Consider the following 144,179-nt stretch of genomic DNA (forward strand, 5'->3'; position numbering starts at 1 on the left):
GAGAAGTTCCCTTGTCCTTTGAAAATAAAAGACTAATACTAAGCAATCTGAAAGTGCCATTTTGTAGACTAAAATGGTCAAATTCCAGCAATTTTCTATATTTCAAACTTTAGCTTTATTCTTTGTTGAGAATAGAAAATTAATTTATTGGTAGTGTTTTTAAAGGTTAGTTTTATTCATTCCAGCATTGCTTATAATAGTAAAAGACTATAAACTATTCAGTGTCTATCAGAGGAAATCAACCAAACTCTATTACAGCTATAGTTTGAAATAATGATAATGATAATAACAGCAATATTGAAGAAGACCTCCATGTAGCTAATATCTGGTTGTAGCCTTTAGCGTGTTACAGGTATGAATGTAGTGCCTGCGCTAGGAGGGTATAATTCTACATGGGCAGTCGCATGACCTAAAGGACTGGGGACCCAGGGGCAGAGATCCAATACCCCTTTCCTTCTGATTCTTCTACACCATCAGATACTTCATCTCTCTCTCAGTCTATCTATACAACCATAAAAAAGAGCTTATGATCATATCATCATTCTTACTGTGATACAAGAGGTGTTTGACTTTCAAAGTTGAATTGTTCTAAGAAAACACAGACCTCTAGAGGCACTATGGTAGCTCATAGTCATGGACTCTAGAAAAACATGTTCTTAAATCCATTCCTGTGGGTGTGACTCCATTGTAAGTAGGACGTTTTGACCAGGTTGCTTCAGGTAATGTGTGGCCCACCCGAATGATTCAAAACAATATGTTTGGAAATTATCATTAATTATCTTGAAAACTGGCTTCATTCTGCATTGATCCAGGACTCATATATAAACTAATAAATAATTACTATTTTACTCTTAAAACTGGGGACCTTCTAGAGAAGGCCCCGGAGAGAGAAAAGCACCCTACAGATGCCATTCCTCGTGGCAGGCATTTTGATGCTCTTTGCTACCGTCCCTGTGTCGTGGGACTCCTTTCTTGGAGGTGGTAACAGGAGTCGCCCTTCTAACTGACAAGTTTTTGCCCCTAGGACGTTCAGGCTGTGTTATAGTTATGACATTTTGGTGCAATAGAGAGAGAGGACTCAGCGGGAGATACAAATTTAGATATCACCACAGTTTAATATTTTTACGTATTTTTAAATAAACCTTCACTTATTTCTAAACTAACTTGAAAATATATGTCATATTTTAAATACTAATTTCAAAAAAGAATTCTTCTTGTACTTTATTCCCCAGTAGAAAGCCAGATGCTAGCCACCACAGTTATTTTCTTTCCATCTGAGAAATAGCTTAGACCTATTTATAATAAATATATTCATTAATTCTATCTTTTTATTCAAAGATTAATTATATTTCTCAACAAACTTACTTTTTTTTATTCTCAAAGTGTTTATATTTTTTATATACCCTCTATATTAGGCTAAATTTCCCTATTTCTGCAGTATATGTTTTAGTAGGTTTCAACAAACATCTCTGAGCAGTAAATTCATGTATTCCTTTTCTTAAAAATCTCTGTATTAATGCATTCATTCTTAAATAATTTTCCACTTCGGCTGGGAATTCTAGATTGACAAGTTATTTTCTTCACTACTCGAAAGTCAACATTCTGTTCTCCTTTATTACTGATGAGTAATTTCATTTTGGTACTGTCTTTTCTTTATGATTGTTTTAACAAATTATTCTTTGTCTTTTTGTGATATTCTGTTATATCATTGAACAAATGAATTCCATCTTGAACTAAGTCTAAACCATGCTTATGTGACCACCGTGTTATTAATTCTTACAAATATGTTTCCATTTCTAGAAGTTACTTTATTCCTTGTTTGGATGGGGCTGGTATTTTTTATTGTTTCCTTTATCAATTAAGTCACTTAAATAGCACATTTGATTGTCTCTATTAGATCAGGCTGTTATTTGTTTAACATGAGGTACAGACTCTCCTAGTTATTGCTTTGGGTTTTCACTCAATTTTCCACATACGGCTTGATTTTTTTTTTTTTTAATGAACTCATTCCCCCTATGGCTTCTTGTTGTTTTGTGTTGTGTTGTCTCTATGGGAGTGCCATGCACAATCTGTTTTGAAATTATCATTAGTTTTCTTGAAACTAACGATAATTAGCTTCTGCATTCATCTAGGGCTCATGTTTTCTACTTCACTTATGAACTAATAATGACTATTCTCCTCTAATTTGAAGTTCCAAACTGCTTTGTACAGGAAGCTCTGCCTCACCTAGTCTACATAATTCCAGAAATTGGTCTAATAATTGTTTATAAACATTAAACTTCTTTTTACCAACAGACCTTTTCAATTTCTGCAATAACTTTTAAAAAATCTGTGATAGAATATTTAGATACAAACATTGCTACTTTTGTAAGGGAAGAATAATGAATAAAAATCATCACTCCAGAAGCAGAACTACCAGAATGCCCAAGTAAGGAACTTGTCATGTACTTTTCCAAGAAAAAATTAATTGTTGTAAATAATAAAAAACAATCATTTAAATTTCTCTTGGAATTTTCATAACCCCAAACAGCAAAATAAATATTCATTAAAGAATAGCCATAAAATCTTTGTAAAAGCCACAGGAATCGGTGGCATTTGAACCATGACCTACTCCTTTATCCCTATTCCATCCATTGCACCATAATATGGAAAATCTAACCCAGACATACATGGTCAAGAAGTAGGGTATATCCTTGCCTTCCAACTCCCAGTCTCAGACTCTGGTTTCATTCTCGGAAGTGCCGGCTGAAATGTTTTTCCCACTCCTCAACCTTGAGTTCCAGAAGCTCTATTTAAGGCTGGCCATGGCCTGAAGGACCAGACCTCCCTTTTTCCCACCCAATTTATAGGGTGGAAGCTCTGACCCATGAGCAGCAGACAGAAAATACTGGGGCTCAGTTTGTCTCCATTCCAGATCTGTCATAGGGCAAAGGTTTTGTACGAAAGGGATAAGCCACAAAGAACTGGGCGTTCCAACCCTAACCAGTGCACATTTATAAGGCAGGGTTGCTCTCTGGGAAAACAGGCCAGCCAGAAGCTTTGGTGTAAGAGCGTGGGGCTTCTGTGCAGGGTGTTGTGCTAGTCAGACAAAAGGGTGCGGATACAAAATACCAGAAATCCATTGGCTTTTATAAAGGATATTTATTTGGGGTAGAAGCTCACAGTTTCCAGGCCATAAAGTATAGGTTACTTCCCTCACCAAAGCCTGTTGCCACGTGTTGGAGCAAGATGGCTGCCGACGTCTGCAAGGGTTCAGGCTTCCTGGGCTCCTCTCTTCCCAGGGCTCATTTCTCAGCTGCTCTGCTTTCTCCACAAGGCCAGTTGTAGACTATCAGGCAAATGGCCCATCCTTCTTCCAGAGGCCTCTGCCTGTGTATAATGGAGACTTCTCTCCTTACTCATGAATCTGCTTCTCTGTGTGTTTACTTCCTGGGTTCCAGGATCAAAACTTCAACCTCTCTTCTCTGTGATGTGTTTTTTCTGTTAGTCTGCACCCACCAAGGGGTCAGGGACACAACATCTTATTGACATGACCCTAATCAAAGACTTACTCATTCTTTAATCAACTGCAAGTGAAACCTCTGAATCCAATATAATCGAATATGCTCAGAGGAAAAGACCAATTCATTAACATAATCCAATATCTATTTTCGGAATTCATAAACAATATCAAACTGCTACAGGTAGGGAAAGGTGGTCATAAGGGTTGGGAGCTGTGCAACTCTTTCTGAGAGGACTGACTTTATTTGGCTGGAGAACTCCATGCTTAAGGGCATTGAAAACAGTGGAGGTACCTCTAAGAAGAAACTGGTAACTTCTAGATAAAAGCAAAATTGAAAGCAGCCCAAAGATTACTAGAGAGAACAAGAGAAATAATGAAGAATAGGCCTCCTGAAAAATGTAAAAGAAGATATCAACTTCCAGCATGACACTGTAAGGAGTTCTTTTTAGTCACTCCCAGGTGAAATTGATGAAAACTGTAATAAAAACAACCATTTAAAGTCTCCCAAAATGGTCCTAAGGGAGGCCAGCAAATGAAGAAACATCTGCTCAAAAATAGCTATGAAAATTCAGTAAGAAATATGAGAGTCTGTGATATTTTAACCAAGACTGCTCCCTCCCTCACCAGCCTAGCTCTGCAAGGCAGAGACTCCATTCCAGATTGCTGCACTCAAGAACACAGAGCAAGCTGTCTCCCAGAATCCAGCTGGAGGGCTTTCTTCTCAGGACAAATAAAACATCAGAGGTTCTTTTCCTGTACCAAGCTTATTGTAGGTGAGGGTAATTTGTGGGTGAGAGCAGTGGGGAGAAAGAGAAAGCTCTCTTCTGCTTAGCCACTTAGGAGTTGTATCTCTAATATGGGCACAGCACACTGGTAATACTGAGGCACAGATGACTCTGACCTGGGTTTGTGGGCTGGTGATGCCATGTCAAGACAGGCAAGTCATGATCGCTTTATGTTATACCCTTTCCTTTTCTGAGCACTCAGCTTCTAGTGAAAAGGGGGTTGTTATTCATAGATTTACACCATTGGTCCACCCCCATCTTCAAAGCCATAGCTCAGAGATTTCCCTTAAAAGGTGAAGTAGATGTTATCAGATAACTGATAAACTCTTTCCAAAGTAAATGCCTTCATTTGAAATAGAGCTTGGAGAAGCTCTCCCTGAGGGTGCCCTAAAAACAATGGGGGTTGTGGTGAAAGGCATTTTGGAGGAGATTTCATATATGTTAAATTATAGGCAAGCTAGATTGCAAGAGCAGCTCTGAGCATAAGACAGCTGGTGGGAGCCCTACTGAGGTCAGAACAAAAATCAAATGCTTACTTCAGGAACTGACCCTCAAAGGAGTAAGAAGTTGATTAGATTAGTTTGCAGAAAAAGTTATGGCCAAGGATAATGCATAAAGGAATGGAGTAATCAGCCAACAGTTAGTAGAGTGTAACAGTCAGGGAAGGAGAGGAATAGAGCCGCACCAGTACCATTATCATCTCAGACTCGCTGTGGGCATAACAAAAACTGGAACTCAATTTCCAGATGAACAATATCAGAGGTAGAAGTCAAGAGGGTCACAAGCAATAAATGTCACTACATATTAAGAGATTCATTACAGCAATGGGCTCACGTGGTCATGAAGATGGGCAGGTCCAAATTCCATAAGGCAAGCCACAAATTGAGAACTTGATGGTGAGAGGCAAAGCTGGCTGACCAAAGAAGAGATAGAAATTCTTTTTATCTAACTACTTAAATCCTCAGTTCTCTCTTTAAAGCCTTCAACTGATTGGATAACAAAATTGCCCTTATTGGTAAAGGCAATCTTCTTTTTGATTGTAGATGTAATCAGCCATAGGCGCAATCAGCTGATATAATTTAGATCCATCTGGGAAATACCTCACAGTAACAGGCTAGTGCTTGCTTGAACAAACAACTAGATACAAAACCTATTCAAGTCACCACATGAAATTAACCATCAAAGTTGGCCTACCATCTGAAAATAAATGTGTAATACATAATACTTATAGAATTCAAAACAAAAAATCACATAAGCCTCTCAATAGATGAAGAAAAAAGGATTTTACAAAGTCCAACACCATTTCATGGTAAAAACACTCAACAAACCGGAAACAAAAAGGATCTTTCTAAACCTAATAAAAGTCATATATTTATAAACCAGTGCTAATGTCACACTTAATGGTGAAAGACTGGGTAATTTTTCTCTGAAGAATAGGAACAACATAAGGATGTCCATTCTTATCACTTTCAATCAGCACTGTCTAGAAATTCTAGCCAGGCCAAGTGGGTATTAAAAAGAAATAAAAGGCGGCAGACTTGGCCCAGTGGTTAGGGCATCCGCCTACCACATGGGAGGTCCGTGGTTCAAACCCCGGGCCTCCTTGACCCATGTGGAGCTGGCCCATGCACAGTGCTGATACACGCAAGGAGTGCCCTGCCACACAGGGGTGTCTCTGCATAGGGGAGCCCCACGCGCAAGGAGTGCACCCCATAAGGAGAGCCGCCCAGCATGAAAGAAAGTGCAGCCTGCCCAGGAATGGCGCCGCACACAGGGAGAGCTGACACAACAGGATGACGCAACCAAAAGAAACACAGATTCTCGTGTGGCTGACAACAACAAAAGTGGATAAAAGAAGACACAGCAAATAGACACAGAGAACAGACAACTGGTGTGGGAGGAGGGGATGGAAGAGAAATAAATAAATAAATCTTAAAAAAAAAAAAGAAATAAAAGGTATCCAAATTGGAAAATAAGGAGCAAACTATCTCAGTTCACAGACAACATGATCTTGCATGTAGAAAATATTAATGAGTGCACTAAAATACCATTAGAAATAAAGGAGTTCAGCAAGGTGGCAGGATAGACAAATATACACAAACCAATTGTATTCCTATACACTTGCAGTGAACACTCTGAAAATAAAATTAAAACAGCTCCATTCACAATAGCATCAAACATTCACAATAGCATCAAAAAGAATAAATGATTTTGGAAAAAATTAACAAAAAGAAGGGCAAAACTTAGACTCAGAAAATCACATGGCTTTATTAAAAATTCAGGAAGTTCTAAATAAATGAAAAAACATCCCATGCTCATGGGTTGTAAGATTTAATTAACCTTTTAAATATGACAATATCCCCCAACAAATCTATATATTCAACTCAATCCCTTAAGAACTTCAGCCGATGTCTCAGAGAAATTGACAAATAAATTCTAAAATTCATATGGAAATGCAGAGGAGCCAGAATGGACAACTGTTATGGTTAGGCTATTGTGTCAACATGGCCAGGTAATTGTGCCCAGTTGTTTGGTCAAGCAAGCATTGAACTAACTGTATGTAATACAAGGGCATTTATGGACTTTAGTCACCACTGACTTTACTGCAGTGGTAAATCATAGATAGCTGATTACTGTTACATCAATCAGGGAGATTGCCATCAGCAATGAGTGATGCTCAACCCAATCAGTTGAATCCCTTAAAAGGGGAAGTGCGTCCATCATTGAGAGAGATTTTCCTAGCTCATCTTTAGAGAGCCAGCATCTCCCAGAACTTGTCAAGAGCCTTCATTGGACTTGCATTGGAGCCCCTGGTTGCAGCCTGCCTGTGGACCCTGGACTTGTGCATCCCCACGGCTGCATGAGAGACTCTTATAGAATCGCGTACTATTGACAGATATCTCATTGATTCTGTTTCCCTAGAGAACCCTGACTAATACAACAACCAAACTTGAAAAATAAAAATATGACAGAAGCACTCACAGTACCTGATTTGAGATTTTAGTACAAAACAGTGGTAATATAGACAATGAGTATAGACCTGTAGATTGGAATCATCTAGGAATAGAATTAAGAGATACACACACAAAAAATTTTCATATATATTAATGATTAGCTGCTTTCATTAAGGATGTCAAAAACATTCAATGAGGAAAGACAACACATGGTACTGGGACAAGTAGATATCTACATGCAAGAGAATGAAGTTGGACCCTTACTTCACATCACATACAAAAATTAATTCAAACTGAATAAAGGACCTAAGTGTAAAAGCAAATCTAAGAAACACTTAGAAGAAAACATAGAGGTAAATCTTCATGAATTAGGATTTGGCAAAGAGTCTTAACTACAATTCTGTAAGTACAATCATCAAAAATAAATTCATTGCGTTCACCCAAAGTAAAACGTTTTGTGCTTCAAAGGACAATATCAAGAATGTAAAAAAAAAAAAAAAAAAAGATAAAGAATGGGAGAGGATACTTGCAAATCCATATATTTGACATGATATTTGCATAAAGAATATATTAGGTCAATGTAAAAGGAATTGCAGTTTTGAACCATGAATTTTAAATCATAACTAGGCTCAAAAACATCTTTATTAAACAAAATAGGAACCATTACAATCAAAACATTTTTGCCAGTAAAAAATAAGTTTGCTTATCCCTGTACTGTAAAAATCTGTGCTTCAGGATTTGATGAACTCTTAAAAAGCATTTTCTGCATCCTGCTGGCATGGAAGCATTTTCCCTGCAAAACATTGTTGAGATGCTTGAAGAAGTGGTAGTTGGTTGGTGACATGTCAGGTGAATGTGGTGGATGAGGCAAAACTTCGTAGCCCAATTTGTTCAACTTTTGAAGCATTGGCTGTGCAATGTGCAGTTGGGCGTTGTTGTGCAGAATAACTGGGCCGTTTCTGTTGACCAATGCCGGCTGCACGCATTGCCATTTTTGGTCCATCTCATTGATTTGCTGAGCATACTTCTCAGATGTAATGGTTTCGCTGGGATTCAGAAAACTGTAGTCGATCAGACCTGCGGCAGAACACCAACAGTTGCCATGACCTATTTTTTTGTGCAAATTTGGCTTTGGGAAGTGCTATGGAGCTTCTTCTCAGTGCAACCACTGAGCCAGTCATCCCTGGTTGTATAAAATCCACTTTTCATTGCGCATCACAATCCTATCGAGAAATGGCCCATTGTAGCTGCATAGAATAAGAGAAGGTGACACTTCATAACTTTGATTTTTGGTTTTTGTGTAGGCTCATGAGGCATCCACTTATTGACCTTTTTCACCTTTCCAGTTTGCAGAAGAATTGTAGAATGGTTGATGTTGAGTTGTATGCCCAATACCTAACGACAAATTTCTACAATGCAAAACTGCAATTACTTTTGCACCTACTATATAAAGAACACAATTCAATAATAAAAAGACAAATAACTTAATTTAAAATATGTACAGGTTCTGAATGAACATTTATTCGAAGACCTACAAATGGCCAAAAAGCTCTTGAAAAGATGTTGACATCTTTTGTCAGAAAAATACACATCGAAATCAAGATGGATACCACCTCACACACACTAGAAGAGGTAGAATAAAAAAGTTGGATAATAAGTGTTGATGAGGATGTGGAAAAATTGGAACCCTTATATACTGCTGGTGAGAATTTGAAAGGGAATAATCACTTTGGAAAACATTTTGGCAGTTCCATATATGATTAAACATAGATTAACCATATGACCCAGTAATTCCAAACTGAATTTATACCCAAGAGAAATGAAAACATGTGTCCAGGGAGAAACTTGTGCATGAACATTTATAGCAACATTATACTAGCCAAAAAGTCTAAACAATGCAAATGTGCATCAATGGATGAATGGATAAACAAAATATGGTATAGCTATATAAAGCATTATTATTCACATGTAAAGGAATGAAGTACTGCTACAATGTTACAACATGGATGATCCTTGAAAACATTCTCAGTGAAACAAAACAAAAGACAGTATAATATATTTTCTCATTCACATGAAAGTGCAGAACAGGGAAATCTACAGAGACAGAAAATCATAGTGGTGTTTAGGGCTGGGTAGTGGGACAAAGGGTTAAGAACATGATAGTTAAAGTTTATGGCTGTCTTTTCTTAAGATAATAAAAATATTCTAAAGTTGACTGTGATGATGGTTGGACATAACTGTCAGTAAACCAAAAAGAACTCAATACAGTTTAAAAAAGAGAATTGTATGGCGTATGAATTTTATCTCCATAAATCTGTTGAAAATATTACTCATTCCTCATAATAGTTCTATGAATAAGAAACTAAGATATATTTTATCTTTTAGATGAGGAAACTGAGGCATGGACTGGTTACAAAAATTCAGGGTGTCTCCTGAGTTTATGCCTTTAACCACCCTCCACTGCTAAGCAGTTATAATAGCATATGCGCGTATTTGCCATCAGCATTCCAGCAGAAACATGTATGATTTGAAATGTGCTGCTGCCCTGCTTTTATAAAGATAGGAATTCACTATATTTTATGGGATCAAGGTGCCCACATGACAAGGAGAAAAGAAATTGGTAGCTTTGTAAACCTTCTCATTCTTTTATCTTTATGAATAACTCTACTAAACTTAAGATTATAAGATTCTCCGATGGTAAAGCATGGCAGCTCACTCAAGTTCAGAGTATATTGTCTATGAATGTAAAAGCTAATGTTTTTCAATCAATAGAGTTTACTAGGTGTGTTAAGTGATACAATAATATTATTCATTACACAATATCTTTAAATATATGAAGCTAATTGGCCAATTCATAGTCATATAAAAAAAAAACCCTGAGAGCGGGTGTAGGTCAAGCAGTTGAGAGCCTGCTTTCCACATAGGAGGTCTTGGGTTCAGCTCCCAGTACCTCCTGAAAAGCTAAAAAACATATGACAAAAAAAAAAAGTGGTATATTATAAAGTTCTAAGGGCAACAGAATAAGTAAATATTCACACCTAGGGGAATGGAATGATAAAGAAGGTCAAATTTGAGCCAAATACTGGAGGGAGCAAAATTTTATGGTAAGTTACCCCTGAAGAGAAAGACATTTGTAACATATGTCTAACAATATTGATATTAAGATGAAATGAACAAAAATTAAGCTTAAATAATTAAAACATTTAATTGATGAGCTAACATTTCATTCATTTTTATATTGGACATTCCATAACGAGTTTTAGTAATTACAGCAATTTCATTTACCTCAAAACACACGGTTGCCAAAATGTGTCTCCAGTCTCATGAGGTTTGACTAGTCAGCTCATAATAAAGAGTATTTTGGAAATCATACTGCTGATTACCTAAGCTTCCAGGAAATTCAGAATATGCTAAGAGTCAGTTCACTTGCCAGTTCCATATGATGACTTTCAAAATGAGATCAGAAGGTTATTTTGTTGCAACTGTAGAAATAAAAAAAAAGTCCACATTTGGGTGTTTGAATTGTATAATTATCCCTCTCTATTACACTTTTTATTTGCATGAACACAATGTAAGATTTGAAAATATTCATTCAATACTCAATTTTCATGATTACCCATTATGATTCTGTCTAATTTAATACATGCTAATGTGCTAGGATGCAGAAATATTTAAAATGTATTTAGATTGAGTCAATCAGCAGTGTTCTCTCTATTTTAGTGTCTAAAATCGCATTTTTTATAAAGCTCAGGATTCCACAATAAATTAGGCATTACCAGTTTATTTATATTTTTTGTTGTTTTTTAGGAGGTACTGAGGATTGAACCCAGGAACTCGTACATGGAAGCAGGCGCTCAACCACTGAGCTATGCCCACTTCCCATGACCAGTTTTTCTTGAGACTCCTTCTTTTCTTCCTTCCTCCCTTTTTTTCCTTCCTCCTGTCTCCCACTCTTTTCTCTCTCTCTGTCTCTCTCTTTGCATAGCCTCAGTCTTATACACAAAAGAATTAGAAAACTGGGGAACACCTAAGAAGTAGCCTCACTCTTATTTTTTCACAAATCATCCAAATCTATCCAGATCTATTAAGAGTCCAAGAAGGCAAAGAAAACCTTTGGAAAGAATTGTAGGACAAACTGTTTCAGGCTGTGTTCTGTGGACCACTCACATGCGGTGTGCTATTAATAACCATCTCTGGAAGAAAAGTTCCAGGGACAAATAATTTGGAGTAAATTTGCATATTGCTCCTACTTGGAAAATTACAATTTAAATTTGCCTATTAAAAGTTCTGAGAAACATTGTTTTGTAAAAATTGTTTCAAGTTTGCTTAATCTTTCTAATGTTTAAATTGATTAAAAAGACCCCTTGCTTTATTTTACAACATATATTATCCACAAAAGAAACAGCAATATTTTCCTGAACAGTATCAGTAAAACTTGTTTTGATAAATAGCAACTGATTAGATAAACAGAATTGGCTGGTTAGATGTATAGAAGATCAATTTCCTCATTCAATGCATAGATGTGGTGGTTTGTATGGTCCTCATGACCCATTATCAAGGTCAATATATATTTATTGGTATTTATTAATTTTTAATTAAATAATTATTTTTTAAATTTTAATTAATTAAATACTTACAAATAGAGTCAACATATGCTTTGATGTCATCCCTGGATGGGAAGTAAATGTCTTAAGCTTTAGTTTGTTAGTAATTATTTTGTCACTACAAGGAGAAAGAGTAACTGAGAATAAAGTCAAGATAGGAAGGAAGAAATGTTAAAATTAAGATACTGGAATTTTAGATATACCTGAAGCTAGGTCTTACCTAGAATTTTCTAAATATTTTAGATCCTTCTATAAATAACCTCCCTACTGATTTTTGTTTCAGTTTCTTTGAGATGAGTTTCGCTCAGTAGGTAAAGAAAAGATGTTTGAGAAAAAGAATGGGAAAATATTGTGTTCCACATTCTAAATATGAGTTCTTTAAAACCATGACTTCCCATTATTGAGTTTTTATTTTGAGAACAACTTTGACTATATACCCATATACATATATATGTTTATATACTCATAAATACATATTTCTTGGAATATTGTCTTGGTGGTGTGTTTTTCAGAAGTAACATAATATAAATGCTATAACTGAATGAAGCCTGATTTTTTTTTATTACAGAATGTCCTCTTCTGTATTCAGTAGAGAGTGCTTCATTATCTGCTCAAATTTCATTTTGCAGTTAAATCTGAGACCAGAATGATTTATATACCTGTAGGTAATGCATTTTTCAAGATTGTATAGATATATTGCTATGTAGATATGTTGATAGATATATTGCCTTATCTCCTTATCCCCCAACTTTAACGTAGGTATGCATATGGTAAGAGGCAGGAAATATTATTGAAGGGACAGAAAGAATAAAGTTAGAACAGAAAATGTTGTCTTTCTTAAATACTTACCTAAAAGTTTGATGATAAAATAATCACGAATATTGGGCTTTGCTTAGATATCAAGTGCAAGCTCAGTTTTAAATATCTCCTCAAAATACTTAGCTTCCAGTCATAGTAATAAGAATAATTTTCTTGAACATGACCACTGAGCAGATAACTCTTAAGATAGCAATATTCCGGTTCAATATTTCTAGCCATAAAACATTTGGAAGAGGCCAATACATATCATAGCATTTTAGTTTTCCAAAATACTGTAAAGTTAGTGAATTCTTAAAGTTCTCTGGTCAGTATTATACATGATGGTGCCTCAAGACATGGAATAATATATTCTTTATGTACAAGGTAAGATTAGACATCAAATCTCTAAGTATAGGGATATATCCATTCAATTAAAAAATACTGAGTTATACCTAACATATATCATAGTCTGGTCCATCTCTAAAGATGCAGTGCTGAACAAAATAGCTATTCCTATCATGGAACATGCAGTTTAGTGAGAAGAGCAGTTGTGGAAGGAAATGCATTTATAAAGAAAAATATGAAAACATATATAAAGAAATAAATAGGATGCTGTAAAAGAGAATAATGGTATGAAAGATCTACTTTATAGAGTGTGTCAAAGTCTCACTGAAGAAGTGATATTTAAGTTGGAAGGAAGATGAGAAGTAAGGCGTGTGAAGGAAGATGATGTTAAGGAGAGCAACTTTTCCTTGGAGACTGAGGGAAGGGGAGTTTGCTGCTTTCCAGTAGTCAAAGAAGAAACAGGGGGTCTGGAGCCTACTTAGCAAGGGTCAGAGGGCCAGGAAAGAATGTAGCAGAGTTAGGAAGGGACCATACTTTTCAGATATTTATGAAATGCATGATTTAACCCAGGTCACAAATAGAATCTGAACTAAGGACTAAATGCTGACACTTTATGAGGTGCAAGACTAGTGCTGTAAGGCTGAGGAAGAAACTGACATGAATTAAAGGGAAAATGCAAGTAAATTAAATGCAATAATTTTCAGTGCTGACTATTTTTCACAATGATCTGAGAAGAGACAGCAGAACTCTCAACGTATGCATTTTCTCACAACACAGGACTTCCACAGGCAGATTTCAAAGAAGGAAACAAATCTTAGAATGGGTCTTTGGAAAGGCAAGAGTGTAGATGATCACTGTGTATTCATTCCATTGTTTTCTACCTGTCTAAGTTCTCCCTGAGAGGTAATGCCATTCTTGCACTTGTTGGTTTTGTCAAAGTGCTCAGAAATCCCTGTGGGTTGCCAATTCATCCAAGTTCAAATTGAAGGAATGATCTGAAAATTGTAGACCAATGGAAAAACAAATATAAAGCAGAGAGAAAGAAAGAGGGAGGGAGACAGAGGGAAGCAACTGAGAGCAGCTGAGAAAACATACAAGATTTGTGTCTTGCATATTATAAAAAAAGATAGAGATTTATTCACAATGTGGTGGGAAGACATGGAATAATATTTATAAGTGGTCAGATTTACATTCCTGAAAATACTAGGGACATCGTGGAGAAAATGCAGAGAAACAGGAAAGCATCTTCATAGGAAGAATAGGTAGAGGGTTTTTTAATTGTCCTCTTGAATAATAATCATAGTATAGATTAACGTGTTGTCATTGGGGGTAGGAAAGAGTGGATAGCTTTAAGAGGTACTTTGAAACAGAATCAGTGAAATGTACTGATGAATTGAATGAACTGAATGTAGTAATTGCAAGATGAAGAAAAATCAAGACTATTCTCAGGTTTTTAATGTGAAAACTTTGTAAATTTGTTTTTCATTTCTTAATGAAGAGTAAACTACAAGAGGGAAGCTTTGGCAGTGAGATTTGCAATTTTGGAGGAAATTTATTCCCCCAAAGGTAATTTTTCAGAAAAGAGCTGTGGACTGAAATTAGCTGAAATTTCAAATCTGATTCTAGTATCCACATATTATAAACCTTGAAGAAGTTGATTATCAAAATGTTGGAATTTTCCATTCCTGCCATCCACCAAAAAAGGAATTTTAGTTGTTGAAAGTAATACACCTTGAATCTGTATGGTTTTAATGATTGGACTTTAAAATTTAACACATATTCTGCTTATCCTATAAAAGTATGGCAGCCCATGTACTAAGATCTCAACTAATATTATCTTATCATTCTTCAAAATAATTTGATATAGGCATTACTGTTATCCATATTATATAGAAAGTGATATACAGGAGATTAGATCACTTTCCCTGGATAATTTTAATTACATGGTGATTTCAGGTTATAAATTAAAGTATTCTGACTGCAGAATTAAAATTATTTGCCACTATGCTATATTATCTCATATGTCTTTCCATAGTAGTATTGTGATTCAAATATATATATTTGAATCAAAGCTTCAAATATCTATATTCTGAATATATATGTATATATACACACACACACATACACACTCCCAGGTTGCTTTGGGTCTAACTTATCTGGACAAAAATAAAGAATTAATTATTTTAATGGAGTAATTTATGGACAGGGAAGAGCTGAGTGAAGGAGAAGAGCTCAGTAAAGAATCATCCAGATGCTGAAACAGATTGGAAAGGTTGAAGGTTAATATGAAGAATTGGGATATAAGCAAAGAATTACTGAGTAAAATAACATAGAGCCCAATGAGTCACTCAATGATCCTCAGAGCAGGCAGTAGTAGGAGACATGGGAAAGATTTTGAATCTGATGAGTGCTTAAGTGAGAATGAATTGTGGCCAGATAGGCTGGTAAAATTTGATAAAATGAAAGAAAGATAATGAGTTATGAAGCCTCCTGGAGAGTTAATGAATTTATTTTTAACTATTTCTTTATTTATGGAAATATCTTACAAAATTTTAGAAACATAGGCAAAAGGGTCTAAAGAGATTCTTCTGAATTGCTTCCTGTTATTCAAAATATTAATTTGGGGGATCCTGAAGTTTAATATGATCAGGGAGAATTAAATGCCTCCAATTGTTTAGGACATAAAAAATTCTAATTGAGAATGGTGCTGGTATCTGTTCACATTTAACTTTGGGTCTAATTTTACTGCCATTCATTTTTTTACAAATGAAGCTTGGGTTGTAACACAAATTTTCAATTTCATTAAAAAAAGGTAAAGGGCTGTCAAAATTCTCAGATTATATTGACAAAAAATGTGTGTATTATACCCATTTCAATGTGTACATTTTATGAGAGATCATTTTTCTTTCTTAAATGAGTGAACTGTGAACAATTAAGTATGAGCTATTAAAAAGAAACTAATAGATAAAATAGGAATACGTTTTGGCCATAATGGATCTAAAAAAGCTAAAGCTAACTAAGTAATTACATATCAATTTGAAAGGTTATAAAACTTGGCAGCAAGTACTCTTCTAGGACCCAGAATGGTCTAGGTAAAGAGCATGGGCTTTGGATACAAGAGATTTGGGATGAACTTTTAGTCCGCAAGATGTGTGATCTCAAGTGAATTATTTAATCATTCCATCCTTCAGTCTTCTCATCTATAAAAGTGAAATAATTACACCCACTTCATCCACTGTTTGAGATTTAAGTATGGAAGTATTTGGAAGTTACCTGTAAGAGTTCATCAAATGAAAAGTATCTTCTCTTTTTCCCTTCTCTAAGCTGACTTTTCCAATGTTGATTTTTGGTATTTTCAAAATGTTTTGTTTGTGATTATGTCAACAGACAACCTGGAATTGTTAAAATGATGTCAATCTCCTATGAAAATAATGTTTAAACATATAGCATTTTAAATTACTTCATTTGAAAAGCAAAGTAAGAAGCAAAGTAAAAAACATTTGACACGCTCATGGTTTTGATAGGAACTATGTTTCAACATAAAACACACCGTGATGCCCAGATAATTTTATACTGATCACTATACCTTAGTAAGAAGAATATTTGATTTATTTTACTTAACTCCCTAAGGTAGACAAAATGTTTGAGCAAATTAGTAATTTTAATCCTTAAGTTTAGAGCTGAATCTAAGGGGGAAAACAGCCAAATAGAGATAAGCCTCTGGTGATATAACAAGGTGAACAGAAAAGGACTGCCCTCACTCTGCTAGAGAAGTGCTGGTGGATTTAAAATATTGGGGCAGGGGGAAGGTCTGTCAAATATCGTAAATCTGGCCATACATTGTATTGAACATCAAATGTCTCTAAAGTGAGATCAAACTCTAATCTTCTGAGTCTTCTTGGGTCATTAAAAAAAAAAAAAAGGAAATTATTTTATGTCTATGAAGAGCTATTACCACAACATCCACAGAAGTCAATCCATCCTGAAGGAAAGAATGCCTACTCTAAACAATGTATTACTCTGAAATGAGGTTTGAAAGAGAAATAGGGACATGTAGTTGATGCCAGTAACATCTCAGTCATAAGGTATGTGAGGTTCCTTTTTCCCAATTTTAATCCCTTCTGCAAAGACACTATTTCAATTGATACATGTGAACAGACTGATGAAAATGTTTTTAAATGATGCAAAGTAGTCTGGAAGGTTAGTCCAGGAAATAAAAGTTTCAAATAAAAATATCAAAGTCATTTCTTTATAATTTAACTAAAATTTGTGTTATGAGCATCTGATGCTTGCCAGTTAGTATGCTAGATGCTAGAGGTATAGTAATTAAAAAGTCAAACCATGGTTCTGGCCACATGGATTTTAAAGACTAATGGAGAAGGACTGAATATTACAGGAATTATTGCCAAAAGACAGGTTACCAGGTTAGGTGGAAAGGAGCCTCTGACTTATTATGGAACTTCCCAAAGCAAGTGCCTTCTATAAAGTAGAATAAGTTACTTAGTGGAATTTATTTTATCTTACCTAGAATTGATTATCATATACTGAGGATAGAATAAGGGATATTAAACATCCCATATTCTAAATTCATTAAACTACCAGATGTTGAACTTGTTGAAAGTGAGACACTTAGCAGAACAAGTAAAATATATTTCCTCATTCCTATGACATGGATAAAGCTAGAGTATTCACATATAGGTGTTTCTCTCTTTGGGATAAAATTTGATGAAAAACTATATTCACCCTCAACTCCACAAAGGGAAGCAGAGGTGAAGTTATTGATTAGTTTCTCTGTCTATAATTGCAGGGATCAGCCCAGAAAGAACTGCTTATAAAGCGTTAATTGTCCTTGATAAGTTGTGACTGATAGCTCTAGCCATCCAAGGAAGGATGGGTCAAAAGACTTACTAACCTGTGTTTATATTACCATACTGAAGTGCTGCATTCAGCTCAACATAGGTTGGCTTGAAGGGAAGGCAACGCAGAAATGAAGGTAGAGACACAAGAGGGAAGACAAACCTGGGGCCAGGGGACTCAGCTTCTGGAACTGAGAGCCTCAACCCTAGTTTTCCCATCGCCTTTATTGGGAAACTACCAAGCAGCTGTTTGCTATCAGAACTGCAACATCATTTACAATAACAGGGAACAACTGCAACATCTAACAAATGCTACATTTAACAGGTGTAATATTTACAATAACAAACAGGTAAGCCAGTTTCCCACAACACTAAAGGAAAGAGAACTGAGATGAATACCCTGGGGTTAAGAAACACAGGCCACTTGTTTGGATCGTTATCCATAACATCTCATACGCTGACAAGTCTTTTGGGATATGCCAAGTGTGAAAGGCACAGACTACTTTTCACCCAGGCCACTTTTTAAGTTGTGCTTGCAGTGAGCAATCTTGAGGGATGAAGAAATATCATCCCCCAGGACAAAAAGTAGGCATGCTTATAGCTTAATAAAAATGGTTGCTTCTCCAAGCTCAGTGTTTCACAGCTATGACAAATAACTGTGCAGTTGCCATCAGGACCCATGTTCTAGGCCCATGGGACTTGGAGGTAATGGGAACCAAAGCACATGCTAGTGTTCATGCCGTGCACAGTAGTATCTTTTGTTTCTGACACAAGAGTTTTGTGTTTTCTGCCAGCATCCAAGAAACACTAATAAAATAACTTCCTGTAACTTAGTATAAATATGGCCAAATCAAATCCCAGACCATGCGCTAGTCTTTGGCAGGGAGAGAAGGTGGGTCCTATCCACTGACAGACCAAAGTTGAGACTATGAGGAAAATGGGAAAGAGTGGGAGTTAAAAACCTGCTGGTTTACCACATGCTTATCAAAGTATCACAGATAGGGGTCACCAGGACCTTTTAGAGTGATCTCCAAGGCTCCAGAATAGTTGAATTTAGAGTCTTTTCAGTAGTGTTTCTGGAAGTCTCTTAAGTAAAGAAGCAGTGCAATCTCAATAACAATACAGAATTGCTTACCTAAGAGAACAAGATAAAAACAAAGCACAACCACAACACATAATAAAATGAAAGTTTAAGAAGAGGATGACCGCAATTTCCCAGAAGCATTTTTCAAGAACTGTGAAGGATCTGAGATTTTATCCTGCAGGCTAACTAAACTTTCCATAGTTTCATAGGTACTTTCAGAAGACAAGAGATTCCTGGGTTAGAAACAGAAGACAGTTTATTATTCATAGCAAAAGCAGTAGTCAGAGGCCAGACAATGCCTTCTCATGCATTGGGTTGTTGGATAGTTTGAAGATGTATGGATCCCAGAGATATATGTTAACTTGAAGGTAACCCACTATAAGGAGGATCTTCTGGGAAGTAGTATCTTAACTTAAGATGTGATCAACCTCATGCAGGGTGGGTATTAATCTTCTTGCTAGAGTTTATTATAAATGGAGGACTGAAAGCAAAGAAAGCCTCAGAGACAGGGAAAAAAAGCTTCAGAAACCAAGAGTTACTAGAGGCTGGAGGCTGGAGGCTGGAATCATCAGAGCACAGAGAAACAGACCGCTGAGAGGTTAGGCCCATGGGGTAGCTGGAGGCTGAAGAGAGGAGGCCTGGGGGAGGGAGGAGAGATGAGAAGACTGGCATGGTGCACTGCCAAGTGCTTGAGAACCCACGGCTGAGTTCTGAGAGAAAGCATCTTTATACCTGCCATCTCACGCCTCGTCACCCACAGCTGCAACATGGTGAGAGAGCATCTCTTGATGATGCCTTTATTTGGACATTTTCTTGGCCTCAGAACTGTAAGTTTTTAACCTAAAAATTTGCCAGTATAAAAGCCAATGCAAGGGCTGAAGGAATTAGGTGCCTCCCTCCCACATCAGAGGTCCTGTGTTCAGTTCCCAGTGCCTCCTAAAGACACAGCACACATCGAGTGCAAACAACAAGGTGGGGGGGGGGATAAAAAAAATAAAATAAAAGCCAATGCATTTCTGCCATATTGATCTGGCAGCCTTTAAAACTAAAACATGTTACATTAAAAAAGTGTAATTCTTATTTCAGGAAGCCACAATTTTAAATAAGGGTATTACTCTAAACTTGTCCAAACTTTATTCCAATATTATGCTTATTATTCTAGACATCAGACATCTGCCCTGGAAGGAAATGCTGTATCTGTCAAGGCTGTTTTCTATATGAACATCTTGCAAAGATGGAAGAAAAGCTCAGTGTTTCTGCTCATAAGATATGGGGAAATATGAGAGACCCATGGAGAATTGTCTACTGAAAATAGTTAAATAAGAAAGACTTTTTCTTCATGACTCTTAATTTCTTTAAACAAAACTGCCTTGATAGTAGGCATAAAGACTCAAAAAGATGAGGGGGACTCTCTGTGAAAGTGTAGTAGACTACATCCGACCTATATGACAAACTAACAAATAGTTAATACTTGACTGAGTTAGAGAAAAGTAAAGAGCTTTGAAATAATTAAAAGCAAAGCATTATAGCTAAAATGAAACTTTTATTTACCAGTTGCAAGGGAAAATTTTTGTAATTTCACCCGGATACCTGAGAGTAAAAGGCAACTCAAGATAGAGTGATTGTGGACAATTAATTTTAAAATATGACTTACTGTTTTCGATGTATTCATTTGATATTCCTGAATCAAGATCAATACATATGTATATTTTAGGAGGGGGTAGAGTAAATGGAGCTGGGGAAAGGATACATAGGCAAATGAGAAGTTTCAATTGTAGAGTTGGGAAAGTGTCGGAAAAACTAAGAGGGAATGAAAAAGGAAGGGAGAAAGCTATGGAGTAAGATGCTACACACTGTGTCATGGAAACAAAGACTTGGGCACAACAGAAACTTTCAGCAAATGATCGCTTTATTACTTACAAAGAGCAAAAGTTCCAAATGAGCAAGGGAACAAATCCCATCCTGGCCTGGCCCCTGGGGAGGCCAATTACTAGTATCAGATTTGGTGGATGATTACTTGGCACACCCAGTTTCACATCAGAGGTGAGAGACCCTGTGCTGCCTGAGGGTTGGGTAATTTATACCACCCAGAGAGAGGGAGCCCTGCCAGGGTGCAAAATGCATATATCAAGCAACCTTTGTACAGAGTTCTTGCTCTGATAAGCAACTGGGGCTGCTTATGTTTGGTTCAAGGTACTGTTAGACCATTCTATCAGAGCTAATGTAGTAACGTAATGGGCTATGGAAGGGAAATATATTGAAACATCTATACAAAATAGAAAAGGAGGGGTGGGGTAAGCAAGGGCTAGGGCATGTCTGCTGAGTGACTTCCTCTGCAGGAGGAAGGAAGGAAGGAAGAAAGGAAGGAAGGAAGGAAGGAAGGAAGGAAGGAAGGAAGGAAGGAAGGAAGGAAGGAAGGATGGAAGGAAGGAAGGAAGAAAGGAGAAATGTAAGACACTAAAGCATGACAGCAAGGAGGTGAGGAAAATGAGGAAGTGAGGAGCATTAAAAACATTTCCTGATTATCACATTAATGAGCTTGGAATTTGTTCTTAGGGTAGGGGAAAGTCAATAAATAGTTTTCAATAGGAAACAGGACATGGTTACATTTCCATTTTATAAACATCCCTCTAATTGTCATCTTATATCCCAACATGAATTCATTTCAATCCCAAGCAATATTTACTTTTTGCCTAGATTATTACAACAGCAAAGTGGATGTAACAAATTGCCTGAGTTTTAGAAATAATAAGAGATAGAATTCTGGTATTATTTTGAGATAAGAAATGAAGAAAGATGGGATAGAAAAGATTTAAAGATGAATCCAAAATTTCTTTCATGGACAAGTATTTTGTTGTTTTGTCATTTACTTATGACAAATCACCTCACGCTTTGTAGCATATACCAATACTTTATTATCATTTTCTTTCACAGTTCATGGGATGATTGGGCCAATCTTGGCAGTTTTTGCTAGGGATCATTTATGTGGTTGCAGAAAGATGGTGGATGGGTCTGGAGACATCATGAAGGTTGTCACACATGTCTGGTGGCTGATCCTGCCTGTAAGCTAGGATCTGAACTAAGGATGTCTATAACACCACTCCATGTGACCTGGGCTCCCTTCTATCCCTATGTAAGGGTTCAAAGGACAAGTATTTCAATAGAGATAGAGAACCAGGTAGAAATTGCATACACCTAGAGGTCTTTTTTTTTTAAAGATTTATTTTTATTTATTTCTCTCCCCATCACCCCCCCATCCCAGTTGTCTGTCTGTGTCCATTTGCTGTGTGTTCTTTTTGTCCACTTCTGTTGTTGTCAGTGGCACAGGAATCCATGTCTATTTTTGTTGCATCATCTTGCTACATCAGCTCTCCGTGTTTGCGGCACCATCCCTGGGCAAGCTGCAATTTCTTTTGCACTGGGCAGTTCTCCTTATGGGGCACCTCCTTGCGCGTGGGGCTCCTCTATGTGGGGGACACCCCTGTGTGGCACGGCACTCCTTGTGCACATCAGCACTGCACATGGGCCAGTTCCACACAGGTCAAGGAGGCCCGGGGTTTGAACCGTGGACCTCCCATGTGGTAGACAGATGCCCTAACCACTGGGCCAAGTCTGCTTCCCTCCTAGAGGTCTTATGACCTCACTTTTCCTCCATTTTATTTGTGAGATGTGAGTGACTAAGGCCAGTCTTAGAGAAGAGAACTGGATTTCTCCTTCAATAGGACTAGCATAAAATAATATGAAAATAGTCTTTAATCCCCCACAATCTCTTCCCTGGCCCCAGTTTAATTCCATTCCTACCACAGTCATATACACGGGCCCCTCCCTAGACACTGAATGCCTCATCTATTATGGAATCAGGCTTATGCTGGAAGTCAAGGATCTCAAAACCTCAATCAGATCCGGAGATAGATGCAACTCTTCTTCTGTATTTCCCGGAGGAAAGATTCCTGAGTAATATTCCCCTTGAAAATCTGTGAATTAAGAAAGACATTATTCACATGCCACATACCAATTTTAAAAAATTACAATGGTGAGATAGGCATATGATTACTATTATAGACATTCTTGTTTAAAAAGTGGAGAAAATGGGAGTCATGACATAGTTAATAGTTTCTACCAATTCTGAAATCCAGCCAGGAAAATAATTGCCATTCCCTAGATTAGGGTCCAGTCCTACTGCCAGGGAATAATTCTCCATTGTTCTTGGCTCTTCCTCCTGGGCTTCTGGTTCATCCTTCCTTAATCATACTTCTTTTCCATAACCTGTAGCTTGTGATGGCAGCTGAGTAGTCATATCCTCCTGTTTTCTGTCCATAGACATCAGGTGGTCTAAAACTCTCTAATCATTTTGTGTTCTCTGTCCATTTTAATCCAAGCTGCTGTTTCTATTAAAAATATACACACATACTTTCCTTTAAACATGTTTTCTTCTTTCAAAATCACCACATTTACTGAATTAGGAAACAAGTCAAAAAACATGTTTTTGATGGGCTAAGAGTAAAGAATAGGTGGAGGTGGATATATTGAATTTAAATCACCTTTTAGAGGTACAAGTGGATGAACATTTATAAGAATGTATAAACACTCTGCCTGTTTTTCAATTGTTCAATTAGGTATCTGGAAGGAAATGATATTCAGATATGTGACTTAGACAAAGAAACTTGATTAAATAAAACATTGCTGAGATGTGTCAGGGTTAAGAGGGAAAAAAAAGAGGAACAGTCAAGCCTAGTAATAGCTGAAGAAGTCTAGCAGGGCTGCCAGTTAAAGATGTAGTTACAGAAATGTTTTAGTTTCCTTGGCTGCACAAGCAAATACCATACAATGGATCTGCTTGAAAATGAGAATTTACTTGTTCGTGATTTTGAGGCTAAGAGAAAGTCCAAATCAAGGCATCACCGAGGTGATGCTTTCTCTCTGAAGTCTGTGCCCTTCTGGAACTGGCTGCCAGTGACCTTTTTCCTGAGCTTGTCACATGGCAATGCACATGGAGGTCTCTCCTGGTATCTCTCTTCTCTCCCAGGCACTGCTAATGTCTGGCTTATGGATGTTCTCTCTTTCTCTTTCTGAATTTCATTCTGCTTGAAAAGGACTCCAGGAATAAGATTAAGACCCATCCTGATGGAGCTGGGCCATACCATAACTGAAGCGATCTTATTAAAAAGTCCTACTTTTAATGGGTTCACATCCACAGGAATGGATTAAGTTTAAGGACATATTTTTCTGGGGTACATAGCTCTAAACCATCACAGCAGATGTGACTAAATAAGTGTTAACAAAAGACAATGGCAATTATCATGTCACTGTGGAGAAATTGAAGCCATTTTCAATAGTGGTTACTGTGATAGAATGAATAAAGCCCTTAAAGATATCCACACTCTAATTTCAAGTGCCTGTGAATATATTAAATAAAAAGAGAACATTGAAGATGTAATTAGGGGACAAACCTTAAACTAGCAAGAGAACCCTGGATGCATCCAATCTAATCTCTTGAGCCCCTGAAAACACAAAACTTTCTTCAGATAGAGTCGACTCCAAAGGAGTCAGTGATTTGAAACAAAGATTCATTGTATATTGTTGGCTTTGCACTGTAGAGGTCCACATGCAAAAATCAGAGAAAAAAATAGACAGATATGACACAGAATTTGAGCATGCTATTGGAGCAAAGATTATCCCCTGGCTGACAGCCTACCAGGAAATGGGGACCTTGCTCCCACAACCACAGGGAACTGAAGTCAGCCAATAAATTGAATGAACTTGGAAATGGACTTTTCCACAGATCTTCTAAGAAAGAAAATAGACTTGAAGTCACCATAATGTCAATCCAGGAAGATCAGTTTAAGACCTATAGAATTGTGAAATAATATATCTGTTATTTTAAACAACTAAGTTTGCTAAGTTGTTATAGAAGCAATAGAATCTAGTAGAGTTACTGCAGGGTTGTTTGGCAGTTGATCTTCTTTATTGCTTATTTGTTGTGGTGCCATCCAGTGGCTCTGCTCCCAAAGAGGTAAGGACGAACAGAGCAAGACAACACACAGTAACCACTCTGGAGATGCAGGCTGGTGGTGCAGGTCTGATTTATTGAGGAAGTGTAGTAACTTTTATAGACTGTGAGGCAACGTGCAAGCAGCTTCCTGACTATGCTAATTTAGCGAGGCTAATTGGTTCATGAGCTCTAGTTGCTTGGGGGAAGGCAGATTTCCAAGGGACATGCCTGGGCATGTCTGCTACATGCCTTGGCACCATCTTTTGGGTGGAACCCCAAAGGCCTTATAGTTAGAGAGGTTTTCCTACGTCTAACAAGGCATCGGCAGCTTGCCCACAATTCCCCCTTTTTTCTTTTATTAGAGGCAAGGTGAAGCGCCGGTGTTGTTTTGTGCCAAAGTGACTGTGCCTGTCTTAGGTTGTCCTCCTCTGAGGATCTTACCCATCATTGCTACCAACCAAGCTCTCTGGCACGATGTTTATCTCTGCATTTTTTGCAGGACTGCGAGGCTGAAGATATTCATGGCTTGAGAAACGGTTTCTGCAGTGCCTTCTTCTGCTTCTAGAGTGCTGACCATAGCCTGCTGGACAAGTACTAAAGTTTTAACATCTTTGCGGAGATTTTGCACTTTGTGCAGTACATATCTTATACAGAGTATACACATTAGAAGAACAGATCCACTGATAACAAATGTTATGAGATTAGAGGGAGTGAAAAGGGATTGAAGGTTAGCTAGAATATTGGTCATCAGTGTGGTGTCTATGGTAGTCGCTCAGGTGATGTGAAGAGTCAGAATTTGATGGGTGAGCTGAGTGGTTACATTTAAGAAGTCATTGTTTCAATGTCCGAGTAGGGTTTGTTTTAACATTGCTCTGGCTGTGGTAAAGTTTGTCATGCCATTGGTGGCACTGATGGGGGTAACACAAATGTGTGGATCATTAATGTCACAGAGCAGTCTTGACAGTTCCATTATCATTTGTACTTCTTCTTGTAGTAAATCTATTTGTTGTTATACATTAAGTAGGCCACCATGAATATGATTATTGAGCAGGTTTTGTGTTTGCAAGGGGGTGGCCATTTTTTCTACTAAGTTATTTATTGTGTTAGCATTGGAATTGGATTGGACTATAGAAGTGATACTAGTGGCAGCAGCTGCTAGGCTAGCTATAATAGCTGCAATGAGAGCTACAACTACACCAACTGCTTTTTTTGCCTAAAATGTAAGTGTATAATTAATTCAGAAGGGCCAGTCCACTCAGTAGCATTAACAGGAACCCATATTAAGGAGGGAATTATAACAATAATAGCGTAGGGATGCTTGGTATGGTTCTAGCAATTGGAAAGGTTGAAATGGATGATGTTACAGTCAAAAGATTGGTTGCGTGAGTCTATAAAAAGAAAGGAAAGAGTTACGCAGGGTAAGGCGCACACAGAGAGGGTGGCGTTTGCAGTCTTATTGAGGCTGGCTGCCCAGTCTGAGTCATTCGTGTGTGAAGAAACCCAAGTTCCATTAGTGAGCATGGCATTCATCATTATGAATGGATGAACATCTAAGCAGGCATTTTCTCCGCAGAGCGTCCATTTTCCAAAGACTGTCCTCACGGCATAGCAGGGGTCGCGGTCTTGATTTGGGTGTCCCATGGCTGGAAGGGCAGGGCTTGAGGTCCAGAGGAATGGAGTAATCCAAAGGAGTGTGCCTGAAGCGGCGTGAGCAATTTTAAGAGAAGGATACACCCGATGAATGACGGTGGTCCTGGTGCCTATAATTGATGCAAGAGTCCGGAGTCATTCTTTCTCCTCGGTATTTTGGTGCTGTGTATCGACTTCATCTCTGGTGGCTGGTCGAAAGAGCCAGCTGGGGACCCAGGTTGGCTGTTTTGCATTCTCTGAAAGACACAAGCATACCCTCATCCCTGGGTTAATAGGGGATGGGGCCCTTGCCATGCATTTGTAAGGGGGTCTTTCCATCTAACTAATGGCATGGGGGTTGGAGTATTTCTAAGTCCTCCCCAGTGTCTGACTGCTGGGGTACAGCTTTCATTGTCAAATGTGAGAAAATTCATAGTGATTAAAGTCTTATTTAGAACATCCCTGGGGGTATATTGGGGATATTTCCCCTTCATTTTTTTAATTTCATTTTTAAGAGTGAGGTGGGTGCATTCTATGATAGCTTGGCCCTGGGGATTGTATGGGATACCAGTTTTGTGTGTGATGCGCCATGAGGCACAGAAATTTTGGAAGGATTTGGAAGCATAGCAAGGTCCATTATCAGTCTTTATGGTCCATGGTATGCCCATTTGGTTGAAGGCTTGAAGGCAAGCAGTAATGACATGTCTTGAAGTTTCTCCTGTGAGACCAGTGGCAAAGGTGTATTTGGAAAAGGTGTCTACTATGACATGTAGAAATTTAGTTTTTCCAAAAATAGATATGTGTGTGACATCCATTTGCCAAATGGCATTCAGACGGAGGCCATGAGGATTTATTCCCTGAGGTTGAAGGGAGCCTAATGGAAGGAGAGGGCCACATTGTTCACATGCATGAGTGAGGTGTTTGCATTGCTGCTGTGTTAAGGAGGGGAAGAGATAATGGAGAGAAAGAGTGGACATGTGAAACTTTGCATGAAGGAGTCTTGCCTGGTCTAGGTCTGTGGTTAATAATTTTATTGCGAGTGAGGAATTGGCTAAGGCATTGCTGCTGGCAAGAGGTCCTGGGAGTCCAGTGTGAGAACCAATATGTTGGATGAACCAGGGATGTTTGTGATTTTCAAGTAGGGATTTCAAAAAAAGCAACATATTATCTTGAATGGTCATTTTGTTTTTAAGGACTGCATGTGGCAGTGCACAGATAGTATTAGCTGCATATGCACTGTCAGTGAAGATATTGAAAGGGGTGGATTGGTGATGTAGGAAAACTTGGAGGAGAGCGCCTAGTTCTCCTTGTTGAACAGAGCTGGTATGTTGCTCAACGTGGGTGGAATCTGAGGCGCTGAGGGATTTTACTACTATAGAAAAGTGAGTTTTGTTAGCATCGGTAAAGATTGTAGCAGCGTGAGGGACAGGAGAAGTTGTAGGAAAGGAGTGAGAGAAGAGAACAAATGGAAGAAGAATCATGGCAGTGATGAGTTTGTCTTTTGGCAAATGGTTATCAAGTTGACTTGTAAATCCTGATAGGAGAGTTTGCATGTTCAAATCAGTTTGGGAAAGATGTTGTATTTGTTCTTGAGTGAATGTTAGAACTAAGGTGTCGGGTTCGATGCCAAACAAGAGAACAGCTGTTTTTCTGAGTTTTCTCCCAAGGATACATATGGCATCACAATAAGAGGTAATTATACCTAAATACTAAAAGATAAGTGTACCCAAAAGAGGGGGGAATCCTGATATAGAAGACCCATGGGCGTCCTAGGGGAGTTGATGACTCGAGCGGAAAGAGGGAGTTTTGGTTGAAAGTGGGTAGGTGAAGATTTTTAATTCTGTCATTTATGAGTCTCAGGCAGGCTCGTTTGGCACTTTCCACCAAACGACAGCTGGAGGGGTCAGGGTCACCCTCCAGGAGGTCAAAAAGAAGTTTTAGCTCATGAGTGGTTACACTCAGATGAGGACGCAACCAATTGATATCACCACAGAGGCACTGAAGCACATTAAGAGTACATTTATGGGGCAAAACAATAGTGGGGACAGCAGAACTGATAGAGCTTGTGATGGTATAGCCTAAGAAGGTGTAAAGTGGGTAGTTTTGTACTTTTTCAGGTGACATGGTGAGGCCCAGTTGCATAAGGCTATGTAGAAGAGATTTCAAGCAGAATTGTAGGTGAATTGGGTCTGGGTGAGCAATGAGGATGTTGTCCATATAATGAACCATTTGACAAAACTGAGAAAGGGGACGGGTGGCTTCATTAATGAATATTTAGCACATAGCTTAACTGTTTTTCATTCTTTGCAGGAGTACCTTCCTCTGATAGCATTGTAGGGGTACTGAATTATTTGTGATGGGTATGGAAAAGGCAAAGTATTGACGGTCATCCCCATGAAAAGGAATGGAAAAGAAACCATCTTTGAGGTCTATTGCAATAATGTGGTAATTGCATGGGATGGCTGAAGGATGAGGAAGGCCTGGTTGCAGGGAGCCAATCTTTGTCATATGAGCATCAATATTTCTGAGGTCACATAGTAGCCTCCATTTACCAGATTATTTTTTGAATCACAAAGATAAGAGAATTATGAGGACTAGTAGAGGGTTCTATGTGCTGCAAGTTCAATTATTCTTGCACAAGGAGTTTTAGTTGTTCTAATTTTACTCGAGGCAGTGGCCACTGGTCTGTCCAAATAGAGTTTTGCATTTTCCATGTTAATCTTATAGGTTTTGGTTTGGATAAAGTAAATAAAGGCGGACGGCCAGTGGCCTTTATGCTTGGGGGTAATTTGTAGGATTAGTAGTGAGGACGGCTCCCACTTTGGGGAGAACATCACACCCCCAAAGGGTATGAGTAAGGTTGGGTAACACAAGGGGGCAGAAGGTGCCTGTTCTGCCATCCGGGTCTGTCTAAGTCAATGTTGATGTAAGCTGGTGTGAGGGTCTTAGGCCTCCCACACCTTGAACTAGGGGACCTGGTTTTAGCAGCCATGAAGGGTCTGTGTCAGAAGAGCAGAGAACAGATAAGTCAGCTCCAGTGTCTATTTGCCCAGTAATGGACTTGCCCTGCAGTATGAGAGTGAGAAATGCTTTACCTTGGGTAATGGGGATAGTCCAGAAAATGTCGGGTGGGGGGTCCTCTCTTAGTTGCAGGGCTGAGAGGTGCCCCTGATCTCGTTTAAAGGCAGAAGAGGATTACCCTGAAGGTCAGTTTTTGAGAGACAATCTCTCTCCCAATGAAGTCCTTTCCTATGTCTCGGGCAGACCGAGGGGGGAACATTTTGTGGCTTAGGAGTAACCACGAGAGGGTACTCCTTGGCGAAATGACCAGGCTTGCGGCACCTGTAGCAGGTTTTGTGAGGTGGCTGGATGCGCAAATGATTGGCTAAGGCAGCAGCTAGGACAGAAGTGGTATTAGTTGCAGCTGCCTTAGCAGAAGTGGAATGAGACCCAATGTCTCTGCAAGCAAGGACCCAGTCTTCGGGGCTTTTATTACAAATAGGAGTAATTGTTTGTCAACACTCAGTATTGGCACCTTCCCAAAGAAGGCCTTTTAATAAAGCATCAGCGACAGCAGAATGGGAAACTTTTCTATCAATGGCCTCCTTCACTTGACTATAATAGTCGGAAAAGGGCTTGTTGGGACCCTGCAGAAGTTTGGAGAGGTGAACAGGTTTTCCCTGAGGGTTGAGTTTTTGAAAAGCAATTTTAGCAATGGTGAGGCACTGATCAAAGTAGGGCGCTGGACATGCAGCTTGGACTGTTGGAAGAGCCCATTGCCCCTCCCCTCTTAAAGCATCAGGGGGGAGGGCCGTTATGCCGTTGGTAAGGTTGCACGTGCCTGTTTTCTCTGCTTCATCATTGTACAAAGCTTTCCAGGTGATACAATCACCAGGAGTCAGAATGGCACCCACAAGGTTCTTCCAATCAGTAGCGCAATTTTGTTCAAGGGACAGATTATCCTTTAACATCTGAGCATATGGACTATTAAGGCCATCTTCCTGAATGGCTTTGCGAAGGTTAGAAATAGTTTTATGATCCCAGGGGTACCAATTGTAGGGGGCGTGGTCAGTAGGATTGAAGTTCACTGGGTAAAGGTGTGCAGGGGAAGGGGTGGGAGGAGGGACAGTGATGGATGGGTTAGCCAAGATGGCTGCTGAACCAGAAGAGGAAGTAGAAGAGGAAGAGAAAATGGCAGGTGCAAGGGAAGGAGGAGGGGAACAGTTCTAGGGTCAGAAAGAAAAGGGCAAAGACCGCAGGGTGGAGCTCTAGAGGAGGAAGAGGAGAGGGGTGGGGGTTGTGTAGGAAGGGAAAGGGGAGGTGTTGAAGAAGAGGAGTGGTTGGTCGCTGCTGAAGCAAAGGTGATTAGGTCCTCCTCCTTTGCGAAAGGGGGCTCTTGTGGCCAGCGGCTTCCGCTGGAGCCTGTGGAGCAATGGCTAGTGGTTAGTAGGGGTGTTTTTTTGAGAAAGTTTGGTAGCAGGTGTTGGGATGAGCAGAGGGGATGTTTCAGAGGGGGAGCAGTTGGGGTTTTGGGATATATCTTTGAGCAATGGGTATAAGGGATCGTGGTCAGGTGGTTCGTAAGGAGGCGCGGGGGTGGAAGGAGTTGCGGGCATGACAGAAAGCAGGATTGGGGAAGGTACATCTAGCGGAGCACCCGTAAGGCAAGCATGAATGGCTAAGAGAGCAGGAATGAGGCCTAGAGATAAGGTTTTTCCCTCATGGACTTCAGCAAAGCGCACACGCTTAAGCAGCTTCGCCCATGTCGCGGGACCCCATAGGGTGGTTGTGGAGAGCCAGGGGTTAAAATGAACAACAAGGTCCCAATATTAAGTTCCTTTTCAGAAATTTTGATGCACCTACTTGCCAAAGGGTGTGTAGGGCACGAGCTTGTGGAGCCTTCTCAGAGGAGGAAAGATTACCCATTCCAAGGGTCACTTACTGACTGCAACACTGAGCTGCACTTGATAGCTCACTGATATTGTCTCTGGGCTTTTCAGGTCCCTGTTCAGGTGCCAGATGTTGTGGTGCTGTCCAGCGGCTCCGCTCCCAAAGAGGTAAGGACGAGCAGAGCAAGACAACACACAGTAACCGCTCTGGAGACGCAGGCTGGTGGCACAGGTCTGATTTATTAAGGAAGTGTAGTAGCTTTTATAGACTGTGAGGCAACGTGCAAGCAACTTACTGGCTATGCTAATTTAGCGAGGCTGATTGGTTCATGCGCTCTAGTTGCTGGGGGGAAGGCACTATCTTTTGGGTGGAACCCCAAAGGCCTTATAGTTAGAGAGGTTTTCCTACATCTAACAAGGCATAGGCAGCTTGCCCACAGTTATTTAAGAAGTGGAAGTGTAATTATATGCATTTTCTACAAGTTTCTGTATCTAACTGTTCACAACCCTGGAATTCCTTCCCAGCTATAAACCTCCAAAAGAAAAATTATGAAACCATATTCACACCAATATTTACATTTGCCCTTTTAGACATAGGGGCTGTGTTGTATTTCAGACTACACGAATAGAGAAGTTACTAGAACTGTTTCCATTTTAGTTAGGCACTATCTGACCCTGTTGATACATTTCTTGGGATACATGTGCAGTCCATTCAATGCTTATAACAAAAAAGTTACAACTCTTTTTATCATCTACATTGTGGTAGTTTGAGGCTTTTATGGACTCCAGAAATTCATGTCCTGGAGGTAGGTCTGTGTTGCAGGTGGACCTCTGGATAAGAATATTTCAGAAGGTCATGGCCTGGGGTAGGTCTTATTCCTTTTGCTGGAGCCTTTACAAACAGGATGAATATGGAGAGAGAAAGCCACAGAAGCAGAGATAAAGCTAAAGGAGACCTGAAGCTGAAAGCAGTGAAACCTGGAAGAGAAGGAATAGATTGCCATGTGCCATATAAGAGAGGGGCCCAGAATTGTCAGCAGCCAGTTGTTGGGAAGAAAGCATTGCCTGATAATGCCTTGACTGGAACAGTTGTCTCAGCTTTGGAACTGTTAGCTTGCAAGGCAATAAAGCCCCAGTGTAGTAACCTAGTCATTTCTGGTATATTAACTTTGGCTATTTAGCAGACTAAAACATAAGTAAATAAATGTGGTGGAGTGAGGGTGTCAGAAAAAGTATATTAATGGTTACTATGCTATATACTTTAAATATTTCACCCTGAGACCTGAAAATAATCATAAGAGGTAAGTGTCATAATTCACATTTGACAATTGAATAACCTGTGGCTAACATGCGTTGTCTAATATGGCCAGGTTATAGAACTATGTTGCATCTGAATTCCAAAGTCTGGCCTTTTCTGTTCTCTTTTTGTCACCATACTATAACTATAATCCTGTATATAGGACTGGACCTAAGACGAGCCCCACATGAAATAAATTTAATTATTTTTAACAACAGTAAGATTTAAATGCAGTTAAACTGTAGCCTTGATTGAAGTTTGTTCTCTAGGTATAGTTTTCAAAAATCAAATAATATTTCATTGTAGGAACAGAAAAGACACTATAAATAGAGAAAACAATAAAAAATAAGAAAATGAACCCAATAGGATAATTTCATTATAACATGCAAGTAAAAGTTTTAGTAATTAACTGTTCTTGAGTATTTTAGTATATGCAGATGTAAGTTATCTAATTACTGCTTTATTAGCTTGTGTAGATTGGATGCTTCTAAGTGCATCTGTACATTTTTTGCTTCACTGGCCGTCTCGGACTTATCGCTATATTCTGGGTAACAAAACTCTTTTGCTTTGTCTTTCAGTGATAGCATGAAAGTACATACTAAACGTTTAGCAGAAGAACTCTTTTTGAGTTTAACAACCAAACTATAAGTGGTTAGTGAAGTATGAAGTTGAAGCTCTTATTCATTTTATTCTCTCATGCCAGAAAAGGGAAAAAAGCCAAATAACTAGCTTGCATGGATTTGCCAGTGAAATGAATCAATTAAAATTCAGGAGGAAAGACAACAAAAGTCCAGAGCAATATATTAATTTGTTTACAGCTATTTGAATATATAATATGAAAGAATAGTATGGGGAATAGTCTGTGGATTGGGGGAAATATTGATTTTGATGATATGGCTCACAGAAATAGACATGTGTTTTTGATGTATAAACTGCTACAGTGTAACGTGTTTAGTCTATTGACTTGCCCACTCTGATGGAGTTGTATTTGCCTGCTGTTCTGGGACTGAAATTGAAAAATGAGATGCCATTTCACTATGTGGAAGAGAGAATATATTTAAATATGAAAAGTTGCTGATTCCTTCTGTTATTTTACTGTAGTTTATTTTTCATTTGGCCAAAGTGTCTGTAGTGGCAACCACTGTATTTGCTGTTTAAGGAGAGTGCCAATATGCAATAAATTAATAAATATTTGAATCTGTTTGTTTAAAATGTAAGAAATAATATTTCTAGACTTCATGAAGAAGTAGGAATTTTTGGTAGATAATGATAAAATGCTGAGAAAAAGCTGCAAAACTATGGCTTAGTGGTTTCAGAAACACTAAGCAAGTGAGAAATTATTGAGAGTAATTCAATGTTAAAATCTTTATTTCATTTGTGGTAATGAAAAAGATGTTAGAAATCACATTACAATGGATGAAAATATTTTTATTTTTAGTCTGGCAGATTTCATCATGCTCCCCACAAAGACAAGTTCAAATTATCACCCCTAGTCCTATGGGTGTGAGTTATTTTACAAATATGATTTTTAAGGGTGAGGCCAGATTGAATCAGATTGAGCCTTAATCAGTATAAATGGAGTACTCATAAGCAGAGGAAATTTGGACATGGAAAGTAGAAGCCAGAAGAGGAGAAAAGAGACTGATCACCATATGACAGAGGCAGAGACTGATTTCCAAGAAGCCACCGTGAGAACACTAGAGACTTTGGACAAAGCAAGGTCTGATAATAATTTGATTTTGGACTTCTAGCTTCCAAAACTGTGAACTAATAAATTCCTGTTGTTTAATCCAACCAGTTTGTGGTATTTGTCGTAGCAGCCCTGGCTAACCAACACAGTAAAACTGCCAAGATTAGAATTCACTTTTATGTCTACATCTTATAACAGAGTTTATACTAGCTAAGGAAGATAAGCTTAAGGATGAATTTTAAATTTTATACACTTATTGAAAGAATATATTTCTTTAAATAAATAAATCTTTGATCATTCATGACTAAATTAAAGAAGTAAAAGTTCCCTTACAGTCTATAATGTAATGTTCTAAAAGAGTTAAAGAAGATCTACAATATTTAAAAAAAGGGTCAGAGGTTTCCTGGCAAATTCAAATATCCTGGGTATTGGTTAAAGTTATCATTAACTTACACAACTACTTTCTTTTCATTGTCACATCGTGAAAATGGCAATACATGATTCATTCTTAACTTTCACTACAGAAAGTGTCTAGAAAGAGCCTGGTTTATAATTTATAACATATATCCAATAATTGATTAAGATATTCAAAGAAATGTCAGATACCCATCTTTAAGCATATGTATTTTTTATCAAAGATAAAACAGTCCTCAACCTAAAATTCTATTTATTTATGAAGATATGAATAATTTAATTCTCAGTCATTTGGAGAATTACTAGAAAGAGAATATAAATGTTATCAGATAATTTTCCATGGATTTCTGGTGTTCATGAAAAGTCTGGGCATTCTGAGTAAAGAACATGTTTGCACAATTAATATGCCTTATAAACTGGAGTTAGTGTATCCCTCCAGAAAAATTGAGAGGCTGACCTCCCTAAAGAAATCACAAGGTAGTAAATATCAAGCCTTCCTTTTCCCATCTCCAGAGATACTTATTTACATATCATAAAACATTCCATAGTAATAATCCAGATATGACTTCCCTGTCTTTCCCAGAGCAAATTTACTTATATTTCAGGATACCATGTTATTTTTTTTCTCTGGAGGAGAGAATGGGAAGATATGCCAGCCAACTTCATAAAAACTTATCTCATTGTTTCTTAATTCTGGCATTTTCCAGTGGTACATGTCACTGCATCCAGCCATCATCACAGCAAGATATTACTCTGGCAGCTGTATTTGCTATGAGTAAGAAAATGTCTGTTTCCCAAGGGTTTTGTGTCCTTCACGTGTCCTTCACAAACACATACACACACACACACACACACACATACACATACACATGCAAAAAATGTGTTTGGTTCAGGGATGAGCATATTGATGTAAAGAACAAAGGAAATCCAGGCACACGTTTGTTATTTGCTGGAGTTGCTCCTAAATTATAATTTTCTTTCACTTCCATGGATTTGGAGAGGTAAGATTTTAAACTCTGAGGCTGCAGCCATCTTGTGGCCGTGAGTGGAGAATCTGAAGCAGGGGCAACCCCACAGAACCTGAGAAGAGATATGGTCCTCCTGGTATCATTTAAATCCTCACCATTTAACCTGCGAATTACTTTTCATTGTTTCTATGAATTTGGGTTTATTTCTTCTCCCTTGAAAGAAAAACAGTCTATCAAGAAGTGTATACCATGCTTCTTTTGATAGGCTGTTGTCTAAATTTTCTTCTACATGAAGCACATTCTTGACTTTCAATTCTTGATGTTTGGAAAGGATTAACCTTATATTTTACTCTACCTGATTGTGCATTAAAATTCTGAACTTGGAGATGAATATCAAATTAAAAAACAAACACAAAAGCATAACTTTCTACCAGTATGTTAGTAGGATTGACTAATAGAAGAGTTAATCTGCTATTAAACATGCAGATTTGTGGAACTACTCTACATTTTGTTAAAAAGAATCTTTGATGTGGATACCAAAATCTGTGTATACATGAAATTCCAAAGTAATTAATAAAATTCCCTCTCCTATTCATAAATAATTAAAATAAAATATTCTTTGCCAACATATATTGTTCTTCACTTTCATGTTTAAGAATATGTAAGAATTTATTTATTTATGTATAGTATTATATAAATATAGTCCTAAAGACTATATATTTGATATAGATTCTCTAGCATCATAGACATGTATTAATTTTCCTCTCCAGTATTTAATCATACTTGTCACACTTCTATTGGTAAACGGCTATCAACATTTTCTTCTAAAGGAAGCTTCTCCCTGACTCTTGACTCATGGAGTCTGGGAAGGATTATCCCCACTCTTGGCTACAGGTATGACTTCTCATCTCCTTAATTGTATCAGTGCATCCCATCTTCTTGGTGTCACAGGATGGGCATTTTACTCAAGTAGAGCTAGCTAAGCATAACTAGATACTGTTATAAATAGAGGGAAAATAAACTAAATGTTTTATTTCTTTGCATGTTAGTGTAAGATTGAGAGACTTACAGAGTCCACCCACTCTTTGTACCAGTAGAATCATGCATTGAGTTGTCAATGCTGGTTCAGGTTGGGAAAGAAACACATCATAACCTGAGGATGAAGCCTGCAGAGTGCAAATATAGCAAAAAAAAAAAAGGGGGGGGGGGGAACTATGACTTCGATGACTTTATGTGAGTCATTAGATTTAGTCTTGACTGAGGCCAACTTTATCCTTGGACTTTTTCATTATTTGAGTCAATAAATTCGATTTTTGTTGGGGTCAGTTTGAGTTGAGTTTTATATTGCTTCTAGAGCCTTGACATAACTCTCAATATTTCATGAAAAGTATATGATACTCAATCAGACTTGTATCCACATTTGCTCTTCATAAATTATTTTTGTCTATTTCTTAATGACCATGAGGTTTATAGGACTGAACTATATTTTGTGAAGATACATATATTTATATAAATATATTAAAAATCAACATTTCTTAATATATATTTATAATTTCTGGATTGCAGGACTGGTTTCAATCAGTAGTTATTAAAGTGTGATATCCAGATGAGCATCTTCATTACATCCTGTGAACCTGACGATAATATGAGTTTGAAAACCACTGTTTTAAGAGGGCAGAAGAATTACTATTATCTAACTAACTCAACAGTAGTTTCTATTTGCTGCTTCAATATAGAATAAATTTAAGATTGTGTAGCACCCAGCATTGACAAAATTTTCAGGAGAATTTAGATTTATTATTCATAGTAACATAATTCAAGGGAGAAATGGATATTGATTTTTCAAGATGGTTTATTGATAACATAGAGAAGTGTTTACCAAAATACTTATGCTATTTTCTTAATCATAGTGAACTATTTATATTTTTGCACTGTGCATAAATTTTCCCACACAAATCAAGTTATAGAAATGGTGATCCAACCCACAGGGATGGACATGTGGCTGAGGCCTATCTAATATATTTTCTCTATCTTCTTGGCAATATTAGTTAGTATAGGGAATGGACAAATGAACAAGTAGCATAAATTTTTTTTAAAAATCCAGAAATTCAATATGAACACTGGGAGAAAGTATCCTTTTCTTTCAGTTGGTGTTGAAAAACTATGTTCTGAGCCAGTTTAAGAGAACTTGTACGAAGAGTGAAGCCAAGCAGCGACGAGCAAAAATGACAGATGATATGCAAAAACAACACTAACTAAACCTGAGTTATATCTGTGATCCTGTGAGCCATGTAGGTACTCGGTATTATTTGATATTGGTTTTACTCACCGGTAAAATAATCTTTAATTATACACACAATAGAGTGGCTATAAATCTGCCTATATTCAGGATGGTGGAATGTAGATAAAACATAAGAATTAACTTCCTATATGCATTTTAATAATGTCTTACTCTTTCCTCTCCAAAAATCAATAACTTTATTCAAATTTGCCAATTTTTTTTATCTGGATACTGATTTCAAAATGATAGGGAAGGTTTTCAAAGATACCAGATTTGTCCTAAGTAGCCATGAAGGAATTATAATATTTAAATTGATCTGAGTTCTTTAATTAATTGGCTTAAAGCAAAGAAAAACTGACTCTTCATCTATTGTTATGGCTTGAATCATGTCCTCCTAAAATTCTAAACTCTGATCCTGTGAATGTGAACACCTTTCAAAATAGGACTTTGAAGATGTTATTATCTAAAATAAGACCAAACAGTATTAGGACCCTAATCCAATTTAACTATAGACTTTAAAGCATAAATAGTTTGGATACAGTAGTGGGAGACAGACAGAGAAAGATATGATTATAGGAAAAAGGCAGAAATTGAGTTAACATTTGCCACCAAGCCACCATCACAGTGCTACAGACTTTAGAAAAACCATGATCCTCCTGACACCGTAATTTGGGACAGCTAGACTCTAAAACTGTGAAATAATAAATTTCCATTGTTTAAGATAATTAGTCTGTAGTACTTTGTCATAGTAGCCCAAGCTAGCTAAAACATTTATTTATACTCATTCTATTCTGAAATATTTTTAATAACTGAAAGTATTATCTTAAATTATGACCTATAGTTTAATAATAAACCATCATAACTTATTTTTGTGTATAATCCCTCTACAATGTGGATTACCTAAATCAGTGGCTCTCAAGTCTTGTATATGTAAGAATCATTTGGAAAATTTAAAAATAAAATATCTAAATACTATATCCCTATTCAACCTTGAGAAAATCTGATTTAATTGGTTTGACATGGTCGTTTGTTTTTTGAAAATCACAAATGATTTACTATATAGCCAGTGATGCAAAACTCTGATTTAAGTCACCTCAAATTTAAGCATCATCTAAAGGCTCTTCTGGCTAACTCTTTGGTCTATTTTATAGATCCTTTAAAATATGCCATGTTTCTAAATCAATTGAAAATATTCAGTTTTCAGAAAGAGATATGAATACATATATGCATAATCTTTATACTTTTTAAAACTCTGAACAGTCTTCATCCTCTTATAAAACATTTTCTATATTCTCATATCAATACAGATTTACTTATATTATTTCATTCAGTGACCCCAGTTATCCACCTCTGACTCTATACATTATTTGATTTATTAAATAATATTTTCCAGCAAATCTTGGGCCTAGAAAATATTCCTCTGAAAATTTTTTTCTATTGTATTTGCCCTTAAAGGGTAAAATTTAAACTCCTACGTGCGACCTATGTGGGCTCGGTTCTTATGCCTCTTGCTCCTTTGCCCCATGGCAATTCTCTCTTCATGTTCTGTATATCTTCTACAATGATATTCTTTAGTCTTTGCTGTCACTCTTCTAGTTAAATGCTCAAAACCCAGAAAATCATGCCTAACACAATGGAATTGTAAAGAGAGTCTCCAACATCCTCACTTTGCCTCTTTTAGGTGTTAAGTTCTTTGCTGAATGCACATTAAAATGAGTTCAGTATTTCTATTTCAGAGTTTTTTCTTTTTATAGGAACTTTGAAATTTAAGCTCTCATACCAAATGGTGAATAGATATGTGTGATTACTACTAATAATTAAATGTTTGCTCTATCGTAAGTATTTCTTGAGTACTCTATGAGTAGGTTTTCATGTATTCATTGTATTGTTAATCTTAAGAAGAAAATTGCTCCCATTTTAGAGATAAAGTTAAAGAGCTCTAGAGCTGTGCAGTAATTTGGCAGTCTGATTCTAGAGACCCTATTATTTTTAAACTGATTTATTGAAATAAATTAACCTGGAATACAATTTATCCATTTAAATTGCACTATTCAATTTTTATTAGTATATTCACAGGGTTGAGCAAAAATCATCACCCAATCTAATTAAAGAACAGTTTTACATCACACTAAACAGAAACCCTGTGCCTACTAGGAATCATTTCATCTTCATCATCAAGTCCTAGGCACTAGGCAACAACAAATCTATTTTATGTCTCCAAAGACTTGTTTATTTTGGATATTTCATATAAACATAGTCATAAAATATACATAACTTTGTGACTTCTTTCACTTAATATTTTTCATGTTTTATTCATGTTATTGCATGTATTAGTACTTAGTTCCTTTTAATTACTGAGTAATATTCCATTGTAAAGATATACTGCATTTTATGTACCCATTCATCAGGTGATGGATATTTGGGTTATTTAGAATCTGATTATTATGAACATCCCACAAGTCTTTGTATAAACCTCTGTTTTTATTTCTTTATGTATATGCGATCCAACAACAGATTGAGTGATGCTCCCAAAAGTATATCCATGTCCTGACGTCCAGGACCCATTAATATAGCCTTATTTGGAAAAAAATCTTTGTAAATATAATTACATTAAGGATCTTGAGACCATTTAGGATTATCCAGTTTGTTCCAAAACACAATGACAGATGTCCTTATAAGAGAAAGGCAGAGAGAGATTTGAGACATAGTGAAAACTATGTGAAGACAAGGCAGAAATTGGCCTTATGCAGTGAAAACCACGGACTAACTGGAGTTACTTGAGGCAGAAAAAGGTAAGAAAGAATTCTCCCTTAGCACCTTCAAAGGGTGATTGATCCATAGTTTTTATTGCTAAGAGATTTCAAAGTGAGTTGCAAGGTCATTCCAAAAGTTATGCTTATGCACATCTCAGGAGGATCGCACCAACTGCCACGACAAGCAGAGGTGCTCCTGAGAACTTTAGAGACACCTAGACACTGTAGGCAGAGCAGACAACCCCAGGAAATCGGCACCACATTGGTGGCCTTACCTTGGATATATGTGTTAGAGAAAAGGCACTCACTGGAACATGGATACTGATGATTGCAGGCAGGAAGTTTATTGAGAAGCTCTCCCAGCAGAAGGGGTCTGAAGATGAGACTTCAGCTGGCTTGTGGAAGGTGGTGGATACGACTTTACAAAGTATATCAAGAGGTGGGGACATGTTAGTCCATGGGGAGGGGGTTAGAGTCCAAGTAGAGCCTGAGGTCAAGAAGGGGTTGTAAAAGTGCATTCTTCTCATTTATGGGTTGGGGCTAGTGGGCTAGGAGGTAGGGTATTTTTGGAAAGTGGGAGGGTTTGATGGGCTTGGGCCCAGAAGGGATGATCTGCTCCATTCCCACTGTGATATGGCTCCATTGTTCATTCTTGGGAGAGATGTGCTGCCTTCCCACAAGTAGGCAGCTTGCTCACACGATCAGAATGGAATCACAGCCTTATGACCTGTTAATCATCGCAAACCTTGTAAGGGGGAACCTAACTCTTTGGTTATATATTATATGTAAGTATCTGAGTAATGGGAATACTGAGCAGAAAGGGAGGGTGAGGGGATTCAGGACATCTACTCAGTCTGGCAACTCCCTGCTGTTATGGGGAGGTGAAGGGTTCCCTTCCATCCTGTCCGGTGGGTTCTGATTTCTGGTCCTAAAGAGGTTGGTATTGGCATTAATGTTGCAAAAAAATGCCATTCACATATTCTTGAATTGCTGAATGTATGACTCAGCATATCAATTGGGTGAGAAGATTTCAGAGACAAGGACCAAAAAGAAGCAGCAGCAATACTATCAGTAATGGTGTTATAATGGATAAAAGAATTGATGTTAGGGGTGAGGAAAAGTAAGAGAGAAATGAGGATAACTGTGATTGATTTCTGTAGCTGTTGTCTCGGGCTCTCTGAATGATTTCTGTATTCCTTTCAAGACTTTAAGATTTTTTTTACCTGCCCAGTTTTGTTGATATGGAACAACAAGTTTGTTTATAATTGCACAGGTGCTTAGTACATCCTGTTGGATTAGGGACAGGGGTGAGGGTTAGGGGTCATCTGTTATCAGGGCAGGAGAGACCTATCAGCACCAACCAGGGTCACGGGAGGTTATTTTGCTTATCAGGGCTAACATTCCCAACTCTTTAATATGGTTGGGTGGAGAGGAAGAGCAGAAAGACATTGTGGGATCCAGTTAATGTTCCCCTTCTGGCATTGAGATATTTTGGCTTCTGGCTCGGTGGCTGGCAATGTATTTTTGTAGCAGGAGAAGATCATGTACATGATCACAAGTGACAGTTCAGACAGCTGTCTGGATAAACTGAGTTATTGCATGGAAGATGTATGGACCTGCTGATATGAGGAGATTGAGAGTTATAATTGTGGTAAGGATAGGAATTAACCATGAAATTTAGGGTGGGCTGTGAGGTTATTGCTTCCAGGAGTCTGAGGAGAAGGAATAATGAGATTATGGTTGGCAGTGCAATTACATGATTTGGCGGGCTTACACACATAGAGTCTTAGTGGGAGTAGGAGACTTTAGATTATTAACTGTGGTTTCATAGCAGTGTTTTTGAGTGATTTTTCTATTTTTCATGGATTTAATATTCCCAACCAGCAGCGCTGCATAGACCAGTATGGCAAATCAAAATGACCTCATTTTTCCCAGTTTGTGTGGTCTGAAGCACAGGCAACAACAAATTATTAGTACTTCCCCTTTTTGGGCTCTAGGGCAGCTGTATTTTAACTTGTAATTTAAACTTAGTCTGTTGTTATAAGGATCCAGATACGAGAGTCCCGTTGCTGTGCCCACAGCACTGAAAGCATACCTTGCCCTTCTGAGAACAGGAGGGGGCCAATGTCACGGTCATCGGAGTGGGCACGGAAGACCCCCATGGAGGATGTCCACACATTGCTGGTGAGTAACAGGCAGCTGGAAGCAGCCGCAATGTCCGTTTTCACGTGGAGCCGCTCTCCTGCTGCTTGGGTCCCAGTGGTAGGGGCTCTGGATCTTCACAATGGCATGTGCTTCAGCAGTCCTGAGAGAGAGGTTAGAGAAGCAGGCAGGGACAGGACGGTTACCTGCCACTGCTGTAAGGCGTCCCAGATGTACTTTCACAGATCTGTCCCCGACAGAGGGCAGCCCACAACAGTCGGTTGTTCCTGTCTTGTGTTTAGTATCTGCAGTCCACACATGGATAGGGATGGCAGCCTTCAACAGGGCATGGTATGTTGCACATAGTTGCTTTCCTAAGGGGCATTATTGTACTTTGCCTCTTCTTACAATTGTGACTAATACCCCAGGGGTATTTGTTTAGAATGCTGCCTCTGCCAAACATCCCACCCAAAGCCAATATTGGCACTGGCTACATCCAATTTAGGTTAGTTAAAGTTAGTTAAGGTTCACTACCCCTCTTTCTGCTTAAACTTGTGCTATTGCCCTTTTAACTTTTTTTTTTAAAAAGCAGCCCTTTTAACTTTTTTTTCTAAAAAGTTTTTTTTTTTGCTCATTTCCATGCACAACCTTTTTCTGATTAACATTTATAATAGTTTTAATATCTGAGCTAAATGAGAGATGAAGGGGTTTCAGTACACCAACAATATTATAAACTCTATTAATTTGAGAAAACACTGTGCTTTATCAATTACTGCAGGGGATACAGGTTTTGTTTTACTCAATTAAACACGATTTAAGAATTTGATAGACAGCCAGGACTTTGTAGCTTGTCCTGATTGTTTGTCATCCTGGGCTCTTAAGATACCATTGTCTCTGATGCTTCTTTTAATTCTGATAAAAAGGATTACTGGTTAATAAAATATCATCAGTAATGTTACAGTCATAGGTTTCTTCCACGCAATCAGATTCTTTGCCACCAGGTCAGGACAGATGGTTGGGCTCTGCACACAGCCTTGGGGAAGCATTGCAAAACCACTCTTCGTTTTCTCACATGAAGGTGAATGCAGTCTGGTTTGATTTGCCTAAGGGAATACTAAAGAAAACCTTACCAAGCTTTAAACAAAGTGATAGTGACATACCTTGATATTAATTTTTGCAACACACTAGCAATATTTGGGACTGCTGCAGACAGAAGTGGTGATGCTTTAACTCATGATAATCTACCCCTGACAGCCCTCAATGGCCACTCTTATCTGCAGCTAAAGAGCTGCTTCTTTGGTGGAGGTGGGGAAAATCAGATGAACATGAGCTAAAGCATCTGCCTCTTGATTTCTTGGTGGAGAGGTTGTTTCTGTGATGCATATTTCGCTTTTTCCCAAGGTGAAAGGTATTTTTCAGGTTGACTCTGAGAAGACAGGTTTGAACATTATATTCTTTTAAAAGTGGTAAGATTTATTTTGCTTAAATAGCCAAGGAAATGATAAGTTTAAAGTATAAGAAGCTATTTTGATAAAAGAGATTTTTCTATTGTATACTGATTAGTCAGGAGAAAAACTTTTTACAAACTCTTGCTGAAATAGACCACTGACTTGGGGAATGTTTAAATTTTAACAGAGAAAGAACAACATTTTAACTTTGCATCAGTATATTATTTGATATTACACTTTTAAAACTTTATAGATAGATCCAATAAATTTTACTCAATTTTAACTACAAAAATTTCTTTTTCACAATCTTCTGCACTTTCTGCATTCATTCAGGTTTTGTTTTATAATTTAACTTTTTCATAATAACCAGTCATTTTTTCTTAGGACAAAATTACTGCCTTTTTCCTTAATAATAACAACACTTCTATACACCCCACATACATAAGTTACTGAAATGATTTTGGGAACTGTCTCATAGCAAATTTCTTACAACATACAATAGTCATGATTACATTAATTAACAGGTATTTTATTTTATCAGTGCATGAAAAGCTACTTTCCCCATTATTTTATGAAAACCTAAGATTCCCAATGGGATCCAAATTATCTTCTCCCTATCACCACTTTAATCTGCAGATTATGGTGGCTTCTGACAGGTTTTCCTGTTATGAAGTTAATCATCAGTGCGGCTTCTGTTTAATAATGACTTCCTGTAATTAGCCATTTGAATATTTCAGTTTAAGCAGTGCTTCTGCAAATTTCTTATAACTATTCATAACCACATAGAATATAGTTATTTCATTTTGAGACAAATTCCACCTTTACAGAACACATTTCCTTATTTTAATGCTACCACAATATCTTCTACAGCTTGCCATAAGTATTCAAGTTTTGTCCTACATACTTTCATTCTGATTTTATGAAAACAAGCCATATCTTAGGACAAACCACACTTTCTTAAACAAACTTGTCAAATTTCAGTCAACACTCCTACAGATTTTTTACTTCTTTCAATATCCATTTAGGTTTCACATCTTTCTTTTCACTCTGTGAAGAAAAATTAAACTACTCATTTCAATTTAAGCAAGAGCCATCTTTTATGAAGAGATACGTAATAATTTAATTAGTCAAGACTTACAATTTTTATCACTTTAAAGATTTAATATATATATAAAATTTTATCTTATTAGCATTCATATTTATTAATATAAGAACTTATTTAATTTTAAAATAGAGCTCTTTTAGTAATTTTCATATATCAATTTAATATTACCATCAAACGGTATTAAAATATACACTGGCACCGAGCAGACAGACAAACACAACAAGACTTATAACACACCGACAGAAACCTAAAGCAACAGAAACATTAACTTGACTTATAATTCTTACTCCTTTGGTATGGTTATTTTTAAGCTTTTCATTATTTTATATCTTTGGTTCTACTGCTTTTAAAATTCTTCTTTTTCTACTGGAATCAGTGTTGCTTGTAATATGCAAGCTTGTTTTTGGAAACACTTTTACTAGTAATCAGCAACAGTTAGGAATACTTGAGCACTATAAATACAGTTAAGCTTTAATTTAGCAGTTTAGATAGACAGATATTTAACACATATATTTTGTATTATTGCCTTTCAGTAGTACACTTAGATTTAGGAGTCAGCTAAACGCTTACCTGTAAGTGATTAGCAATTGTATGTTAAGTTAGGGACAGCTGGGTATTGAAAAACTGAGAGGGATCAGAGGACTAGACTCAAGACTGTGCTTGATTTGGGAGAGATCTGAGAGGGTGAAGGGGATGTGACCACACATCATGCTTTCTGCCTTGGCTACTTCCTGGGGAGGAAAGACAGGATTCCTGCTAAGGAAGGAAGCTTGAGAACAGGAAGTTGGACTCCAGAGTGGGTGGTGGGTGGGGAGAAGGGAGCAGGTCCAAGGGTTGGTGTGGGGGAATGGGAGGAGGAGGGAGTAGGTTGAGGGAGCACAATGAGGCATATGGCAGCAGAAAAGGGGTGTGATTGCAAGGATCAGAGTCAGAAGAAGGGTTTTCTGTGTGTGGAAGGGGGAAAGGGATACAGAGGGGAGGTGAATGCCAGTCCCAGTGCCTATATGTGGAGGGGATAAAGTTGGGACAGAAGGCAGTGATGACCAGGAGGGGGAGGAAGGGGAGTTGGAGGATGAGGATGGTGAGGATTGGAGGTGATATCCAAGGTATATACGGAGGAGGTGAAGGGGAACCTGATCGACTAGATCAAAGTTAAGGTCTTTGGGGGTTTGGGGGCAGAAGGGAGGAAGAAGAAAGCTTTTGAAGCAGTTTTGGTGTAAAAGAATAATTTGGTAAGAACAGGATCGACAGGGAGGGGTGGTTACAAAGATGAAAGAAGGCCTGAACGTTAAGTAACCTTGGGCCCCTTGCTGCTGTATTGGATAAAGTTCTTTAAGTCTTGGAGACCTTGGAAATGGAAAGTGCGTCTTCTGGCCATTGACTTTCATTGTCCAATTCATATTGCTGCCACAGAGCATAGCAAAAGAGTTTTTTGGGTCTAATGTCTCCTTTACAGTGTTTTAAGGTTATGAAGGAGACAACCCAGAGGTATGGTTTTGGGGATGCAGAAACTGAATTCCCTATTTTAGGTGGTGTGGGTGGGAGACTAAGGATCTGTAGGACAGGAGAGATTTTGAGTGAGACAGGCATCCCTGAATCAGTCGGAAATCTTCAAGGAAACAGGAAACCATGCTTGGAGCTGGATGTCTCCAGGGCCAAGGGGTTTCTTCCCACAAAGATGCAGGCTCTTTGCCCACTGTGACCCCTGGGGACAGCAGTGAGGATCACTGACCTAGTGTTAGGTTTCTTGGTGGGTTGTCCTGGACAACACAAAAAGAAGAGAGAAAGAGGAGGATCCTCCAGCAGAGAAATCCTTGACTCACCCAGCTATGATCCAGTATCCAGTGTTCTATGAATTCTCTCAGCAGCAGCAGGGCAGAGCTTCCTCACCAACTATCAGTCTCAACATAACCCCAGATCCAGGTTTTGGGCACCAAATGTTAGGAAAAAATGGCACTCATTGGGACACAGAGACTAATTGCAAGCAGGAAGTTTATTGAGAAGCTTCTCAGGGAAGGGGGTCTGAAGATTAGCTTTCAGCCCACTCATGAAAGGTGGTGGATATGACTTTATATAGTACATCAATAAGCCAGGAAACATTAGTCCATGGGGAGGGAGTCAGAATGCAAGTACAGCCTGGGGTCAATAAGTTGCTGTAAAAGTGAACTCTTCTCATGTGTGGCTTAGAGGTAGTGGGCTAGGAGGTACTGTATTCTTGGAAAGTGGGAGGGTTTGATGGGCTTGGGCCTGGAAGGGATGAGGGTCCTTATCTGCTCCATTCCCACTGTGATATGGCTCCTTTGTTCATTCTTGGGGGGAGATGTGCTGCCTTCCCACATGTAGGCAGCTTGCTCAGTCAATTGGCATGGGATCTCAGCCTTATGACCTGTGAATCATTGCAAACATCGTAAGGGGGAACCTCTAACAATATGATAACCTATCTCCCTAATATAAATATATAAATGTAAGTAAGGAATGGGATAAGAATAGTGAACCAACAGTAGAGAAATGCATGTGCCTGGAGTCTTCTTCCCAAAGCACCAGGGAGTGGTAACTGGGGTCTGGTCAGTGGGAGGATGTGCTTGAAGGCCATGCCTGCAGGTACACAGATAGCTATGTGAGAACTTTCCCATTGACAGAATAGGGCGCTTCTGAGATTTCATGTCTTCCTTTGGGGGAACAGGCTACTTCTCCATAGACAAGCACTCCTGTTTCAGAATGCTGATCACTTAGGATTTGCAAGATTGGCAAGAGTTCTGACATTCAGACTTCTTTAAAACGGGCAGTCCCAAAACTGCCAGTCAAAGTCTTACCCAGGAGAGGACTCTGCTTGGTGTTGTGTTTTACCATGCCTTGGTGTATTGTACCCTTGGTGGTGGGAGGGCTGTTGCTTGTCTACCCTACCCAGGTGTTGCTTCAATTGGGACTCTGGCCAGCTGTTGATTTGGACTCCCCAGCCTTGTGAAAGACCAGGTAGGTGTTGGTGTGTTTCCCAATTTGGTGAGTTTGTATATACATGCATCACTACTTACTTTCTTATTAACTATCTGGTGACTTGTGAATTTTTATGACAGTTGGCCCCCTGTCTGTTGCTTTCAAACCACACATTTTATTAGTTACTAATAAGCAGCTATTTCTATGTACTATTTTAACTTAAATATGTATTGTTTTAGTGAGTGATTGTACATATGCTTTCATTTTTCCTTTATGTTATTTAATTGACCTGCTTCATTTAACTAAATAAAGCTCTGTTTTATTTAGTATTCTCAGTTTCTGCCTCTTCCTTAACAGAACACTCCCCAATGTAACAGAGTTAGATTCGTTTATAATTTTCCCACACATGGTTCTTCTGCCCCATTTACTTGAAACTATAATTAGTACTATGCCCATTCAATGTAGTCCCAGAGACTTGAATATTCCAGCTGTTCATATGCTAGTTGAGCCCTGAATCTCAGCAGAGTTGCAGCCAACACCTACTCTTGAGTTCATCAGATTTACCCAGGACGACTAACAAAAGGATGATGATGGACCATGACCATCCCAAAAATCAGAGCATGTACAACTTCAAGCAGGACAGTTCCACCCATCTGCCCCATGGGATCTAAGCTCCCTCTCAGTCAGAAGCAGAGAGGGCATCACCATTCCCAAATCCTCAAGACTGAGGCATGAACAATCATAAGGGGGAATGCAACTATGCACTAAAGTAGACATTATTATTTTTAAAATACTTTTTTTGTTTATCTTTTTTTACAGTTAATAGTTCACACAAAATGTTACATCAAAAACATGAGGTTCCCAAGTACCCCACTCCCCATCCCCTCACCCCATCAATTTTTTAATTGTATTTTTTTGAAGATACATAGATCACAAAAAATGTTACATTCAAAAAATATAAGAGGTTCCCATATACACCCACCCTCCCTCACCCCACTCCTCCCATGAAAGAATTTGTAACATTGATATAAAGACAGTGGTCACCAGAAGTTCTGATGGGAGAAAGTGGGAAGAATATGTATATCATGGGGCTTTTGGGGACATTGGAATTGTTCTGCATGATATTGCAATGACAGATACAAGCAGCTATACATTTTGTCAAAACCTATAAAATTGTTCCATGAAAAGTGTGAGCCACAATGTGAACTGTAGACCTTGATTGATAGCAAAGCTTCAATATGTAACAAATGTACCAAGCTAAAGAAAGACGTTAGTGGGGGAAAGTTAGTGGGTGGCATATATGGGAATCTGCCATATTTTCAATGTAACATTTATGTAATCTAAAGCTCCTTTAAAAAATAAAGAGTAAAAAATAAAGTATGATTGATCTTACTGCCACCTTGATTTTGGACTTCAGATCTCTTATCTAGCAGTGAGAGAATAAATTTATTGTTATTCTCTCTGAGTCTCTGGTAATTTGTTACAGCAGACCTAAGAAACTAAAACTACCTAAGAGTAGAATTGCTGAGTCGTGTGGTAACTCTATGCTTAACATTTTGTAGAATTACCAAACTGTGTTCAAAGTGGCTTGGCCATTTTACATTGCCACCTATAATGAATAAGTGTTTAAACATCTCTAAGTCTTCACCAATGCTTGCTTGTTTTGGTGTTTTGTTCTTGTTTTGATAATAGCCATCATGGTGAAAGTGAAGTGATATGTCATTATGATTTTGATTTACATTTCCCTATGACTTATGATGAGGTCCAGAGCATATTATCATGTGATGATTGGTCATTTGTATAACTCATTTTCAGGCACGTCTGTTCAAATTCTTTGTCTACTTTTAAATTGGGTTGCTTATCTTTTGCTTATTGTGTCATAAAAGCTCTTTACATATTCTGACTACAAGTCTCTGGTAAGATATGACTCTGAAATCTTAATTCTATTTATCTTTCTTCTCTAGACCTTGTGAGAGTATCATGCTGCCTTTCATTTTTTAAAATAAAATTTTACTGAAGCGTGTCATTCATACATGAACATACATAACCAATAAGTGTATAGCAAAATTTGTGAATTTATGAAACAAATGTGTATATCATCATATAAGGCTCCCTCCCATAGGTCTCTCTACCACCAGCACCTTACATTGTTTTGAAACATTTGTTAGAAACTGTGAAAGAGCATCCTCAAAAATATTACTAGCTATTGCCCATATCTTGCATTCGGTGTATATTTCTCCCAACCTACCCAATTATTAACACCCTATATTAGTATTATATATTTGTTATCGTTCAAGAGAAAATATTATCATATTTGTCCTGTTAACCACAGTCCACCAGCCACCACTGGATTCCCTGTGTGATACAGTCTCACGCTTTGTACAATCCATTCAAAGTGTATGCTCAGTGGCTTTCATTTTCATCACAGAGTCAGGTCCCTTGCATTTCCTTATGAATTTCAGTATCACATTGCCAATTCCTGTAAAAAGAACCAAAAAAGACAGCTGAGATTTTGATAGGGACTGTGCTGAATCTGTAGAGCAATTTGGAGAGCTTTTCCATCTTAACACTGTGTTCTGATCCATAAACATAGGATGCCCTTCCATGTATTTAGATTTTTAATATATTTTAACGAATGTTTGGTAGTTTCAATGTTCAAGTCTTTGAATTTCTTTTTTAAAATTTATATCTAAGTATTTTATTTTTATGCTGTTATAAATCAAATGAGTTTCTTAGTTTCGTTTGGGACCATTCATCGCTAGTTGAAACAATTAAATAAAATTGATTTTGTATATTGGTTTTGTAAATGCAAATTTGCTGAACTTGTAAATTAATTCTAATAGTATTTTTAGTGAATTTCTTAGGATTTTCTATGTACAAGATCATGTTATTTCTGAAGAGAATTGGATTTACTCCTTCCTTTCCAATCTAGATGTCTTTCATTTCTTTTATGTGTATAATTATATTGGCTATAATTTCTGTCTCAGTCTTAAATATGAGTGTTGAAAACAGATCTCCTTGTCTTGTTACAGATCTAAGGGAGAAAATACTCAGAATGTCACCATTAAGTGTGATGTTATCTGTGTTTTTTGTTGTTGTTGATGATGTCCTTTATTAGGATGAGGATTTCCCTTCTGTTGGGAATTGAATCCTGTCTCCCACAAAAGACATGTTAACCCATATGCAATTATGATCTTTGAAAGGTTCTTACTTAAGGTTAAGATGTGAATTCATTTAGTTAATTGCAGAAACTTCAAATATCCTATTTCAGTGAAGCCAAATTGAATTTGGGTGAATCTTAATCTATATGGGTAAGTCCTTATAAAGAGAGGAAATTTAGATAGAGATGCACATGACTGAAGCAGGACAAATAGAAACTAGAAGGAGAAGTCATGTGATGGAGGTAGAGATGCAAGCCAAGGAACACTAAGATCAGCAGCAAGTCAGCACCAGAATGCTACAGACTCTGGGAGAAAGGATATTCTGTTGACACCTTTATTTTGGACTTCTAGCCTTCAAAGCCATGAAGCAATAATTGTTTAAGCCCACCCACTATGTAGTATCTATCATAGCAGTCCTGGCAAGTTAAGACATCTTGTATTCGTGATTTCCTTTCACATTTTTATCATGAAAGGATATTGGATTTGTCAACTAATTTTTTCTTCAGCTGTTGCTTTTTAAAAAAATATTTCTAAGTCTGCTTTAAAATACCTTTATACCATGTCATGTGTGTTGAGTGTACTTCATATCTAAGCATTCCAAATTCTTCCCTCCTGTCTTTGTTACATTGCTGCATTCCTTGCACATAGTCACAAGCTATAGTTAAAAATACTTGACTATTATTAATTTGAATAATCATCTTTTAGATAAATTATGATTAAGAAAAATAAAATATTTTATTTTATATGAATTTGTTTCTTCCTTGATACTCTGATTCTTTATGTAGTTTCATATTTCAGAATTATTTTTTTTTTTAATTTTTTTATTTTTTATTGACTTTGTAATAATATTACATTAAAAATATATATGTGAGGTCCCATTCAACCCCACCCCCCCCACCCCCCCTCTCCCCCCCCCCCCAACAACACTCGTTCCCATCATCATGACACATCCATTGGATTTGGTAAGTACATCTTTGGGCACCTCTGCACCTCATATACATTGGTTCACATCATGGCCCATACTCTCCTCTATTCCATCATGTAGGCCCTGTGAGGATTTACAATGTCCGGTGATTACCTCTGAAGCACCATCCAGGGCAGCTCCATGTCCCGAAGACGCCTCCACCTCTCATCTCTTCCTGCCTTTCCCCATACCCTTTGTCCATTATGTATATCCTTTTCCTTCTTTATTAATAACTTCTTTTAATATTTCTTGCAGGCAAATGCTATTACCAATGAATTCCCTCAGTATTTTCTTAAATGAGAATATATTTATCTTTCATTTTGATGGATATAGACTTCGTTGTTGATGTTTTTGTTTCTTCCAACCATTTAGCAATTTCATGTCACTCTTTTTGCTTGCCTGATTTTTTATGAGAATTCTGATGTAATTCTTATTCTTGTTCCACTACAGATTTTCTCTAGTTTCTTCAATAATTTTTCATTATCTTTGGTCCTCTGCCATTTCAGTGTATTTTTATTGGTATTTTGCCTTCTTTGTGTTGTCTGAGTTTCTTCGATCTGTGTTTTGTTGTCTTACATTGTTTTTAGAGATTTTAGAGTGGGTTGCCCATAAGTATTTAAAATATTTCTTCCACTCCATTCTCTTTCTACTTTATCTGTATATTACACATTTGTTAATACTTTTGAAATTTTCCCACAATTCTTGGAATATGCATTCTCTCTCTCTTTCTCTCTGTGTGTTTTCCTTCTCTCTTCCTCCTCTTGCCTTACCTCTTTCTCACTCTTATTCTTTGTTATCTTTGCAATTCAGTTTGGAAAGTTTCTGTTGACCTATCTGCAAGCTGACTGAATCTTTCCTTGACCATGTCAATTTACTAATGATCTGATCAAAGGCATTCTTTATTTCTGCTAACAATTCTATTTCTAAATTGTACTTCTAAAATTTCGTTTATTTTTCATCAAAGTTTTGATCTCTCTGCTAACATACATTACCTATTTGTTCTTGTGTGCTATTTTACCTTTTCCATTACTGTTCTTACTTATTCATTACAGTTATTTTAAATCCCTGAATGTTTCTAAAACTTGTGTCATATTGAAGTCTGGTACTGATGCATGTCTTATCTCTTCATACTGTGTTACAGCATGCCTAGTATTTTTTGTTTAAATTCAGACATTATGTATCAGATAAAAGGAACTAAAATAAATCGTCATTAAGTATAGGGTTTTATGCTAATCTGGGTAAGATTCAGTTTATTTTTAAAGTTTGCTGCAGCGCTAGGTAACAGAGACTTCAACTTCTTTCAGTGTCCTTGTTTTGTCTTCTCCGTTGTCTTCGATTTTCTCTAAGATATCCTCCTCAGACAGAGCCTGCATCTTTGCAGCTCTTTCAGCTATAATCCACTGTTCATATACTGCAGTCTGTTACTGTGGTGGTAAGGTATGTTGGAAAGGGAACATTGTAGAATTAATTCTATCTTTTAGCGAATCTGTGTCTTTTGGCTGTGACACTCAAAGTGTTTCTCTATTTGTATAGCCTTAATTTTTCTTATCCCTGCCTCTATTCCATTTCCTGTATGCAGTTTTCTCAATCTTGTCCTTTAAAGGACTGGCTCTCCAAACTACTGTGGTGGTTTGGAGTGATAAACTTAATCCACTTAAACTTAATCCACTCCTATGGGTGTAAATCCATTGCATGTAGGAAATTTAGATGAGGTTACTTCTGTTAAGGTGTGGTCAACTCAATCAGGGTGCATTTTAGTTCTATTACTAGAATCCTTCTAAATAGAGTGAAATTCAGACACACCAAAAAGCCATGTAGAGAGCAGTCAGAAGCTGAAAGTAAATGGAATGGCCAAGGGAGGTCACTATGTTTGTTTTCATGGGACCAAGGATAACTGGCAGCCAGCCCAGAAGTCCTTTACTAATTTTTAAGCAAATGTTTTGAGTACTTTTTTTTCTTTTCTTAATGATTACTCTAAGTTTTACAAAATATATCTTATGATTATCTAGATTTGTACAGATGTAGTTCTAGTGAAATATAGAAACATTACCCTTTTATAGTTCCATTCTCTCCACCCACTTTTCATGCTATTTTTATAATACTATAGTAAAAACAAAATAATAAAATGTTGTAGTTTTTAATCTACACAAACTTTATCTTTAAAAATCTAAAAATGTAGAGAAAGTATGCATTTTAATTTTGTTATATTAAATCTCTTATTTATCTTTTCTGCTTTTCTGCTTTTCTTTTTCATTTCCTCCTATAGATTTGAGATATAACCTGATGTCATTTCCTTACTCCAATAAACCTTGGTTTTCTTCCACCTACTTTGTGCTTTCCTTGCCAAATATATTGCATTACTATATTGTAAAGGACCAACAATATATTTATATGTATTTTACATTATGCAATTGCTTTTAAAATAAATTAGGAGATAAAAGGGAGAATAAGTATTCCATTATACTCTCTTTTATATTAATCTTCATAAATACCTTTACTTGTGCTATTTCTGTGTTTTTGTGTTTGTGTGTTTGATGGTTTGGAACTGTATGTACCCCAGAAAAAAACATATTCTTAAACTTGATCCATTCCTGTGGGTGTTAAACCATTGTAAGTAGGACCTTTTGATGAGGTTATTTTAATTAAGTTGAGACCAACCTCATTTAAGATGGGTCTTACTCCTTTTACTGGAGTCCTTTATAAGAGAATACAATTCAGACAAAGAAAGAGAAAACCAGTGAAAGCAAGAAGCTGAAATGGAACCGGGAAGAGAAGGAAGACACTAGGAGAAGCTGTCATGTACCTTGCTATGTGAGAAGCTAAGGATCAGCAGTCAACAGTAGCCAGTTCTAGAATGTCACAGTCCTGGGGAGAAAACATTGCCTTGATGATGCCTTGATCTGGACATACTACCAGCCACAAAACCACAAGCTAATCATTTCCCATTGTTTAAGGTGAGCTAGTTCATGATTATTTGCTCAAGCAGTTTAGGAAACTAAGACACTGTGTATTTGAAAAATTGCAAGACATTACTTGCTTTCAGTATGGAAAAATTAATTTACTATTTCTTATAAGGCAAATCTGCTAGAAGTGAGTTCTTTTTATCTGGGATTAACTTTAATACACATCTTTTTTGAAAGACAGTTTTACTGAATAAAAAATATTTTTCATATTCTGTGATTGGACTATATCTTCACTGACTTCTGATCCTCACTATTTCCTTTGTAAAAATTAGCCTTTAATTTCATTGGGACTCCCTTGTAAGTGTTGACTTACTTTTCAATTATTCCTTTCAAAATTTTTCTTTATCATTGAGTTTGATATTTTGGTTAAGGTAGGTCTAATTTCATGTTCTACATGGAGATAGTTGAGATTCTCATAAACGTAGATCAATATTTGGGAATCTTTTAGCCATTATTTCTTTTAATATTTTTTCTGCCCCTTTCTCTTTCTCTTATACTTCTGGCGTAATCATTAGGAATGTAAAAGTGTCTCACAATTTTCTGAAGCTGTGCTAATTTTTCTTTACTGATTTTTCTCTCTAATATCATATTATATAATATATTTTTTAAAGATTTATTTATTTATTTATTTCTCACCCCTTCTCCCCCCTGTCCCAGTTGTCTGTTCTGTGTCTATTTGCTGTGTGTTCTTTGTCCACTTCTGTTGTTGTCAGCGGCACTGGTATATGTGTTTCTTTTTGTTGTGTCATCTTATTGTGTCAGCTCCCTGTGTGGCGGCACCATTCCTGGGCAGGCTGCACTTTCTTTCACACTGCGGCTCTCCTTATGGGGCACACTCCTTGCCCATGGGGCTCCTCAGCGCAGGGACACCGCTGCGTGGCAAGGCACTCCTTGCGTGCATCAGCAATGTGCGTTGGCCAGCTCCACACAGGTCAAGGAGCCCCGGGGTTTGAACCACGGACCTCCCATGTGGTAGACGGACACCCTAACCAGTGGGCCAAGTTCGCTTCCCTTACATAATATTTATTCATGTATTTTTAGGTTTTCTGATCTCTTCTGTCATTTCAAATCTACTTTTGAGCCCTTCTAGTGTGAATTATTTATTTTGTTTGTTACAGTTTTCAACTGAAGAATTTCTCTTTGGATCTTTTCAATATTTTCCACCCTTTATTGATATTCTTTGTTGAGACTTGCCATCATACTTTAATTTTTTATAACTTCCTTTAGTTCTTTGAATATAATTATAACAAGGCTTTTCAAAGGCAACTTTTTTCTGTCTGCTTTTTCTCCCAGATATCGGTCAGTCCTACTTTTTTCCTTGTATAATTTTAAATTTTTGTTTAAAACCAGATATTTTAGAAAATCTGTATTTTGGACCATCTATACTAACAACTCAGAATTCTGCTACCCATCCCCATGAGTTTATTGTTGCTGTTGCTCTAGTTTGTTTTGTTATTAATTTGGTTATTTGCCTAGTGACTTGGACAAATGACTACTATGTAGACTCCCCCTCAAACTTTTATAATTTAACATTGGTTATATTGGTGTGACTTGGAGGCTATTCTTATAATTCAGGTACTTGACGGTCTTTGTTTCACATTCAACCAGACTCCCTCTCTGACAGACACAGTCTTGAATATGAATATGATGTTCCAGACTGTGATGAGTGAATGTGTGTCTTCTTAAAAGTCTAGTTTCCTAAGAGTCATGTCTGGGTCAGAGCAGATTATCATTCAGTCAGTGTTTTGTAAGAAATTGTGATTAAATTCTTGGTGCAAATGAAGCTTCTGACCTATGCCGATGGGGCTACCTTTGACTTGGACAATGTTTTCAAGTCTTACCCATGTCCAACTCTGATTGTTCCAGATTGGGAATGTGATACCATGTTGACTGTGATCCCAGGAAGGTTTTTATTTTCTTTTTTTCAATTCACTCATTTCCAGTGTACAGTAAAATGCCTCCTACTATATTTGAAGATATATGCAGCCATCACCACAATTTTAGACCAATTTTATTATGATGAAAAGAATACTAGTAATTTTCAGATATCACCCCTCTATCCTCCAATCCCCCCACCCTCAGCACTAAGAAACCACAGGCATACCTTCTCTGTCCTGGACTTTTATATCAATAAAATCATATAATATAAGGTCTTTTGTGATTGTCTTGTTTCACTTAGTGTAATATTTTCAAAGTTCATACATGTAGCATGCATCAGTACTTCATTCTTCCTATATCTGAATGATATTCCAATATAGGAAATACCACATTTGCATGTCTATTTGTCAACTGATGGACATCTGGGTTGCCAAGAATTTAAGTTATTATGAATAATGCTGCTTTAAACATTTGTGCAAAAGGTTAATGCTTTACTGCACAGACTCCACAGAGGCCATCCAACCAATGAATTCCCCAAAGATAGCCCTCATCCTTAGAACCCCCAAGAGAGATGTGTCACTAGAGCTTATTTAGACTGAAAGTGTCTTTCAAGCTTGAAAACTTCTGTATATTATGAAGAAACTGAGACACAGAAGTCAAGTAAATAACATAGTCACCACACAGTAGAGGCAGCGCATGAACAAAGGTGGGCCATTCTCCTCTAAGTTCTATCCAGCCTTCATTTATCAATTCTCACCATCTTGGATGAAAAAAAAAAAATGAATGAAGCTAATATCAGAAAAGAGTATTTGTTTGGAGGAACATTTTGAAAAATAAACAACAAATGCTTACCTTTATTTTTGGTCAGTAAGATGGTCAATTTTCATCTATTATATTGTATAATTAATGTTTCAGTATTGAGGTATAAAATATGTAAGTTATAATAATAATAAAATATTGGCAATATTATTGTGTTTTCATTATGATTGCAATCCTAAAAATATTGTCAGGCACGAAGTCAAAATTGAAACAGAATTGTATTAGGAAGAATATTACAGAATATATTTTTTGTCCAGAGGATATAAATTAGTTATTATATTTATGATGTCCACCTATTATCAAAAGAATTCTTGTCAATTGTTGAATGAATTTTGGAACAAAACGTTTTTCATATATGATAATTTAACATGTTCAGCATGTCGCTGATGCTGTTAATGAATCATTTACTTCTTTTGAGTAAGTGTGTTAATTTTCAAAAAGCATTTACTAAATATGGACTATAAAGTAGCTGAGTCTAAACATAAAATTATTTAATTATGTTCACACAAAGATATTGAATGACAGTTAATTCAGTATTCTTTTAGCATCTATGTGGCACAAGTTCAAATATTATTACTTCAGATTACAAATATTGATATTACATTTTAATATTTTTAAATGTGTGTTTAAAACACATTTGACCAGATCTTATAAGCACAAGAATTATATTCAGTAAGAAATTGAATCAGTCTTTTGTAAATTATCATATCAGCTTGCCAATGATATCTGGTCATGTAATTCAACTTTCTATGGATATATTAACTATAAATCTCAACATTATTTGTTCTAGTGGCTGACATTGTTTATGTTATACTGTGTTTTCAAGAAATTGTTAACATAGCAACTTTCAAAGCACATAAGCATTCCTGTAAATCATTTTAGCATTTGTAGAATATGGGCCTGTAACAATGGATTTTTAAAGTCTTGCTAAGCACTTATGACAAACTTAAATTTTGACTGTTTAGTCCAAATTTGGAGCTAGGGGCAAACTTTGGGATATCACAGAGAAATAAGACTGTGACCTTTGAAAATTATGTACTTAGACATTGCACGTAGTCTTAAGAGACTCAAACCATTTTAAATCTGGAAATTAAAGACAGGGCTAAATGATAGAGAAGTTTATTCTAGATAAAATGTTGGAATTAAAATAAAATCAAGGTTTACTTGATAAAATATCTAGGTTTGGAGGATACAACAACTTGACAATTCAAAGAAAAATTACCCTAGAATTCAAGCTTCACCAGTTTTCATAGGTACATTTGGCCCTACCTTTTCAAGAAAGTTAAGTTTTAGTGATATGGTAACTGTACAACAATGTATAGATGCATGTTCTCTGTATTTTGCTACCTCTTTGTTTTTCTTATTGGCTTTTTTGCTCTGTTTTCATTACATTCCTAAATTTATCATAATCAATGTTCCCCATGTTATCTTAATTTCACATTATTTTAGCATATGTATATAGTGGTTACATGATTAAATTACAGAGTTTAAGAAAAACAGCTCTGCCATTATTTAATGTGTTCACACTTATAGCTGTTAGACAGCTGAGTGTCATACATGAGCACATATACCATGTGCAGAAATGTATATTTTCCCAATCAATATCACTGCCCATGTAAACATTCTCTCCCTTCTTTTCTCCACATCTAATCTGTTTAGAGTCTTGCTGGCTCTGGTGATGTCTGTTCTATTTTTTGCTTGTGGTTGTTTTCAATAAAGTAAGATGATAGTTCCAGATTTATGGAAAAAAATAAAATTGGAAAGTTTGTTCCCATTGTATTTCAACTTATTGTTAAGTCGTTAGTTTTGTTATGTTAAAGTTGAAACTGAGAATAGAGTTTTTCAAATAAATAGAAAAAGTTTTCTAGTCAAACAATATAATCTGTAACAGTAGGGGGTGTTTGGATTGTGTTTAATGGTTGGTTGACATAAGATTGGACACTAATAGAAACATTTTACTTGTTTAAGGTATTTGATTAAAATGTCAACATTTTTTCATGTCTCCTGGGTTGCTCCTAATGGAGTCAGTGAATTCCATCGGAAAGCAAATTGGACAAAGAATACAGTGAACCGTATAGCAGCTCCAAACTGACTCACTCTGTATGAATGCGATGATTCTTTGAAACATTATATATTAGTATACCTACTTGAAAATGCAAAATATAATTAAAATATTGTAAAAAGAGATTCTAAAGAAACATAGGGAGTCTCGAGATGATTGTATGGAAGAAAGAAAAACATTTTCCCCCTCTTATAATAGAGCAACATTTTTAAAAAGTTGACCATGATGACAATAGTAAATTTAATTATAGGCAATTATTTTATCTCAAAACGTTTCATAATAATCACGAAATGTTCTTAAATGACTTATTTACTAATTATATATATATATATATTCTATGTCATACTATTACAACCACATCATTTAAAAACCTTTTTTAGCTTTAAAACATCAAACAATTCATGAAATATAATCCATAAGTTTGTTGAATTTAAATTCACCTGAACTCACTTGTCTTTTCATTGTGTTAGGTTGTAGATATCTTTTCAAATAGTGAGGGTAACAAAATGATCCTGTAATAATTAAAGGAGATGATTCACACCTTTTATTATTTAGTAAGACAAAATAGAAGAATAATGAAAATGAATATAATGATTGTTCTTAAATACGGGAAGTTTATACCATGGAAATCAGCAGGTATAATTATCAAATAACACTCCTGAGTGCTTGAATGCACCTGACTACATTTGGAAATATTCTCTCCAGGGTAATATTATGTCATGATAAACTATTACACCCTCATGACCTATTATTTAAGCATTATTCATAACCTCTAAAGCCCATCACTGAAAATTCTATGCTGTCACAAATTATGATATCTCTATCTTAATGGCATATGTTTTTTCTTGTTTAAATATATTAAAAGATATATAGTGAGAGCCTCTCAAGAGCATAGGCGGTACCTAATAGAGAAGAACAGACCAGTATGTCAAGCCCTCAATGTTGTTGCAAGTAACTATGAACCTGGTTCTTCAAGGAGTGGCTGACATGGGCCCCGAGGGAAGGGGCAGGGAGGAATAGAATAGATGGAATATGGGGCATTTTGGGGGTGATGGAAGTTTTCTAAATGATCTTGCAATGATGGATACAGTCATGTTAAATTTCATCAAAATTTATAAAAGTGTGTGGTCTAAAATATAAACCATAATGTATGTAAACCTTTGACAATGGTTAGCAGCTATGTTTCAGTATTTGTACATTAATTGTAACAAATGTACCATCCATATATAAAATTATTATATTAATAGGGGAAAGGGAAAAGGGGGGAGGATGTTGATATATGGGAATCCCCTATGTTCTGTACATGACTATTCGTAAACTAAAACTTCTTTGAAGACAAAATGAAAAAAGTAAGACACTAGGGGAACAAATGAAAGATAGCATCACTGTACATACAAGACAACAGCTCTTACAGTGATGAAAGACATAATGTCAAAAAAAATTTAGGGGCAATGACTAGTGAAGGAGGAGTGTCCATTGATGGGCTCTTAGTATTGATGATTGTACTTATGAACTTTTACTTTTGAAATTGAAACTTAACCTATTATTATAGGGTTTTATAGGGTGCCCAAGAGTTACCTCCTAAAAGCCTCCTTGTTGCTCAAATGTGGCCTCTCTCTAATCTGAGCTCAGCATATAAATTCACTACCTTCTCCCAAGCATGGGACATGACTCCCAGGGAAGATCCTCATGGGCACAGAGGGATTATTACCAAGTACCAACTAGCAATGCAATTGGGAACGACCTGGACCAAAATACGGAAAAGGTAAAAACAAATGAGTTTATATGGCTATGAGACTTCAAAGTGAGTCAGGAGGTCATTCCAGAGGTTACACTTATGCACATTCCAGCAGCATCTTATTTACTGCCAAAGTAAATACTACCTCAAATAGCTGGGCACCTGAGGGCTCTGGAGACATCCAGACACTATGGTCAGGGCAGATCACTCAGGAGTTTGGTGCATTGCCAGTGGGCTGTACTTTGAAATTTATTCTCTCCAGTGTGACAGACTTGGATTCAATTGTGGTTTCCCTTCACATGGCCCTTCTGACACTTCTTTTTGAACCTATAATTAGTACTAGAGTTGATAGGTGTACTTCCAAGACACTTAAATCTTTGGACTGTCCTTGTACCAGCTGGGCCCTGAATCTCAACGGAGGTGCAATACCTCTCCAGTTTGTTCAACTACCCAGGACAACTAACAAGGAGATGATGATGGTCAATGACCATCCCAAGGAACCAAAATGGTCTCAAACTCTAAGCAGAGAGTCCCTTCCATCTGCCCTATGTGATCAAAACCCCTTCTCAATTAGAGGTGGAGTGGGCATCACCATCCCAGAATCCTCAGGATTGGGGAATGAACTACGGGCTAAAGTGGACTTATTGGTATTCTACTATAGACTTATTGTGATTCTAGCAATTTAATAATTTATATCATTGATGTGAAGGCAGTGGCCACTGGAGCAGGGAGCAGGGAGAGCAGGGAGAGGGAAAAACAGGTGTAATATGGGGGCATTTTTGGGACTTTGAAATTGTTCTGAATGACATTGCAATAGAAGATACAGCCCATTATATATCTTGCCACAACCTAGAAAATTGTGCTGGAGTGTAAACTACAATGTAAACTATAATCCATGCTTAGTGACAATGCTCAAAAATGTGTTCATTAATTGTAATGAATGTACCAAACTAGGAAAGGATGTGGTAATGGGTGATAATGTGGGAGGTTTAGAGAAAGGAGCATATGAGAATCCCCTCTATTTTTAATGTAACATTTATGTAATCTAAGTATAAATTTTTAAAAATAAAAAAAATTTAAAAATGGTATTGAAAGTTGATTTGAGCATGTTTGTCACCCAATTTGAATCTATATGGACTTGTGTTTCAAAAAAAAGTGTTGCTACAATGATAAGAAAAACCATTGAAAAGTATGCAAAATGAGGAAAAATTACAAAGACAACACATATTTCACATTGTTTTATTTTAGTATAATATGCAAAAATACAAATGTACAAATAAGCAAGTAGTTGGATGGACATTCAAGAATTGAATCATATCCATGTAACTGGCAACTGAACAAGAAACAATATTGCCACCACCCTATAAGTACTACTAGAAACTCTCTTCAGGAGATACCTCTGTCTTGTCTTCTAAAACAATAGTTTAATTTTGCCTTTTGTTTCTAATTCATATGAATGATCATCATTAGTCTCTTTTTTGTGTCTGGTCACTTTTGTTGAACATTATGCTTATGGAATTCATCCCTGTTTTAAAATATATTTTTACTTTGTTCATACTCAGTCCTATATATTTTTCCTCACATGACTATACCACAACAAATGTATCTTTTCAATTATGTCTTGGCTCTTACAAACGCTATTGGAATGAAAAACATGGTATATGTATTTTAGTGAAGGCTTGGGTTCATATATTTGGAAAAACACTTAAGGGAGAAATTTCTGGCATACAGGTATACATTTATTTAATTAAAATAGATATTTCTGCAGGGTTTTCCAAAGTGACTTTATAAATTTACACTCCCTTCAGCTATGGCTTTAACTTCTGGGGTCTCCACATAATCTCAAACATTATGCATTTTTAAATATTTTTCAACTTAGTTATGTTGATGGATACTTAGTGGTATTATATGTATCTCACTTAGCATTAATAAAATAGAGTACTACACCATATGTTTATTGACCCTTGAAGATCACTTTGGGGAATAAACTTTTGATGTATTTTACCCATTTTTATGTTTTATTTTTCCCTCTATTTTTGTTTGTAAGAGACCCTATAAATTCAGGACATAATAACTTTCAAATATTTTATATTGCAAATATCTTTCCAAAATTGTAGTTGCCTTTTATTTCCATAATTATTCAATGTACTTATTTTACTAATTTTATTTATACACACTCCATATCTATCAAGCATATATTTCTTTTTCCCCCCTACCCTATACTCTAGTAATTTCTGATCTACTTTTTGGGCAAATGTGCTATTTCTACACATCTCTTGCAAGTGATTGTTCTATTTGACCTTATGTGTTATTCCACAGAGCATAACATTTCAAGATTCTTCCATGTTGCTGTGTCTCAAAATATCATTGTGTGTATGTACCATATTTTGCTTATCCATTCATTTGTTGATGGCCCCTGGGTTGTTTGCACTATTGAGTTATTATGAATAATGCTGCTATAAATATTGATGTACAAGTATCTGTTTCAAACCTGTTGTCACTTTCCTTAGATAAACATAGCAGTGAAATTGCTTGGACATACAATTACCTTTTATCTAACCTTCTCAAGAACCACCATATTGTTTTCCACAATGGCTGCACCATTTTACATTCCTACCAAAAATAGAGTTTCAATTTCTCTGCTTCCTCTCCAAGACTTGTTATTTTTCAATAAAATAAGTAAAAAAAAAAACAGTCCTTATGGCAATTGACAGTGACATTTCAATGTGGTTTTGATTTGAATTTCCCTAATATTTAATAATATTGAAGTACTTTTCATATGCTAATGGATCATTTCTATATCTTCTTTGGAAAAATGTCTGCTCAAGTCCTTTGTCTATTTGTTAATTGAGTTGTTCCTCTTTCAATTGTTGCATTATAAATGTTTTCATAAATTATGGATATTAAGCCTTATCCATTGTATGGTTTGCAACTATTTTCTCCCATCCTGTAAGTTGTTTTTTCACTTTCTTGATAATGTTCTTTGATGTGAAAAAGCTTTTAATTTTGATGAAAGTGAATTTATATATTATTCTTTTTCATAGCTGATGCTTTCGGTGTATCTAACAATCCATTAACAATCCATTACTGATTACCAGTTCATGAAGATTTATTCCTCTGCTATATTCAAAAAGTTTTAATATTCCAGATCGCATATTTAGGTACGTGATCCATTTTTTAGTTAAAATTTTTGTATGGTGGGAGGTAGGGGGTCTTAAATTTATTCTTTTGCATGTGAATATCCAATTTTCTTCATACCAATTTCTGAAGAGACTGTTCTTTCCATATTGCACATAAAAAACAACCAAGCCAAAATTCAATTAAGCATAGATATGCTCTTCTATTTCTGGACTTCAATTCCATTCCATTGGTTTATATTCCACTTTATGATAGTAGCACTGGTTTGATTATTATGTGACATTATAGTACAATTTGCCATCAGGAAGTGTGAGTCCTCCAACTTTATTCTTTTATTTTCAAATTGTTTTGTCTATTCTGGGTCCCTTGCAATTCCATAGAGATTTGAGTACCAGATTTTCCATTTCTGAAAAAAAAAAAAAAAAAAACTGCTGGAATTTTTGGAGGGATTTCGTTAACTTTGCAGATCACTTTGTATAATATTTATATCTTAACAATATTATTTTTTTCAATCAATGAATGTGGGTCTTCTTGCCTTTTATTTAAGTATTTTTTAATTTCTAAGAACAATATTCTTTAGTTTTCTGTGTACAAGTCTTTTGTATACTTGGTTAAATGTACTCCTAGCTGTTCTATCTTTTAGATACTATTGTAAATGAAATTTTTTTCCTTAACTTTCTATTCAGAGTTTTTGTTGTTATCCTATAAAATCACAACTGCTGTTTGCATGTTGCTCTTATACCCTGCCACTTCACTGAAATTCTTTATTAGCTGTGTGTTGATTTATTTGGATTGTCTAGATAGACAATCATGTTGCCTCCATATGTGGATAGTTTTATGGCTTCCTTTCCGATTTGGATACCTCTTATATATTTTTCCTCTCTGATTTCTCTGACTAGAATTTCTAGTAAAATATTGAAGAACAGTGGTGAATGTGGGCATCTTGTCTTCTTGATATTAATGGGAAGATTTTAAGGCTTTCACCATAGAATTTACAGTTAGTGTGGGCTTTTCATAAGTGGCCTTTTTCATGTTGAGAAGGTTTCTTCCTAATTTTAGTTTCTTGGGTAATTTCATCAGAAGGAGTGCTGGATTTTGTCAAATGCCTTTTCTGCATCTATTGAAATAATCGTGTGGACTTTTCCCACTGTTCCATCTATGTGGTGTACTATGTTGTTTGATATTCATATATTGGACCACCTCTGCATTCCTCTGATAAATCCCTATTGGTCATAATAGATTAACTTTTTAATATGTGTTGGATTTTGTTTGTTAGTATTTTAAAGGACATTTACATTTATAGAAGAATTTTCTGTAGTTTTCATTCCTGATAATAACTTTTACAGGCTTTTGTATCAAGGTAATGCTAGGCTGTAGAATGAATTATGAAGTATTCCCTCCTCTTGAGTGATTTGAAAGACTTAGAGAAAGAATGGTGTTAATTCTTCTTTAAATGTTTGGTCACCAATGAAGTTATATGGTCCTAAACATTTTTTTGGTGTAAGCATTTGAATATTGATTTAATCTCTGTAATTATTATAAGATTGTTGGGCTTTTCTAATTCTTGAGTCAATTTATGAATTTTGCATATTTCTAGGAATTTTTCCATTTCATTTAAATTATCTACTTTGTTGGCACACAATTTGTTCATAGTTTTCTCTTATAATGTTTTTCTAAAATTTTTGTAAAGTCAATGGTGATATCACTATTTTCATTTCTGCTTTTAGATATTTGTCTCTTTTCTCTTTTTGTCAGTCTGGTTAAAGGTTTGTCAATTTCATTGATTTTTCCCAAAGGACAAACATTTTGTTTTGTTGATTCTCCCAATTGTTTTTCAATTTCACTTATTTCTGCTTTAGTTCTAATTACTTCCTTCATTCTGCTAACTTTGTGTTTACTTACCTCTTCTTGTTTTAGTTTCTCAAGATGAGAAGTTACGCTATTAAATTTAAATTTTCCTTTTTTTAAGTATAGACATTCATAACCACAAATTTCCGTCTCAGCATTGCCTTCACTGCATCCCATAAAATTTTGTGTCTGCATTTTCATTTGTCTCTGAGCATTTCCTAATTTTCCCTTGTAATTATATTTTAACCACTTCTTACCTGATAGTTGCTGTTTAATTTCCAAATATTTACTTTTATTTTCAATCTGTTTGTGTCTTAGGATCTAAGATGAATCTGTTTAAACACCAAGTAGTTCAGTCATTCTTCTTTATCTATTCTGCTAATCAGTGTCTTTTGATTGAAGGGTTTAAATCATATACATTTAAGGTAATTACTAATAAGGCAATATATACTTCTTTCATTTTAATAGTTGTCTTTTTGTAAGTTTTATATATTTTGTGCCTTCTTTCCTCTATTACTGTCTTCTTGTTTGTTTATATCATCTTTTATAAGAATTAATTTTGAATCACTTCTCATTTCCTTTGCATAATTTTCTTAGATATTTTCACTGTGGTTACTCTGGTGTTAAACATTTAATATTGTACACTTACCAGAATTCAATTTATATTTATGACAATTTAACTTTAATAGCCTAAACATACTCTGTTCCTATGTTCAATGCCCCTCCACTTTGTGTTCTTATCACAAATTACAACTTTATACATTATGTTGCCAGTAAAAAGGGTATGCACTTAATTTGATGCATTTTAATTCTAAACCATATGAGAAGCATTAGAGAGCATTACAAAATTAAAAAGTGATGGCAATTATAGTCACCCATATAGTTACCTATCTCAGAAGTCCTTATTATTTCATACAAATTTTAATTACTCTCAGCATCCTTTCTTTTCAACATGATGGACTCCTTTTGCATTGCTTGTAAGGAAGGTGTAGTTGCAAGGACTTCCCCTGATTTTGTTTATCTGGAAATACCTTTATATCTTCCTCATTTTTGATGGACAGTTTTGAGATACATTATTTTTTAGACAACATTTTCAGCACTTCTTTATGATATCCCATTGCCTTCTGGCTTCCATGGTTTATAATGAGAAATCAGATGTTTGCCATGAATGTGATGTTTCACTTCTCCTTTGCTGTATTCAAGATTGTATCTTTTTTCTTGACTTTGACTATTTGATCATAATGTGTCTTTGTGTAGCTCTCTTTGGGATCATTCCGCTAGGTGTTCATTGAAGTTCTCAGATTTGTATATTTGTATCTCTCATGTGCTAATCTATTCTCTGAGGACTCACTTTCTAGATGCTCAGGGAGGGCCCTTTCAGAGTTGCAAGGTAATAAAAATTGAACAATGAGCTCCAGTGAGGCTTTTACACAGTGAATGTGTGATAAGTAACATCTTAATTCTTTTGAGTGCCCACTTTCCTCTCTTTTATAGGCTGAATTATGTTCCCTAATTAGACATGTTTTTATCTTAATCTACATCTTTGTGTGTGTGTGTGAGCCTATTGTACTTAAGGTCTCTTAAAGATGTTGTTTCAGTTAAGGTGTAGCCCAAATGAATGAGGATTTGCTTTAACCTAGATTGTGTCTACTCAAATATTTTGCCCACTTTTTAATTGGATTATTTGTCTCCTTATTATTGCATTTAAGAACTCTTTACATAGACTCAATATAACTCCCCTGTCAGATATTTGATTTGTAGGTTATTTCCCATTTATTGGGTCTGTTTTTCAATTTGCTTGGTGGTATGAATTGAAGCAGAAATGTTTTAAATTTTTCTGAAGTCCAATTTATCCATTTTTACTGCATGTTTTTCTGGTTTAGTGCCCCCCCTCCTCAAATATTCCCTAACCCAAGGTCAAGAAGAAGAACGCATTTCTTAATTCAAACTCACAAAGATTAACTCCGAAATTTTCTTGTTTCTCTCTTTTCTTATTTCATATTATGTAAGGACATACCCTGAGAATACATTGGGCTAAGAATTCCAGATGTTATACAAATTTTGTAATATTCACTCCAGAGAAATCTGGGATATAGTTAATAAGCATAAACAAAAATATGGCAAAATCACACTTGCTAGAGAGACAATTTTATGTGGTGCTCCAAAGTGGAAAGTTGGTATGCTTAAAGAAACTGGTTTTGAAATTTTAAAAAAGACCATAACTTCTACACACTTAGACTTTCAACAAATTCTAATGCTTCTTAGTTTCTCTAGGTCTCTCAGGAAAAATTATTACAATTCAGAAAATTTGGATAAGCCTTTTTAATTAATACAACCCTTCTCAGAATTTTTACTAGTTGATATATATGGATGGTGATAATAAATACCATTATTCTTCAAAATAAGGCAAATCTACTTTCATAAGAAACAAAATAGAGATATAAGTGCCTTTGCTCAATTTTTTAAAAAAATTAATGACCAGACTTGAGAAAACTTGACTTTATTTTACTGAAAAACAATCAATGAACAAATATTTTAAAATTATTTAGTCTCAGCAGAGGAAATGAAATGAGGGGTCTGTTAGTTTAAAGGAGGAGAAATTAAACTTTTTTTCCCTTCAATTCAGTCTGGGGAAAGGACTAATCCTGCTTAAAACATATCAATTTTTATAAAAAAGTAATTAGACATAAGTCAACCAACTGAGTTCTGGTTCTTATTCTTTTAACTTTGTTACATTTACATTGCACATACTCAGCATATAATTTAACTACTCCCAGCATTATTTCTTGCTTAATTGTCAAATTCACTAAAGCTTTCAGGGCAACTTCCTGAACCACCATACCCACTTCCTACTTTATATAAACATACAAAATGTATTACTTTCTCTTCTCTAGAGAAAAAAGCATTTCGGGCATTTAAAGTTAGGAATAATAGAAAAATAGAACAATATCAAATGCAACTGATAAGAATTAATTTTCTCATTAAAACAATGTAAATCTTTGTATTTAGTGAACTTTACAAAATGGTGGATATAAACTAATTTTTATGAAAAATAAGACATATTAGTAGGCTATATATCATGAGATACTCAGAAGTAATTGAGTATAGTGTCAATGTTCATATAGTTTCCAGCATTGAACATTTTTTCCTCTATCAGAGTGATAGCAGATGCACAACTTTCTTCAAAAGATTGGCCAGAATAAAAAAAGTAAAGAAAATGAACAAGTTTTGAAAACATAGACTTCTGTAATATATTCCTTTAGAGTGAGACATTTCCAGTGAATTTTAATTATACTAACTCTACTTTGTGTGGTGTTAACTCTAAATAGTACACCACTTAAAATTCAGCTAATCCATTTTGTAGTATAGATTGCAACACATTTTTGGACAATAGTGATGTTAATTGACATATATTTCCAGAAATACAATTGTCTTACTGATACAAATGTCACTTTTCAAATTAATTCTGGCAAGGGAAAACTTTTGACAGCTCTTTAGTAGCTTATCTTTTCAACAAAAAACTGCTTATAGTTTATAAAAAGAAGTAGGGAATGAAAATATTAATATTGAAAGTATCATTTTTAGCAGGCAAGAAAGGGTAGGTGGCAAAATTCCTTAGAGAATACAATTAGGCAAATGCCCATTGTTTCTTCAATTCTACTAGTCCAATGGAAATTTCTTAGTATATTTTATAATATTGTGACAAGAAAATGTCCTATGTAGATATCTTTTTCTATTCTAATCCATAACATCTCTCATCGAATTTAACTTACCTGAGTCAAAAACATGGATATTGTAAATTTTTTTTAAAGATTTATTTTATTTATTCCTGTCCCCTGCCTCCCCTGTTGTCTGTTTTCTATGTCCATTTGCTGTGTGTTCTTCTGTGTCTGCTTGCATTATCCTGCATCCCTGGGAAACTGGATCTCCTTTTTGTTGTGTCATCTTGCTGCGTCAGCTCTCGGTGTGTATGATGCCACTCCTGGGCAGGCTGCACCTTTTTTTTTTTTCCTGTGGGGCAGCTCTCTCTGCAGGGCACACTCCTTGCACCTGGGGGACCTCTACATGGGGATGCCTCTGCGTGGCATGGTACTCCTTGCGCGTGTGGGCCGGCTTGCCACATGGGTTAGGGGGCCCTGGGAATCAAACCCTGGCCCCTCCATTTGGTAGATATGGAATCTCTATCAGTTGCGCCACGTCTGCTTCCCTGTAAATTTAATAATAAAAGTTTTTTCATTAATAAGGCAAAGCAATCTTTTATTGAGGGGGAAAAAGTAAAAATATACTCTCTATCCCATAAGATATTTTTAAAACAAATGATATTATGTATATTAACTACCCTATGTTTTAATCTATTAAATACCACATGTTTTAACAAATTCCAATTTCCCTTCTTCTTCTGAACAAACAGTATTTTTAAAAAGTCGATGACTTTATGGAATAGCTGAAAATTGTATATGAATCTCTTATTGTCCAACATTTAGCACAGACTAATAATTTTGATATTAATTTTAAAGTATTAAAGTTAGCATTTCTTTCTAAAATGAATGTTTTAATAGAAATATTTTTGTTAAATGTCAAATATTTTATTCATATTAATTTTAAATTTAGAAATGTTTCCCAAAATTATATTAGGAATTGATTTATATATCCAGGGAGTATTACTAATTTAATAATATAAGATTCCTATAAGGAAAATATAAATTAACTGTCTGTGAGTGTCTTTTGTTATTCTTTATTTTAATTATCTCCCATATAATCAGGTGATTTTTTAAAAGCCTAAAATATCTTGCAGATTGACATGTAAAAAATCCTTAGATTCTTGGATGTGAAATCTGTAGCAAGTAAAGGGAGAGAATTCAGATTTACATACACTGAAGATTATAGTATTTCATGAATTTATATGAAAAGAATTGAAAATTCCAAAAATATCCTGGAATAAATAAACCTCAGACATGGGTCTGAGTCATAGGAATCTTAGGATTTATTGTAGGAGAATATCACAACTTAGGTTTTCATGGTAGAACTAGGTTTTCAGATTTGAATAACTTAGAAAAAATTTTTTAAAAAAATCAGAACAGACACTCATGATTACTGTGTAAGTTCTATTATAATGTAATTTGCATATTATAGTAAATGCAGATTAGCTTTCTTTGTGCTTTTTGCTATTATATGTTTACAATTTAAATAAATATTACAAATGATTTTAAAATTCATAAGAAGTTAGGAACATTATTATGGTAGCAAAAGTGACATGTTTGGGTTTTGGAAATAAATTATCTATGTTGTACACAATAATAAACTTGTATATTTCTTCTATATTTTGATTTACTTCTCAACTGAATACTTTTGCTTTTAGCATGGAGGACCATCAATTTAATTATTGCTACTATTTCCCCTTTCAATCAGATAATTTAAACAGCAGACAATTATTTTATGAAAAAACGTAATAGAATATTTCCAAATGCAAAACTGAAAACAAAATTATGTTTAGATAAAAGTCCTCTAAATTTACATCTAATGAACTGCTGCCAAAGATATATTCAAAGATAAGATCTGTTCAATAATTAATTATGATTATGAAAAGAACACCTATAACAGTGAAATTATACAATAGTCAGTGGTACCAATGGTCTGATTTTTATTCACATATTATTTCCATATCAAATCTACCTTTCTACCCTGTTATTTTCTCATAAGTCTCTTGTAATGAAAATGATAAATTATTAGATTTTACTGTTATTTTACTGACATCAAGTAGAAATATCTATGTATTAAATGTCTTAAGTAATCAAGTAATCAAAATCTGAATCTATAAAAATATTTTCAACTATAAATAAGTTTGTCAATCACAGGAAAATAAGTTTTTACGGAATATAATTGTAGATAAAAATGTTAGCTCTGCAATTATGTAGCAGTATTCTGTTTTAGTACAGCCATTTAGATTATTTTGATATTACTCATTATTTTAGAATACAAAATATAAAATAAAAATATTCTCAAACTCCGTGAATAGCAAATATATACTCACTGACTTCCATTTGAGAAATATAAAATTTGATAAATGTTTCCTTGGTAACCAAAACGGCAGCTAAAAATTGTGTGTATATTACCGTCGCTAGCTGAAAGGTTTTATATTGGAATATCATAGTGAGAGGATGAAAATAAGCAGACACATACAGTTAATTGATAAACTATAGGCCAGAAAAGCCCTCAGGTATTTCAAGGATGAATATAGCAACCATACAACAATATAGTGCCTATAAAAGTATATGTAGAGAAAGAAGGAAGCAATTGCTCTAAATGCTATGGAAAAAATGCTTAACTAATGAAAATCGTTTACAATGAGAAATATATTTTTACTTAACTGCACACAAAAGCTGAGTATATAATTTGAAAAAGTCCATTTATATGTTCTTCAACTTTTTGATTTATCTGAAGTCAACTGTAGTACGGGATTTGATGAAAGAATAAGCTAGTATTATTTTATAAATACCTCTTTTTGGTATGATACCACTTGCTCATTGGTTTCTAGCATCTAATTTATCATATATTACGACATTTTATACATAGTACGTTTTGTGTTAGAGGTTTTTAAAAGTTCCTTATTTACCATATGTCAGTCATGCCTCCATATGCAATATTTTAAAAGATTTAAATTGTTAAAGGATAAAGAACTTTAAAAAGTAATCCATATTAGAAACATATTTTTAAAAGTTTCATCATTATATACTTTAAATGGAATTAATTAAAAGTTATCTTCCATTATAAACCAAATATTATCCTTAGGTAAAATAAAAGTGTAATACCCTGTGAGGTTAAAATAGATGTCCTTTAAATCCAGTAGTAAATTTCTAACATTCACATTTTATTTCTCTACCTTTTTGTTTGGAAACTTATTATCTGTTCAAAATTATTGACCATTTTCATAACCTCTGACCTTGTCATTTGTATTACAAAGGGATTAGTTCTATAGAAATAATCAGTATTACATACAAAAATTTATTTTGGGGGGAAGATAGTATAGTAGTTAGGGTTTGTTCAAGGAAGCAAACAGTATCAGAGTAATTAATGGTTAATGTAACCATCTTTTCTTCTCACCACCTATTATAGATTTCCCTCACTTTGATAACAGTTTTCCCTTGTCTTGCATCTTTGAAATGTCTTACCTCTCATTTGTTGGACCATGGCTACTTCCTTTACATATTCCCCACAGAATCCTCTGGATTCTAGATTAATTTCTCCCTTCCCTCCATTGTGCAAGACCAACTTTAGCTTCTGGGAGTAATTGGAGTCACTTAACCTAAACAGTAAGTAAAACCCAGCTTATGACAGTGTTTCGTTTCCTGGTATCATTATCAGGTAGCATACTCTGTGTCCAACAGTTCTCAAAAAAGTCAGGTTATTCCATTTTCCCCCAGAAACTGTTATTTTATAAATAGTCACAGGGTCCTTTGGAAAAGGAATGGAACAGAAAAAGTCATATATACTTGCAATGACATTATAGGGACCTTTCTGAGAGTATCAATCTCCTTTTTAACAGTGGACTCTGATTTTTTGAACTTGTCTAGTTGTGAAAAATGCATGTGGATCTCTGCATGTGGACCTTCTGTAATGGAGAATGATAATCTTCGGCTTGATTTTACCTCTGTCGGTGTCTTTGATTTCTCTCTCTCTTCTCCCTCCCTCTTCTTTTTGTAGCCATTGCTGTACATTTCTGTGAGCTAATGGACTCTGCTTGCAATTTCAGCTTTGCTTCCCCCCAAAATAATTTCATCCACATGTCAGTATCAATGAAGTGCTACCACCTGGCTTCTGCCATTTTGGAAGCAATATAAAGGAGCTCGTTCCTATGTAACATAATCCACTTTACCTCCAGCCTTCAGATGGCAGCCATCACCCAACTGCTCACCCATAATCGTGCTCCTGCCTCCAGTGCAGTCCATAGAGCTTTAGCAAAAAGACTGTTGATTGGATTCCCCTAGAGAATATAATAAGATGGTGATACTCAGACTCCATTTTGAGAAATCTTCAGATCCTTGCCTCAGTCTGGTTTATTATATTCACAGAAGTTCTGGCATCTCTACTACATTGGATGCAGTTATTTTTATTTTTTTATTTTTTTATAACTTCCCTCAAGAAGCTGCTGCAGCAAAACGTGAACAGGTGAACACCTCTTGGTTCCCCTGCCAAAACACTGAATCCCATGTCATATGTCAGTGCCCCCTATTGATGAATTCTTCCCTATTAAGTCTTATCACCCTTCAAGTGGACCCTGGGAAATACCCTGGGTTCTTTACCCAGCGCAGAGAATTGGAGTTCACACCAAGGTTTGAGCATATAAGACAAAGAATTTTATTAAGTTGGTGGAGGTCAGGAGATAAATTCTCAATTCCGCCCCCCTGAGCAAAGGAGGCAAAAGTTTTTATTGAAATTAGACAAGGAGAGGTGTGGAAAGAGAATCTATTGGCTGAGTCAACTGCAAACTAGGGTCTGTAAAGTGGGCATCAGAGGAGGGTAACTCATGGCTGCCATTTTGCCCACTTTTATTACATTCCTCAGACTTGAAGGTTTAGAGAGTCCTTTTTCTCAGGCTTCTCTGTAACTGTATGTTTTCTTAAGTTCTAAATATGGGAGAAAAGAAAAATAGGCACTTATTAGGGAGCAAAAAACATGAACTTGTTTTGTGAGTAAAAACAGTTTGCATTAATATGCAAGAAGGCACAACTACATTATATGAAATAGACTACAAAGTTAAAACTAAAATATCATTCATTAGCTCAGTCTAAAAATTAAAGGTGCAGTGTAACATATATCGTATGACTGCTTTTGTTGTCTCTCAATTTCATCCCTTTTACAGTACAATTCACTGATCTTGGGGAAGAAGGGTAACAGCTGTGCTAACTGCTTCCTGCTGAATTAGGGTGCTGAGTAGAAGTCTGCTGGTGAAATCATAGTTCCATATGGTGAAGACATTGTTGGTTCTTCCTTTTTGACGATCACTGCTCTAGAGAGGCTGATATTCTATAGAGTCCAATAACCTGCAATTGCTTAGAAACAAAACAGGTGAATAGTTATAGGATGACGGGGGTGAAGAGCAAGATGAGAATAATAGTTACAGGGCCAAGCAAACTCATTAACCAGTTGGAATTCCATGGAAGGAAATCCTTTTTTGAGTTCTAGATTGATTGGGCAGAGGGGTGGTTAAAGTTATATAGACAGGTTTCCTGTTCATATAGCTTCTGTTTATTGAGTTGTTCATCTATGTACAAAAAGAGGTCTTAGCTATGGCACACACTCCTCTTTGTTTGGCTAGGAGATAATCTAGGTTGATGCAGTTATCCAAGAATGAGCTTAGCTAATAAGTCAGTGGAAACCTGAATTACCTCGAGTGCTACCACCGTGGAAATAGCAAGTTCTTCCACTGTAGCTATAAATTGTGCAACAATACTTCATAATAGGTAAACCCACCCCTTGGAGCTAATAATCCAATTGTTAGGTCTACCCACACCAAAATTAGGCCTAGTGCCTGCTTATGTTGGGTTTAATGAATGGTTTGATATATTGATATATCAGGCTTTAAATATCCTAGTGTACATTGGCTTTGCATCCAGACATTATTTACAGATTGGAGTATTCTGGCTTGAGGTTCAAAGATATCAGTTTCAATACTTAAAAAAGGCAGTTGATTACTGGACTGCCACAAATGAAAATGTATCTTTTTGGTGTATTTTCCCCACAGAGTGTAATCACAAGTGGCTTCATTGTACCTATCTGCAAGTACCTAGAACTAAAGTAATCCATAAAAGTGGGCAAAGGGGAATATATTGTCTTTAATTTTGGGATGTACAAACATGATCTTTCCAATACCTGATTTATTTAAAGCTTATAGTAATGACTGAGTCTGGAAGTAGGTTGAATTAAAACATGAAACTGTGGTCTGCTAGCAGTAGCCCCTCTATGGGAGGTTCAAGCTTTGTATGATTTTTGCTGGCAAAGGCTGTCAAGTCTGGGACGTGGCTGAGATGTTGTAATGGTACAGTAACATAGCATGAGGGTCTGGTCTAAGGGTTGAGGCAGCATAACCAGCAACCTGCTAATTCCTTTCCCTAGCCTAAGGTTTGTGAAGTTTTAACAATGAAATTTTCTCCCCTTTCATCCATGAAGCAAGGGAAGCTGTACAGGAACAAAATTGCAAGTAACAAAATGAAGGGAGCCACTCTAGTATTTAGTTGGGTCTGTTTATGAGGAAAACTCAGTGCTGAAGGTAAGGAGAGGGAAAAAGAGGTGTAAAATGGGGGCATTTTTGGGACTTGGAATTGTCCTGAATGACATTGCAATGACACATACAGGCTATTATATATCCTTCCATAACCTACAGGATTGAGTGGGATAGAGGGTAAACTACAATATAAGCTAAAATCCATGCTTAGTGGCAATGCTCCAAATGTGTTCATCAATTGCAATGAATGTACCGCACTAATGAGAGAAGTTGTTAATGTGGGGAAGGGTGGGAACATGGCAAGTGGCAAGTGGGGCATGTGGGAATCCCTTATATTTTTTTGTATAATATTTTGTGTAATCTAAGTATCTTTAAAAATATATATATCTACATAAAAGTCCAGGTTAGCGAAGGTTCCCATAATCCCTGCCATTAAAAGAGAGATTAGAACAAGAAGGCACTGCTGGCAAAGTGCCAAGCCAAATATCCAGGTTGGGGTGCTTCCCTGAGTATTGGCGATATTTCTTGAAAAGCAATTTAAGGCCCTCTAGGGGCTCACTGGTTACTTCATGGTTCCGATGTGGATTGGTTGTCACTGGTTTGCGAATCAAGGGAACCATGTCTTCCTTCTAGAATGTCTATCATTTACCCCAGTGTGATGGATCCACGGCGTGATTCCCTGCAACTTGAGAGAATGAGTGACAAGAAACACTAGGTGGGGCCCTGTCCGCCTGGGGCTGAGATGACAGCCAGAATGATTGGCTTTCCAAGTGCAAAGCCACACCCAGTATCCAGGATCAATATTATGCAAAGGGATGTCTGTAAGGAAGTTAAGATGGTGAGAGGCAAAGTTTTGGATTTCATCATCCAAAGAGCTAACATGTTGGATAGTAGCTCATTCACAAGTAGCATGCACATTCCCTGTATATTCATTCTTAAGAAAGGGCCTTTCAAAAGTCATTTCTTAGGTCTTAAACCAAGTCCTCTTTAGGGAGCAGTTCTTCCTCCCTGCAGGGCAATGGGTTTTATCCCACCTGAGTTGGGTCTCTAAACAAATCTTAGCTATGGCTTCTTTCATTTATTCTCTCAGTCTTTCTAGTATATTGAGGTCTGGGGTGGGGGTGGGGAGGTTGGGGGGAATGCAAGTGCCAATTTATACCCAACAGTCCAGATACATCTTTGGTCACTTTAAAGATAAAGGCTGATCTTTTATCACTTAGTATGGGAATAGGAAGTCTGAACCTCAGAATGATTTCTCTAAGTAAAATTCTTCTTGCTTCGGGAGCTTTTTATGTTTTAATTTTATTTCAAGTTTGACTGAGTTCTCAGGAAATAGGATTTTAGTGCAGTCTTCAAAACCAGTACTTTCTTTGATCAGCTCAAGTGTTAAGTTTAGTAAATCTCCATTCCTCTGCTCTGTGTAGTACTTTTTTTTTTTTTTTTTTTTTTTTTTTTTGGTATACTTAGGTTTCCCAAAGGGCTGTAGGCTAAGTTCAAAAGTAGGGAAAGTTATCAGTGAGGCTAAAACCTCACCTGTTTTAAGGGGCTTTTTGGCAGCTGTTATTGCCATTTGGTCACCCAAATAATTGCCCTTTGCTTCACTTGTGTAATTGTTTTGATATCCTTTATAGTGGGCTACTGCCAGTTCTCTGGGAAGGAAGAATTTAAGAATAAAGTCAACATATTTTATGTCCTATTAGCAAAAATGAGTAGACCCCATTTTTCCATATTGTTCCACATGCAAGTAATAATGCAAAGGCATACTTAGAGTGTGTATAGATGGTTATTTTCTTTCCCATGCCCAGATGTAAGGCTAGGATCACAGTTATTAGCTCTACACTTTGTGCTGATATTCCAGCAGGTAGAGACTCAACTTCTATTGTTTCATTGAAGATGATGATAGCATAGCTGGCATACCATTTTCCATGGTCCATAAACTCCTACCGCCTGTAAAAAGTTCTAGGTCAAGGTCAAGAGCAGCGCATCTGTGAGTCCTGACGTACTGGAATATACCTCATTAATTAGTTGTACACAGTCATGTTTAGGAGATAACCATTCAGTTTCATAGTTGGGATCCAGCATAAGGGTGCCTGGGTTTAGCTTTGCCACTACGTTCAAGTCAACATTGGGACTTTCTAACAATGAAGCTTGGCACTTGCTTAATATTCCCTTGGTGAGCCAATCGTACCTTTTTTGTTCTAACAATGTGAAAATAGTAGTGAGGAGTGACGATCACTGCAGGATGCCGACGGGTAAACTTTTCAGCTTCTTGCAAAAGATCACAGGTGGTTGCCACAGTCCTTAGCCAAATTGGCCAACCTTTAGTCACTTGATCTAACTGCTTAGACAGATATGTCACTGGTGGAGCATTGCCTCCAAAAGGCTGGGTTAGGACTATAGTGGTCCTGCACAAACAAACGGAATTTTTTCATCAATTCTTGTGTCCCAATGCTGGAGCAGGAACTTTTATCAAGGCTCTGTAAAACAAATATACACTGTGGTGTCCAGACTAGAGGATCTTTTTCAATTCCTTTAAGGGTTTCATAGAGCTGCTTGGCTATAAGTCCAAAATTTGTTATCCGCAGTCTACAATAACCAGCCATGCTGAGAAACCCTCAGAGCTCTTTTTCGTTCTTAGGTTCTGACACTCGGCATAAGGCTTCTTTCTACTAAGCAAAAGAGCCCATTGTCCTTCTGATAGTTCAAAACTAACATATTTACATGGGTTTGTGTAATCTGGGCTTTCATTTCTGATGCTTTTTATTCCTTTCAGCTAGCATTATTACACTGTTTTCATTTAAGGCTTTCTGAGTTTTACTGGCAATCAGTATATAATCTACATACTGGAGGAAGAAACCATCTTGGAGTTGTACCCCCAGTAAATCTTTGGATGGGGTTTGCTCAAAAAGCAATATTATTTCTTTACCCCAGTGTTGACATCTTCCCACTCAAAGGCAAAGAGTTTTGTGATTCTTTTCCTAATAGCATGCAGCAAAAGGCATCTTTTAAGCCCAAAGCTGCAAACCAGGTGTAAGCATCAATAATATTAAAGAAGAGTGTGTTGGGATGGAGCACCATTGTGTAGCTGTCTTCCATTACTAGCTCTAGTCTTTTACAAACCTATATTCTTTAGGTACCAGGTTTAAGCACTGGCAGAATAGGGGTATTAAAATTTGACTGACAGGATCTAATTAGTCCCCATTCAAGAAATTTCTTGATCAGAAGTGAGATGCCAGCTCAAGCCTACTGTCTGAGTGGGTATCATTTCAAATGGGGCGGATTAATGTTCAGGTAGTCTTACTTTGACTTCTCATACTTCAACTGCCCATCCTGGGGGACCCCAATAGCCCATACTTCAGCTGACACTTGTTTTATTTCTTGGGTACTCCAAAACCCTTGGTGTACCCAGGCAGACTTAGTAGGGCTGCCTGGTGATGACAGCTGGGACCTGTGTCTTTATTTTGTTAGGGGAAAATGTAAGGGAGTCTTCCAATTTGCAGAGTAAGTCTCAGCCAAGGAGGGAATTGCACATTTGGGCCTGTAGAGGAATTTATGAGTTAGTTGAGTTTCTTCAGCCTCATACTGCAGCTGCTGTAGGAAAGGCTTAAGGCTTTTAGTCCCCAAAATGCCAATAATAAAAACTGAGTCTTCAATTTCTTTACTTAGCCTCTGGTTTAAGCTTGGCTAATTGGCTCCAGTGTCCACCAAGTAGTCAACTAACTTCTTACCCATTTGAAATGAGGCTCCAGGTTCAGTGTGAGCGATAGGGATGGTCTCCCAACAGGTGGAAGGTGACCCCAGCCCCATCATTCTAGGTCTAGGTCTTCTTCCCCTGCTAACTGTAGGAGTCAGGCCATTGGGCGGGATGTCCTAACCCTTCCTTCCCGGTGAGATGCAGGAATTTCTGCTTCCAGTGTTTCTTTTCCTTACAGTAGAGGCATTGCTAGGTACCTTCTTGGGGCCCTCAAGGGCCTTACACTTCATTGAGCATCTCCATCATCCTTTCCTCATCTCAGGGTCTGCGGGTTTCTGAAGTGTTTGTTAAGAACGGCTCCTATGAGTCTAGATTTGTAGACAGTATGTTTATTTTACTCCTTTTCATACAGGGAGATAATTAAAAAGTATTTTTACATTACTAGATCACAGACACTGACCAATCAGAACAGATGCTGGTAATGCGGAGAACATAGGAGCGTACTGGTGCATTTTATCTGCACATCAGCACTGCACAAACAGTACATGAAAACTACCATTTCCTCACTCAATCGGAAATATGGACATGACCAGGCTTTTTGATTTGGCATGGATCCAATACGGGAAAATATGCTATTATCTTATTTGATTTGCATGTCTTCAGTTAGGAATAAATGTGAGCATATTTTAAATTTCAGTTGCTATTTACTTTTTAAATTCTCCAATGTTTCATTTGTCCTGTTCTTCTGGGCAGATTTTGAATGTTGCATCTATTTTCTACGATTTTGCAAGTTCTTGGCAAACTAAAGAATTTACACTATTGCTTTTCATGGGCATTGCAAATGCTCTACATATTAATATTTTTAATAATTGATGATGTCTTTTTATCATACCATGTTCATTTTAATTGGTTATACTTTTTGTATTTTCTTTATTTCTTCCTGGCTTTCTTTTTCACTTGTAAATCTTCTCAACAGTATGATTAAAAAAAAACATATTTTTCTTGGTAATTATGTATATATCATATAGATTTTATTGAGATATAAAAACTAAATTAGTGATCCAACACTTTATCCAAGAACTAGCTATGTGTCTCATCATTTGTTAATTTAATAATTCATTTATTTTATCACTAATTTGAAATACCACCTCTATCATTTACTAAGTACCCACAAATATGGATTCATACTTTTCTGCTCTATTTACCAAATTCCAACAGTGAGAATCATGGCTCAGAACAATACCAATTTACTTGTTCATTTGATCTACCCTGCAATAAACATGAAATATTTTTATATAGCTATACTAATTCTATCACTCTCAACAAATACATTAAATAAATTTTAAGATTTATTTGCATCTATTTTTGTCCTTAGAAGAAATATCCCACTGAGAAACTTAATCCCCCAGCCTTACCATCTGTTTATTGTCAAGCTTTAGAAATTTTATAATCTGACAGGTGAAAAATTTCATCTTAGTTGGTTTTATTTTGTATTTCTCTCATTATGCATGAAATTAAGCTGAGGCTGTTTGTGTGAACTGTCTGTTCACCTTCTTTACACATTTTCTACATTTTTTTCTCTTGATACTAAAAAACTATTTCTTATGTTAAGAATTCTGTCTTGTGTTCTTGTCTTCTTATATAAGGATACGATTATGAAGAATGATAAGAAGAGTTTGCCAGGCACCAGAGATGATTTCTAGTGTCTCCATTTGCAGCCAGGTTAAGGGGGTACTACTTCCTGTACTCCCAGATTTCACCTTGAAGTACCCAGAGAGAATGACTCTGAGAAGGGTAGAGGAAGGAGTGTCTGAAGGATCTGGTCCAGACTCCATTTGACTTCAATAATTACTCTTCCCAAAATGGCTTTGTACATCCCAGTCGGAGGAACACTAACATCGTGTCCTGAACTATGGCTACCGAGGGCTGCAACTGAGAAGGGGCAGGAGCAGAACTTAAAAAGTGCCCGTTGCCCACTCTCTCTTCCACTTGCTCATGCTCCTGCTGTTCCAAGCAGCAGCCACACTCCACCCATTACCCCATCTGGGCAGTTCTTCAGCCTCCCAAGTGGATCCTCATTGGTTTTTGAGATTCAAGCTTCCTCATTTGATTTTGTAGTAAAGGGCTACTGGCACACACACAGTGGTTATCCTCTTCAAGAAGGAGATGCCACTGCTTGTATTTTCGTTTCCTGACTAGTTCTCCTCACGTCTGCATGCTACCTAAATCTTATGTTTTTTCAAGATATTAAAATCTTTCTACAACGTAGCTCATTACAACTGATCCTCCCACAGGTTGTGCATGAAAATAGTTACTATAGTCATCAGTGTTTCCCAAAATTAAGGGATCACAGATACACCCAGAGAGATTTTAAAAACAAATCTTCAGGTCTTAATCCCAAATCTATTGAATTAGTCTATTGAGGGGCTGTAGTTTAAAACCTGGAATATTTAAAATTTTGATCCTGATGATTAGTTCCATTTGGTAAACAAATGCCTAAGCCACATAATGGAGCACTTACTATTTCACTCTCTGCTTTATGTGTATATAAATTTTCTTCTCATTGTAAAGTAAATTGTTACTAATTTGAAAGAAAGGGCTATGAGACACATACACACACACATAGAAAATGTTTCCAATTTTTGTCCAGCCCTAAAAATTTTGTTGTGGTTTTTGCTGCTACAGATCTCTGGATTCCACCCTCTTCATTAATTCAATAAATATTTAGAACTATTTATTGTAGGTGTTGGGATATAGCAGTGAACAATATAAAGGCATTACTCTCATGACACATTCTACATGGGAAGGGGAATATGCAATAAACATATGGATTAGTTTAAAATATCAGGTTGTTGCAAGTGCTCCTGAGAAAAAAATAAGTTTGTCATTCACAGGATCTGCTATTTTAGATAAGTTTGTTAAAGGAATTGTTCATAAGGAGGTGGCGTTTTATAAGGAACTGAAAGAAATGAAAAAATCAAGTCGTGCAGGTAGTTGGGAATGAGCAGGAAGAGTGAACTATTCTACTTCAATTTTTCTGTTCAAGGAAAAGCAGAGAGCCCTGCAGGGCTCATAGGAGTGAACAATGGGAAAAACTTTATAAGATGCATTTGGGGAGGTAGTCAGATCAAGCAGATTACGTTGTTTCCATCTCTGTTCCCATAAAGTTCCAGATAGAAAACGTGACACACTGCACTGTAAGGATGGGGTTGATTGCAGTTCAGCTTTCAGCTGCCCAAAAACCCATCCTGATGATTTGAGAACTAAGAAGGATCATTGTGTGAGCGTTTGTGGCACCAATTCCTGACACCAATTGAGAAGCTCTAATGTAGGTCCTTGTGGTCATGTAAAGGTATACGAAATTGTTCCAATGTGAAGGGAAAATACTAGATAAATTTATGATAGGACTTCTATTGCAAAGGACTCACTAAGTTTACTGAAAACCACATGATACAAGACCATGAACTGTCTGTATACTTTCTTCAATTTTCCCCATTTCATTATACTGTCCACTTTTAAAAAATAATTTCATTTTTGTGTATTTTAAATAGCAAAGCACATGATGTTTATGAATTTTCAATCCTTATTAATAAGAATGTCCTTTAATAAAACTTTACTAAGCATATATGTGCTAGAATATTTGTTGAACCAAGCAGTATTTTGCTCTACTGTTAATATTATGACTCTCTTTCAAGTAAAAATAGTAAGGGCAATATCATTTGTAGCCATTTACAAAGAAAGCAACCTGATCTATAAAAAATACTTCAACATGGTCACAGATGAAAGCTACGCCTGTATCTATGTATTGAGTCATTATACCTAGTAAAGCTAAATTAGGAAATGTATTTAGAATAATTTACACTAAAATAAGACATTAAGAGAAATGCAGTAATGCATTTTCTGACCTCTACAGCAAAAATAGGTCCCTCAAACTTTCACAGTAGAGAAAAGCTTTCTTTAATTTGTCTATATTGGATACAGACCAAACACTTTGGCATAGGACAAGAGTGGGGCACAGTTAATTTCCAAATGCCAGACGAAAAACCTAGGTTTATTTTTAGTCATCTGCACACTTTGGGGTTTTTAAGATATTTCTTAGAACAGTGTTTCTAGAAAATATGACTGAGGGCAAGAACTTGCTGTATTTTGATACAGCCACTATAGTCAGAGATCAGAACTAACGACTCAGAGATGTGGCTTCATGCCAAAATAACCATTATGGAATATACATATGAGCTAGGAGTAACAGACATTCGTGTAACTTTGTTTTCTAATGCTTTGAAACACAGTTGAAGTGGTGTATAGCATGGAAAGTAAGTGATTAGGAAGTCATCATATGTGAAAATTTCTTATACACACTTGTTATCCACCATTCATTTCTCTCCCTGCCATCCCCTGGCAAACTCTAATTATTGTCTCAGAGAATTTCACCCTTATGTCTTTCATTTATTTCAATGAGAATAATGCTTTCAAGTTTCTTTCATGTTGCAGCATGTCACAGAACTTCATTATTTCTCATGACTAAATAATCATTGGTTTATCCTTATTTTTTATGCCTTTGCCTTTTAGCAACTATAAGGAAGTAAGTAATAGAGTTCCATACAAAGCAATACACTACAATAATGCTCACATTTATAATTACCCATATGGTTACCTTTATAAGAGATCTTAATTCCTTTATGCTGCTTTGAACCTCTTTAGTGTCCTTTCCTCTCAGTCTGAAGAACTTTCAGCATTGCTTGTAGGGCAGGTCTAGTGATGATGAACTCCCTCAGCTTTTTGGGAATGTCTTAATCTTTCCCTCATTTACAGAAGACAGTTTCACCAGATATAAAATTCTTGGATGGCAGTGTTTTTTTTTTAGTACTTTATTTCAACCCACTGTCTACTTACCTCCATGGTTTTTATGAGAAATTAGCACTCAATCTAATTGACAATCCCTTATACACAATATGTTGCTGTTTTCTTGCAGCTTTCAGAACCTTTTCCTTGTCCTTTGCATTTAATATAAGATAGAGTATTATATTTCTTCATGTCTTCCTCTTTGGTGTGAATGTGCATATTCATGTCTTTTTCTAAGTTTGGGTAGTTCTCTGTCATTAATTCTTTGACTATTCCTTCTGCCCCTTTCTTTTCTTTTCTCCTGGGATTCCCATAATACCTATAGTGGCACCTCGATGGTGTTCCAGAGGTATCTCAGGTTGTTTTCCGGCTTTATACTTCCATTTTCCTTCTGCTCCTCAGCCTGACTTAGTTCAAGTATGCTACTTCTTTCTTCACCCAGTTTCAGTCTTCTTTTAAATCCCTCCTGGGTATTTCTCATTTTAGTTATTGTGGACTTCAATTGCAGTAGATCTGTTTGTTTCTGTTTTAAAATTTCTGTCTCTTTACTAAGATTCCCATATTCCTCATTCATTGTTTTCCTTGTGTCCTTTAGTTTTGTTTTTGTTTTGTTTTTATTTTTTTCTTCTGTATTTTCCTTGATCACCTTGAGCATTTTTGAGATCATTTTTAAAGGCTTTTCCAGTATATCCACATTCTGGTCTTTACTGGTGCTCTCCGGATATTTATCCTCTTCCCATAAATGGGCCATCATTTCCTATTTCTTTGTCTTTACCTCTTTTGTTGCACTGTACATTTTAATATTTGGAAGTGTTAACCCTGGAATTTATTCCCTGAGATGTCTGTTTCTTGATTCTGTAACCAGCTGGTGATAAGACAGATTTTCGTGTGCTTCAGTCCTCCCATCAGGGAGGTCTGCCTAAGGTGAATACAGGTTTCCCTGTCTTTCTGGGCCTCTGTCTTGTTCTGAGTTTTTGCTTGTTAATTGTTTTGGAGCTTCCCTGTTCGTACGAGTTTAGTTGTCCCCTCCATTTCCCAGGAGACAGACTGTCCTCTCCAGGGTGTTTGGAGACAGCAATTCTTTGACCCAGACTTTCTGCCTCTAGAGTTTCTTAAACTCCTTTGGTTGTTTCAAGCTTCTTTTGCCTGAAGGGAAATTTCTGGGGGCAGGGACATGCTTTCCCATCAGAAACAGATCCAGGGCTACATAAAGTGGTGCAGGCCAGCTCCACAGTGCCATGAAGAGGGAATCAGAAAGGTCATCAAGAATTTCTTGCATGGCTCCCCAAAGCTGAGGTCTCGTGGTCTGCCCAGCAAAAGCAGCCCATCAACTAAGTATCCCAGACAGCTTGAGGCAGTGCACTACCCCAAAGCCTCCACTGCCCCCACCCCTGTCGGGCAGTTTGAAACAATGGTGGGCATATACCATCTGGCCCCCTACTCTGCTGCTATTAGAGGTGGGCCCCTGTGATCTGAGGTTGCTAACCAAAAGCCAGGATCAGCGATCAGCCATGCCCACCCCTGGTCTCGGGGAAGAGGGCAGTAATGGCTCTATTATCATGGGTGAGCTAGCAAGGGGCTGGACCCCATGGTGGCTTGCCATAGGAGTGGGGGCTGCGTGCTGGTAGCCATAGCAAGGAGAGAGCAATTTACTTTTTACCATAATTTATCAGCTTCTTCCTCTGACTTTTACCTGGATACTGCACAATTTTCCTCTGGCTTCTAGAGTTCAAAATAAATGTTTCAGATAGTTCCTGCCAATTAAATAGCTGTTTTGATCAAAGAACTGAGTCTTTGAGCTCCCTAACTGGCCATCTTACCCAATTCCAAGATTCTAAATTTCAACAAACACGCAAATAAGCTCAAATGGAAATGTGAAAGTAAATGCTTATTTATAATTGGCTAACTGCACTTATTTTTGTAAGAGGAGCTAAGAAAAATATACCTCATATTATTTTTAGGTGTTTAGTTACAATATGAGGTCAGTGCACTTGTAGTTGCTAATTAGGTAAAAGGTTAAAAAACACATTAACCCAGGAGGAGGGGCAGGATGATGGCAGAGTAAGGACTTCCAAGAGCCAGCTTGTCCTACAGTGCACTTAGTTATTACCCAGAGCCATCTAAATTACCTGTTTGTGGGGCCCAGGACACCAGAAGAGCATCCTGCAACATCCTTGGTAGAACAGAAGGAGGAGACTGCCCATCTGCAGTGAAGATTCATGACTAGAGCACTCCATGCCATGGAGCCTGGTTCCCATTCCCCACTGGAGTGCAAGACACCTTGGGAGCTAGTCCCTGACTGGAGTTGGAAACTCCATTTCCCAAAAGTGGGGGAGGGAGTGATGGTCAGGCACTGACTTCAGCTACTGATTAGTACACTTTGCTGGCTAACGTCCAATCCTAAGAATAGCTGAAGTTCGAAACTGCCCATGTTGGAAAGAGGCAGTAGCCTCCATTTTAACTCCACCCCCAGCATGAGGGGAAGTGGGGCCAACTGGATAAGACAGTGACAGTAGGGGCTGGTTTTTTCCACCCAGTTCAGATTGCTGCCCTTGCCTGGGCTCCAGTCCAGCCTCCAGGAGGCAGGAAGCTGTGGTCACCTGCATCAGTCTCTCCAGGCAACCGAAGGTACTTTTGGCAGGTACAGACTGGACTGTTGGATACCTGTGGCTTCATCTCCACCACCAGTAGGATGAGGGGGGGGGATGTTGTTTTGTCAGCTTCTCTGAGCAACTGCAGCCACTTTCAGCCCATATGGACCATCTCTGACTCCATTCCAGTCACAGATAGGGCAGAAGAAGGGATTGTGCTCTGTCAGACTCTCTGGGCAACTGCACCTGATTTCAGCCTGCATGGACTAGGCTACTGGGCATGTCTGTGGATCCATCATGTCCGTGGCAGGAGGAGGGCTAGTGCTCCCTCAGCCTCCCCAGGCAACGGAAATTGCTTTTGGCCCACATGATTAGGTTTCTGACCACACCAGTGGCTATAACCCTATTGCTGATAGGACAGGAGCAGGACAGTGCTCCCTCAGTCTCTGCAGGCAACTACAGTCACTTTCAGCCAGCACAGACTAGATTGTTGGACACATTTGTGGCAACATCCCATACCTCACAGGAGAAGAAGGGGGCCAGTGCTTCATCAGTAGATCTGGGCAATGGTGGCCAGTTTTGACCCACACAGCTGAGTTTGCTGTCCATGCCTGTGGCTCCATCCCTCCATCCCTGCCTCAGGCAGGGAAGGAAGGAGCGTGGAGCTGCATCAGTCTCTCCAGGAAACTACAGGTGGTCTTGGAGTGCCTGCCTTGGATTACTGCACATGGCTGAGGCTCTGACTTACCTCCAGCAGAGGAGAAAGGTGGTTGATACTTTACAGTATCAACCACGTCCTCAGCTCCTAGTCTGCAATCAGCAAGGAAGAAAGGGCATGAAACAGATGAAAAAGAGCTGAAAATTTTCAGATTGGTTAAATATTAGCCACTATGAAGTTGCCAATAAAGTGGAACCAAGTATCCAAATCATTCACAATTCTAGGTTAACACAGCCGTGACTATTGGTTAGAAAGCTTATGATTTCACAATTCTCAATAATAATTTTCTTATAGTATATCACACATCATGGAGGCCAGTGCCCATCCTTCACAGGTGGCACAAACTGCCTCGGGAGCTATTCTGTGGCTGGAGTCATAGCCCCATTTCTCAAAAAAAGGGGAGGAAGAGATGTTTGGCCACTGACTTTATCTACTGTTTAGTAAATTCAGCTGAATAAAGTATAACCCTAAAAACAGCTAAAGTTTGAATCTGCCCAAGTCAGAAAGAGATGGGTAGCTGCCATTTTAACTCTGCCCCTGGCCTGAGGGGAAGCGGGACTGATTGAAATCCAAGTGGTGGCGGGGACTGGCTTCTTTCCACTCAGATGAGACTGCATCTCTAGACGAGGCTCCTGTCCCACCTCTGAACGGGAAGAAGCTGGGAAGACCTGCACAAGCCTCTCTAGGCAACTGCAGGCACTTTCAGCCTGCAAAAGAACTGGTTTGTTGAACACCTTTACGTCTCTAGTCTTCCACCCCCATAGGCTAGGAGGGGGCTGATGTTTCTGCAGCCTCTCTAGGCAACTGCAGGTGCTTTCGGCTCACGAAGACACCGCAGTAATAAATCATAGAAGAAAAATCACTTGAGCCCATCAATTGATGCAGAAAAGGCCTTTGACAAAACACAGCATTCTTAGGAAACTTTCTCAACAAAATAAAGGTCATAATAAAAAACCCACAGTTAATATTTCCCTCCGTGGTGAAAGACTGAAAGTTTTCCTGTTGAGAATGGGGACAAGACAAGGATGCCCACTGTCACCAGTGTTGTTCAGTGCAGGCTTCAAGGTTCTAGCTAGAGCAGCCAGGCAAGAAAAAGAAATAAAAGGCATCCAAATCAGAAAAGAAGTAAAACTTTCACTATTCACAGATGATATGATCCTATACCTACAAAGTACGGAAAAATTTACAACAAAGTTGCTAGAACTAATAAATGATTTGACTGTCAGGATACCAGATCAATACACAAAAATCAGTGGTGTTTCTATACCCTACTCATGCAAACCTGAAGAGGAAGTCAGGAAAAAATTTCCATTTACAATAGCGACTAAAGGAATCAAATATTTAGGAATAAACTTAACCAAGGGTGTAAAGTGATTGTAATCAGATAACTACAATGCATTGCTAAAAGAAATAATAAAGATCTAAATAATTGGAAGAACATTCCATGCTCATGGATTGGAAGACTAAATATCAATAAGATAACGATTCTACCCAAATTGATACACAGATTCAATGCAATCCTGATAAAAATTCCACCAGCATTTTTTAAACAAATGGAAAACACAATTTTCAAATTTATTTGGAAATTAAGGGCCATGAAGAATCAGAAACATCTTTGAATGGAAACATCTTTAAAAGGACAAGGAAAGTTGGGGACATTCACTTTCGGACTTTAAATCATATTACCTAGTTACGGTGATCAACACAACATGACACTGGTTTAAACACAGACAAAGAGACCAACGGAACTGAACTGATGAGTCAGAAACAGACCCTTACATCTATGGTCAAGTGAATTTTGACAAACCTGCCAAACCCACCCAGCTAGGGTACTACAGTCTAACAAATGATGCCAGGAGAAATGGATATCCACACGCCCACTGGCAAAAGAGGACCCCTATCTCACACCTTATACAAAAATTAATTAAAAATGGATCAAAGACCTAAATATAAAATCTAGATCCATAAAGCTCCTAGAAGAAAATATAGCAGAACATCTTCAAGACCTGGTGGTAGGTGGTGTATTCTTAAAACTTGTACTGAAAGCATAAACAATGAAAGAAAACATGGATAAATGGGACCTCCCCAAACATAAGCACTTTTCTGGTTCAAACGACTTTGTCAAGAAGATAAAAAGTCAGGCCACTCAAAGGGAGAAAATATTTTAAGACCACATAACTGATACGGGTCTGTTTTCCATTCTATATACAGAGATCACACAACTCAGCCATAAAAGAGCAAGCAATCCAATTAAAAAGTGGGCAAAGGGTGTAAGTAGACATTTCTCCACAGAGGAAGTACAAAAGGCTAAAATTACATGAAAAAATGTTCAGTATCACTAGCTATTAGGGAAATGAAAATGAAAATGACAATGAGATATCATCTCTCACTGCATAGACAGGCTGCAAAACAATAAGTGCTGGAGAGGACGTGGAGAAATAAGAAGACTTCTTCACTGTTGGTGGGATTGTAAAATAGTGCAGCCTCTGTGGAATATAATTTGGCACTTCCTCAGGGAGCTACATATAGAACTGCCATATGATTCAGCAATTCCTCTACTAGGAATGTGTCCAGAAGAATTGAAAACTGTGATTTGAATATTCATCTGCATACTGATGTTTCAGTAGCATTGTTCACAGTTACCAAAAGATGGAAACAACTGAAGTGTGCATCAACTCATGAAAGAATAAATAAAATGTGGTATATGCAAAAAAATGTGTTATATACATATGATGGAATACTCTGCTACAGTAAGAAGAAATGAAATTGGGACACATGGGATAACATAGATGAATCTTGAAGACATTATGCTAAGTGAAGTAAGCCAGACACAAAAGGAAACATATTGCATGGTCTCACTAATATGAACTAAGGAAAAAATTAATGCATGGAGCTAAAACCTAGAGTAGAGGTTATTAAGAGAGAAGAGGAGGGCTGTGAAGAAGTATTGATGCTTAATGTATGTAGAAGTTTTAATTAACTTGACTATAAACATGTGGAAATGGATAGAGTTCATGGCAACACATTATAGTGAGTAGCAGCTGGTTTATAAATGGGATTGTGGCTGAAGGGTATAATCTAGGGATGTAAATGTCAATTGAAAGATTCTAGAGAATAATCTAGGGACTGAATAACACAGTGAACTCAGAGGTAGATGAGAATTTTGATTAATAGTGCAAATGCAAGAATGTCCTTTGTGAATGTGTGAACCAGAAGAGATGTACATCACTATTGCAGGGAGGTGGCAATGTGGAGAAGCATGGGACAAATACAATAAATGTAATTTATAGACTATAGTTAACAACAGTACTGAAATATTCTTGTATCAATGTCAAAGATGTACTGTGCTAACAAGAGGGGATATGGAAAAATATGCCAAATGTATGCTATGGACTATAGTTAGTGGTAATAGTCTGGTGAAATTATCTCATAATCTGTAACACATGTTCCACAACCTGGTGTGGTGTGTTGGTGAAGGGCTTTTGTATGGGAATTCCACATATGTTGATGATTGCTTGTAAGTTCACAACCTCTGTGGTAAAAATATAACTAGAAAAAGCCAGACGCAGAAGGACAAATATTGAATGGTCCCACTAATATGAACTAAATATAATGAGTGAAGTCATGGACTAAGTACCTAGAAGATCACCAGAAGACAGAAGAGGATAGCAAATGGGGAGTAATGGCTTAATTTGTGCAGAATTGTTAATCAGGTTGATTGTAAATTATTGAAATTGGATAGAGATGATGATAGCACATTACAGTGAATGAAATCAGCAATGCCAATATGGAGATGTGATTATGGCTGAAAGGGAAGTTTAAGGTTGTGTATGTTACTAAAAGAAAAGCTAAAGATACATAGGACTGTACAGCATAGTGAACACTATTGCAGATAATAAGTGTGTTTAATAGTACAAATATAAGATTTTTCTTCAATGAATCAGAAGAAGTATATGTTAACATTACAAGATGTTAATAATAGGGTTGTATTGAGCTAAAATGCACCTAAAGCAAACTTTGGACTGTAGTGAATATTAATAGTAAATTATTAATATTTTTTCATCAATTATAAAAAAAGGAAAAAATAGAATGATCATAACTGACATAAACCAGACACAACTGACTGCTTATTATATAGCTCCATTTATAAAAATTGTAAATATAAATAAATTTACAGATATGGAAATGGATTAGCAAATATGTATGGCAGAGGATGGATAGTGTGATTGAAAAGCAACTGCTGGGGGGTTCTTTTTGAAATAATGAAAATGCTCTAATATTGATTGTGGTGATGACTGCACAACTCTGTGATTTTATCAAAACCCATTGAAATGTAGATTTTGGATGATTTATATGGTATATGAAATATCTCAATAAAATAGCTTAAAAATATATAAATGGGAAACATTCTGTGTACATTGATGAGAAGACTAAATATTGTGAAGATATCAATTCTCCCTAAAGTGATATACAAATTCAATGCAATCCTAATAAAAATTCCAACAGCCTTTCATAAAGAAATGAAAACACAATCATCAGATTTATTTGAAAGGGGTAGGGGCCACATATAACCAGGAACATCTGAAAATGGAAAAACAAAGTTGGAGGACTCTCACTTCCAGACATTGGTGCTGAAAAGAGCACGGTCCTGACATAAAAGTACACACATAGACCAGTGAAGCCAAACTGATGGTTTAGAAACATCTGTGGTCAAGGATTTTTGACAAACCTGTCAAACCCACCTACCTGGTTCAGAAGAGTCTATTCAACAAATGCTACTGGGAGAACTGGATATCCATAGCCAAAAGGAGTAAAGAAGACCCATTTCACATCTTATACAAAAATTAACGCAAAATGTGGATCAAAGACCTAAATGTAAAAGATACAAACATAAATCTAGAAAAAAACACAGGGAAACATCTTCAAGACCTGGTTGTAAGTGGTGGATTCTTAAACCTTACACCAAAAGCACTAGCAATGAAAGAAAAAAATGGATAAATGAGACCTCCTCAAACTTAAACACTTTTTGGCATCAAAGGACATTGTCACAGAGGTGAAAACACAGTTCACACAATGACTATTGTTGTTCACAAGAGCCAAAAGATGTGAAACAACTCAAGTGTCCATGAACCAATAAATGGATGAACGAAATATGTCATATACATATGATGGAATACTATGCTGCTGAAAGAAGAAATGAAATTGGGACACATTTGGTAACATTGATGAGCCTTGAAGACATTATGCTGAGCGAAATAAGCCAGACACAAAAGGACAAATCCTACATGGTCTCACTAATATGAACTAAACACTAAGAACAAACACATGGAAATATGACCTGGAATATAATTTACTAGGTGATAGGATGAGGGCTGAAAAGGGGTGCTGAGGCTTAATGTATGTAGAATTTTTAATTAGCTTGACTATAAAGGTCTGGTAAAGTTGATGGTAACACATTACAGTGAGTGTAACTAACACTATGATTTATAAATGTCATTGTGACTGAAAGGGTAATTTAAGGCTATAAATGTCCATTGACAGAAGGCTAGAGAATAATCTAGGGACTGAATAACAGTAAATCCAGAGGTGAATAAGGATTGTCATTAATAGTACAAATACTAGAATGTTCCTTTGTGAGATAGAGCAAATGTACATCACTTTTACAAGGTGATAAAAATATAGTGATACATGGGAAAAATACAGTTAGTATAACTTATGGACTGTAGCTAACTTGCATCAATATCAAATATAGCACTATATAAATGATAAGGGTCAATAATAAGGTGGTATGGTGTTTTTTCTTGTGGACTAAGGGAAACAATAAACAATTTACTGAGGCAATGACTGCACAAATTTGTGATGAAAGTGAGAGCTGCTGAGTGCAAAATTTGGATGGATCATGCAAGGCATGGGACTGTATAACACAGTGAACCATGTGGTGGAAGATGGACTGTGGGTAACAGTACGAGTATGAGGGTGTTCTCCCTGACCTGTAATAAATGTACACTATGAATACATGGTGTTGATGATAGAGGGTATATGAAAGAACATGTCAAATATAAGCTATTGACCATAGTTAATGGTAATATGATGTCCTTCCATAATCTGGAACAAATGTTCCACAACAGTATAAAGTGGTGGTGGAGGGGTGATATATGGAAATTCTACATGCTATGGAAATTCTACACACTATGCATGGTTGTTTTGTAAGTTCACAACTTCTCTAATAAAAAGTGTGTATTTAAAAAACATATTCCTCAGTATCGAGTTTCTTTTTTTAAATTAAATTATCCTTGCAGACACGACAGACGTAGCAACCAAAATTAAGTCAAAATTTTCTCCATGTGAAATTTTGTTATTAGAAGCACCCAGCTTTAAACCTTCATGGTAAAATATTATTTTGTCTACAACAATATATTTTTATATGTATTAATTTATGTTCTTTCCTCTTTCCTGTCTTCTTTCTCTGCTCACACAAAACAGTAGAGTAGAAGCTCCTGCCATGGATGGCACAATTTAAATTCAACTTTCCTTTAGACAATGTTTCCTAGGGTTGTGACTGGAACAATTTGTATCAAAATTTCAGATATCTTGTCTCCTTCCCAAATCTGAATCACTGTCTCTGGGTATGGAACCTAAATCCCTGCTAAACAAAAACTTGGTAAAACTTGATCTCCATACCATTATATATCTATTTATTATCAAGTGACATTAATAATTTATGTCACATATTATAGCTTTGAGGAATAACCTAGCTATATAGGTAACTAGAGAGCTACAGAGGTAAACAGAGATAAGTTAATAGGCTTTGACTTAGCAGAACCAGAATTCAAAGCCTGAGAACTCATATTGAAATTGTGTAAAATAAGTAATGGAAAAAAGACATAGATTAAGGGAAATGAGACTGCTAAAAAGAAACATAATACTTTACTGAAGTGGTTTACTTAACAACTCTGATCCTGTTTCCTCCTCATCAAAATAGGTATAGGAGAATTTACTTTGTGAAAAAGTGAGATCACCTGACTATGAATACCAGATATATAAAGTTTCAGACAGTCTTTTTCTCTCTTACTCTCTTGTTCTGTTTTTCTCTCTCAGGAAGTATGTATATTCTATAATGTGTGTATGCATTTATATATAGACATCTTGTTAATGAATTGCAGTGGGAGTAAAACAGAAGTGACCAAACATTTTGTGGGAGAAAAACATAAAAATGTAGGTCAGTTTATTGCAGAAAACCAATTATCTTTACTGAGATGCAATATTTAATAAATAAACATTATTCCAATATCATCTTCATTACATATGTATTCCTGTTTTCCTTAATCTTCAGAAGCTAAATTACTGACATGTACAATGGTACATGATTTTTTTACGTGTGTACACATTTTTTTATTTTTGTAATTATTATTTTATGTTTAAAGAAGCTTGACATTATACAAATTTACATAAAAAATATAAGAGCTTCCCATGTGCCTTACTCTCCCCTTCCCACACTTTCCCACATTAACAACATCTTTCTTTAATGTGGTACATTTGTTACAATTGATGAACACAGGGTGAAGCGTTGCTACTAGCCATGTATTATAGTTTACATTCTAGTTTATACTTTGTCGTGCACAATATTGTAACTTATGACAAAATATGGCCTGTATCTGTCACTGCAATGTCATGCAGGACATCAGACTTTTGAAACATTAAAATCTTTTGATTGGAGTAAGTGGCTTTTTTTAAGATTATTCACAGCAAAATGTATTGTGTCACATTGTGTACTGTGATATGGTTTTCTTTCAAACAAGAAATTTCACAACTGAGACAAAGATCATCATAATAATGTAAAAATATTTCTTGCCCCACTTAAATCTGCAAATCATGTTTTCTGTGTTATCAATATTCATTTTTGGTAGCTTATAAGAGGAACTGTATTTGAAGAAGAACCTTCTCTAACTATTTCAACGTTGTTTTCTCTTTCTAGACTGCGACAACTGACATGCACAAATGCCTGCAATAACCTTAATCTATTTCTATTTCCTCATCTGTCAGATATGGCCAATAGAATGTCAAAGTACACAATATCAGCCAGTAGGAAAACCAGATCAGCCTTTCAATTTGGTGTGTAAAGTTGAGTAGCTTTACAGAAATTAAATATTGGAATGCATAGAGAAACTGAAAGGTAAGATTTTGTTATTCAATGTTTTTCAAGTCTCCGCTCTCTTTTCTTCGACTCTTATATTCTCTTCATTTAAACTTGATGAATTTCAGATTTATGTGTTTCATTAATTGTATGGAGTAGAAATCAAAGCAGTTTAATCTAGTAATTTACTTTTTATTGTATATTTAATTAAAGGGACTTGTTGAAGATGTGGAGTGCCATTGCTTGACTTCATTAAACACAATTCATTCAGAAATCTTCATTAGGCATTGCTGCATTTTCCAAAAGTCCCACTTCATCCACATGGTTTCAAGACTAGTGACTCTCCTTTACCATTGTTCTTACATTCCTTTTCATGCAGCATCAAATGAAAAGAAGAAAAGCCACTACAGAGTTTCCTCCTAGTAACAGACCACCATGAAACTAAGTCGTGGAAGAAATAGTACCTTTCAGACTCAGAAAAAAAGATTAGGAATAGATGGGTAAACTCCTAATATTTTTCATGCTTTTCAATACTGACCTAATATACTCATACCATGAATATTCTTCTGCATCTAAGTTTTTATCTTCTTTTATACCATTACCTGTATCTATATACCCACCTATATCTCTAACTCTCTATCTATCTGGGAATAATCTATCTTTCTACCTACCTACCTATCTACAGAGCCAGCCAGCCAGCCTGTTTTTAAGGCAACAGTAGCTTAGGTTTTCACCATCATACTCAGTAAAACAGCAGAACATTTAAAATAAAATCCCCTGAACATATAGAAAGATTTCAAGTCAGCAAGGATATCTGGAACAAGACCAGAAGAGAAAAGAAACCAAGACAATTAAGTCATTACATGGCCCAACTGCACTATGTTGTTATTTTTCCTATTTGAGAAAAGTTAACTAAAGTTGTGGTTAAGAGAATCTCCAGGGTTTGTACAAAGTGTGACTCAGACCCCCAACATCTCCAAATCAGCAAGCCACCCTCTGGAAAAGCAGGCCCCAAACTGGGCTGGTATCCCACACCGTCATCCTCCTTGATAGTTTAGCCTCATCATTTCTGACTATCTTGCTAGCTTTCTAACGCAGATAACTTATATTTTTGTCCAGATGTCTGCTTGTTTTCCACAGGTGTGTTCATTGTGATTATTTAGTCCACTGTTAACAGAAGTCTCAAAAATAGCCTTCTCTCAGCTTCTTTGCTGAAGTAATTCTTATCAGATCTATGCTGTTTATTGCGGGCAGTTTTACTAAGTGCATGTACATTTTCAAATGTGGTAGGGTGAATTATCCTTGATTCTTCGGTAGGTAAAAGTTTACATAAACTTTCAATAAAATAGATTCTATTTTTCCCCTTTGGCACTCCTGAGATTAGGGAAATTTTTCCTGAAATGGAAGAAAACACATCCATCTCCAAATTTATATGCTTTTAATCTTACACTAATGCTTTTACCAAAAACCAAAGACTAATGACTGATTAACAGTTCATATAAAATGAGCATTTTTAAAGGGAAAAAAAAAGCGTGATTTTATTTTAGAGACTGGGACAAATTATCCTGGTTAGAAATGCTCCATTTTTCTTTAAAAGGAAACACACATTTTAAAAGAAATTACATTTATAGTGAGTACTAATACTCATTGAACAAAATTAAAACACTACTATTTCTTCTGATGAAATTGAGATCTCATTAAATTCTGATTCAGTGTAAGTGTATTGTAGTATTCTTCCCAGGATCTAGAAAACTGCTTCACCATCTCTCAGTGTATGATGCATATGTGATTTCAGGATGGGAGTTTTACCTGAAATATTTTTCTTTACATTGTACATATTTGTTGTGTGTAAGTAAAAATTACAAATATATTCCTATTTTATACTATTTTTATATAAGATGAATCAGATTGAAATTGAGCATTTGCATTCAAACATGTTTAAATCACAAACATTGAGAGATGAAAATGATCTATGAAGCACTATGTCTTACTTTTTCTCATTATTAGGCAACAAGTCTCTTAGTATTTGAGGGGCCCAATAAATAGTTACTTTCTCTTCCTTGTCCAGGTTAAGGATGTACTGAGAGACAGACCTAGGAGTCAGGCAAATGTAGAGGCAATACATATTTTATTGAAATCTAACGTTCTGGACCTTTGCAATTATTTCATTGCAGTCTTGAACTTCACGTTTATGCCTGTTGTTATCACAGGGTGTCTTGAAGGTAGTGAACTACTCTACTTGACCATCCTGGGCACCTGCCCACATATTCTTACAGCAGGGAGGCGCATGCAGTCTTCAGGCAGCGGACCCTCACAAACGGGGAGGATGGGAGTTGACCAAACATGCTAAATGCCTTCTGCAAACTCACCAAGTATATATTCATCACTGCCTTTACTGGGGGCACGATTAAGGGGTGGAGGCAAACCATCAGGACTGTAGCATAAGGGGAGCTCCCTTCACGAGGAGTCATAAAACTAGGGGAAACGACGCGCCTCACCAAGCCCATAGTCAACCTTCTGCTTAGAAAACCCAACATCATTTCCTCTTCCGAACCACATCAAACAGTTCATTTAAACATGCTTGATTAAGCCCAAATGCCCTTGCGATTGCTTCACAGTCACCGGCCTGTCTCCCTCTCATCCTCTACTTCCTTTTATTGTGTTCTCCTTCATCCTTCTTTTGCTGTTTTATCTAGATTTCATCGACACACACTCCCTATGGGTATAGCCTGAATCTTCTATGTCTTTTTCTTTTCTTTTCTTCATAATTGCACTGAATACAAGAGAAGCTACAACGTATTTTTGAAGTTAGTGCTGAATGAGCAGATGTCTCCCGGTTTACATTCAAGGGAACACGTGTAATTTTAAGGGATTCTGGATCTATCTTTCACTGTCATTTCTCAGAGATTATGTAATTGTTGCCCTGTAAGAAGAATTATGTGATGCCTTGTTATTGGTGGTGGATCACCTGGCCTCTGCCAGGAGGTGCTGATCAACTTGGAGCTAATTTGGGGCTTATTTTTATCTACGCCATGAGCCCTCTGAAGAGAACTGATCATTGTTACCAAGAGTAAACAGAATCCTCAGAGTGTTCAACAGTTTGTCTGAAGCAAATGAACCTAAGCCAAAGCCACAAATTACACAAAAATATGTTCTTTTTAAAAGAGTATGGTTTTATGTGTGCATGTGAAAGTCTGCCTATTTTGATAAGCTTTGGGCTGTGTATTAAATTGTTCTGAAACTCTAACGTGGCTCAGCAAAAATATTTATTAAAATCTTAGAAAAATGCACTTAAAATACCTTCCAAAAATGTTATCCTGGGAGAAAATTATAAGCAAATCATAATAATTTAATGCATAAGGCTTGGAAGAACACTGTTATAGGTGAATAGTGAATTTGTTAGTTTTCCTTGTAGAATTATATATTTAGAAAATGTAATTATTCTATACATAAGAATTCAGAATACAACAAAAACAACAGAAAAAAAGATGAAAAATGTACTTATCCTACACCATAGCAGGCTTACTGAGGCTTTAAATGAATATATACTTATAAAATTGCCTGTGACAATTCACAAGATCTGATTATTTGGCAGGATGCTCTGACAAAGGATTTGATTACATGGTGCATTGAGCTGTGGCTAGTAAATAATAACCTCCCCTGTTCATGCATCTACTTGTTACTGTTGGGAAAGAGGCAGGATATTGAAAATTAGTTTGTATCATAAACAACTCAATTACTGATGCAGGACCTAAGATGTCATGACATTTATGTTATATCACTGAATTTTATGAATGGATACTAAAATTTTCTAAGGTGGATGTTAATTTTGATCAGGTCAACTATGTTTATGGAAACTGGTCCACGTCTCAGATTTCCACCATCTGTGCTGAATTACTATGCAGGCTTGTTAGATCAAGGCGCATGAATTATTTATCATGCCTATGTTGTCAAGAATTGCTGAAGACTCTGTTTTCAAGTCCTGCACAAGAGTTAAATTAAGTCTAAATTTAAATGTTAAGTGAAGAGTTTGAATATGGAGAACATCAGGAAATGAGGCAATACTAAGCTACAAAAATCATAATTAACTCCATTGTGGTTATTCAAGCATCTCATTTTCTTTAATATTAAAATCCCTAAGTTAAGTAAATATTTATGAACACAGTTTTTATATAAATAAATAGATAAAAAATAAATAGTGTGTATTTAGGCATATGTGTATATACACACATGCATATACACATATATAATATGCTTGTGTATAATTTTTCTTTTTATTAAGGTGCTGGGGCCAGTGGTTGAACCTAGGATCTTGCATGTAGGAAACTGACACGCAACCACTGAGCCACATCAAGTCCTGAGCTGGTTTTTCCATTTGTTTACTTGTTGTTTTTTTTTTGTTTGTTTTTAGGAGACACCGGGAACCAAACCCAGGACCTCCCATGTGGGAAGCAGGCTCTCAGCTGCTTAAACCACATTCACTTCCCAATTTTTAATGATATAAGAAAGATATACATATTTTTGTTCCAAAAAAATCAAAATATTGCATAGCAAGTAATTAATCTCAAAAAAAATTACAACGAAAAGGGGGTATTGGCAAATGCAAATAGTGCAAATGAAATGAATAAGATTGCATATATTATTTGAAATTTTGAGTAAAGTTTAAATTTATTTGTTTTATGTTTTTATTTTTGATGAGAGCTTTTCAAGTGTAGACATTTTATTTACTCATGGGAGAATTAATTCACAGAAAGGTTTTCATAAATATTCCTTGATTTTAACTATGAAATATATAAATAAGCTCACAGCTCCTGCCAGAGATAAATATAATATTGTATGTTACTTTTAATAGCAAAAACTAAGATAAATTCCTACAGTATCATCATATTCTGATTTGTTGTTACTGCTCTCCTTGCACTAACAAATTGTGGTGGCTATGTTACAAAAGCCATCTGTTCCAATCTTATTCCACCCAGCCTGTCATCAGGAACTGCATTGAAGACTTACAATGCATTTCCTAGCCTCCCTTGCAGCTAGAGCTCTTAATTCACCAGCTCAGTCTTAGTTCAGGTTTAGTAGCTGCAGATTTGTTCTGGAACAAAATGTTATGGAGCCCATTTTCTGATTCCTGCTTTCTAAAATATCACTGTATATTAAGAGAAAGAGAAAGAGAAAGAAAGCAAAAACTCATATGAAGTTCAATAATGCAAGAAGTATCATATATGTGTTAAATAGAACAGCATCTTTACTTGGACTTATCAGGCAGGCATGTATACAGAAAAGATATGCTTATAGGTACTAGCCATTCATCTAGAAAAACAGGAAGGAGAGTTCTAGCAAGGATCCTTAATGTACAAAGCACTAAGACGTTTTCATGCAGCAATAAACTGTTTAGTGTGGCTATACCATAAAATCCAAAAGGAGGAGAGGCTGAATAGTGACTTATTACTCAGGCAGGCTGCACCATGAATAGCTTTATGTGCTGTGAGAGCCATTGTCTCGGTTTGCCTGAGCTGCTAGCACAAATACCACGCTGCACTGACTTAAATATTGGGAATTTATTGGCCTATGGTATTGAGTTGAGAAGAAGTCCAAAATCTAGATATCAGAAGGATCCCCATCTCCCTGAAGACTGCCACGTTTTGGTGCTGGCAATGGAGATCCTTTTCTTTCCCATCAGATGGCAATGTCCTCTCCTTTTTTGTGTCTGCTCTTCTGATTTCCCAGTGAATTTTGCCCTCTCCACTGCTTTCTATTCCCTTTTCATATAGGCTGGCAGTACTTCTCTTTACAAAAATTTCTCAAAAAACCTTGTTGGCTTTGCATGCAATTCTATGGAGTCCAAACCACGATGATAAAAGCCTTCCACAAATCCTAGATTTCCAATTCTGACTTCCTCTGAAATGGCTCACTGAATCCTTGACTCCTATTCCTGCACTCCTTAGAGAAGGACTGTTATGCTAAATCCTTGCATGGAACCACGTTCTCTTGGGAGGTCAGAGAAGGCTTGGGAGAGATGCTTCTAACCTGAGTCTCAGAGCTGCTATCAAGAATCAGTGACAATTTTGCAAATTATCAATTCCTGGTTACTTTGTGGGAAAAAATTCAATTCTCAATTTATCCGTTTCCTCTCACATGTAACCATAAGCTTGTAAAGAGAAATCAAACTGTATCTCCCACACTAAGCTTGGAAATCTGAGCTAAATATCTGAGTTCATTGCTTTCAAGTATCATTTTCAATCTAACGCCAGGATATAATTCACCCAACTTCTCTGCTATTTATAATGAACATCACCTTTCCTCCAGTTTCCAACCACATGCTCATCATTTCCCTCTAAGACTTCATTGAAAGTACTTTTTTTTTTCCTCTTTTTTTTTTATTGACTTTGTAATAATATTACATCAAAAATATATATGTGAGGTCCCATTCAACCCCGCTCCCCCACCCCCCCTCTCCCCCCCCAACAACACTCGTTCCCATCATCATGACACATCCATTGGATTTGGTAAGTACATCTTTGGGCACCTCTGCACCTCATAGCCAATGGTCCACATCATGGCCCATACTCTCCTCCATTCCATCCAGTGGGCCCTGTGAGGATTTACAATGTCCGGTGATTGCCTCTGAAGCATCATCCAGGGCAGCTCCATGTCCCAAAGACACCTCCACCTCTCATCTCTTCCTGCCTTTCCCCATACCCATCGTCCCCCATGTCCACTTTTCTCAATCCAATACCACCTCTTCTATGTGGACATTGGATTGGTTGTGTCCATTGCACCTCTATGTCAAGAGGAGGCTTAGATTCCACATGGATGCTGGATGCAATCCTCCCATTTTCAGTTGTAATCACTCTAGGCTCCATGGTGTGGTGATTGTCCTTCTTCAACTCCATCTTAGCTGAGTGTGGTAAGTCCAATAAATCAGATTGTAGGTGCTGGAGTCTGTTGAGGTTCAGGACCTGGCTATCACATTGTCAGTCCAGAGATTCAAATCCCCTAAATATATCTTAAATCCCAACGTTAACTGCACCTCCAGCACATTAGCATGAAAGTCTTATGAAGGGAGATCCCATCTGAGTCCAGATTCATCATACATAAACACCATTTCCAAAGAGGGGCCATCTGCCCTGGTAGTTAACCCCATCGGCCATGGCCATAACTCTCATGGGTCTCTTTAGCCTTCAAAGGAACCAATATCTGGGGGTTGTATCTGCTTTATCTGTCTCTCTGACTCTGCTCAGTTGTGCATGAGGGCAATCCTTCTGCCAGCCTCCAGACTCTTTTTTAGAAACTCGTAGCCATATAAACTCATTTCTCCTTTCCATTTCCCCCTTACTTTAGGTCAAACAGCATTTTAAAGTCATGTTATTTTATGTAGACATGGATATTCTGCTGATCCGCATTGAACCTTCCGTATAAGGTCCTTTTCCAGTTGCATCATCAGTTGGTATTTGATAGTGGTCCCTCGTTGCCAGGGAGGCTCATCCCCGGGTGTCATGTCCCACGCTGGAGGGAAGGCATTGCATTTACATGCTGAGTTTGGCTTCGAGACTGGCCACATTTGAGTAACATGAAGGCTGACAGGAGGAAATTCCCAGGCACAATGTTGCTCTAGGCCTTGTTCTTATTTTAGGTTTATCAGCTCACAAGCATAGTCATTAGCATCAGGGGCTCACTGTTGAACCCTCACTCCCTCCAGGTCCCCGCCGCTGTACCTGGGAGACTGTCGCTGCTCCCCTAGGGACCGCGGCAGAGCACCACTGGCCAGGAACCCAGTACCCCCCCTGCTGTGGTTTTTAATTGTTGCCATTATGAGTATATCCAATCATTACCATGCCCCCTGGACATATGTTCTGTACAGCTCCCTGTCAGCCATATATCACCTGTCATTGGTATCCCATACCAGTATCCCTCCATTGCCATTGTTGAAACACTCTGTGGTCCAGAACTCCCCGAAATTTGAAGCCCAATATAATGTCATGGTCCCTTACTAGGGAATGGTATATAGCGATGGGTTTAAAGGATGGATAAAGAACTTGGATAAAGTTAGATAAAGAACTTAGATAAAGAATGTTGACTTGAAAAAATTCCACATCCTATCCTTTTCCCCCCCCCCCCCTAATTATTCAGCATTTCTTCACAGGAGTCCTAGACCACAGCAATGCATATATATAATATACAGCATTCCCATACATCCACCACAAAACCGTTTTCCTTCCACAGCGATACTCTTACACCCTTTTCACATCATATTTACTTAAGGTGATGTACAGAGTCTGAGATATTAGCTTTCTAACAAGGTAATATCTGTGCTTACATTATGGTGCATACTTTAGGATACACAGTTCTTTACATTTTTAGTTATCCTATGTTTTACATTATGGTTTACATTATCAGTCTGTCATCTCCTATATGTTATGGTGTAATATTACATGTTTTATATCCATCCTTGTGTACTCTCAAAAAACTCCTCTCTTGCCCCCCTTTTACTTTGGTTCCACACATTTGACGTCCATTTTCCCTTCCACCTTGGTGCCCACAGTGACAGCCAACCTTCGTTTCCTGAGGAGCCACTTCCAGAAATAGATGGAATAGTGTTCAGGGCCTAACTTGCTCAACTGCCCCAATGCCCTGGGAGCCACCCTTTCTCTCGAGGGATACAGTTCCCTCTATTTGGTGGCATTAGTCCTCCCCAGGATGTGGGTCCACCCCCACTCTCACTACTTGGGATTTTACCCCATGGTGTCACCCACTCTGGCAGAATGAGCATTTAGGCATTCCCCAGGAGCCCGTCCTGCATCAGACCCTCCCCTCCGAGCATTCTAAAACAGGTAACCCTCTTTATTATATTTTGATATGATTTTCTCGGCATTTTACTCTCCACCACCTCCTGACCCTCTCCTGTGTTCGTATGCTCCCCCTCCCTCCCCCCACTTTTGGGCAGCGTTACCCAACCATCCCTCCCCAGCCAACCCCTTGCCCCCATTTTATCTCTTCTTTGTGTTCATACTTACCACCATCTCGTCTTAAATTCCCCCCCTGCAGACATCGGCTCATATCCTTCCTCCACCCTCCGATTTCCTGTAAGCCTATCGTTCAGTCTCTTGCTATCTAGGGCAGCTTGTTTATTTCATATCATTGAGGTCATGTAGTATTTGTCCTTCAATGTCTGGGTTGCTTCACTCAACATAAGGTTCTCAAGATTCATCCATGTTATCACATGTGTTTATAGTGTGTTTGTTCTTACAGCCGAGTAGTATTCCATTGTGTGTATATACCACATTTTATTGATCCACTCATCTGTTGATGGGCATTTGGGTTGATTCCAACTTTTGGCAATAGTGAACAATGCTGCTATGAACATTGGTGTACATATATCGGTTTGTGTCCTTGTTTTCAGTTCTGCTGGGTATATACCCAGCAGTGGTATTGCTGGGTCATATGGCAAATCTATGGCTAGTTTTTTGAGAAACCGCCATACTGTCCTCCAGAATGGTTGGATCCTTCCGCATTCCCACCAGCAGTGGATGAGTGTTCCCCTTCCTTCACATCCTCTCCAGCACTTGTATTCTTCTGTTTTTTTCATAGCTGCCAATCTTATGGGTATAAGATGGTATCTCATTGTAGTTTTGATTTGCATTTCCCTGATAGCTAGAGATTTGGAACATTTTTTCATGTGCTTTCTTGCCATTTGTATTTCTTCTTCGGAGAAGTGTCTGTTTAAGTCTTTTTCCCATTTTTTTAAATGGGTTGTTTATCTTTTTATTTTCAAGATATAGGAGTTCTTTATATATGCAAGTTATAAGTTTCTTATCAGATATATGATTGCCAAATATTTTCTCCCACTGTGTGGGCTCCCTTTTTACTTTCTTGACAAACTCCTTTGAGGTGCAGAAGGCTTTAATTTTGAGGAAGTCCCATTTATCTATTAGTTCTTTTGCTGCTCGTGCTTTTGGTGAGATATTCATAAATCCATTTCCTATTACAAGGTCCTGTAGATGTTTCCCTACACTGCTTTCTAAGGTTTTAATGGTCTTGGCTCTTATATTTAGGTCTTTGATCCATCTTGAGTTGATCTTTGTATAAGGTGTGAGATGGTAATCTTCTTTCATTCTTCTACATATGGCTATCCAGTTCTCCAGACACCATTTGTTGAATAGGCCACTCTCTCCCAGTTGAGAGGGTTTGGTGGCTTTATCGAATATTATGTGGCTGTATATGTGAGGTTCTATATCAGAGCTTTCAATTCGATTCCATTGGTCTATGTGTCTCTCCTTATGCCAATACCATGCTGTTTTCACCACCGTAGCTTTATAGTATGTTTTGAAGTCAGGTAGTGTGATTCCTCTAATTTCGTTTTTCTTTTTCAGTATGTCTTTGGCTATTCGGGGTCTCTTTCCTTTCCAAATAAATTTCATAGTTAGTTTTTCTAGTTCCTTAAAGAAGGCTGTGTTGATTTTTATTGGGATTGCATTGAATGTGTAGATCAGTTTTGGTAGGATAGACATCTTAATAATGTTCTTTCTTCCTATCCATGAACAAGGAATAGTCTTCCATTTATTTAGGTCTTCTTTGATTTCCTTGAACAATCTTGTATAATTCTTGTTGTATAAGTTCTTTACCTCTTTAGTTAAATTTATTCCTAAGTATTTGATTTTTTTATTTACTATTGTGAATGGTATTTGTTTCTTGATTTCCTCCTGATCTTGCTCATTATTGGTGTACAGAAATGCTACTGATTTTTGCGCATTGATCTTATATCCTGCGACTTTACTAAACTCATTTATGAGTTCTAGAATCTTCGTTGTAGATCTCTCAGGGTTTTCTATGTATAGGATCATGTCATCTGCAAATAATGAAATTTTGACTTCTTCCTTTCCAATTTGAATGCCTTTTATTTCTGGTTCTTGCCTCAGTGCTCGAGCAAGTACTTCTAAGACAATGTTAAATAGGAGCGGAGACAGTGGGCATCCTTGTCTTGTTCCTGAGTTTAGAGGGAAGGAGTCTAGGATTTCTCCATTGTAAACAATATTGGCTTTAGGTTTTTCATATATACTCTTTATCATGTTCAAAAAATTCCCTTGTATTCCAATCTTTTGGAGTGTTTTTATCAAGAAAGGGTGCTGTATTTTGTCAAATGCTTTTTCTGCATCAATAGATATAATCATGTGATTTTTTTCCTTCAATCTGTTTATATGGTGTATTACGTTGATTGATTTTCTTATGTTGAACCATCCTTGCATACCTGGGATGAATCCCACTTGGTCGTGGTGTATAATACGTTTAAAGTGTTGTTGAATACGATTAGCAAGTATTTTGTTAAGTATTTTTGCGTCTAGGTTCATTAGAGAAATTGGTCTGTAATTTTCCTTTCTTGTGATGTCTTTGTTTGGCTTTGGTACTAGGGTAATGTTGGCATCATAGAAGGAATTGGGTAATGTTCTTTCCGTTTCAATGTTTTGGAATAGTTTCAGCAGGATTGGTGTCAGTTCTTTCCGGAATGTTTTGTAGAATTCACCTGTGAAGCCATCTGGCCCTGGGCTCTTCTTAGTTGGGAGATTTTTGATAACCAATTCTATCTCTCTGCTTGTGATTGGTTTGTTAAGATCATCAATTTCTTCTTTCGTCAATATGGGCTGCTTATGTGTTTCTAGGAATTTGTCCATTTCCTCTAGATTGTCATTTTTGTTGGAATATAGTTTTTCAAAATATCCTCTTATGATAGTCTTTATTTCTGTGGGGTCAGTGGTGATATCGCCTTTCTCATTTCTTATTTTGTGTATTTGCATCTTCTCTCTTTTTTTCTTTGTTAGTGTTGCTAAAGGTTTGTCAATTTTGTTAATCTTCTCAAAAAACCAGCTCTTGGTCTTGTTTATCTGTTCAAGTGCTTTCTTATTTTCTATTTCATTTAGTTCTGCTCTTATCTTTGTTATTTCCTTCCTTCTTCTTCCTGTTGGGCTACTTTGTTGTTGTTTTTCTAATTCCTTCAAATGTGCAGTTAGTTCTTCAATTTTTGCTCTTTCTTCTTTTTTGATATATGAATTTATGGCTATAAACTTCCCTCTCAGTACTGCTTTTGCTGCATCCCATAAATTTTGGTATGTTGTGTTATCATTATCATTTGTTTCAAGGTAGTCATTGATTTCTTTTGAGATTTCCTCTTTGACCCACTGTTTTTCTAAGAGTGTGCTGTTTAATTTCCAAATCGTGGTGTGAAATCTGGGCTTCTGTCCCTTGCAAATCTCCAGCTTGACTCCACTGTGGTCAGAGATAATGTTTTGTATGATTTCAATCTTTCTGAATTCGTTCAGCCTTTCTTTGTGGCCTAGCATATGATCTATCTTGGAGAATGATCCATGTGCGCTTGAGAAAAATGTATATCCTGCTGTGTTTGGGTGTAGCGATCTATATATGTCTATTAGATCGAGCTCCTCTAATATACTATTTAGATGTTTTGTTTCTTTGGTGATTCTCTTTTGAGATGTTCTGTCCAGAGTTGATAGTGGTGTATTAAAATCCCCCACTATAAGTGTAGATGTATCTATTCTTTCACTTAGTTTTTCCAGCGTTTGCCTGACGTATTTAGAGGCACCCTTGTTAGGGGCATAGATATTTATGATTGTTCGATCTTCTTGACAGATTTTCCCTTTCACTAAAATGTAGTATCCTTCTTTGTCTCTCACAATTGTTTCACATTTAAAGTCTATTTTGTCTGATATTAATATAGCTACTCCTGCCTTTTTTTGGTTATTGTTAGCTTGTATGATTGTTTTCCAGCCATTCACTTTCAATCTCCATGCGTCTCTGGGTCTAAGATGTGTCTCTTGTAGACAGCATATGGATGGGTCATATTTCCTTTATCCAGTGTCCCAGTCTGAATCTTTTGATAGGTGAGTTTAATCCGTTGACATTCAGTGTTATTACTATCAAGGAATTATTTGTGTTAGCCATATTTTGATTGGATTTGTGTTTGTCATATTTTGTTCGTATATTTTTTTTTGTCTTTTTTGTTGTTGTTGTTGGTCTTATACTCTCCTCCAACTTTGCCTTTCCTGTTTTTTCCTTTCTTCCTGCAGAACTCCCTTTAGAATTTCTTGAAGGGGAGGTTTCTTGTTGGTATACTCTTTCAGTTTCTGTTTGTCTACGAATATTTTGAACTCTCCATCATGTTTGAATGCTAGTTTAGCTGGATAGAGTATTCTTGGTTGGAAATTTTTTTCCTTTAGTACCTTGACTATATCATACCACTGTCTTCTTGCCTCCATGGTTTCAGAAGAGAAATCAGCACTTAATCTAATTGAGCTTCCCTTGTATGTGATGGTTTTCTTTTCTCTTGCTGCTTTTAGGATTTTCTCTTTGTCTTGAGCATTGGATAATTTGACAAGTATATGTCTTGGGGTGGGCCTGTTGGGGTTTATGACTTGTGGAGTGCGCTGTGCTTCTTGGATATGTACATCTGTCTCTTTCAGTAGATTTGGGAAGTTTTCAGCCATTATTTCCTGCAACACTCCTTCTGACCCCTTTCCCTTCTCTTCACCTTCTGGAATGCCTATAATACATATGTTTGAGCATTTTGCATTGTCATTCAGGTCCCTAAATCCTAATTGGATTTTTTCTATCTTCTTATTGACCCCTTCTACTATCTGTTTGATTTCTGATGTACTGTCTTCCACATCACTAATTCTCTGCTCTGTCTCTTCTAGTCTGCTGATATTTGCTGCAAGTGTATTTTTGATTTCTTGAACTGTGGTGTTCATTCCCATCATATCTGTTATGTTTTTGCGTATGTCTGCAATTTCCCCTCCAAGTGATGTCTTCATGTTGTTAACCTCTTTCATTACTGCATCAAATTTGTCGGTCATAAATGTTCTGAGTTCTTTCATTGCTTGTGCTAAGTTTTGCTCCCCTTCGTGATTATTGGTTTGTTGATTGGATTCAGTCATGTTTTCCTGATTATTGGTTTGGTTTGTAGATTTTTGTTGCTTTCTGGTCATCTCTTTATTTTGACGAATTTAATCAGTTCCTTAGCTTCTTTGTCTGCTTTTGGAGGTTAATTAGTTGTTATTTTTGCATAGGTGTTATATCTTCTCTTTGTCACTTTTTTCTTCTTATTCAAGTTACTTGTTGTTGGTTAAGTTCACTTTAGAAGAAAGTATTAGTGTTGGGGAAAGGCAATTGTGTCAGCAAGGGAAAAGTGTAAAGTAGTATTAGTAATGTATGTTAACAAAGCAAGAATATGAGATCTGGGAGGATGGAGGTTAGATTCATGTAGATTGTACAGAGTTATAGCTGTAGGTAGAGTACCTTTTATGAAGTAGATGACTGAATATGGGCGGAATATGGTATGAACTACAAAGCTATTGTTTTCATGAGAGAGGGAAAAAGAAAAGAAAGGTAATAGTTTCAAGAGTGGATAACATACAGAAAACAGAGCAAAGGTATTAGAAATTAAGAGTTAGACACTTTGTGGATCAAAGAATGGGAGGTGGGGGTTGGAATATAGTAGAGACAGTAGATGATAGTGGATATCAAGATGCAGGGGAAGGGGAATAGTGTAGGTAACCTAAATCAGTTCACACAGAAATGAGGCAGTGGAGGATGGGAAAACCCAGCAAATGTGAGGTGTTCCCTGTAGCACCTATTGTGTACTTGAATTAAAATAAAATAAGTGGAAAATGAGGGACAAGAGGGAAAGAGAAAACTGAAAAAAAAAAACTAATTATAATAAAGAAAAAAAGAAAGACAAGAAGAAAGGAAGAAAGAAAAAGAGGATAAGCAAACGGTGGGGAACAGATAGGGGGAAGAGTGATACAGGTATACACGTGTCACATTTGCAACACTATCTAAAACAACAACCAAAAAAAACCCCTAAATAACTGTATATAAAAAAAAAAAGGACTTTGGGGGACACGCTAGGAGAAAAGACTAGGGGATAATGCAATATTAGCAATCAGGGCGTCAAAAAGAGTAAAAAATAAGATAAAGTGAAAATAAAAACAAAACAATATGAACCAATATAGATAAAACACAAACGTTAAGGTCCAAAGCACTCCAGGATCCCAGGTAGACCCCAGAGCATGATGGATTCAGGGGTGGAAAGTCTGAGACACTGAAGACTCAAGAGGTGTGAGTCTGGGGTGTGGACCGCCAGAGTCCAGGGGACCCAGACCTGGGAACCTCAAATCTGGTCCACGGAAAGCTTAGGAGCCCCGCAGTGCAACACAGCCCTCAGGGATCCCCGTAGCTGGGTGCCAGCCCCGTGGGGGAAGCCAGATCCGCGAATTCTAAATTGAATGTCTAATCCCTGAAATTCACCTACTCCTCAGGGTATCAGCCTTTGGACAGCTCGCTCCCTGTGCTCCCACCCAACGGCCACTTGAGGGCGCCTCTACACCACGGCCAGTTCAATGACCCAGATCCCAAGCCCCACCGGGTGGGGTGGGCTTCAGCTGGAAACGCCGAAAACAGACTCTAAGATCCGAAATCCCAAACTTCGCAAAATATCCTCCAATCAGCTTCCAGACGTGTCCTCCTCCCTCACTGCACCCTACAACAGTCTCCCAATTGTGTCCCCTTATTGCTCAAAATCCAATTCCGTTGCAGATCGGCAGCCGGACCTGTGGGGATGGGGCTCCAGGCGGAAGCGCTTCCCCCCCTGTCCGGCGACTAAAACGTCCCCCGCTTCACAAGAAAACACCGTCTGTCTCCCCAAATCAATCTGCAAAGGAGTCTTGTCCCAACAATCCCTCACCAGCCAGCCCAGTATCCGCGAATTTCTCAGCACCGCAAAGCCTCCAGAAAGAGGAAAAAAAACCAAAAACCCTGGCCTCCGCGGCTCCGGAGCTGCAAGAGCGCCCGCTACCGCGGCTCCGCCCACCCAAGGAGGGAACTTCCCGCGCCCAGCTGGGATCTCCGTTTATATACTATAGACGTATCCTCTCTGTTACCTTCCCACTGAATTGACGTCCAGACACCTTCCAACCAGCAAAAATCCCCGAAACAGCGCGGTCCCAAAGAGCCTTCAACGCTGCCCAGCCGCCCCCTGCAGAGACACTACCAGGCAAGCTCACGCAGCCACCATCTTCTGAAAGTACTTTTAATGTCCACAACAGTTTTAGAGGCCAAAACACTACTGAGGGAAGTGGATATGACTCAATCAATTGGGCTTTCGTCTATCATATAGGAGGCTCTGTGTTTGCTTCCCAGGGCCTCCTGGTGAAGGTAAGCTGGGCAGCGTCCCACAGAGAACTGACAGCCATGCCTGTGGAGAGCTGACCGCCCGTGCAAATGGAGAGCTGGTGCAGCAAGATGACGCAACAAAGGGAGACAAGCAGACACAGAAGAACGCTCAGAGAATGGACACAGAGAAGAGACAGCATGCAAGCGGCAAGGCGGATAAAGAAAAAAAGAAAAAAACACTACTGATTCTGGGAGAAAGCAAGATTTCTAACCTCTGAAACCATGAGCCTATAAATTCCTGTTGTTAAGCCAACCCTTTGTATGGCATTTGCCTTAGCTGCCTGTCAAACCAAGACAGCTATCTTGGACATGACCCAGGAGGAAAGGGATAAATATTGGCATGATTATATACCAGGAAAATATTAATTATAATAATTTATCACCATTTGTGCAGAGGATAGTTTAAGGCTATGGGATAGCAACTAAATAGCTATAGATATATCCTAGGTCAGAAAGAGAGGTTTCAAAGTAATTTCTAACTGCACATTACCTGGTACAGGGGTTAAAAGAGAGGAATGTTCTAAGATGGTTATAAAGTTCTGACCTGAGCAAATAGATACATGTTGATAAAACTGGTTAAAATTCGAACAAAAATACAGAAAAGAGTAGGTGGAAAGCAGCTGGAAATGAAATATGGACTGTGTCAGCCTGAATTAATGTTTCTATGGATATTCATGGTGCTTCATCACATAAATGGGTTTTGAATTCAGCAGAGCTGTGTGTCAGGGCACATTCACCTCTGGACAGTACTTTTGACAGGCACTGCCAATGATTGCCTTTCATATATGATTACTCTTATATGTGGGCTGTGGGTAACCAACATGCCATCTGATGTTTCCTTTTTTATATGTCATATATTCAATCATATTATAGACAAGTTTTGCCTGCTGAACTCACATATCACTTTGCATATCTCTTATTTGGATACTTTTTTTGCCGATCCTATAGTTTACCTCTGAAGAGGTAATTTTGCTTCTAATATGGACCACTGGAAAGTAGAAGAGCCCCAATAAAACAAACTAAATTTCTTTATTTTGGTGAACTTAAAATTCTATACTGTAATGGCAATAGTTTAGTACACATTTTAATTCTTTTCCTGATTTTTACTTTACTGGAATGATTATTTAAATAAAGGTAAATCAAAGCTGCTATCATTGTCAATACTTTTCTCACAAACACAGCGTGTATTTTTTCCCAGAAAAGTCAATTTTGGAAGTATTTGAGATTAAAAAGTAATACACTCATACAATGGGTACATGTGTGTTTCTATATCTCACGGCTATCTCAAACTTTTCAAATAATTCTATATCCTAATAAACACATGCACACACCAATACACATATATATGTTGGTACTATTTGATTTTTATCTTCAGTGAAAATTTGACCATGTTGCTAAATGTTCATAAAATGAAACTTCCTTAGATTATTAATTTTAAGATATTAAGGAAAGAGAACTTGAAATTTTCTTTGTAGTGAAAAAGCTTGAAAATATTTATAATTATTGACATAGGAGTATTCATTCGAAGTATTTATAATAAGAAAACAATTATAAGTTGAAAAAAGATTTTAATATGAGGTAGTTTTTATATCACAAAAATATATATCACAATAATATGAAAATTAGAAACTACATTAAGGCCCAAGTGGTTAAAAATTGCAGCCATTCATATAATAGGTTATTACAAAGTTGTTCAAAATAATATAAAGAAGAATAGTTAACATAAAATATGATGTGACTGATGTAACAGCATTAAGCATTATAGAAAATCAATTTGTAAAGTATTAACTTTTCATTTCTTGCTAATTAAGTTAAAAGTTATTTTGACTTTTGTTTTCATGTATCTTCAAAATAATTTTAATAAACAAGGTAGAATTTTGGAAATTGTCTTTGAATTCACTCTTAATTGTGCAAGTTTCTTATCTTTTTCATTTTATTTTCTTATAATAAAACACTAGCAAGCCTATAACACTGGCAAAACATCTTTGTTCCATCTGTAACTCGATATGACAAACTGAAAAAAAAATAGGTAGCTAAAATGATGTATTAGTCCACCCAAAGGGTACCAATTCAAAGGATCAGAAATGTGTTGGCTTTTATAAAAGGTCTTCATTTGGAGTAAAAGCTTACATTTTCCAAGGCCATGAAAAGTCTAGCTCAAGGTACCATAAGCAGTACTTTCTCACCAGTTTGCTGCCACTGTTGAAGCAACATGGCGGCCAGTACCTGCTGGGTTTCAGCTTCCCCTCTGGCTTCCTCTTCCTCTTGAGGCTCCGTGGGCCCAGCTCCTTCCTGAGCTCAGCTGCAGGCTGGCAGAGGGCTCGTCTCTCAGGGCTTGGTATAACAGTCCCAAAGTCAGCTGTAAGCTATCAGGCAATTGGCTCATATCCCCCCGGGGCCCCAGGATCAACCTGCTCTCTCTCTTCCCATGCATTTAACTTGAGTGAATTTCCATTTTATATTAGGACCACTAAGGGGGTAGGGACTTAACCTGAGCAATGCCTTACTGACATGGTTGAATCAAAGAAAGCCATCAAAGCAATCAATACAATTTTAATAGATCATCTAATCAAGGGCCCCTCAACTGAATCCAATATAATCAAAGGGTATCACAGTCAGTGGAAAAGTTTAGTTTATGAACATCTTTCTCTTTTGAGGATTAATAAAATAAATGTAAACTGTCACAAATGTTTTTTTTTTAAAATAGCACATTATTATTAGGTGATGAAATTAGAATCATTACTATTGTGGATATATCACTGCTATCATGAAACATGCACAGAATATTGAACTAATAGTAGGGAAGCTTGGTTCCACTTTATTAGAAGAATAGTCCTGAGCTAGTAACGCCATCTCAGTGGGCTGACCTCAGTTTTCATACACAAACGTTGAAGATAAACATTAGCTGGTGCCTGAAAGACTAAATAAAAGTGTTTCTAGATGACTCTGAAAATTTGGTAATATTGAATTCCACATCTTTTCCTTGAAAATATTATCCTCAAAAGCAATAAAACAATGAATACCTTTATCAAAATTTTATTATCCACCGAAGAGGTCAAAAATATCTTGTAAGTAGTTTTGTGATCAAATTAGCAAATAAAGAACAAGTAATGATTTCTGTGATAATCCTAGAAGTATATCTGCATTTACAGATTAGTTGCTATGTCATATCCTAGTGTGTTCATACATTTTTAGGAATAAAGATATAAAATAAAATTAGAGTTATACCAAATTGTTAATTACTTATAGGAAAGTAATTCTCCCTTTGGATGGGACACCAGTTCTGCCATGTATAGTGGTGCAGACTGGGCACTACACAAGCAGGAATGCTGTATGCAGGACAGATAGTGAAAGGGTTCATATAATAACATGGACAAAGAAGAACATTGCACAGATATTTTTGACAACAGCGTTTACAGGTTTGCTTCATCATCCAGGTATTGCCGATATAAAATTCTGGGGCTATGCTAACTATTCATTGCCTTAATAATCCATTTCACTTTTGACTGCTCAATATAACTTGTAAATTTAATGCTTAAAAATAGATTTCGAATATACAACATTTTTAAATGGTTTGGTATAAGAGATCAATTTTCCTCCTGAATTATACACATGAAATCATTCTCATGATTTTCTGACTAATAGACTTTTTGTTACATTATATTTTCTCTTTTCCAGTATTAAGTTCTGCAAATATGTGTGTGGTCTGTGCATGTAAAGTCATGTGTATGTGTGATTGTGTAGCATTTCAGCATATCTTTGGGGATTTTGAAATAAGGTATAGTTGGGTATTATGTAAAACAAAATGCGCAGAACACATAGATAAGATAAAGCTTGAGACAGGTTAATTGGAAAAAGTTTAAGAATCAGCTAAAACAATATATTTTTCTCAAGAGTAAACTGCTAATGAGATTGCTCTAATATGACCTTATATTTTCCTGATAGGATAGGTTATCACTTAATAATCAACTAAGAATACTGGTACTAAGATGTTTTAGGTAAAGCCAGATGAGGTACCTTTCCTCCAGCTGTGTCACTGAATTAATTATTTAACAAGCAGTTGTTCTTTCTGGAAATTGGTCTTTCCATTGCTTTTTAGTTTACATAAAAAATAGAGATCATGGAAGTACCTATAAACAAATGTCTCAGAGAGGGTATTATTTAAAAACCAAAGGAAACGACACATATTACAATATAGTTTATAATTATATCTATTAAATAAATGTGTTTCTTTCTACTGAGTACACATAAAAGAGTTGATTTTTTGTCATATTCCGAAACAAAAATAAAATAAAATAATTATTTAGCATTGCTAATTATAAATATTAATTACATAAATAAGATATATTGTTCTGTTTATCTCTTTTGAACATATATTATCATTATTAAGGGGATATATTTGAACATATATTATCATCTGTAAAGTGATGGCACAGCAATACAGATAATTTTTATTTATATATTACATGACTATCACTCCCACAGAAAATAATATCCAACAGATTGGACAATCTTCAGCTTCAGTCTCTATTATGTGAAAATTATTTTAAAGGAAATACTTTATACAAACATTACTAAAAATTACAAATAAATCCAATTTGTGAAAAATTTAGTTAACATATTTCCAAATAAAATCAGCAGAGGAACTGATTAAAGAATTCTGACATAATTATCAATAACAAAATCAGGGGCAGTGAGTAGGGCATCCTTTATTTTTTTACATAACATTTATGTAGTCTAAAGCTTCTTTAAAAATAAAAAATATATATATATATATATAAAGAACTAAATCATATTCAGCTTTTATAGGAATGAGTTGTTATTGAATGTAAAGTATTTTTATCTATTTTTTCTTTTTTAATAAAAGAATAATATACATTTTTTCATAAACAAAATAAGATTCATTTAGGATAGAGCTTCCATAGCAGTAGGGAAACAACCATTTTCAAAAGTGATTTTGGCTTTTATCCCAAAACAAGAATCAGCATGAGTTTGATTCAAGACTACAAGATAATTATTGAAAAACTGGTTTTCCTATTGTGAAATATGTTCCAGATTTTTGACACTAAACTCTTCTTGGCAAAACTTAATTCCTTCCAGTAGCATTTACTGTGTAGCAAATGCCTGTTGATATAATCAAGATAGAGGTAAGTAGAGGAAATGCAAATTTAAAGCAAAGATTAATATCATAAATTCCTTTATCTCACACTAAAGCATTTGTTCTTTTCTTTGGAGATATTGGGTTCCATTGAAGAGTTTTAAGCAGGGTAATGAAATGCTTACAGTTATGCACTAGTTTAAAACAGAGGTCCACAAACTCTGGAAAGATAGCAAATATTTTTTACTTTGCTCACCATATCATCTCTGCTAAAACTACCCAGTTCTAATAATCTACCTCAAATGCAGCCATAGACAATATGTAACTGCATGGCTGTTCCAATAAATCTTTATTTATAAAAATAGCTAGACAGCTGGATTAGATTCACAATCTATGGTTTGCCAAGTGCTAGTTTAGAAAGATCATGTTTTCCTCAATGAAGAAAATGGATGCAAATGGGAACAAAAAAAACAAATTATTGGAGGGTGTAGTAATTCCAGACAAAGATGAGGGCTTCAGGACTTAGAAATGAAAAAGTACTTTCTAGAATTATTTAGGTTGTAAACTACAAAGCAACCAATGACTGATTAGATGTGAGATTTAAGGAAAACAGAAAAAGTGTAATAATTCATAATTGTTCATGTGAACAAACTGTTGTTTGGTGAAAGTGCTTTTAATGAGAGAAAAATTAGATTCAGGAGTATAAAATAAGACAAAAGTTAAATTTGGGTGCCTGGCACCTGAGATGCCTTTCAGGGAAAGATATCAATAAGTAGTTTTAAATACCTCTTTCTAGGGGGAAAGGTCTATTCTTGGCTTTATAAAGGTGAAAGCATCACACCAAAATACTACTTTGAAGATATAGCAATAAATAAAATTGACCAATGGTAACGTATAGTGTGGGATGATAATGGGGCTTATGATAAATGTCCTAGAAATATCTACATTAAAAATACAAGCATAGAAAATTTAGGGGAAATGGCCAGAGAAGTAAGACCAGGGAAATAAAGATGCATTTAAAATTAAAAAGAAAGCTGCCAGCTTCAACCTGAGGGTGTAGAAAGCTCTTGAAACACAATAAAAATGTTCAGCTAACTTTAATCCATGGGTTTTTTCAAACCAATTGGAGAGTGAATGCCACAGAGAAATCCACTGACCTAAATTCTAAAGAAATGTGGGGCATAGAATGCCTGAGAGAAGAGAGGTAATGAGAAGAGACACTCACCTGAGCTGGACCTGAACTAAAAGAGTTCAGCCTGAAAAGTTGAAAAATAAGTGAACCCGGTGCAGCTGGAAAGGCAGTGTGAAAACCCTGGTAATCACCGAAATTAGGGCATTTTCCAGCTCTTCCTCCATGAACCCCACTGAGCACTGACAAAATATTAGAATGGCTCCAATGAAGTGTCCATTGTGGGTTGGAGCCAGGGAAGAGAATAGCAGTTATGTAGTAGGAGAATGAAACTCTACCTATATCTTTCTACTCTTTTTACACTTTGGGAAAAAACAAAAAACAAAAAACAATTTTAACCTGTGGAAGAAAGGGTAGCAATCACTGGTGTCCTTAGAGCATTAAGGAAAACATATTGCAACTGGGGAAAGAGAACAAGGAGGGAAAGAAAATTCTACTCTTGATGAAGGCAGGACTTAGGCTGGGACAAATATACCTTGGGAAGAGGTAGAAAAATGAAGAAGGCTGGACCCCAGACCTAAGAACAATGTACATGTCTAAGACTAAGGTTATTCAGAAAAAAAGCAAGTATACACCCCACAGACCCCCATGACCAACTAATGAGACTGAATAATAAAACAGCAGAGAATTTCTGGGAGAGAGAAAAGAGAGTGCATCAAGAGACCCCTTCTGAAGCACAGCACATAAAACCTCAAACATGAAATTGGGTAAATGCTGTTCTGGTGAATCAAATCCCATCCAAATTTCAAGGTATCTCTACAAGGAATTAAAGCCTGTGGTACAATACAAGTAAATACAGCAATCACATATCTTGATCATAGCACAACCTTCCATAGGTTAATTCAACCTCACATACTGAAGGCCTTGCAGAAGAAAAGGCATGATCATGTGGAATAAATACCATTTACCTCAGTCTTTCTTGTTCTTCATGACATGCCTGCTTTTCAATTAAAACAAATTTGAGGCATATGAAAATACAAGAAGACTAACAGTCTGAAGAAACAAACCATTTATCAGAACCAGACTCACAGTGCACAGATATTGAATCTATAATGGTTTTAAAATAACTATGATACACAAAGCATGTGGCTAATTTCAGTTTAGAGATAGAAATGAAAACAAACAATATGTTAGAAATAAAAACATAGTTACAAAGAAATAGAATGCTTTAGACAGACTCACAAGTAGATACAACATAGCCAAGGAAAGAATCAGCAGACTAGAAAATAGGGTAGTGGAAATCATACCAACTGAAACACAAAGAGAAAAATAATTTTTAAAACTACAGAATGAAATTTCCAAGGTATGGAGGACAATATACAATATTCTATAGCACTTGTAAGTGGAGCCCAAAAATGAAAATAAAGAAAGGATGGGAAAATAATGGCAGGAAATCCTCCAAAAATAATGACAGAGTCAGAAATCAAACAACAGAAGCTCAGAGAACATTACAGAAAATCTTTAAAACATAAAAATAAAAATATTAGTCATATAATTTCACACTGCAAAAAACAAAATACAAAGTTAAAAAGTTTGAGGGCAGCCTGAACAATATATATATGTATGTATGTATGTATGTATGTATGTATTTATTACAATATGGAGGAGACAAGGTAAGGGTAAGAATCAATCATAATAGATGTCTCTTTGGAAATCATACAAACAAAAGACAGTGGAATGATATCTGTAAAGCATTGAAAGAAAAAGTGTCAGTCAGCTTTTTTTCTTTACTCAGTAAAAATAAACATCAAAAGTAAAAGAGAATTAAAGTCTTTCTCAAAACAAAATCTGAGGAAATTCATGGCAGGCAGATATACTCTTTAGAAAAGTTAAACAAATTTCCTTAGTTAGAAAGAATAGGATATTGAACCAAACCTTAAATCAACAAAAATAAAGGGCTATGGATATGAATAAAAGTAAAATGAAATTAATTTTAATTGCTCTAAAATACTACTGACTGTTAAATCAAAAATAGAAGTGACTATTGTGTGTTAACAACAACTTTTATAAAGGGCAGAGATAACATTCCAATGGAGGAAATAAAATAGAATCAGATAATATACTCAACATAAGGAGAAGCAGAAGTGGAGGGAAAAAGAAAAAAAGCAGATGTAATAAATAGAAAACAGCTAGCAATTGGGTAGATATTAGTACACTAAATCACCTTCAATATGAGTATTTAACACATCAGTTAAAGGAAATCATGAGACTGAGTAAATTAGCAAGACCCAAACATATGCTATCTAGAAGAAACTCACTTTAAATATAGAGAAAAGATTGTCAAATCACATTTCTGACATTTGTAATCAGATTTTATTAAAAATATTTAAAACAAATTAATAAAGAAAAAAGGAGCAAGAATGCAAAGTAACTGAACTCTCACACATTGTTGGTGGGAATAAAAAATGTTAGGCCCATTTTGGAAATCAGGCAATTTTTGAATCCATTCATCAATATTCTTAACATATAACTAAACAATCTATTTGCTATCCTGTTTAATAATCTATTCACTATCCTGTTAGCAAATACCTGTATTTGACATACAAATATCTGTTTCTCAATGTTCATAGTAATTTTATTAATAATCATCAAAAATTTGAAACAAACTTAAATGTCCTTCAACTGCTTAACTAATACAGATTATGATATAGTTATAAAATGTAATACTACTTAGCAACTAAGAAATAAACACTGATTCATTCAAAAACATTGTTGGACCTTAAGTGAAATTTTCCTAGAGAAGGAAGCCATTCACCCAAACTACACATATTTCATGATTCCATTTATGTTACATTTTGGAAATAAATCCAATCAGCAGAGGTTGAGCATAGTGGATGGGATTATCCACAAATGTGCAGCTTGGGGAAATTTTTGTGGTGACGGGCTTGTTCTGTATATCATTGTGGTTGTGTACACATGACTCTATTACTTATGAAAACTTATAACACTGTACTCAACAAAAGTGAATTTTACTGTATGCAAATCAGGCACATTGATCATAATGTGGAAGGGAAAGATGGATTGCAGGCTGTGATAAATTAATTTAACAGTAATACAAATATATTACATCATCACACTAAAGAGAATGGGGAAGAAAGGAAAGGACCTAAATAACTTACAATAGCAGTGTTTTCACTGGATTCTGTAGGGTTAAATATAAAAAGAACTGTACACAAATGCCATGATTTAATTAGTGAATTTGTTTCATACAGGGAGTGGGTTAGTAATTCTGAAACTATTTCATTTACCTATGAGGGTTTTACAGATAAGTAAATAAATTCTAGATAAATGATAGCTTGGTCATGCTATATAGAAATGAAATATAATAATATGAGCTCATGCTTTTTGATGTCTATATATGTAGCAACAATATATGTGTGTGGATCAATAGCTATATAGATAGGTGGTAGGTAAATAAATGTACACATATGTGTGAATATACGAGTTACTGTATGCATATATATTTTCTGTATCTATCAATTTAAAGGAGCCAAAGTAGCAATGGTTCACTAGTAATCAGCCTATCTAATGCCCAAATATTGACTTCTTAATACCATTCTCTAATCAGGTGAAGTGGGGTTCCTTGAGAATTGGTTAACCATGACTGAGGAAGATAAAACACAAAGAGAACCCTGGAGCATCTTGTGGTGTCAGAAAATAATGAAGTACTCATACATTTTAGTTTTTATATTAACTAAAATAATTTTTTGAAAAGTAAATTGTTGAGTATGTGTCAACGGCTCAAAGGGCAAAACCTTCAGGACTGAAGTTGTCCAGTGGATTTGTTAATGGATTTTGATATTTTCATCAAAATTCTGATTCAATTATAATATTAACTTTGAATAGCATCTCAGTCTCTTGATTCATGAAGTAAAAATGTCATAGCATAATTTTCCAGTGTTTCTATAAGGGAAAAAAACAAAAAACAGAAAAACTCCATTGTAAAATAAACTTATGCTGAGAAGAATTAGGAGGGTTGTATTTGTCAGCCAAAGGGGTGCTGATGCAAAGTACCAGAACTCTGTTGGCTTTCATAAAGGGTATTTATTTGGGGTAGAAGCTTATAGTTACCAGGCCCTAAAGAGTCCAATTCAAGGTGTCATAAGAGGTACTTGCTCACCCAAAGTCATGGGCCACCATGATGAAGCAAGATGGGAGGCAATGTTTGTGAGGGTTCAGCGTTCTTTCTTCCTCTTAAGGCTCCATGGGCCCAGCTTCTTTTTATCTCATCTATAGGCTGACAGAGGGCTTGTCTCTCTTCCCAGGACTTGTCTATTTCCAGGCTCAGCTGCTTGGCTTTCTCAAGGCCAGATGTAAATTATCAGGCAAATGACTCTGCTCTCGCCCCTGGGCTCCAGCACCAAAAACTAAGCTTTTCCACTCTGCCATGTCATTTTCTGTGTAACTGTCCACTCTCCAAGGCAGTGGCAACTCCATGTCCTACTGATATGGCTGAATCAAAGCTTTAATCTTAATTTAATCAAGTAAAAATGAATCTTCTGAATTTAATACAATAAAAAATATCACACCCAGAGGAAGAGGCCAGTTTACAAACATAATATTTCTTTCTGGAATTCATTAACAATATCAAACTTCCACAAGGATGTATGGATGAAACTCATTAGCTAAAATAATGTCTATCAATTTGTCAATCAGTTATGCATAAAGAAACAAGAAATGGTTACTAAACTGAATCACACCTGTCATGCCATTTATCTTTCCATATCAGGCATACCTTGACTGGATATTCTTCGGTTCAATTTTCTTTCTAACCTCCCTCTCAGTTTTACTCTCATATACAATACCTGTCTATTATTAAAGCTGTTATCAACCTTTTGAGTTTCTCTGTTTTGCTTACTTCAATAGTGATTATATCAGATACATAAGCCTCTGTGTATCCATGGATCTCCCTTTTGTCCTTCAGATTCCTTAGAGCAGAATATCTACAAAACAATTTTTTTTTATTTCATCAATAGGTATTTGTTGCATTTTTACCAAATCACAATATTTATTCTATAGGCACAAATAGAAATAAAACACCCAGAGCAAGTCCCAAGTCTCAAAGAATTTATATTATGAAAGTGGGAAAGAGAACTTAAAATTAAGCAAATAAATGCATAAAATATTTTTGGAGGGTGATAAAAGCTATGAAGGAAATGCATCAGGTTAATTTTATGGTGCAATGAGAGATTAGGACGTGGTCAGGAAAATCCCCTCTAAGGAGGTGGTATTTTAATTGAGATTCAAATGAAGAGGAGAAAGCTATTAGAAGAACTAGAGGAAGAGAGTTAAAAGCAGAAAAAACTGAAAATGTGCAATTACATTGTAAGAGCAACCTTGACATGTCAAATAGAAGCAAAAAGGAGTAATGTAAAAATTAATTTCTTTGAATGGAAATTCCTTAGGAATATCATGGGAAACAAGGACATTTTAAATGATCAAGCCCTAGGATTTAAAGTACCAAAGTAGAATGAGCAAGAACATTTACAGTATGAGCATTCATAAGTTTCATGATTTGTTGAAGCTTCATAATGTATTTCTTAATGTATCCATGTTTTATATCTATCTGTATCTAAATCTTAATATTACAGATTTACTATTTTATAGTAGATAAAATATTAAATACCAATCCAAACAATATGTTAAACCTTTTGTGTAAACTTAGGAATAATTCAAAACATTTGGCAGCAATTTTTTTCATATCATACGTAGGTATTTAACAAGTCTACCCAAGGATTATTTAAGGGAATCTACAGTGTTTCACTTACTGTTTCCTATTGACTAAGCCCAAGATTTAGTGAATTTACAAATGACTCCCAGTAGAAAAGATAGCACTAAAAATTACAGTTCTTTTCCTGAAGGATATTAATTAGTTTTATATGTAACATATTATTCTTTTATTCCTATTCATGAATACCAAGCTCTTTGAATACTTTTACAATGACACTTACCATCTTCCTGCTTCCCTCATTAATTAGTGAGTTGAATGAAATTACTGAGAATGTTCATTTTTTTATTTGTACACATCATGTGTTTAACTTTTTGAAAATTATATTTTAATAGAATTATGAACAGTTTTCTGATCAATATATGGATGTGATGTAATAGACAAAATGCAAAGATCCTACAATAATCTTTTGTTCAGAATTTTTATTTTCCATCCTGCCAAAAATTCCTGCACAAAAATATGTTTAGGCTTGTCTGTATCAAACTGTGATATTTGTTTATAAAAATGTAAGCCTTATAGTTACACTAAGGTTACGTGTGTGACTTATTTTTATATGAGTATATAATTTTAAAGAAAAACCACTTGATTTTTAAGTACTTCAATTCTAGTTTTTTTTTCATTGTATGCTATTCATGAATTTACTTAATGAATATATTCTTACAAATAAAGGCATTCTTTTCCCTTGTGAGTAAAGAAATGAGGACACAACACTGACTCTCAAAAAAACCTGTATTCCTTTATGAGAAATTATAGCATAAACAAATTTACTTATGTGCATCTTGTAGCAGATTTAAAATTTTTGGCATGTGATTTATGAGACAATCCAGTGGATGTTTTTTCATAAAGTGGTTTTTATATTTTCTTCAAGATCTGCATGCAAGAAGAAGTGGGCTCTATCTCCTATCAGCCACATCTCAGGCCATATCAATTTTACAGAATTTTTAATGCATGAATGTAATCTAACACCCCCTTCCCTTGTAGACCTCAATAGCACCTTTTCAGAATTTGTTTTGTGTTACATAGGACCATAGGAAAAGGGAAGCACTGGTTAGAAAAAAAGGTTCATGATTATGTTTGGAAAAGAATTCATCTACATATTTGAAGACAAGTGTATTCAATTTCATATGAAACATAGACATTTGAAAAGCAATTCAAATATGGATTTTGACACAAGCAAAGATCACAGTAAATAATGTGAAGTATACTGTATTGTAAAGGAAATTTGGACATGCTTTTAGAAAGAGAGGTGAATCCATATATTTGGTTTAGGAGAATAAATGGGAAAACAACATTTTAGAATATATGGCAAAAAGTTCAGTTGATTTGGAAAGGACTGATTTTCCTCGCTATGAGTTAATTAGGGAAAAAAAGACATGTGGCAGTAGTTATAGAAGAGGGAAAATAAATACATACAAAAAGGGAAATATAAGGGAGGGAAACTTGATGTAACTTCCTATACACCAAAGCATTTTCACCATACACATGCAATCTGATTAAGGACTTTGTTCACTTTTTTTTTCTTGTGGGTGTGTGTGTGTGTATACATTTTATTTTATTTATTTATTTTTTACATTGTATTTTTTGAAGATACATAGATCACGAAAAATGTTACATTAAAAAAATATAAAAGGTTCCCACATACACCTCCCCCCCCCACTCCTCCCACATCAACAACCTCTTAGATCATTGTGGCACATTCATTGCATTTGGTGAATACATTTTGGAGCACTGCTAAACTGCATGGATTATAGTTTACATTGTAGTTTACACTCTCTCCCAGTACATTCAATGGGTTATTGCAGGATATATAATGTCTAGCATCTGTCCCTGCAATATCATTTAGAACAACTCCAAGTCCCAAAAATGTCACCACCTCACATCTCTTCCTCCCTCTCCCTGCCATCAGCAACTACCATGGCCACTTTCTCCAGGTCAATGCTATAGTTTTATAGTAGAATAAAAGTAAGTCCACTCTAATCCATATTTTATTCCTCCATCCTGTGGACCTTGGGATGGTGATGTCCACTCCACCTCTATATTGATATGAGGCTTAGACCCACATGGTTGATGTATGTCATTCTCCTGCTTGGAGTTGTAGGTACTCTCGGTTCCCTGGGGTGGTGGTTGACCATCTTCACCTCATTATTAACTAACCTGGGTATGTCCAGTGAACCAGAGAGTAGGAGTTGCAAGTTTCCTGAGGCTCAGGGTCCAGCTGGCACATGGCTAGTCAAGAGATTCAAGTCTCCTGGATATACACCAATCCAAAAACAACCACAGGTTCAGTAAAGGTGACAGAAGAGGCATGTGTAGAAAGGTCACTTCTGAGTCCAACTCCATCTCACTCAGGAATACAAATTCCAAAGTAGGGCCCATTGACAAGGCACTGAACTCCGGAGCCAGCTGCCATGATTGTAGAACCTGTGTGTCTCCCTACCTCAGGAGAACCAGTACCTGGTGTTGTATCTACTTTGGCTGTCTCTGGGATCCTGCTGAGATGTGCATAAGCACGACCCTTCTAATGACTTCCCAACTGTTTTTTGAAGACTCTTAGCCATATAAATTCATTTTTCTTTACCATTTCTCCCTTTTATTCAAGGTCTTTTTCTAGTGGCATCACCAGTTAGTGATTGGTAGTAATCCCTTGGCATCAGGGAGGGTCATCTGTGGGAGTCACGTTCCATGCTGGGGGGAAGGTAATGCATTTACATGCTGAGTTTGGCTTAGAGAGTGGCCACATCTGAGCAACACAAAGGCTCTCAGGAGGTGACTTTTAGACATCCTGCAGCTTTGTCACATTCCCCAATGGATCAGCAACAATCCCCCAAGTGCGAGGGCAAAGACCAGTGAAGAAGGATGTTCCAATGATGAGCCCTTGATACTGATGACTCTGCTTATGAGCCTGTGTGCCTGAAATGTGAACTAGGACTTAGTTGAAATACATGTAAAATGAGTAGTTCTGGCCATATATCATCATGGGTGGACTAATACTATAACTCTAGGTATTGGGCTGGCTAGAGGAAAATGACATTTTTTCAAATTACAAATTCTTTGGGGTTGTAGCTAGAAGCATGATTCAGTAGGAGAAATTAATGACTTCCAGACAGGTAATTAAAATAAAAGTAATAATGAACATTTGAAAGGAGAATTAAAAGTTAGGAAAAAATTATGCATTTTATCTGAAATAAATGTAAATTTCTTATTATCTCCTTGATTGTAAATAAGAGTCTCAATTTTTTTTAATTTTAAATTTTTAAAAGATATTTAGATTACATAAATGTTACATAAAAAATATAGGGGATTCTCATATGTCCTGCTCCCCACACCACCCATAATTACCCACATTAACAACATCCTTCATTAGTGTGGTACATTCATTGCAATTGATTAGCACATTTGGGAGCATCGCCACTAAGCATGGATTATAGTTTACAGTGTACTTTATACTCTCTCTCACACAGTACTATTGGTTATAGCAAGATATAAAATGGCCTGTATCTGCCATTCCAATGTAATTCAGGACAATTCCTAAGTCCTGAAAATTTCCTTCTATTACACCTGTTTCCCCTTTCCCTGACCTCAGAACTTCCAGTGGCCACTGCCCCCACATCAAGGATATAAAATTTTCCATTGCTAGATTCACAAAAAGTGTATAGTAGAACACCAATAAGTTCACTCTAGTCCATAGTTCATTCCCCAATCCTGAGGATTCTCAAATAATGATGCCCACTTCACCTGTAATTGACAGGAGGCTTCAGTCCCATATGACCAATGAACTGGACTCTCTTGTTGGCAGTGGTAGATTTTCTCAGTTCTTTGGTATGGTAGTTGTCCATATATCACCTCCTTGTTAGTTTCCCTGGGTGAGTCCAATAAACTACAGAGTAGGGGCAGCAGTCTCTCGAGAGCAAAGACAGTGCCCAAAGAGGAGGACAGACCAGTGTGTCAAGCCCTCAGTGTTGTTGCAAGTAACTGTGAATCTGACCCTACAAAGAGTGAAGCTTGTTGGTTGCCATGGGTCCTGAGGGGAGGAGAAGGGATGAACAAAATAGATGGAACAAATGGCAGTTTGAGGGCAATGGAAGTGTTCTACATGATCCTGCAATGATGGATACAGGCTATGTTAAATTTCATCAAAATTTATGAGTGTAAGGTCCAAAATGTAAACCATAATGTAAAACATTGACCATGGTTGGTAGTTATGTTTCAATATTTGTATGTCAGTAGTAACAAATGCCACCCACTTATAAAATGTTATTAATAGTGAAAGGGGGGAAAGGGGAAGGATGTTGGGTATATAGGAGTCACCCATATTCTGTATGTGACTCCTCTGTGACCTAAAACTTTGAAGACAAAATAAAAAAAGTAAGACATTGAGGGAATAAATGGAATAAAATGTCACCAGATGTATAGGACAACAGATCTTATAGTGATGAATGGCAAAATATCAAAAAGCATTTTATATTTTTTCATTATTTTTTATTATCCCAAATTTTTAAATTTTTTGTTTTTTTATTTCTTATTTTTAAAACTACCATTATTAATTCATTTTCTTATTAATTGTATTTGGCTCTTTTATTGACTTCATTTTTTAAGAAGATTTGGCTCACAGAAAGTTTACAACTGGGAGAGAAGGACCATTTGTGTGGGATGTCAGTAATGTGGGATACATGTGAGGAGGTCACCTGGGCATATAAATGTGTTCGAATGTTCACGGGGAGATTTACATAATAACTGAAAGAATATTGAATTCCCACCTTGGGGAGCTCTGCCACATAATCTTAATGGAACAGCAAGAATCCCCCAAGGACAGAGGCAAAAGCTAGTGAAGGAGGATGGTCCATTGATGCACCCTTAATATTGATAACTGTCCTTATGAACCTTTACTCTTGAAATTGAAACTTAGCCTAGTATCATAGGGTGCCTGAAGGTTACCTCCTGAGATCCTCTTGTTGCTCAAATGTGGCCTCACTCTAAGCCAAACTCAGCATATAGATACAATAACTTCCCCCCAGCATGGGACATGACTCCGAGGCATGAGCCTCCCTGGCACCAAGGGAATTGCTACCAAGCACCAACTAGCAATGCAAGTGGAAAAAGTACTTGACCAAAAGGGGGGAAAGGTAAAGACAAATGAGGTTATATGTCTAAGAGACTTCAAAGTGAGTCAGGAGGTTATTCCAGAAGTTATGCTTATGCATGTCTCAGCAGGAATTCACTGACTGCCAAATTAGACACTCCCCCAAGTAGTGGGAATCCTGAGATCTCTGGAGACACCCAGGCACTATGGTCAGGGCAGATAGCTCTTGAATTTGGTGCCCTGCTGCGACGGCTTGCTCAGTCGGTAGAGGTGGGGTCTGGCTGCGGATGAGGGGTCGGTCCAGCTCTGGATGAGGGGTTGGTCCCGCTTGGGACGAGGGGTCGGTCCCACTTGGGATGAGGGGTCGGTCCGGCAGCAGACGAGGGATCGGTCTCACAAGGGGTTGCACGGTTCGGCTGACGGGGTCGCCCGGCGAAGCCGGCGACGAAGGGGTCGCCCGGAGAAGCAGGCGACGAACTGGGGACAAGGGAGGCCAGGCCCTTGTCGGGGGCTCTCAGGACTGGAGGGCGCACGGCAGAAGAACTGCCGCGGAGACAAGGTAAACACGCAAGTCCACTTTATTGAGGGAGAGGCAACAGTTTTATAGGGGCTGGGGAAGGCTGATTGGTCGAAGCCACGCCCTGTTCTGATTGGTTGCCGCCGAAAGGTCAGTGGGCGGTACCGGACGGGGGAGGGGTGGTGGTTAGGGATTGGCTGTCGCTGTTGCTGGGGGAAGGGGCAGGGTTTAGGGATTGGTGGCTGCTGTTGCTGGGGTGGAGGGCAGACTTGAGTTTCCCGCCCACGCCTGGCTGTTGCTGCTGTCGGGGGAAGGGAAAAGGGCAGGCTGGATTTTTCCACCCACGCCTGGCTGTTGCTGCTGTCGGGGGAGGGGAAAAGGGCAGACTGGAATTTTCCGCCCTGCGCCTGCGCAGGGAGAAGGAAGAAGAAGGGTGCCGCCCCACAGGCATCGTGTGGCACTATCCGGGAGGAGGGGCGGCCGCGGAAGCATGGCTGCCGAGAAGGGGAGACCCGAGGGCACTCTGCGCCCATGCCGAGCTTCCTTCAGGGGTGGCAGTGAGTCCGACCAACCACCCTATTATGGGGGCAGCGGCTTGGCCTGCCGCGGCTGCTCCCCCGCCAGGCCAGCAAACCACACTTCAGCCTGAGGGGTGACCGCACCCTGCCAGTGGGCTCTACCTTGGTGTTTGTGCTCCCCAGTGTGACAGAATTGGATTCAGTTATGGTTTCCCTACACATGGCTCTTCTGTCCTGTCCTTTCTATTTGAACTTATAATTGGTGCTGGAGTTGGTAGGTGTACATCCAAGAGACTCAAATCTTTGGGCTGTCTATGTGCCAGCTGGGCCCTGAGCCTCAATGGAGTTGCAATACCCACTCTCCAGTTCATTGGACTCAGCCAGGACAACTATCAAAATGTTTTTAATAAGTCAAGGAAAATGATAGGAAGGGTGCAGTGATAATTTACACAAATTTAAGCTATATAAATTTCCATTGTGTTGTATAATGATTTCCCTGAGCTACTCTAATAATGTGTAGTACTACAGTTCTCCAGTTCATCCTCATGGTTGAAATGAATTGTGTACTTTTTAACACCAGGAACTGAGGAAGGAAAGACAGTTGATGTATACATGGGTGTATTTGAAAATATAAATGTAGAGCCAACCAAGCCTACATCCCTAGACTCCTTTGTTTATTCTCCAAGACAGGATACTTTCTCTCTTCTCTTCATGCTTCTCTTTAAGAACGAGGTGGCACTGGGCCAATAGGATAGTAGTGTCTCTAATGAATATTGACTCAGATGTGTGAGTTGCCCCTCTGCTTTTCCAATTCTAGAGCGAGCTAAAAGAAAAGGTAGGACTTCATGTTATCCTGTCAGGGAGAACAGAACTCCTACAAAAAAAGCTCCATTCTGTGACCAAGACTCACATCCTTTGCAGTGCTGTATCCAGCATATGTACTCACATAACCCCATTCCTGTACATTATGGTAAATTTGATTTCTTGACCATCTGTCTAGAACCAAGGAGGCACTTGAGAGGGGAAAGGGTCTTATTACTTATAGACTGAATTCTGGAAAATATAAGCCAAACACAACAAAGTAAAAACAGGCTAAGCTGAACCTATTATTACATCAAAGATTTATGTTATTTATGGACACAATTTCAGTAAGTTATACCTTATAGCTAGATCATATTAACTAAAGAAATATTATCTTTTTTCAGAATGTGTTTTAAGCATAAGATGAACTTATTATTAAGCTCTAAACTTTATTTTGGGTATGGATTCTCTTTCTCTAAGGGAAAAAAATTAACCTGCAAGAACAGATTCTAAGAAAGAGCCCAAACATGCTTTACATTTTTTGAAGATCAAAAAGCCCAAGGTTGCTAATCAATAAACAATTTGGAAAAAATTTCTCTATAAAAGTACATTTGGTATTTATTTAATGTGTTTAAAAATCAATATAAGGGCTTTCAAGCATATTTACCAAACCTAATATTTCTAGTTCCCTTTTATTTCTCAAAACATAACTGAATACACTTAGGGAAAGGCTGTAATATGAAGTCTTTATTGAAGATAATATAGGAAGAATTCATTATCTGAAAATTATAACATGCAAAAATGCTATAAAAATACAAGTTAACAAAAAGTTCAGCTTTATCCTGAATGTAATAGCATTTTATATATAATTCAGGTAGAAAAATAATCTCTAAACTATCACATCTAAAATAGTTATGTATTTAATTAAATGAGGGGTCTTCTAACAGTTCATTTCCTCTAGAGTTTCATTGTTGTATTTAGACTAGTACGGGACTGTAGCAATGAAAATGGCCCTCTATTTTCAACCATTGTGTTTTTTAACTTAAGTAACAGAACTGGTGCCTGACACCTTGAAATCAAGTGGCCTATTTTAATTGGATTAAATGGTTCTTGCTAATAGAAGGAAGTTGTCCCCTGTTATTAATAGAGTGAAAGTCTTCCTAGTTTCACATAGGACTGGCTATATTGTAACTATCACTGCCATATTTTTAAATAGTAGCCATGGTGTCTTGGGTCAAGAGAGAGCTACTTGACTGAAAGAATCTTATATTTTTTTATTCTCAAATCATATAGTTTTCATGATGCCATGCTCAGTTTATGTCCTGGCTCCAAGAAGAAGAACATCATAAAAATTTTATAGGCTATGATATTACAGTATTTCCCATTTTCTCCCCAAATAACAACCAGGTTACCAGGAGAGCTTTCTGCTACATTTTTATCCATGGGATTAGTTGTCATCCTTTCATATTCCAATATTTACAACAATATCAATATGTTCAGCATTAAAAAATCAGATGAAAACTGTTTCCAAAGTATCTCAATACTTTCCAATTTTAGCAACATCTTGAGAGAGTTGCTTCCTAGATAATGATTAAGTCAAGTTTGATATCCAACCACGAAACACAGATTGCAAGTCATTTCTGCCCTTTCTGGCCTTGACCCTGGATATTTTGTTAACCCTCTTTTATTTTTAATATTTTTCATCTGAAAAATGAAGGGAATAGATACAAATACTTCATTAATTTTAAAGATTAAATGGGTTAATATATATAAAAATTGATAAGATTGCGTGCCATACAATAATTGTTTTCTACATAATAACAAGTATTGTCAATATTATTATCAACTTTACCACAACGTTGACATCAGCAAGTCCTCATTTAAGGAAAAACTGTGTCTCTGTATGGGTAGTGGGTGTGAGGGTGAGAAAAGGGATGCAGATTAATGGTAAAGAGTAGTGATTGTGTTTTATTTTGTTATTTAGATATATAATCAATTTATATTCATTATGCATTTAAATTATCACATTTTTATGTATATTGGGTTAAGTAATATATATTATTGATTTCATGGTTCATTTCAGAATTTTCATGGTTCATTTCAGAGCTACAGTTGTAGCTCATAGTAGGTATTTTTTGGATAGCAATGATACTCTAGAATAAATATTCCGTGAGCGCAATGACTCAAGGCCAGTTTCAGGGGCATACAAAATATGCTATTATGGGCAGCGGACTTGGCCCAGTGGTTAGGGCATCTGTCTCCCACTGGGAGGTCCGAGGTTCAAACCCCGGGCCTCCTTGACCGGTGTGGAGCTGGCCCATGGGCAGTGCTGATGCGCGCAAGGAGTGCCATGCCATGCAGGGGTGTCCCCGCGTAGGGGAGCCCCACACGCAAGGAGTGCGCCCTGTAAGGAGAGCCGCCCAGCGCGAATGAAAGTGCAGCCTGCCCAGGAATGGTGCCGCACACACGGAGAGCTGACACAACAAGATGACGCAACAAAAAGAAACACAGATTCCCATGCCGCTGGACAAAGAAGACACAGCAAAGAGACACAGAGAACAGACAACCAGGGTGGGGGGGGGAGAAGGGGAGAGAAATAAATAAAAATAAATAAATTTTAAAAATACATATATATGTTATTAGAAGCAACTCTCCTGAAATTCTTAAAGCTTTTGAAACACAGGCCCCACATTTTCCTTTTGTACTGGGCTCTGCAAATCATGTAACTGCTCCTTCAATGATATTATTTGTTTGTTTGTCCATTTATTATTATTTTTAATTGAGATAAAATTCACATAACATAAAATTAACCTTTTTAAAGTGTATGATTCCTTGGCATTTAGTACATTCAAAATCTTGTGCAACTATCACAGCTACCAAGTTGCAAAATATTTTCTCCACCCCAAAAGAAATCCTTATACTTATTAAACATTTAACAGTCTATCCCCATTCATATCCTCTGGTAAACACTAATCTGCTTTCTGTGTACAATAATATCCCTATTCTGCATATTTCATATAAATGGAATCATACAATATGTGACCTTTTGTTTGGGGCTTGTTTCATTTAGTACATTGCTTTTTTGTTCCTTTTTTTCAGCAAGAAAAACGCTACATTTTAACAGGAAAGACACTTATCACCCAATGAATTAGGGCATGGTTTGCTTTAAATACATTTTCTTTTGGAGAGAGGATGCAACACTTCTAAGCTAGAGAAAAAAAAAAAACCTACCATTTTTACAATCCAGAAATCTTATATTATTTTTCACCAATTATGCAATGAATCAATAGGATATAGGTTCCCGCAGTTCATGCCCCTTTCCACTGAAGTCTGCCCTGGGTGGAGCAGGATGACACTTCAGGTGAACCCAGTACCTTTCTCTTTGGTCTCCTTTTTCTGATCATTTTCTTCTACACATTTCAGAAAGCTATCTCTCGCACTTAGAGTACTTAAAAATGCTCAATACATCCATTAATTCTCTTGACAAAGCCTTGTTCTCGCCTTGTTTGTTTACAATACCACCAGCAAACTGGGGAAGATTGTAAAATCTTCTGGATTTTGTCATGCTAACATTTGTGGGGCATTCCTTTTTTTTTTTTTTTTAAAGATTTGTTTTATTTATTTCTCTCCCCTTCCCCCTGCCTGCTCTCTGTGCCCATTCGCTGTGTGTTCTTCTACATCCACTTGTATTGTCAGCTGGCAACGGGAATCTGTGTCTCTTTTTAGTTGCGTCGTCTTGCTGCGTCAGCTCTCCATGTGTGCGGTGCTACGTGTGGGTGGGCTGTACTTTTTTCATGCAGGGTAGCTATCCTTGTGGGGCACACTCCTTGTGCTGGGGCACCCCTATGATGGGGTGCCCCTGCGTGGCATGGCACTCCTTGCATGCGTCAGCACTGGGAATGGGCCAGCTCACCACATAGGCCAGGAAAGCATGGGGATCAAACCCTGGACCCTCCATATGGTAGATGGATGCTCTATCAGTTGAGCCATGTCCGCTTCCCGGGCATTCCTTTTTGAACAGTGTCCACTTCTTTGATGCCTACAATATCATTCTTATAGATTCACATGTATTTGGTTGGAGGCACAACTTGACATTTTCTGAAAGACCCGGAGAGCATATAGCTGGTGCATCTTTATCCTTTCATGTTCACTATTTCAGCTAGTCACTGCAAGGTGGTGATTCCCTTTGAAAGGCTAGTAGAATGTTTCTGTGGTTTATCTACACTGTTGCATGCAGCAATACTGCATTCCTTTTTCATGGGTGAATGTAATTACATTGTAGTGTATGTATATAATATCTTTTGTGTAGTCATTCATCTGTTGATGAACGTCAGGCTTGTTTCCACTTTGGGGCTATTCCGACTATTGGCTATGATGAACCGTCATACACAGTTGTCTTTGAATACCTGTTTTCAGGTTCTTTGGGTATATTCTTAAAAGTGAAGTTGCTGGGTCATATGGTATCTACGTTTAGCTTTCTGAGGAACTACCAAAGTGTTTTCTTCCATATCTACTGCACTGTTTTACATTCCTACCAACAATGTACAGTGATTCCACTTTCTCCACATCGTTCCAACACTTGTTATTTTCTGCATTTTTTTTCATTGTAGCCATCCTTGTAGGTTTAACATGGTATCTCATTGTAGTTTTTTATTTATATTTCCCTAATGACCAACGACCTTGAACATATTTTCATGTATTTGCTGGCCATTTGTTTATTTTCTTGGGGGAAATGCCTATTCAATTTTTTGCTCATTTTTAAATTAAGTTGTTTGCAATTTTTCAGTTGAGATGTTCTCTTTATACTTCTTGATACTAGACCCTTATGTATTTTCTTCCATTAAATAAGTTGCCTTTCACTTTAATGATTAAATGCTTTGATGCTCAAAGTATCTAAAATAGTGAAATCCAATTTTTCTATTTCTTTTAGAACTAATTATATATTGAACACTCAAGGCATTAAAAATAGGAACTTATAATTTTGTTAATTGAATGACATATTAATTTAGGTATTATGCTTTGAAACTGTCTAAGTAATATGTGGGATAGCTGTACATTAATAAAAATGTACACATGAAATGTACGCATGGCAAGACTGAAAATTTCCTTCATAACCTTTTCTTTACAAAATATATAAATAAATAAAAACAATTCCACCTCTAAGAAGAAGGTATTGTCATCACCATTCTATGTAACTGAAATGCATTATTTTCCTCTGCCCTGACCTTCCAATTCCAATTTAAAATGAAACCTGAATGTGAAATTAACTTGGACTGCAAATCATTGGCAGGGATAGAAACATAAAGGGGCAAACATGGTCGTTTCCAAGTGAGGATCAATAGCCCTCCAGAAAAGCAACAGATGGAAGGAGTCGACTGGGTTTTGCACTCAGGCACATTTTTTCCTGAAGAGGTGTGCCAGGACCAGGCTGAGGATCCACACTCTTGGGTCCCGCAGTTTGTACTTTTGGGCAAAGGCTTAAACCTGAGTAATCAAAATAGCCAACTGGTTTAGCTACTGGAGATAAGTAATGTCATGAGAGCAAAACTTGAAGCAGAAGTTATTGAATCAAATAAATGCCAAGAAAAAACAAAAGAAAAGATCCAAATACTCCAGCACAAAGGAGCTTTAGGAGCTGAGACTTACAAAGAAGAAATTGAAGATCTCAAAATGAAGCTGGTGAAAACAGACCTAGAAAGATTAAAAATGCCAACGAATTTGGTGATTTATGTATCTTTAAAAAAAGAGACAATTAAAAAAATAAAATAAAAATAAAATGCCAAGGAATTTGAAAAGGAAATTACTTCTACAAAAGCCACTGTGGAATAATATCAAGGCTATTAATAGAAAATCTTAGAAGAAATCAACGGGACCAAGATACCTCAGTGGTATCAGAAGGCAGTGATTCTTGGCCTTCGAATAAATCCTTAACCTGGGGGGGTGGCAGCGGCATTGTACAAAGCACAAAAGCTCTCATTTAGAAATGTGAACATATAAGGTTTGAAAAGGAAATTTCTAAGTTAAAGCAGAAAAATGAACAGCTGATAAAGCAACATAATGAACTGTTGAACAACAGTCTTCATCTTTACAAAGAGTTCAAAACATGGAAGGAAAGAACTCTTAAAAGAGAAGCTCACAAAGAAGTTAATTGTGAGAACTCTCCAAAGTCTCCTAATGTTTCAACTGGTACAGCTTCTGAAGAAGGACAAAATTACATCTTCTCAATGCAAGGAAAGGAATTTATAAGATCTTGTGCCAAAGGAATCACCAAAATCCTGGTATTTTGACCATTGATCAAAGTCTTTTTCAGCACCTATTTTTTTCTTTTATTGTATGTGCTGTTAGTGTCATAGATAAGAATCCATTGCCAAATTCAAATTCATGAAGATTTACTCTAATGTTTTCTTCTAGGAGTTTAATAGATTTAGCTCTTACATTTGGTCGTCCATCCATTTTGAGCTCATTTATATATATGGTGTCAATTAAGAGCCCTTTTCACTTGCTGATATCCAGTTGCCTCAGTATCATTTATGGAAGACACACTTCTTTCACCATTGAATTGTCTTGGCACTCTTGACAAAAATCAATGTATCATTGGACCTTCATTTCTTGTCTAGTGATTTCTTCTATTGTATATTTTTATTTCATTGCCATGGATGGCAATAATGGATACAGGCCATAATACATTTTGTCAAAACCTGTAATGGCATATGGTGCAAAATATAAACCATGATATAAACCATTGACCATAGCTAGCAGCAATGCTTCAATATTTGTCCTTCAATTGTAACAAATGTACCATACTCATGTAAGATGTTATTAATAGGGGAAACTATTAGAGAGGCAGGGTTGAGGTATATGGGAATCCCCTATATTTCCTATGTGACTTTTCTGTAGCCTAAAGTTTCTTTGAAAAAAAAAGTGAAAAAAAAAAAAGACACTGCAGGAACATACAAAAGAAACTGTCACTGTATATAAAAGATAAAAGATCTTACAGTGATGAAAGACACAATGAAAAATTGTTTCTGTATTTTATTTATTTTTATTATTATTATCATTCTATTCTTATCACTTTATTATTACTATTTTTTTTGGCTTTCTGTTTGGGGAGGTTTTGGATTGCAGATGGGTCACAACTGTGGCAGGGGAGGATCACTGGTGCAGTGTGTTGGCAATGGGGGATTATGTGGGGGGGATGCACCTGGGGCATGACGCTATGGAATATGAATACGTTCAGGTGGTCATGGGGTATTGCCTCAGGGATGGAGACCCACACAATAACTGAAGGAATACTAAATTCCCATTCTGGGAAGTCCTGCGATACTCTCTAATAAAGCAGCAAGAATCCCTAGAGTACATAAGTAGCGCCTGGCAAAGGAGGATAGGCCAATAAACCAGGCCCTCGATGTTGATGACTGTACTTATGAACTTTGTTCTTGTGAAATTGAAACTTAGCCTAGTATTATATATTGCCTAAGAGTTACCTCTTGAAAGCTCAAATGTGACCTCAGTCTAAGTCAAATTCATCAGATAAGCTCACTACCTTCCCCCTGGCATGGGACATGACTCTCCAGGATGAGAGTCCCTGGCACCAAGAGATTATTACTAAGTGCCAACTCGTGTTTCACTTGGAAAAAGACCTTGAACAAAGGGGGAAATAATAAATATCAATGAGTTTGTGAAATAATAAATATCAATGAGTTTTTATGGATAAGATATTTCAAAGAGAGCCAGAAGGTCACTCTAGAGATTATGCTTACACATATCTCAGAAGGACACTATGGGCAGGGCAGACAAGATCAGGAATTTGGCACCTTGTCAGTGGGCCTTACCTTTGAATGCATGTTCTCTAATTTATCAGAGTTAGACTCATTTATAATTTCCCTAAAGATGGCTCTTCTGGCCCTTTTATTTGAGCCTATAATTAGCACTGTATTTGTTAAATATTAAACTTAAGTCCTAGAGACTTAAATCTTCAATCTGTTCATATGCCAGTTGAGCCCAAAATCACAGCAGAGTTACAATACCTACCCTCCAGTTCATTAGACTTACACAGGACAAATAACTAAAGGATGGTGATGAACAAACCCCAGACAGAAAGTATCTACAACCGCAAGCAAAAGAGTTCCATCCACATGCCCCATGGGATATAAGCACCCTCACAGTCAGAAACAGAGTGGGTATCACCGTCCCAAATCCTCAAGACTGAAGAATGAACAAACATAAAGGGGGAATGCAACTATGGACTAAAGTAGACTTATTATTACTCGAGCAATGGAAGATCTCATCACATTGATATAAAGGCAGTGGTTACCAGAGGTTCTGAGTGGAGGGGGAGAGGGAAGAATAGGTATAATATGGGGTATTTTTAGGACATTGGAATTGTTCTACATGACACTGCAATGACAGATACACACCATTATACATTGTTTCAAAACCTATAAAATTGTGTGGTGCAAAGTGTAAACCATAATATAAACTATAGACCATGCTTAGCAGCAGTGCTTCAATATATGTTCATGAATTGTTACAAAAGTACCACACTAATGAAACATGTTGTTAGTGGGGAAAGTGTGGGAGGGGAAGGGGATGGAGTATATGGGAATTCCCCATCTTGTTGATGTAACATTTATATAATCTAAAGCTTCTTTAAAAAATAAAATAAAATTTAAAAAATCAATATATACGTTTATTTCTGAACTTTGATTTCTTGTCTAGTGATGTCACCTATTGTATATTTTTATGGCATTGCCACATATTACAATGAGGGACACAGGTCATTATAAATTGTGTCAAAGTCTATAAAAGTGTGTGGTGCAAAATTTAAAGCATAATATAAGCCATTGACCAAGGGAGTAGCAATGTTTCAATATTTGCTCATCAATTGTGTATTTTTATGTCATTGTCACAATAATTTGATTGCCATTGGTTTATAGTATGTTTTGAAATTGGAAGCTGCAAGTCAAACAAATTTGTTCTTCTGTTTCAGTATTGCTTTGACTATTTGGAGCCTCCTGCAATTTCATATGAATTTGTGTACTGACTTTTCCATTTCCATTTCTGCAAGAAGAATGGCCATTGGGATTCTGGTAAGGAATGCATCAATGTGTAGATCAATTTAGGCAATAGTACCATCTTAACAATATTGTCTTCCAATGCATGAACATGGAATTTATTTACATTTTCTTTAATCACTTTCAGCAATGTTTTCAAATTTCAGTGTAAAATTATTTCATGTCCTAATTAAGTTCATTTGCAGGTATTTCACTATTTTGGGTGCTATAGTTAATGGAATAGTTTTCTTAATTTCTTTGTGAATGTCTACCAAAAATTCAAAGAAATATAAATGATTTTTAACCTATTTATAATTATTAGAGAAGCTGTAAGTTTACAGAAAAATAATATATGTAATAGAGTTCCCATATGTCATGTAATTGTTAACCTTGATTAGCATGGTACATTTGTTACAATTCATGAAAGAATATTTTTATAATTGTACTATTAAATATATGCCTCCATTTACAATAGGATTCACTGTGTTGTACAGTCCTAAATTGATGGTTAATTTGTGTTCTAATAACTTGTATGGAACCTAAAATTTCCCTCTTTAACCATATTTACTTAAATCATTCAGCACTGAGAGTTATGTTCAAAATGATTTGATAAAATCATTGCCATTTATTACCAAAATTTTATGATTACACCAACCCCAGTGCCAACCACAGGTTCAGTAAAAGTGCAGAAGAGGCATGTATACAGAGGTCACATCTGAGTCCAACTCCATCACATTCAGGGGCACAAATTCCAAAGTAGGGCCCACTGACAAGGCACAGAACTCCAGAGATATCTGTCATAGCTGAGTCTCTGTAGCCCCCAGGAGCACCCCTACCTGGGGTTGTATCTAATTTAATTGTCTCTGAGATCCTGCTAGGATGTGTGTAAGCACGACCCCTCTGATGACCTCCTGACTCATTATGAAGTCTCTTAGCCATATAAACTCATTTGATTTTACCCTTTCCCCCTTTTATTCAAGGTCTTTTTCTAGTTGCATCACCAGCTGGTGCTTGGTAGTAATAACTCAGCCCCAGGGAGGCTCCTCCCTGGTAGTCATGTCCCACACTGGGAGGAAGCTAATGCATTTACATGCTGAGTTTGGCTTACAGAGTGGCCACATTTGAACAACATAGAGGCTTTTGGGAGGTAACTCTTAGGCACCCTGCAGCTGTAGGCCAAGCTGAAGTTTTAAGCACACAGACCCATAAGCATAGTCATCTGTATCAAGGACCCATCTTTGGACCATCCTTCTTCACTGGTCTTTGCCCTTTTACTTGGGGGTTGTTGCTGCTCCACTGGGGAGTGTGACATAGTTTCCCAGAACGGGAACTCAGCACTCCCTCCCTTGTGTAAAATTCTGCACCCTATGTCAATACCCAACAAACATACACCCTATATGCATGCCCTGGAGAACTTCCTCCTACCCATGCATTCACCATCAATGATAACCCACATCAGTGCTCCTCCCCTGCCATAGATGAACCCCTCTGTAATCCAAAACTTCTTCAAAATGAAGTCTAATATATTGCCAAATTAAATTAATAGGAAAATGAAATAGTAATGATAGGTTTAAAGACTAGAAATAGAAATCATAATAATTTAGAAAACGAAAATAAAGTAAAAAATAAATTGGAGTATTAAAAAATGAAAAATATCATAAATTTTTTTGAGGTTTTTCCTTCCATCACTGTAATAGGGGTTGGTGTATGCTCAGCAGACTTGAACGTCTGGACTGTCTATGTTCCTGCTGGTCCCTCAGCCTCAGCAGAGTTGCAACACCTACTCTCTGGTTCATTGGACTCACCCAGGTCAGCTAACAGGGAGGATGGTTAACCACCAGAGCAGGGAACCGAGAGAGTCTACAGCTGCAAGCAGGAGAATTCCACCCATCAGTCATGTGGGATCTAAGACCTCTCTCAATTTCGAGGTGGAGTGGGCATCACCATCCTAGGGTCCTCAGGATGGAGGAATGAAACATGGATTAGAGTGGACTTACTAGTATTCTACTATAGAATTATTGTGACTCTAGCAATGGAAGAATTATATCATTGGTGTGGAGACGGTAGCCACGGGAGTTGCTGAAGGCAGGAAAAGGGGAAAAGAGGTGTGATACTGGGGCATTTTCAGGATTTGGAGTCGTCCTGAATGATACTGCAGGGACAGATACAGGACATTATATATCATGCCATAACCCACTGAATGGACTGGGAGAGAATGTAAACTACAACATAAACTATAATCCATGCTGTGTAGCAATGCTCCAAAATGTACTCTTCAAATGCAGTGAATGTACCACACTAATGAAAGAAGCTGTCAGTGTGGGAGGAGTGGGGGGTGTGGGGAATGGGGTATATGGAAACCGCTTCTATTTTTTATTGTGACATTTTGTGTGGTATATGTGTCTTTAAAGAAAGGAATAAAAAATGAAAAAATATCAACAAAACACTTTATGATTAGTCCAAATGTATTCCCAAACGGAAACTCTGTACAATTTAAACATTAGCTAATATTGCCCTATCCCCACCCCATACCCTGGAAAATTATAGTCTAGATTCAGACTCTTTGAGTTAGCTTATTCTAATTATTTCATATCAGTGAGATCATACAATTTTGGTCCTTTTGTACCTGACTTATTTAATCAACATGACGTCTTCAAGGTTCACTCATGTTGTCACATGTATCAGAACTTCATTCCATTTTTATCCAAAACTGT

Source organism: Dasypus novemcinctus, chromosome 1 (genome assembly GCF_030445035.2).
Source record: "Dasypus novemcinctus isolate mDasNov1 chromosome 1, mDasNov1.1.hap2, whole genome shotgun sequence".
Classification (NCBI taxonomy): domain Eukaryota; kingdom Metazoa; phylum Chordata; class Mammalia; order Cingulata; family Dasypodidae; genus Dasypus; species Dasypus novemcinctus.